The sequence below is a fragment of the Condylostylus longicornis genome, unplaced genomic scaffold (assembly GCF_029603195.1).
Source record: "Condylostylus longicornis isolate FDR11 unplaced genomic scaffold, ASM2960319v2 ptg000010l, whole genome shotgun sequence".
Lineage (NCBI taxonomy): Eukaryota > Metazoa > Arthropoda > Insecta > Diptera > Dolichopodidae > Condylostylus > Condylostylus longicornis.
Genome location: NW_026577979.1, coordinates 17,943,166 through 18,058,964, shown reverse-complemented (window position 1 = coordinate 18,058,964; position 115,799 = coordinate 17,943,166). Strand labels below are relative to the sequence as shown.

The following is a 115,799-nucleotide window of genomic DNA, read 5'->3' as shown; positions in this document are numbered from 1 at the left end:
TTTAAATACTCAAAGTCTGATTCAGTTCAGTTAATTTTAACGAGGTTCACTTAACAACCTTATTATTAGTAAAGGTATTAAGGTAATTAAATATACACAGGTACAAGTCTACAAGTATCACATTTTGTATGAATATTTTTTAAATTGTATTGAATAATGCTTTTAACAAAAAAAAAAAGCTTTCTCATGTCAGTAAATAATCCACTATTGTATACCTACCTACTTAGTAATGGATTATTTACTGACATTTAACTAAATTAAAAATATCATATGGAATATTAAATAGTTACCTCTGTATACAACTTGACATATTCAAGAGCATGAATATTAAATTAAAGCAAAGTAATTAAATTAAAGTAAAGAACTCTCGTATAGAATTCAGATTTCTTTAATGTTCAAGAGAAAGATATTTCTAAAGAGAAAATCACTTAAATTGCGAGAAATTTGGCATCATTTTCAAAATTTAATCTCACTCATACTAAGGCATATAAGCTTAGTCAAAACAAAATATTTACTTTTTTTAACTGTTTATAAATAATAAATGTATGTAAAAAAGCATTTTCAAAATATGCACATCACTCTTACAAATTAAATAATCTGATTGACAAATAATGACAATTCTCAATGTGCCTCGCATTAGTTCAAACATAACAATAGTTTCTGTTTTATTTTATAAATACACACCAACAATTATTAAACATGATTTATATCTTGAAAAAATTTAAAAATAATTTCCTTTTTCAGATTAAAAAATTCATAGTTTTTCTGCCAAGTACCTCAATAATGGAAAGAATATGTGAAGTATGTGAAATTTTCAATTCTAAAGCATCTTTAATATGCACTTCTCAATACTGTTATTTTATGCGCTTATAAATAATATAAAATTGCAATTTAATGTTCAAGTTATTTTCTTGCCAAATAAATACATACATACATACTTACATAGATAAAAATTCTTTAATTGTATATACATATATAATAATACTATGTAATTGCAACCTTGAAATTTTCATAACGTAAAATATTTTCAACTTTGTATAACTTATTCAAAAATGAATGCATTTTTCCGGATATAATTCACAATATAATTTCGAAATAAGGCGGCAAAAAAACATTGTGAATAAAATTTTGCAATGCATAAATCTTTTGAACGGCTTTGTAAGATATTATGCAAATGCAATTTTAACATCATATTAAAAACCAATTTATATAGTTTTACAGGAATTTTGTCAATAAAATTATTTAAATAAAAACGCAAGCAGCTTTTGCAGTAGAATAGCTGCATAACCCAAATTTGTTTACCACTAAATTCAAACAAAGTTTTAAATACATTTTCCTTTAACTCTGACAAGGACTTCTGTGATATTTTCTATAGTTTCTTAAATTATAGTTCTTATAATTTTTAAGAAATTTTTTCCCGAATTTTTGGTTTTTCATGTTCGAAAAGATGTATAAAACAATTTGGAATATGTCATCAATATAATATTAATATGACAAATCGCTTTCAATTTCAAAGCTAGAAATTATTTTAATTCAATCACGTTTACAATTTAGGCTCTATTGCATAAGGCAATTTTTATCTTTTTATTCAATTAATCAAAAAATTTGCAAAGTTATTTTTAGTAATAACAAACAATTAGTTAAACAATAAGCAAAATGTAAAAATTGTTGGTGCGAAGTACAAAAGTTTATCCAAACAGTTATATTTATAATAAATTTTTATTTGTCCAAGTTTTTTTGATTATAACTTCCATTCTGAATAAGATACGAGTAGGAGCTTCAAACAAACAGTTTTTGAAATGCCTAGTAAAAGCCTTAAAATAGACATGTTGCTCGTTTCTGTATTTTATGTACCTGCTTACCAAGCATTTGAACTTTATGGAAAATCAAATTTTTCACTCGTTTTATTTTAATTCAGTTTTTTTTTTAAAAAGATAATTTGGTAAGGTATTTTTAAAAACTTGAAATTTTTTGTTATAGAGTTTAGCCCAGCTCCTTAAACTTTAATTTAAGACTTGAAACATTAAAAAAATTTTTATTGTGCAGAAGATATAGCGCAAAAACAATTTCTATGTCAAGATTGAACAAATAAAAAAACTTGAACAAATAAAAATTTCATGAAAATTCGTTAAAATCCCTGTAACTCCAAATCCCTTGAGATTTCCTGTAACTCCGAATCCCACATAGTGCGGAGCAAAAGTTTTACCCATTTTCGTTGCTCGGTCTACAATTTGATCCTAAATAGAAAAACACAAAAAGATAGTGTACAAAGGAGTAACTTACCTTAAAGCAAAAATTACTAAGCGAAGAAACGAATAAACTCGTATAGAAGAAAATGGTAAGCAATGCTGCCTGAGATCCGGACAACACTGCTGATATTAAAGAAATCCTATACAGTGAAGTTATCAAAAATGTGATGTTACCAATATCCCAAAATACAGTTACACAAAGTAGCTGAAACGAATTTCCTTTCGACGACAATAAGTCGCAGCCAAACCAAAATTTAAACTTTTTAATTGTCAAACAAACTGAAAAAATAGATCAACTAATGCAAAAGATCGTTGTATTAATAAATTTAATTACAACACTTGTAAGCAAATTATAATGAGGCAAAATTTTAGAATTGCCATTTAGAACATAAATGGCCTATGTCCAAATAAAGATGAATTAGAAATTTATTAAAAAATAACAAAATCGATATCATCATCTTAAAAAAGGAAGAAATTTCAAACTCGATGGCCACGCAATTTATTATATTTGCAGAACATCTTTACCAAGTATTCTTAACTATACTTTTCAATTTCATACTATGTACACACCACTTCCGGATAATATGGAAAACATCTCAAATATGCATGATAGCCAAACTAGGTAAACCGCAAACTGAAGTATAGACCTATAAGTCTTCTTCTGATAATTTCAGAAGTCTTTGAAAAGATATTCTTGTAAAGATTACAACCTATAATAAACTCAAGTAAAATCATCCCTGATCATCAATTTGGTTTCCGCTCGGATAATTCGACCATAGAACAAACACCAATGAGTTGTACAAAAAATCAGACAGTTGTTGAAAAAACAGGAGTATTGCTCAGCTGTGCTCTTAGACATACACCAGGCGTTTGACAAGGTGTTGCATAGGGGTATGATATATAAACTGAAAGTCCTATTACCAAATTCATACTATATGACTTCAAAATCAGATTCAGTGAAATATTCTGAAGAAACCTCGAGATCTCGCGATGTTAGAGCCTCAGTACCTCAGGGATCTGTCATATAGGTCCAATCTTATACTCAATATATACATCAGATTTGCCCACAAATGAAGGTGTAGAAATAGCCACTTACGCCGATGATACTGCATGTCTTGCTAGCGACAGAGATAAGAATCTGGCATCTAAAAAGTTGCAAAACAAACTGAACAAAATTAAGTATTGGTTGAAGATGTGGAGAATAAAATATAGCTTGCCAAAATCAAGTTACATAACTTTTACACTTAAAAAAGATAATTGCGCACCTGTTTACACTGAAGGAAATGCCTTACCTACAACATCATCTGCAAAAAATATCTCGGTCTTCATCTTGATAAAAGGCTCACCTGGTTAAAGCATATTAAATGCAAAAAGAAAGAATGTCAGTTTTATCGCTAAATAAACTTCTTGTATAGCCAAATTAGTATCAGACTTAGTCAGATACTTAAACCAATTTGGACTTTTGGAATAGAATTGTGGGGCTCTGCTAGCAGTTTCAATGTTGAAATTTTACAGAAATATCAAAATATGGGACTAAGAGCCATTGCAAATTCTCCTTAGTTCACTAGAAATATATGAATATCTCAAAATGCCTACTGTAAAAGATGAAGTACGAAGTCACTGCAGAAAATATAAAGCAAAATTAGAAAACCATCCCAATCAATTGGCCAAAAAACTGGCAGATACAAGTCATCACATATCACACGTAAAAAGATGGCAAATTCTTAATCTAGACAATAGAAACTAAACTGTGAAGTAAAAATGTATTTTTGTAAAATGTAATTTTTGTTAAGTTGTAATTGAAGATGGTAGATCAATTGGACGGTATCTTACATGTGATATATTATTTTAACTAACTTACATAACATTTAATTATGACTAGAATAAATCAATTGTAAATAGCAAATATAACAAAAAAAAAATTTTTCGTTCCTCTAACCAATGGTTAATGTTTTTTTTTCTTTATTTATTAGTTAATAATTTTCAATATAATATAAATTCATTAACTTATAACTAGCATTATATCTACATACGGATCTTAGCCTGAGCTGTATGATCCTATATTAATTTAACATTAAATAAAATCGAGAAAATTTCGTGTTTATTTTAAATAATATACTTAACAAAAAAAAGCTATCTGCTGTTTTAAGTACTCATAGTTATGTTGTATATTGTCATATACCTTTCGGAATCACCCTGTATACATGTAATACTATATACATACATCAAAATATTATACAATAGTATGCCGCCGAAAATTTCATTCAAAATATAAATGCAATAATTTTATTTTACTCCGAAAACTTATCGTTGTCTCAAATATTATTATCTGTTATCCAATAAATATGCAATAAATATGATCTACTGTTGAAATTTACTTATAAGTTTAATTACTAGCATATATCCTGGATATACGCAATATTTTTTGTATAATGGAAAAAAAAATTGCTCGTAACATTAAATTTTCTTAAGAACATCCTAACTATAGGCAACATTTCTTTAATAAAAATGGCCATGCATAATAAAAGCTATGTTTTTCATATTTTTAACGTACATGTTAAAAATATGAAAAACATGGCTATTCAAATAAAATAGCAAAAATTATAATTACTTTTTAGCACTTTTCCAAAAATTTTTTGTAAAAAAGTGCTTATTAGTTTCACTCTTTCCGTTCGTGTGTCTGCTTACAAAACTTCTACACCCTTGAAAATAGAAAGCTGAAATTTAATATGTACATAGATCTTTACTAGAAATTAATTTTCGTAGAATATAATTTTTACCTATCTCCTCCCCTATAAAAGTAACACCTCCCCAAAACCCTAAAAATGCCAATTTTCAACTGTTTACTGTAGTTGAACCATACGCATTTTTCAAATTTCTATAAACGCATAAAAGCAGTGGGATGCTTCTTACATCACGGCATACAATACCTGAACCTTAAAAAACAATCCGTTTTTTTTCAAATTTTTGATGTTGTTTTTCTTCTAGACCCCAGGATGTGGAAGCCTGAAATTTTAGTAGCTTTTAGGCACTAACAAATAGTTCATTTCGTTAGAAGAAAATTGTTTTCCATCTCCACCTCCTCTCAAGTTATCGCCTCTTGAAATTTGTAAAATTTGAATTTTTGACACCTTATATTTCCGAAACCGCAAGCTTTTTCAAATTTCTATAAACACAAAAAGTTAACGGTAAATTCCATGACATTAAAAAATATAATTATTTTTCTTAACTCACGAAATCAACCCTTAAAATCGAGCATTATATCAACCCCTGTTTATATTAATTATAACAAAATTAATAATTGCAACATAATGGAAATAGATAGCATATTATGTTTAAAAATTCCATCTGTTCTTATTAAAGTTCGTATCATTTTTAAAATTTGAATGCAGTTATTCTTACGAGTAAAATGTATATAACAATAGCAGTATTATAAATTCGAAGCATGGTATCAGAGTTTCGTATTTCTACCAAAAAAAGTAATTTTTTGTGATTGAACTAACTACTAACCAAGAATGGAGAGGAATTAATACATAAAATTACAATTTTTAAAGCTTCAATAACATAGATTAACGAATTATAATTAATGATATTTTAAGTACATAATGAAAATCACACAAACGAATTTTTGGTGAAAATAAATCGAAACCCGCTAAAAAATTTATTTGTTTTTTTTTTTTCTTTATTGATTAATAAAGTAAAGAACAATTTTTTGAATATTTTTTTTTTTTTGAATTTTTTTGAATACATAATAATTTATTTATTTTATTTTTATATAATGACAATGTAAATTTCTGAGATTAATTTTATTTTTTTCTTTTAAGATTATGGTTAAAATCTAACTTGTTTTAACATACTTATACTATACGATATATATACAATATAATATAATGTAAAAATAAGCAAAATTAACTAACGTAACAATTTAAAATGCTAGAAAAATAAAAATAATGAAGGTATGAATATGACTGTATAATTTTCATATAATTAATACCTACATGCACTTAAATCACTTATATCGCAAAAAACAACATATTTTTTTTTAAATTAAAAAATATTGAATTAATATTTAAATAAAAGTTATCAACATTTTTTTAATATATATACTTTGACTATCACTCATACTCAAAAATTCACATACTTATGTAACTACTACAGGTTTTTTGAAATTTTTCTTCAATTTAACTTTTATCTTTTTACTGTCATTGTTATATTTGTTAAAAATATTAGGAAGACCGAAATTTTTTTTTAAATAGCGTACATATAACTGCAATATTATTAACATAACATCAAAAATTTTAACAAATAATTACTAATAATTTAGAATTATTTAAGTGTTTAGCATAAAATTAAATATTTTCATTCTGGCGTTGCATAGTTTAACAAATTTAAAGGTTATTTGCCAGTATACAGCATGGCATCATTAACAAAATTTTACAAGTTTTTAATTTAAAATTATTAAAATAAAAAATACTGACATTTATTAAAATTTACTTAAAATTGAACAAAAGTTATGATATTTTTTTTTTGTTTTTGAATAAAACTACAGTTTAATTGAAGAAATATAACAATGACGGAGAATCGGAAAAACTTAAACGCGCAAAATCTTCAAAAATTTTCGAGACTTTTTAATAAAATTACGAAAAAGACAAAATTCGCATATTCAATTTTCACTTTTTTTTCTAATCCTAAAACAAAATATTCTAAGTCTACCATTTTGTTGTCTGTTGCAAACACAAAGCTATCAAATCAACACAAAACTAAGAATATCAAAAAGAAATAAATTAAGAAGGGCAATAACATGCTATTCTCTATTTAATAAGAGTTAATAAAAATTCAATCGTTATCGAACGCTTGATATCAAAATAGATTTATAAATTTAGTACTAGAAGAATTCAAAATTTATAAATTTTCTTTTTAATTTAAAATAAATCAAATTAAAGAAAATTAATTTTAAATAAAATTTCTAAATAAAATCTAGTAAATGTTGAAATGATAACTTTTAAAGCACACAAATTTTTATTGTTTTATAAATATGATGTTTTAAATTAATAAAAATTATCACCCACATCCTATTAGACACATCATCTGAACTGAAGATTATTTAAAAGTTTTACAGGATTACAGTAAGAAAATTCAAATTTTAAATTTGATTTTATTCTAAATATTACAAAATTTTTAGATAATATCTTTACATCAAGCGTTTAAAATGGATACTATTAGTGTAGACTCTGATAATTTCCTATAGATATTATAAAATTTTGTTTATACTCTCAATAATTTTTTGAAGATTTTGCATATTTTCTTATTAATATTTTAATGTATGTCTGTATGTAAACTTATACAATATTTAATTTAATTATTCTTAAATTAATAAATTACATCTATTTTAACTAATTTACACAATTTTACATAATATTTTAAAATTTAGAAAATTTTGATTTTAATTAAGTAATTAATGGCCAGTAATTTACAATTAAAATAAAACAAAAAAAAAATTAATAATTAATTTAAAAAATTAAGGCAATAATTACAAGAGGGAAACTTTAATTATATATAATATATATATATATATATATATATATATATTTATATACATATACATGTACATAATAAAAACAAAAATTGGAAACACTATAAGTCTTCTGTGTAAGCGGAATTTGTATGACCATTTTGTTGTTTAATATTCGAGTATTTCACTGGTTTTTCTGTTAATTGAGATTCAACTTTTTCACCTTTATGAATTTTTATATCATTTGGAAATTCATCTGCCCCTTCATTTAAACCACTAGTTGAACCATGTTCAACGTATGTATAACGTAAAGCTAACAAAATAAATATACCCATATCTAAAACCATAAGAGCTGCAAATGCGAAAAATTCAAATGCCTAAAAAAGTATAAAATACATATTATGTAATTAAATTGTAAGTTTACCTTGAACTCAATATTTAATTTTAATATTTAATCTTGTATTAGAAAATGCAATGTACCTGTGAATGAAATTTAATGAATTCAGCGATAAAAACAACCAATAAATTTCCAATAGCCACTGTTAATAGCCAACATGCTTGTAAAACAGATTTCATACTTTGTGGGGCTTGTGTAAATGAAAATTCTAAACCAGTTACAGAGAACATAACTTCACCAGCTGTTATAATAATATATTGTGGTAATTGCCATAACATATGAATTGAATTCGGTTCCGCTAAAACATATTCTGTGAAATTCTGAAATGCCAAAGAAATTTTAATTAATTTTATGCATAGCAAAAGGATTTTGATATATTCAGATGTATTGAAAAATGTGTTGAGTAATTACTGCAATAAAAACTGCAAGCACTGTTCTAATATAGTTACAAATTTTATTTTTATTAATTTAATTATCAGAAAACTTTTCAATTCATTAAGTAAATTTTATAGTAAATTATTAAAATATTCGAAGAATATTCGAACTAACAAAAACAGCGCTACGAACAAAAATTCTGGTGTAAAAAAGTTTGACCCTATATTATATTTAAATAATAAGTGCTCTATTAATTGAGGTTATAAATGTAAAAGCAGAAAAATATTTTATGCTATCTTTTTGGCAGAATATTTTTCGCAGTTCTACCTACAAAAATGGAAACTTTTTAGAAGTTTAAACAAAATTGAAACTTACAAATCCCGTTTGATTATTTCCAGCGATTATGTATACGTATGAACCACCTTGATTGACATCAATATCACCAAATACATGTTCATCGTACTGTAATTTATAAGAACCAGCTGGAACTTTTAAAACTTCTGTTATATTATCATTATTTATAAAATTACTCGTCCCATCATTCACATTTTGAAGTTGTAATTTTTGAGCATCATCATCAACATTAGCCAAAAATCTTAAAGTTGGCATGCCATCCTTCGGTTTGTCAGGATTTTCAATAAATCCTTTTAAAAATGGACCATTTTTATCACTAAATAAGAAATAACTCATAGCTAAACCAGGTTGTAAATCAATTTCTTGCGAAACATTTCCACATATTTTTCTAGTTACATTTGAATTAGAATCATCAACAACCGGAATAAATCGAGCACTGACCCGTGATGAACTTTCAGCCTGAATTAACAAATCTTCATAGACATGAAGTGATTTAATTGTTAAATTTTCATTTTGAATATCGTATAAGTCACTTTGAAATTTATATGAACATGGCATCCCATTAAATATTCTTAATTGAGCCTCATTTGATTTTGGTATAATTGGATATCCTTTTTCTAAATTTAAATCCAGGAAACCTGATATAACAAAAGCTGCTGCTGCTAATAAACCACCAAAAGTAATTTTTTGTAATGGTCTTCTAATACCGAGCTTTGATAAAATTGGATACAGAATGCAATCAAAAAGTGGAATGAAGAGTAATATTAAAAGTGGATTAACAACTTGCATTTGATCGGGTTTTAAAACAAAACCACCAGCAATATCACCAATCATACGTGTTGCTTGGAATGTCCAGCGTGAACCTTGTTGGTCGAACAAAGCCCAAAATACTGGTAACGGTAAATATAAAACTAAAATTTTTAATAAAGCTTTTGTATCTTGTACTAATTGTGCACCATATTTTTTCTCTGCATAATCCAACCAATGTGGTTTTGGTGCTGAATTTTTTTCAGAACTACGTTTTCGTAAAGCTTCTGTTATACATTTTATAACTGATAATATCATATTACCGGATGGTTTTTTCATTACATAAAGTGATTTTCCAGCAACAAAAATTAAAATTGAAACAATCATGAGTAGTGCTGGTACACCAAAAGCCAACGAATAACAATCATTTTCACCAAAACAATGAACATCTTCTCGTAATATCGGTGTTATTGATGTTGATATTAATGAACCAGCATTAATTGCAAAATAAAATAATGAGAAAAATGATGCTAACTGTTTTGCTTGTTCCGGAATTTTAAATTGATCTCCTCCAAATGCTGAAACACACGGTTTTATACCACCAGTACCAGTTGCTATTAATAAAAGCCCAATCACTGTAACAGCCCTGCATAAAAATGAAAATTATAAAAAAATTAATGAAAATATATTTTAAATAAATTTCTATTCTATATTTAATTACTTTGCTGGCAGCTGTAATGGTGGAATAGCTCCAATTGTAATAATAATAGAACCAAGAACATAAACTATAGACAAATACATTATAGTTTTAAAACGACCAATATAACTATCAGCAATTATGGCTCCAATCAATGGAAAAAAATATGCAAAACTGGTAAATATGTGATATAAAACTGTTGCTGTATCATCATCGTAACTTAATCTTCTGGTCAGATAAAGAACAAGAATTGCTAAAATTAAAAATTAAATAAAATATTTTTTATTCTTGAATAATAAAATTGAAAATTTAATACGTACTTCGCATTCCATAATAGTTGAATCTCTCACAGAATTCATTGCTAATAATAAAACCAACTGATCTCGGATATTTCAGTTTCTAAAAAAATAAAGAAAAAATAAAAAATGATTAGTTAATGTTGTTGAAAATTTATTTAAGTTTATTATGTATGTGGTTTTGTAATTGTTACTGAACTAAAGTAGATTTTAATTATGGGATAGAACAACTAGCTACACAATTTTTGAATTAAACTTGTATTTGTAAATATTATCAAGGGTCCTTTAGCAAGAAAACTTAATATATCCTTTATCACCGAATAATAATGCCATGAATCCTAGTGCTCTTCGCATTTAAACAATCATTTAACATAATTAAGATTATTTAAAGCGTTTTCTGCTCTAACATTGTAAAACAATACCTCGAATACAACGAATTATAGAAGTTTCTTCAAAACCTTAACAAAATTTCAAATGTATATAATACGGTATGGTAAACAAAATGGGTTTTAAAATGACTTTTATTAAAAAAATAAGCACAAAACTTAAAATATTCACAAACGCGCCTTAAATAATTTGATAGTATCTTTAATACGAGTATATATATCTTATCTACATGCGGTGATGTTACCCAAAATATATTAAATTTTTCTTTCAAAATAGAAAATTAAATCACGTAAATTGATAAATTTTAAAGTGTTAAAATATTTATGACACACTTTCACTATAATCTTTTAAAAGTAGCATCAAAATCTCGAAAAGATGTGGAAAATATTTTAAAGCATGTATGCACTTACATATATACAGGTGAAAGAATAAAAAATGCTATAATTTCCACACCCCGAATAATTTTAATTATAAAACTGTGTGCCTGTTTAACACAATAATCTAAATTTACATAATATGGCAATAAAGAATAAATTAAGGCGTAAATCAAAAATAATGTAAATGGCATTTAATCAAAAAATATTCAAATTTTTTTGATAATCTAATTATGAAGAAAAGAGGGCTATGCCTTCTTTTAAAATATTTAATCAAATCAAATCAGATCCAACTGTAATGCTTGAAAATTGTGCCAACTGTAAAAAAATCTCAAATCCATTACATTTACACCCTAAAAAAATTTTTAATATAAAAACAATTAAACATAGATTGAACCAAAAATTTCAATTAAAATTATAAAATGCTAATTAAAATCAAAGTTTTATAAATAATAGCTTTTTTTTTAATTTTTATTGAAAAACAGAAATTTTGATTTTGATCTTGAATCTTAATTAAATATTCGCAATAAATAAATGTTCATGGCAAATTTTTGACAATTAATGTCAACAAATAGAGGAAAGAAAACGACTCAGCTTTAATCATATGTGAATTAAAATATTTTTTTTGTTTTTCGTTTTTAATACACTTCCAAAAAAATTAAAAAAAAATTAGCTTATTTGTTTCTCTCTGTTTGTTCACGTGTCTGTAAACGAAATTTTTACATCATTTAAGACAGAAAGCTAAGATTTTATATACAAACAGCTAGATTTTCATGCGTAGAAATTTTTTTAGAAGGAAACTTTAACATTTCTTTAGCCCTTTTCTAAAAAGACCTGTACCGAAGTCTACCTATCTTCCTCACAGAACCTGCAATCATCTCCATTTTTCAGGCCTAGCCTGCCGCGTTGGCCCCTAAGTCTTCAGTGATCCGACAAGAGCCTGGTCAGGATTCCCACTTGATTGGTGCCCATTCCTATAATTTTCTAAAAACGCTTCTGGTCATAATCTTTCAGAAGTTTTTTTAACAGTTACGAAATGTCAATTTACTATTTTCGTTTTCAGAAAACTTTTGGCAGTTTAAAATTTACTTAAAACAATTAATGTAGTATTACTCAAGTTTTATAGCATACATCAAACTGTAAAGTATTATAAACCTACATATATGCATTTATTACCTAGTTATTACAATTATTGGTATATTTTAATTCATTATTCAAACAAGTTTTAAGTACATTGAGAACGTTAAAAAGCACTAGATTTGACAGATTTGCACAACACAATAAATGTTTTCGTATCATTTTCGTATCATTTTCTTTAGAAAATGTCAGTGTGCGAGTGAAATTGAATTTAATTGTCCTGTCATGTTACACCTGGCACACCCAGTAGAATCTTTATATGTGTACATATTATATGTATGTGTGTAAATAAATAATATCAAATTCGTAAACATTAAATAAGAATTATAAAGGCTATCGAAATAATAGGGTTTGCTTAAAATTCAATTACAGGTTTAAAGTATCGAACATAAATATCACACGTCTACAATATCATAAATATTGCTTCATGTAGTTGATTAAAATTCAGAGAAAAAAAACGGAAGACTCAAAAATCTTCAGTAAATACAAAATAATTCACTAATTTTCTCCGTTTTTTTTTTCTTTCGTTGCCGATAATAATAATTTATAACGGCGCTTAATTATAAACCACTTGAAATTTGCCCAAAATTCTAATTACCTATACATACATTTAATGCTCCCTGAATTTGTAATACGTAATTCACTTAAAAAACAATGGGAAGCAATGGAGGCAAAAATAAAGAGAATACCGAAAATTTAACAAAAACATTTAAAAAGAGGAAAAAGCCTAAAATGTTAACCTTCCAAGAAATTAATTTTCCCAAAATTTCCTTATAAAGAACATAAAATTTTGAAAAAAAAAAAAATAATAAAAGTTGTAATGTCAATATTGAAATCGTAAATTCGATTATCGTAATGTCCTCATTGACTTGGGTTCAAGTCTCAAGTATTAAATATAAAGGTCCTGTTATCAATAACCATATTTGAAAATTACTTTTATCTTCTTCATTAACATTTCTAAAATGTAAAACGAGCTTAATTCAATTCCGCATCATAGTTTCACACATGCACAACATAACAGGCAATATTAAGTTGCTAATATATAACAATATTAAAACGTTGACAATATTTTTGTCAACGTTTTTCGTTTGTCCACTTTTCAAATTATTTACTCACAGAAGCAGTGCAAGTATGTAAGAATATGCAATACAAAGGAAAATGCAAGCAACAAATAAGTAATATTTAAATCGAAAATTTAAAAGATTCAAAAAAGTCAAATAAGACAGACACAAAATCAACTATTAGAAGATTTTTAATTCTTTTTTGGAACGAACCTGAAAAAACAATCACACGCATATGAGACTTTAAACCGCTTAATTTTTTCGTATATCTTAACAAATCAACCAAATAAGTATTTCAAAAATAAAATTCAAGAAAAGAAAAAACAAAAACCATAGTTGCTCCTAAACCAGGAATGTTATGGTGCTATTTTGGAAACGGGAAAAAAACGTGAAAGAAAAACAAAAGCCACCGGTAATTAATAAATCAGTGGGAAAAAAACCATCGATCAAAAATCAATTGGAACAAAAAAAATAAAGAACATTTTTGTATCAATTTCACACAAACATACATACATACACATTGTATTCGTGAACATTTTATAAAATCGATAAATAAAATCTTCTATAGAGAAATCAATCACGGTAAAATAATTAAAAGTTAAACAGGAAATTGCATAGCAATTATCATTGTTTGAATGTATGAAAATAAAGATCCATTGTTGTCCATTTAGATTTCACAGTTCACATTATTTTGAATTAATTATTAACAACGCAATACTAAAGCGATAAGCAACAAACTTTAACCACATAATTTTTTTAATTTTTTAAACCTTAGGAAGTTTATACAATAAGATTTTATCTTCTACGTAAGTAAGTAGTAAACGAAAATATTCTAACACTTGTTTAAACAAACCATTCGGAAAACATTAAAAAATTGTTAAAATAAATGTTAAAATTTTGAACATACACAAAAGTACATAAGAATATATGTGTTTATACTCGAACATTGCGTATATGTATGTATACATTATGTTTGCAAATATAATTTCAAATTAGCGTTTCGACTTAAAAGGATTTGCAATCGAAATCAAACTTCAAACCTTTTCAAGCTTAACATTTTCAAAATTCAGTTTACTTATCACAACATCCATATTATATCGGTTTCGGTTCATTTCAGGCCAATTTTAGAAAACACAAATCATTTACATAACCTGATCTGCAAAGACTAACACTAGTATGTGTAAATCAGACAGAGATACTTAGCTATATCTGTAATTCCTTTGACCGTAACAGAACTTAATTTTATGTAGTTTAGTAGCGTTGCTTAAAATTAAAATTAAAAAACGCATCCTTTCGTTGGGCAATGTTATCGTTTATGTATAGCTTCCATGCATAGTAGTATATAATTATTGCTAAGTCACATTACTAAAAAATAAAGCAATATACTTTCCAAACAATAAGAGATAATTATCAGAATTCAGAAGCCCAATTTTCTCAAAAAATTTCTAAGCTTTTTCTAATATTTCCACAACATACAATAAGATAATTAAAAATTAATAAGATATGGACTTATATGGCTCAGATTGCGTAAAGTGCTTAACTTAGAAAAAAATATGAATGTAATACAAAAAATGTAGTATATAATTAAATGTAGGCACATTAACATTCGGCAAGAGCCACATTCAAAATAGTAATACTTTTGTTCTGCCAACTTTATCGACACACTCAAACAACATTACTGATTCAATTCAAATAAATTTAAATTTCAATCTATACACACTCATATTTGAAAATATTATTTGCATACAAATGCAGTTTTACGTAATTAGTGCCATTATACTTAACATATTCATTTATTTTTATATTATTCTTCTATATAGAAATTTTTTGCAAGTTATTAATGACGCATCAATTGTCATTGAGTATAAAAATAAGCACCTATGAGCTTACAAAAACAAAACTGAGCATATTAAATTTATTGCATAATTTGATTGCAGGTAAAATTGAATTTTTAATTCAAAAGTTCATTGGTTTATTTATTTTTTCTTCGACTCTTATTAACCTTTTGTTAATTAAAAATCTCTTGTTACTTAAATGAATTTGTTCTATTCATTTTACAACTTGGCTATGCCTAACAGTTAAAATATCAGTATGCCAAATTGTTTTGTAGATTTTTGGACTATTGGACAGGAAATCTATGAGTTTGGGGTATTTTTGTTGACTCACAAGATCTAGATTGGCGTACGAGATGACAAAATTAAAATATAAATCTTTTATTTTATTTAATAGATGAAAGGTTCCCATTATGATTAATTGCTGTTTTGACTTCCTAACGAAAGACTCAGTGGATTTAATACTAGAAAAAAGAAAATCAGAACACCCAGCATTTAAAAAATTATTACTTTTTCTAATACAATAATTAAAATAAATTATTAATTTTTTTATTTACAATAGTTCTAATTATCATGGAACAAATCAAATTACAGAACTGGCCGTAGTTGCATGTACTCTCCGTTTCACAGTACAATTTGAGAGTTCAAATCTGTCTTACATTGATATTTATTGCGTTATACCAATATTTTGCAATTTGTTACAATATTATTGAACCATCTCAATACGATTATAACCACTAAAAATTAGATTTGTATAAGAATAAGAGCTTAAATTCACCCAGATAATTAATTTTCTTTATAATTACTTGAATTCATTCTTTTTTTTTAAAGTTTTGAAGAAAAACTGAAAGTTATTTGTATAACTTTTGAGAAAAAATCTTTCAAGCATAACAATATTCTAAGGTCATACACGTTCAAAAATATTTTAATTTTTATGAAAATTTTATTATGCCCCTCATTGTCATAATGACATCAAAATTTATTGATGATTATTAAAAATTTCTTGCATTAACCAGCCTTGAATAAGAATTTACAATAAAGTTATGAATAAAATTTATTAATTTGTAATTATCGGAAAGAATCGAAAATTTAAAAATAATTGCAGAAAAAAATTTTTATCCTCTATTAATTTTTTTAAATTGAAAATTAATTAAAATAAACATAAAATATTTACTTTGCATTTAAATACACAAATTAAACAAAACATTAAAAATTTGGTATCAATTACCAAATGAAGAAAAATATATTTGCAATTTCTGCTCTGAAGGTTTTTGAAACATTCAAATAAATAAATTATTAATTTTATTAAATTGAACAAATGATTAATAAATATTAACAAATATTATAAATGCAATTGAGAACATTCACAAAAATATACTGTTTATTTCACAGTTCAAGAACCATTTTGGGATTAGCGTTTTCGCATTTATATAACAATTTGAGGTTCCTCTTTATACTCCCCTTTAAATATTGCGACTGACGTATTTTAACTTGAAATGTATTTAATTTTTTTACGATTGATTTTATCAAATTAAATGTCAATTTTAAAAGTTAAGTAATTTGAGAGTAGAACCTGTTCTGACGACATTAATTCGTATGATCAAAGTCATATCATTTTAAAACTTGTTAAATACACGCATAAAATTTTTATTTCGAATGAATCATTTGATTTCTCCTGTTTTTTTTTTAAATACTAAAATAATAATTATTTAAATATCGAAATAAAATATTCAAAAACAATCAAAATCTTAATCATGGCAAAGAAATATTTGTGATTTCCAATACATAGATTTCCATTCACAAGAGAAGAATTATCTTTTGCTAAAAGCTACATCAATTTACATTGAAATGACCATTGAATGGTCAAAATATAACATTTCATAACAAAATATAAAAAACTTCTTCTATAAGCGCTTTGATTGGTCATAAAGAAGAGCATTTCAGGGGTCATAAAAGCATATTGCTTTAAGCATCAAAATAGTAGAAAACTCAGCTTTTATGCAAAAACAAAGAAATAAAAATTCTACATACAATTTTACTTGCAAAAATTTTCCAACAAAGTCACCTCGACACTCGTAAATAGAATAGCTATACCATGATAATACTTTTTACACTTGTGTGAAAACATTAATCAAATACCACATTGCTACTGAAATTATGTAGTCATACTTTAACTTAACATTCTCATTTTGAAAAACATGAAGTACTCTTGCTTTCAAAATTCTCACACAAACCGTTAGTTGCAAACATTTCTGCAAAAGTATTTGGATTTTATAAAAGTAAATTTTAAATACTAAGTACTATAATGCACTCTAACCATTTTCTGTTTTAACAATTTTCCATTATAACTTTTTTTTTTGCAAAATATTTCATTTTAAAATTCTTCAAATAGTCTAGACTTCAGATGTTGATGATCACGACAGCTATTACTAAATAATTTAATAATGCCATTTTTTTCTAAACTTTCCAATATTTTCACAATAATATTGTGCTCGTTATATGCATTCATATGAATTTAGAAACACTGAAGAGGAATTTATCAAATGAAATTATTACTAGTTTTATATTATATTGCAAATATTGCAAGTATGTGTGTCTATATCGCAACTAATTGCTTAAGTGCAATCCTATTAAGTAGAAGAAAAACATTATTAACGCATAATGTACACAATAACTTAAACGGCGCATATTCGTTTAATACTTGCACAATTTATACGGTCTCTAATAACAGCAATTTAATATGCAATTTTTAAATTGTTGTGGAAAACTCCAATTTTTAAGTTACAAAACCTCTTTCTTTCCGTAGAAAATGCTTAGCTGATGCTAAGAGATGGAAACAGAAAACCGATTTAAACTTTCTCTATTTTACACTACGGTGTCACACTTTGTGTATAATACAAAAGAACTTTTGATCTAATTCATTGTTTATTGTTAAAATAAGAGCAACACCATTTTTGAGAATATCAAAATAAACAATGTCATTTAAAAATAAACAAAATTATAGCTCACAAAACAATAGTTCGAATTAGATAAAATTAAGGCAAGAAGCTTAAAGAAAAATTGTATGACAATGGAATGAACATTGTAAGTTCGTGTTACTTGTGTTAACAGTAAATAAACATCTTAATTGGAAAGTTACATTAAAAAAATTTTTTTAACAGTATCTCATAAATTTCAAGTAAGTCTATCTTGCGTGGTCCACAAAATACGTTATTCACTACCTACAAAGTTTATTTGTCTTCTAAAATACAACATTGTATTGCAAAAATTTGCATATACACACAATACGCACAACTTCTGCGCGGACAGTGCATTTATAAACCGTTTTACAATTTCAAGAAACTACTTGTATTTAAATATAATTTACAATCAATTATTATTCATACGGCATTATTCATACGTATGGCTAGTCCATTGATGACATCAAGAATCCGTTAAATTAATATACGTTTAAGTTCATCAGAAATAACTTTCTTTACTTAATCGATCATTTTTATTATAATATACTTAATGTAATATTTTCACGTTTTTGTACTTGCGGTTATTAAAAAGGAAAAGTTTACAAATATTTTTTAACTTTCATCAATAAACGTAAGTAATGTGCTGTCGGCTAATTATCATTAGCGGTTTTTATTTTTGTAAAAATACAAAAATAATTCATAATATCAACAAATGAAAAGTTAATAATTAACACTAACACAATAGTTAAATATAGCAAATACTGTTGTGACAATGAACACCGAAAATGAAAACCGGGAAAATCATATTAGTCAAAATGTTTTTATTAAAACTCTTTTCTTAGGTAGTATGAAACTGTGTTCTACATTTTATTTACTATAATTTCGTATGCTATGTAATTTATCATTACATGTATGCATATAATTCTCAAGATTGTCTCCTTGTAATCAAGAATTTTTAACAAGCAACAAAATAATGCATCAGATTATTGTACAGCAAATTGTTACACGAATTTGATAAAAATATTTATCCAAATAAAAAATTAAGTGTAATATACGAGTATTATAATTTTACACGCATACTTATACGTAGATATATACATAATAATGTATTTAAGTTTACATTGAACATTATACGTACAATTTTGGAAGCATTTACATTGTGTTATCAATTAATTTTAGCGTTTATAATTCTAAAATTCAATCTTTTTTAAATTTTGAATGAAAATATTCTATTACCTAGTCTTTCCAGATTTCAGAAATATTTGATTATTTTGTCAAATTAATTTTATCTGCGTTTATTTATAAAAGACATAAAAGATGAGTCACAAAACTTGATTTTCTTGAAGTAGTGTTATTTTTTTATGGCAAAATATTTTAAAAATAATAAACCATCTCTTCGAAAATATACGTGCAACGTACCGAGTGTATCCCTTCATATTCTAAAATTTTCTACATAAAATTTATTACACCGTTTTGTATTTGGAATCAATTTAAGACCAATTATTGGATTGTCTTTTAACCTATAATTGCAGTAATTTCATTCATTAATAAAATATATATATATCCTAATTTCAACTCAAAGGTTTCAACTTACTAATTAGGCCAAAGTGAGAAAATAATGAGACAAGGAGTAAAGAGTTCCTTTTCGACTAACTTTCCTCAAATTTCATAAAATTGACAAGTTACGGCAAATTAAAATTACGATTTAAATTTACTGTATAAAATAGTAAAAAAAGTGAAAAAATATTTATTTTTTTAATTTCAAATGTTATGGGGATTAACTGACGAACTGATTCTATATCAAAAAACAGGACAACTCAGTGTTTAAGAGATTATCGTCTGATATATGAAGTATACATGCATACAAGTATGAATTTCTCTTTACGTCTATATTACGAGTATATAATGTAGGTTTATATACAAAATGCCAAATTGCTTTGCTAAACATTACGCCAAATTATTTGCTTAAACGAATTTTTGTAAACATTTTCATTCACCTCTGTTTTTTTTTCTTATTTTTCTTAATTTTTAGCACTTTTCCAAAAAATTTTTGAAAAAAAGTGCTTATTAGTTTCACTCTGTCCGTCCGTCCGTCCGTCCGTCCGTCCGTCTGTCCGTGTGTCTGTTTACAAAACTTCTACACCCTTGAAGAGAGAAAGCTGAAATTTTGTATGTATATAGATCTTTACCAGAAACTTATTTTCGTAGAACAAAATTTTTACCTATCTCCCCCCCTCTAGAAGTTATACCCCCCCAAAACCCTAAAAATGGCCTTTTTTAAATATTTGTTGCAATGAAACCATAAGTATTTTTGAAATTTTGCAAACGCAGAAAGGCAGCGGCTTGCTTCCCCTAGCGCGGTATACTATAGTTAAACTTTAGAAAAACAAAATGGCCGTTGAAATTTACAGTTATCTAAAGTCCTTTTTTTCCAAATTTTTGATGTCGTTTTTCTTCTAGACCCCACCCTGTAGAATCTTCAAATTTTAGGGACTTATAGACGTTAACAAATAGTTCATTTCATTAGAAGAAAATTTTTTTCCATCTCCACCCCCTCTCAAGTTATCACCTCTTGAAATTTGTAAAATTTGAATTTTTGGCGCCTTATATTTCCGAAACCGCAAACGTTTTCAAATTTCCATAAACATAAAAAGCTAACGGTAAATTCCATGACATTAAAAAATATAATTATTTTTCTTAACTCAGACAATTAACCCTTAAAATCGAGCATTATGTTAACCCCTCTTTATATTAATTTTTGCTTTATTTCAAAGACTGCATGAATGCATCATCCTAAATATATGCAATCCTAGAAATAGTTTTGTATATGAATGAAAATAATTTTAATAGTGGGATAGGTATACATAGACTGTATTTAAAAGCAGAATTTTCACTTGTTGAATGGAAAAGTGCTACAATACAAACCATTGGTTTGACCCAACTTTATTAATTTTATTTTCAGCATAAAGTTAATGTTCTCATTTACGGTTTTTTTTTTACACATTATTATGTCAAGGCCTGTCACTTTTTTACATTTTATTGAATGTGCACAAAAATTAAACGACATTAATAGTTTTTTTTCCATTTAGTTTTATTTTAAGTTTTTTTTACCAAATTTCTTAAGTGAATTAATTCAATCAAGTATAAAACAAAAAGTGCGTACACCGACTTTTTAAAAACAACGAAATTATATGATGTGGTTGTGTAAATATTTACGTAGTACATAAAATGTCGAATTAAATGTACAAATACAACGTTGTAATAATTGTAATATGTTAAGTATGTCAAATGTATTCATACAAAATTACTTTAATTATAAATTGTGTACACAGAAAGCAGTATCAGTCTTTTTTGGAATAGTGTAAACGTAATAAATAATTACAACCATAAATATTATAAAACCAAATAAAGGTGTGTAAACTTTTCTTCAGGTAGCCTAGACTTTAATTACAATAGCTTTAAATTTTTAAATGATAAATGGTGTTCGCGCTTTTAAATGGGACTCCTACCACCTGACCAAACTAACAAGTTGTCTGTTATTAATTGCATTTTGAAGAACAAACTTAGATTAGAACCTTTACAAACACAATGAATATGCTATGGTAGACATAAAAAATACACAGCAATTCCGATACAATGAACCACATTTACGCCTTTTTAAGTAGCTGAAATAATACTTTAAAGTCTGAAAAATTAATAACCATATTCACTCTTTCTTTTCATCTTACTTATAAGATAAGGAAAATTTGAATACACAAATATCTACACATTTCTAAAGAAATTCTATTCAATTTTCTTAACTAAGAATTCAAAAAAGTTTTATTTCTACTTTTCTATTTTAATTTCATATACTTATTATTTTAAATGTTACACCTTGTTTAAGTAATACCTACAATAACATCCTCATGAATAATGTAAATATCCTACATGTACCTACATATTATACGAGCTAAAATAATTATTATTACCAGATTAAATTACATAAAATAACATTCATTATTGTACCGATCATTATATATGAGTACATTCCATATAAGGAAAAGTGATGAGAAATTTTTTATAATTAGAAACTTCAATAACAACTCAATTTAATTGTAATTTACCTATGTCACATAAAAAAGCAAAGGCGGGAAAAAATTTCAAATTACTATTAATTATGATTTGCAATAATCACAATAGAAGAATAAATTTAAAATATTGAAAATAAATTTTAAATATACATATCTAATTATTTTTAATTGTCGACAAAAAAAGTTGTCATATAAGCATTGGTAAAAAACTTGACAATTTGATCGAAACCAAACTAATAAAAAATAAAAAATTTCAACCTTTTCAAATATATGTACATATGTATATGTAATTGCCGTATTTAATCTTCTAACTGTATAACACTACGTCAGCAATACTACGCGAGTAGTTTTAAGTGTTATAGAGGTAGTTAGTAGAGCTTGCTTATAGATAAGTTTACAGTTTGCTTAATGGTCTTAAATATATGAACCTACTTTCCTAAAAACAATAATTTTAAATAACAATTATTCAGATTTTTTTGATTGTGGTGCAAAAATAAATTTTATTCTCTCAAAATAAAACCATAATCAAATGTGATTGATTTGTTTTTGTACCTGCTATAATATTCAACACGAAAAGATTTTTTAATTTACATAAAATTAAGAAAAAAATTATTTATTCATTTTTTATTGTAAAAGTCAATAACATTTTAATAAAAATGGGAAAAAAAAACTACAAAATCTTCAAATTTTTCTAAAAAAAAGAGCTTATGAAATCACCATAAGCCATGGAATAATATTTTTATTTCTATAAAAACGCAAATTTGATTTGATCAAAAATCTATATTTCCAAAAAAAGAAAGAATATTTAATGAGAAAGTTTTAGTAATAGCAAATAACGACAACAATGAAGACGGGAAAAATTTAAAGAGTGTTAAAATTTCATAATGTAGGAGTATATATGTATACGTAGGGTACTATAACACATGGTGTAGTTAAATCAACATGGACACACAAACAAAAAATTCCAATTTTTATAGTGATAAAAAATTTGTTATTAAAAATTACAATTTAAAGTTTGAAGACAACTTTGGAGAAAAAATTTGCAAAAAAAAACAGCTAATATGAGATGTGGCTAATGATGACCACTTATGATAAGTTATTCCGAAATTTAAATAAATAGGTTTGATTTTGAAAACATGCTTCATTATGAAACTGAAGTTGTTCTTCCATTTTTCGGCAATATATATACGAATATGCAACACCATTTTTTATACGATCATAATTTTCGATTCTTAAAGCGTAATATAAAAATCTGAAGAACAAAAATTTAATATGGTTTCCTTATATTTCAATTTATTTTATTACTTTTTATTCATACCATATAATTTCTATGAATTTTGAAGCATAAAATTAGAGCCAACTCAAAATTTTTTGAGTACTTAACCATATGAAATAAAATATTTCTTAATAATATCAAAAATGTTATTGAAAGTGCCAAACAAATTACATAAGTATGATAATTGTATAATTCCAGATATACATAGTTAAAATTGCTTACAGAATTTAATAATTGAAATTTGTATTCTTTCCGAAATGAACAGCATATTAAAAGATTTAATTTTAAATTCTGAATTTTTTTATTTATAAGTACGCATATTACCTATACAGGTGACTACTTCAATATTAATTGAAATTTCAATAATATTATTGACTGCTTATGAAAAACATCACATAAGATTAATAAATTTGTAATATAATATAACTAATATTAAATTTAATTTACATAAAAATTTTAAGAGCAAAAGTATATTTTTATAAAATTTTTGTATACTTTGGAGTTCAATGAGTAATGCATGTCACTTGTAACTTAATTTTATTCATTAAATTTAAATATATGGGTATTACATGCACAGAAAACTGAAAATAATAATTTTGTGCACAATATTTAAATTAAATGTGTTAGTACAATGCCATTATTATTTTTAAGGTGACCAGTTATAACATTTTTTGAAATAACTATGCTCGAATAAAGAACTCTTCGATTACAGTAAATTACTAAAGCATTCGTACTTATTCGCTTAAAAATATGAATGTATACATAATTATGGAACAGTATATTTATAATAATAAATAAATAATATAATTGCAATATAGGCTATTTAATGACATAGAGGAGAATAAATATCAAAACTGAAACAAAATATTGACCATTCTCGTATGTGAATACCGGGATAAATACATTTTGTGACTATTCTATATACTTACTTTTCAAGGAAATGAAAAAAAAATTTCAGAGATTTTTTTATTAAATAAAGCAAGTTGCTTTTCATAAAATAAAACATTCATTTGGTCACCTTATTGTCACGCTGCAATATAATATCGTGCCTGCACCTGAATACATACTTATGTACATATATCTGATAAGTATGACGCCGGAAAAATATTGAACAAAACTATTCCAAAGTCTATTAAAACTATTATTAACTATACAAAATCATTAAAAATATTTGAAATTATAATTATATATAGATCGGAATTGTGTTTAACAATTTCAAAACTAACGTGTTAAATTTCGGTTCATTTATTATTTAAATTTGTGAAATATTTAACAGAAAAAAAAATTTATAAAAAAAATTATGAAACATATAGAAATTTTGTTTTATGAGCTAGAACACGTTGAATAAGAATTTCTTAGATGAGGTAAACTAATAACAATACGGAATAGTTTAAATTTGGTCCAAGAGAGGTTTTAAAAAAATGTTCAAATTTTGATCAAAATCCTTGTATAATTATTTTTCATGCATATAAAACGATTATTCGAGAATTATATTGAACTAGAGATTAAAAAAATCTCAAAATTATATAAAAGCTAAATTATAATATATTATATCTAATTATAGTACAATATTCAATAAAGCACCATAGTTCCGTAATAGATCCGTAATTTACACAAATATAGAATTGCATATTGACCTTGACTTAAGTCAAATTCAATAAAGTTGGGTCAAACCAATGGTTTGTATTGTAGCACTTTTCCCTTCAACAAGTGAAAATTCTGCTTTTAAATACAGTCTATGTATAGCTATCACACTATAAAAATTATTTTCATTCATATACAAAACTATTACTAGGATTGCATATATTTAGGATGACGCATATATGCAGTCTTTGAAATAAAGCAAAAATTAACATAAAAAGGGGTTAACATAATGCTCGATTTTAAGGGTTAATTGTGTGAGTTAAGAAAAATAATTATATTTTTTAGTGTCACGAAATTTACCGTTAGCTTTTTGCGTTTATAAAAATTTGGAAAAGCTTGCGGTTTCGGAAATATAGGGTGTCAAAAATTCAAATTTTACGATTTTCAAGAGGTGATAACTTGAGAGGGGGTGGAGATGGAAAAAAAATTTCTTCTAACGAAATGAACTATTTGTTAATGTCTAAAAGCCCCTAAAATTTCAAAGTTCTAGAATATAGGATCTAGAAGAAAAACGACATCAAAAATTTGGAAAAAAAGGACTTTAGATAACGGTAAATTTCAACGGCCATTTTGTTTTTCTAAAGTTTAACTATAGTATACCGCGCTAGGGGAAGCAAGCCGCTGCCTTTCTGCGTTTGCAAAATTTCAAAAATACTTATGGTTTCATTGCAACAAATATTTAAAAAAGGCCATTTTTAGGGTTTTGGGGGGGTATAACTTCTAGAGGGGGGGAGATAGGTAAAAATTTTGTTCTACGAAAATAAGTTTCTAGTAAAGATCTATGTATATATAAAATTTCAGCTTTCTATCTTCAAGGGTGTAGAAGTTTTGTAAACAGACACACGGACAGACGGACGGACGGACGGACGGACGGACGGACGGACGGACAGACAGACGGACGGACGGACGGACGGACGGACGGACGGACGGACAGAGTGAAACTAATAAGCACTTTTTTCAAAAAATTTTTTGGAAAAGTGCTAAAAAGTTTAACTTGTAAATACATAAAAACAATAAAAATTTTTAAACAAAACAGATGTGTTTGTATCAACTTGGCATATACGTATACCTATCTATGTATGTATGTATGTATGTATGCATGTATCAAAAAAAATATATGTACGTGTTTAATTGTATACATGAATGTTCTTTGTAGACTTCAGTCTGATACTACTTAAACCCATAATTTTCTGCTCTTCTCATTAAAAAAGATTACAATGATAACGTAAATCGTTTTTTGCAAATTTCATGTAATTATTAAAATACACAAAATTAGATTTTCGTTAAAATTTACTGATATGATAGCCATTATTTTCATTATAAACGTCTATATATCTGTTTCGGGTTAAGGTTAGAGGTATAATTTTAAACTCAAAATATATTTTCTTTTACAGTACATAGATGTTATATTCAATACTACAATTAAAGTATTATCTCTGATTAACGGGAAAAAATTAAAACATATTTTTATAGTTCTGCAATATCGTTAACAAATCACATATATATGACATCTGCCCAAAACCAAGTGAATGGTATTTGTCAATTTATTTGGTCCAAACAAATAAAAGTATCTAAGTTTCTAAAAAATCATTAAAAACTTTTCTAATATCAAAAAGCATATATGCTTTAATATAATGCCAATTAGACAGCTAAGTCCCCTATTTATAATATCAATTTTTTTGTAATTTTGCATCAATATATCTTATGGTTGCAATAATAAGAAGTATAAAATTACATACAAGTTTATTTGAGTTTTAAGAAATATTTATAGTTAATTCACAATTTAAATACGAAATTAAGTATTGCTAATTTGATCGATAAAAATTTAAAAAAAGAAATATATTTAAGAAAAATCTGTTTAAACAACCCCTTTTAAAGTCAATGAATAAAAACAAAAGTGAATCAATTTCTAAGAAATAAGCTCGTACTTATATTGTATGTAAGTAAGTACTAGTAATTATTTCAAAATTTTATAATCAATTTACAAAAGTCACGAGCAGCATTTATATATCGATCTGATACCGAAAATATCGATATTCTATGCATTGATATCATTATTAGATAAAAATCTTGTACAAAATAATGTTGAGAAATAAAAATACAAAATATAAATGAATTTGAAAGAACATATTGAGTTTGGATCATACAATGTTTTATTTGTTACACACTATGTTTTGTAAACCAATTTTTTTACCTCTATACAGACAGAAATACTTTAGGCGGAACAAAATAATTGTGGTTTGGCATTTCAAATTAGTTCTTAAAATTGAATTTCACACATAATAGACAGCAGTGACTTTCATTCAAAAATTTTATTTTTGCCTTCTTATAAATTTTTTTTATATTTCATATAAGAAACTTGAATAAATTCACAAATAGTAAATCAAATGTAAATAAAATACTAAATAAAATGGTGCTTGAATATTATTTGTTTCGATTTCCAAAGAACGAAAACCGACACATAACTGCCAAGTTTCATGAATCTGACTTTATTATTTTTCCAAATATTTAAAATAAGCTTTTGGACTTGTATGGGAGCTGCTCGAACCTGTCAAGCAATTCCACCAAAACTTCAGAAATATCTTTGACCTATAATTGGGCACACGACTGCCAAGTTTCATGAATCTGACTTTATTATTTTGCCGAATATAAAAAATTTGCTTTTGCAGTTGTATGGCAGCCGCCCGAACCGGTGCAGCTATCTCATTAAAATTTTTAGAGCATATGTAGAATATAATTGGACACATGTATACAAAATTCTATATTTGTACCTTTATTAATTTTTGAAATAATTAAAATAAACTCTTTGAGTTGTATGGCAGCTCCCCGAATATATGTCCATACCGCAGATGACTCCTTCAAGTAGTTACAAACTCCATACCAAAGTTAATATACCCTTCACGAAGTGCAGGGTATAATAAAATGTATCGATATTCTTGTACTGATGATAACTTGCCGCTAAATCGATATTTTTCCAATATTCCTCATCTCTATTTCAAAATATGAGTTAATCATTCTGTAATTATACGAGTATACATGGTGCATATACCCGGTAAAATACTGTATATATATATTATAATATATGTACATAAGTACTATATGTGGACATTATAGAATATAGCATACAACCAAAGGTGAGTTTGACGTAAAATAAACATATTTTAAAGTTGGTGTTAGTAAATTATTTTGAATGCACATTATGTTAGAATAATTATTATAATCTTTATAACTTACCGGTTTTTTTGTTATTGTTAATGTGTTGCTAACCATTTTTAAATTTATTTACTCCAATATTCTAAATTCGAATTGCTTTTTTTTTGTTGCTTTTGATTCTGCTTGTCTCTTATAGTTTTAAAATAATTTTGCGTTGTATTTCTTAAATTACCACCACTCTTTCACATTAAGTCATTCAAAGAATATTTATTTAATTAAAATCTAATTAAGTTATTTCATATTTTTAAAAATAGAAAAGAAAAATTTAAAAAAAAAATATTTATTTTGTAATTTGACATTCCATAGGTATGTAATTTAAAAAACACACAATTTATTATTTATCGGAATAAAAATAAAAATCCCCAATTTATTCTTTCACTACGTTTACATATTTTGTAACTGCATTTTCTGATACCTAATTATTTTAGATTAAAACTAACACTAAAAAATGTATGAAAATATTATTTTAATTATCTTTAAAGAATGGGAAAATACTTTGTTTTCAAAGATAATTTCTTATATCAAGCAATATGATTGCAATATAAATAATTGCCCCCATGTAAGAAATTTGACAAAAAATATAATTTAATACATGTATGTATGTACGAACATCATATTATGGTACTTATGACTTATAACTTTCAAATAAATATTCTACTCTTATAAATTGTACTAAATAACGTAATTTAGTTCACTGGACTAGGGAAAATATTTTTTACAGAACTTGTGGTATATTGGATCGGATTGTAAAAAATGTGTTTTCAAACAGTCTTTAAGTTATGTGCAGTGTAGTGTAGAAAGTTTGTAAAGAATTGTATTTGTATCATGACATCTAAATTGTCTTAACTGTATATTTTGACATTTGCTTATGACTTTATCATTTTATTATCACTGGTCTTAAAATCAACTCTATCAGAATTTATTCGAAAAGTAACAAAAAAGTTAAAAAGAAGGAATTTATAGCTAAAAAAAAATGTTAAATAAGTTAAAGTCACTAGTCATTCTGAAAACTTGTTATAAAAGCATCAAGATTTTTTTCAAGTTGCTCTTTGCTTTTTGTTACGCATAATAAAGAAATTTTTTTATATGCAATATGGGACACACTTTGTAAGGTTTACATCCTTTTTACAGTATATGTATATACATAATATGTATATAATGGAAACCAAGATATTTCGGCAATGCTCTTAAATATTCAATCTTCATGTTGATTTCAACTTTATTATACAAAATATTTTGCAAAATTTTAAGCAAACAAAATGTTAAATTAACTTTCCTGCTTTTGATAATAGCTTTCTTATAATTTCAAAATATTTTAAATATATTTAATGTTATAGTTTAGAGTAATTTATTCAACTAATAGTTTAATAAATAAGTGCAAATTAGCACGTATGGAGCTCAAAGAATATACGAACAGCTCATATACTCGTATTTTAGTCAAAACAAAACAGATTTCCCATATCTATTTCTTAACATTTCTTAATATTCTGAATTACCAATTACATTTATACATATAAAATACAATAATCTGAAGAGCAGCTTATCAAAATTTATGCAATTAAATTATATTTAACCTGAACCCTAGTTAATTATCAAATTAAGCTATAAAACTATTTTTGTAAAATTATTTGTGTTAATAAAATTTTGTTATTACACAACTAAATAACATATGTACGTTACGTGTATAGCAAAATGTTATTAATATGTTCAATTTAAAAAAAAACTTTTTTCTTTTAGCAATTGTCCCGGTCTTGTTTTAAGTTTGTATTAAACTTAAAATATTAAATGTTAACAATATTTAAAATATCATAAAAATAAATATATAGAAAATTACATACATACATACATAATATATGTACTCTTATAGCTAAATATCGCAAATAACACCAATTTAAGATTTTTAGTTTAGTAAATTAAATATGAATTATTAAATAAAAATTTCAAAACTAATAAATATAATATAGTTATAAATAGTTTCATCATTCTTAATTTTTAGAAAATTAAAATCAATAATTTGCTAACGAAATTAAACTTCACATATTTTGTCTTTAAGAAAGGTTATAAAACTTTAAGTAATATGAAAACAACGAAATTTAACAATCACTTAAAATTTGATTTACAATGGGAACTACAATAAATTTTTTAATTTTATTACCAAAATTCATGGAAATTATTCGGAAAACTATTAATCGCATACAATTATATTGTACTAAATTTTAAGTATTTAGGGCCTGATTGTCTATCTCGTAATTTTACTCGACAAGTGAGAAGAAAGTGAGTAACTATTATATATTTGTATAATACAATTTTCGAGTGAGAATAATTATTCGGTATTGCGTACAAACCCCCACGATCAATTTTACGATATTGTTTTTGATTTTATTGATATTCGTATTTTCAAAATCCGCTAAAAAAAACTAGTTTAATAGGGAGTGAAACAAAAATTTTTAATAATTAAAATATTTTTTGCAAAATTGTTTTTTTTTTAGAGTCTTTTACAATATTAGATTTTTATATTTCACTATTTATTTATACAATATCCCATTAAGCTTTGTTGTATTATAAATCATAATTACTATTTAATCAATTTGACATCAATTTTGTGTTTAATATTTTTTTGGAACTTTCAATTGGTTTGATTTTTCAATATTATAGTACACATTCTATTATTCCAATTCCACATGTAAACGTAGTAAAAATAAATTTTTTTTACCGTTTCGTACAATTCTTATTGAATTTTAATAGAGAAGGGGGACATAAGATTACCTACTAAAAAAACACACAATTACAATGGTAATCAAACGGTTTGAGCAGAGAATAATGTACATAACGGTTAATATATTAAATAGAAAAAACACACCACATTTAGCAAATATTATAAAAATAAAAATTTTGAATTATTAATTTGATTATTCAATATTCAATTATGTTTAAAAATTTTAAATTTTTTTTTTTCGAATTAAATGAATTCTTTTAACTACATAAGACTTATTATTTAACTTCTTTTTACAATTGAAATAATTTATGTACATAAAATTTACAATAAAAAATTCAATTATTCGGAAAATAATATTTTTTATTATAATTTAAAAATTTGTGAAGTAAAATTTTTAATGCGGCATGAGTGTCGTAAATCAAAAATTATTCAATATTTTTTTGATTCACTTTAAAATTTTCAAACAAAAAAAAATGGCTTAAATATTGGATTAAATAAAAATTACATAATTTTTTAATTATTTCTTTTATACATATATGTATTTTATTTCTTGTTATATGTAGGTAACATTGACATTAAACTTGCACTAATTTAAAATTTTTACTTTATTTTATTGCCAAACACACATTCAATTTTTAAATTTATTTTTATATGCGCGATACCATTTTCCTATTTGAACGTGCGCGATTGACTAACTTTGACTGACTGAAAATTATTTTATTAACTGATTGACTGACTGACTGACTTACTTTGTTGTTGCATGTACAAAAGCTACAAATGAAATTTATTATATCATAAATGAACAAATGGTTAAACTATATTTATTTTTCTTTCAGTTTCAGTGTTATGGCTTTAACAATATTATTTTCATTAAACGATTTGTATTGTATGATGGCGTTTGATTAAACAAGTTCTTGCAACTTATAATACAACAATTTTATTCTTATACAAATTTTGATATCATATTTTTCTTAAAATTAGAAGTAATAAATATGAAACTATTGATTGAAATATTTAATTGTGTGAATAATTTGATTTAAGATAATCAATAAACAAACAGAATGTATGGAGATGTTGCATCTATAACCAAATACGCATATAATATATATACTTATGTTAATAGGGATTTAATATATAATATGTGAACAATATTATTACTTTTTCAATTTAATGATGTATAAATGGATAAGCCCTTGAAAGTAGAGTAACTCAAAAATGATTAAAAATATCGCCTTATACAGTGATATTGTAGACAATAACAATGCGGAAGAGAACTAACAAAACCATTATCTACCTTAGATATATGTAACTCAACTTTAACTGTTTTTCTCCTAGATGTCTCAATTAAAAAATAAAGAAATTAAAAAATCTGAACAATACCAGCCGCATTGCGTATTTTCAAAAAAACATTTCCAAATTCTTACAATTTTAATATTGCTTTTTTTTAGCGGAAGGCTTACAAAAATATTTTTATAAATATAATTTCCTTATAGATGCGATCAAAAACGAAAACGAAGAGGGAAAAAACAAATAACGCTAGAGGGTCTCCCGATATTTTACCCTGCTAACCTGTCACTTTTTATCTCACATACTTATGAGATAGGATTGAATATTAGGATCTGAAATTAAAACTGACAATCCAGCAGGGTTGAACATCGATGTTATTGCGTTATTTATTTCGACCTTTCAGCATTATTTGTTTTTGACTTTTTTGATATATGTACATATGTGAGAAGTAAATTTTCGTTCGATATGTAAAACAAAGTAATGATTTTCTAATTTCTTAAAAAAAGTTTTGTAATTCGCAATTAAATACTTTTATTTTCTTCTAAAAATGATAAATTTAAAACAATTTAAAGAAATGAGTGGGTTGAAAACTGTGATAATTTAGAAATACAGAAATAAAATATGATAAGGTATAAATTCTCTTAAAGCTAACTGTGACTTATTCCATCAAAAACTTAATGTTGTTCAAGCTTTATACACTTTACATTGTATTAGTTTCTCATTTAAATGACTCACACTTTTATTAGAACATATAAATTGGACATTTTATATATTTTGATAAGAAAACCTTAAGGAAATTAAATTTCTTTTTTTGAATGAACTTCTAAATAATATGCAGGTAATTGTTTAAAAAATAAATGTTACCCGTATAATTACAAGGCCTATAACTGCATTTTGAAAAATAAATTTTCTTGTAAAAGAAAAATTACTCCTAAAATGAAGAGTCTATTCATTTTTTAAGATTTAATCATACAAGAAAATAAGCAATTGAAAGTTTATTAAAAATTAACATTAATCATTAGTAGATTGGTAGATTCGAACCGATAAGGGATAACGTTAAGGGAACCGATTGGGGCAGCACCCCCGGGGATGGCAACCGCAGCCATTTGCGACTTCTTGCCTCCGCATGCTCCCAAACGATCAGAAAACCCTAACCAAAATAATTGCGACAGCGGGCTGTCAGTATTAGGCAACGCAAGGAATTTGTAGAACAGTCTCGTCACTATCCATACAGAATTTGCACAAGGGGGAGTCCAACTTCTTAGCTTATGCAAGGGACACCTTTTTGGGCGGTGTTCAGTAAAGAAATAGAACGAAACATCTTCGCATGACGGCGACAAATAATCATAAATTTAGAAAATCTCCTTAAAAAATGAAAAGAAATCTACGTACATACTAAAACTGCTTTAAATTTATAGTACAAATTTTGAAAATAAATAAATGAACTGGAAGCAGTTGGATTTATATAAATAGCTTTTAAAAAAGAAAGATACTGCTCTGTTAGATTTCGGAGAAAAACACTCCAAAAATTAAATTTGGCAAGTGTACAATTTTTATTTTATTTTATTCATATTAAATTTTCTCAATATTACAAAAAATTAATCATGCGGTCCGATCCGGTCGATCAGTACGATTGTACAAATAAAAATATTATGTAGGTGTGTTTTTATTCTTTATTTTTACTTTTGAAATCGTAAGTTAAACAATATAAGTATAGTATTCTAAATTTAAAACCAAAAAGAAAAAATAAACAAAAAAAGCAAAACATTTCATCTTTTATTGTTGCAATGGGGGGCTTCATTATTATGCACTCTAGTTACGTATGTAAATTCTGTTCATTCCTTCAATTCATACAGAAAAAAAAAATAAATTTCACTTTCTTTTGTTTTTCTTCACAAATTCAGTCTTTTCGCCTTCTAATCTTTTATTAGACCAAATTGATTTAATTGAAATTTTTTTTGAAATTACGTTGATTATTGTATGCTTATGCTTGCACATCGCAAGTGTAAAGTGTACACTTATGCGGTAATTCAAGATATTAGATTGCTTTTTATTGAATAATGAAAATGTGTCTGCATCTATTAGATAATCTTGTAATAAAATATAAGAATATTATATAATCATAATAAATTTATTATGAATTTAATATGCATATGCCGGAAGATGTTCTTGGAAAGTATAAATTATTGTAATAGTGAGTGATAAGAAAATTTTTGTGTGAAGATATTGCTGTATATTGACAATTGAACATATTTTACCGCTTCGGTAAAATGCTTGGTATATAAAGCATAATTATTAATTTACGAAAACGAAAAATTGTAAACTTTCATTTAATTTTAATTTAAGTCAAACAATCTTTGCTGCCATTTTGAGCGACTACATTATTCTTAAAAAGTAAAAAATTGGCAATGTCAACTTTTTATTACCCATGCAAAAGTTTTACAAGAATATAACAAAAGAATTCATAGAACCTAAGATTAAATTTGTTCTCAAACTCGTTTATGCAAAATATAAATATTGTGTATAGTGATATAATATTAATTATTTTAAGAATTGTATGACAGCTACTTTTTACAACTAAAATTAAATTTTTCTAAAATGCTCCCCTTATCCCCAAACTATATGAATTCGACATAAGGCGGAGCATTATAGCAAATATATGAATGCGGTCGTCTTTATATAGTTTCATAGATACGCCTGAATTATTTTTCGAGTTTTAAGGCTAAACATGTTATGGCTCTACTTATACTAGTGCTTCGATCAAATCCTAATTCAATAAAGTCTGTGTGGTTATATCTTGAATTATAATATAAAAATTTGATAGCTCAATTTGTTTTAAAGTTATTACTGGAACATACGGGCAGATAAAGCTAAATCGACCCACGATTTAACTCACAGTAAAAATGTATATTTGTCTTTACTTCAGACATCCATTTCTTACAGTTATAAGCGTATATAGATAAATATATTATAATAACCTTTGGAAATTGGATCGTATATCATACTTAATATATGTACATATGTGCCTATGTAATATACTCGATCTAATTATAAAATACTGATTACTAACGTGTTTCAGCAATATCAATTTTGAATGAAATTTACAATTTTTACATCATAGGTTTAGTAATTTTGCAGAGAGGCTATTAAGATTATTTTAAATTTTTTCGTTTTTTTGCCTTGTGTATTCATTACTTTCTTTCTACTCTTTTAAAGCACATGTGTAATAATTATATCAATACTTAAATTATAATCACAATTGGAACTTAAAGATTTGTGTTGCATTTTACATTTTATTTCTAATTTTACTAAATTTTTTAGAAGATGAAAATCACATTTATTACAATGGTAAAATAAACTTATCTCCTGTTTTTCTAAATTTTCAAGTTGTCTTACGATTCACATACAGCAGCTGAAACACAAACACATAAAACGTTTATTACAACAAAAGTTATTTCCAAGTCCCCAAGAAAAATCTCGCTTCTTAAATTACTCGATTTATTTTCAAAAATTTCTTAATTATCCAAGCTGAAATCTGTAAATTGCTTTACCTATATATACCTGCCTACACCTATATACTTACACATTGTGAAAAATGCTTATATAAAAATTAAAATAACACGACTCATTAAAATTAATTTAATTTACAGCTAGTAAAATTTTCATTACTGCGTTACGTTACATTAATTTTAAATTAATGAATGTAATGATATGTTTTACTAAAGTAAATTAAATTAAATGATTTATCTAATTATATAGCAATTTAACAACAGGTGTTAAGTAATATTATAATTTCATAATAAAAATATTATAATAAAATTTACCTTGTTAAAAAGTGAGCCGCAATTTACACACAGATGATTATTATGATTTTTATAATTGTAATTGCTCGTTAATTTTTTTTTTGGTTAAAAATCTTCTCATTAAATGTGTTCATAATTTAAAAAAGTTGGACCAAAATAATGATTTGTAACACAGCACTTATCATATTATCTTGAAACAGATTTTAAAGTATTCTCTCCAACTGAATTTAAAAACGATCTACGTACTAGTTATTTATTTTAATTTTATCCATATAAATATACCAACTTAGGGCAAACTCTAGGGCGAAAGGATAGGAAATTCAAAGAAGTGGTTGAATTCATAATGGTCAAATTTGACGGTTAAATAGGTGAGTTAGGATAAATAATAATATTTGCAACGGCATGATATTTACCGCTAGTTATTTGCATTTATAGAATTTTGAAAAAGCTTACTGTTGCGGAAATATAAGGCGCCGAAAATTTAAATTTAAAAAATTTCCAGATGTGATCATTTTGGAGAGACTGATTTTTTGTGTGCAGAAAAATTTCCTTCTAATGAAATAAATTTTTTATAAATGTCTGATTTGAGCTGCTAAAATTTCAAATTTCTACAACTTACCGTCTAGAAAATAAAACCGATGTCTAAAATTTGAAATCGATATCAAAAATTTGATTTTGAAACCTTCTCGTTTGCAAGATGTAGAAGTTTTTTAAACAGACACACGAAAGGAGACGGACAGACTGACTGAAACTAATAAGAACTTTTTTCCAATTTTTTTGTTTCTTTTAGCGAAAGTATTAGAAGCGGTTAAAAATATTTTCATAATTTTTTATATTCAATTAAAATGTTTAAATTATATTGTAGTTAAACTTTAATGGCCAAATTTGATGCCTATTGGTATTGAAAAATATTTTTCAAAATGTACACGAATTTCAAAATTTGTTGAGATTTTTATGTTTGAAAGTTATTAAGAGTCGTAAAGAATTTATTTCGATTCAGAAGTTACTGTTTTGGGTAATCCACATGGTAATTAGTTGAAAGCTAATAAAACTAATCAAAATCACTACATTTGTCACAATAACGAAGAAATAAAGCATAAAGCTGCCTGGTCGAATTATCAAGATATTTCGTTATTTGTATACAGTCTATTGGCTTTTACAAAGGAGCAAAATTTAGATTGATTCAGAAAATTTTAGACGGTTCAAATTAAATTAAGAAAAACGTTTCTCGAAATATTTTAATGTTTTTTTAAAAACTGTGCTTTTAAACAGAATATTTGGTCAAGTTTAACTTAGACTTAAGTTTAACTTCCATAACTGACTTGGTAAAAGCGCTTCAAATATATTCAAATATGATCTTAAACAATTAAACACAGAGCTACAAAATCTGATTCAAACAATTTTGCCTGATTGCCATATCTGTATGATGAGCTATCCTCATCTATATGTCATTTGTAGTAACTTAAAAATTGTAATAAAAACCCAAATGATAATGGTAATCATGAATGAGACTTTCAAATATTTTTATCATTTCGAAATATAAATGAAAATAAAAAAATTTAAATGAATTGAATAAACCGGCACAATTGAAAATTTTCTTAAGTTATATAAGTGTGCGTTTACTGCGATTAATTTACGAACGACAATAAAATTCAATACACTTAATAATATTTATAAGAAACTCAACTCAGTGTATTTTGAAGTCCAAGTTCAGGGTTTTCAGAGCATCACAATAATTTTATATTATCACATCCTATATAATTATAATGAGAAGAAAAAAAATGAACCGTAAGAAAATAAAATATGTATCAAAAGAATACAGTAATATTGAAATGACTGTATTTAGGAAGAGCTCTTAAACGAGAAATGACAAAATAATTGATTGTTTATAAAAGGAAAAATGAGCATTTGAATGAGGTTAATAAAATTTTAAGATCAAAACAATAATACAAAAATTAATTCAATTGGGTCAAACACATCTGTAATTTAAATTTAAGAGTACCAAAATTTCAATAATGATTGTGAAGTCTGTCAAAATATTGATATGAAAGTAAATGTGTAAAATAAAGCTAGAATATTAGAAAATTTGTAACAATATTTGTGTATGTGGGCGTGTAAATAAAATTTTAATGTGTTATTGATAAGAAAACATTTGAAATTATTAAAACTTATTTGGGAGCGTAATATCAAGATGTTTTTGAAGCAATGACTACAAAAGCTTTCCTCTTCTCTAATTAATGACACATAAATTTTAAAGATTTATTTTCTTAAAACGACAAAAAAATATGGGAATTCACTGAAAATTAAAATTCTAATATAAAATTTTGCGCTTGATGTATAGTAAAACAATTACTAGCCTAGATTGTAGATTGCAAAGAAGAGTTAACAGAGCACCGCGACGAGCTTGAAAGATCTATTGTGCCTCCCAACCAGGTATCGGAGAAGCCGCTACAGCACTCCTCGAGACCCACCCGGCTGATGCATTCGAGTAACTTGGAAGGTCAGGCAGACCGCAGCTCCAATAATGCGTGCAAGTATTTTTCCAGTCTTTTCCTTCTCCTGCGCCTGAGGGCGCCGCATTCTCCCAAAAGATGTTAGTATTACTCACCTAATTTTAAAAAATTCACAACTAATATTATATTATAATACATTTAGAAAATATAACAGTGCTACTTCCTTAGTAAAGAATTTGGTAATTCGGATTTCACATTCACATTAGTATTTCTACATACTGTTAAGGAATAGAATGCCGTTAAGGAATAAAACTAAAATTTTTCATTGAGTCTATCTTATCCGCAATACACCTGTAAGCGATGTAGCACATTTGAAATATTGTTATGTACAATATTTATATCTTAGGAATCCTTACTTATTTAATTTTGGAAACCACAAGAATACATTTAAATGTCAGAGTGAAAAAACCTCAATAAATAACAAAACATAACAGTCATTTATTTTTGAACAGTTGTTTCTAAATATCAAAATACTCGTAAGGTTTGCAGGGCTTATGAATCGTAATTTAAAAATTTGTTATAAACAAATTGAAATTTGAAAACAAAATCAGTAAAAAGTAAAATACAAACAAATTTATTGTTGGATTAAAATTAAAGTCACACTCTAATCGTGTTCCGATTTAAAAAAATTTCATTAATAGCAACATAAAAATTCAGGTTCATTGAAAATAATGAGTGCCAATGACATTTTTAGTGAAATAAAAACAAAACATAAATTAATTAAAATTGATGACACTGAAATTACATTTCAAGAATATTAAAATAATGACAATTAACTAGAATTGTTAAGTGATCAACGCAAATTATAGGCAGCTACATATAATTTTATTAAAAGTAAATCAACAAATTTTTATTTTCAATAATGCATTTGATTAAATTTTGTCAGAAATTTCAAAATAATGTTATAATAGCAGCTGCTGAATATCTACCTAATTTTTATTAAACAGAATAATTTTTTTATTAATTACAAATTATTTTTTTGAATCTCCTGCGTAATATTGAATATTAACTTAATTAATTAAAAATATTTAAATAATCACATATATCATTAGATCCAAGGCTCGTATTGGAAATCATTCATTGCAAATGTTCATAAATAATTAGGACAAGACTGCACTTCCATCCCATCTATAATACATATATTTCTTACGTCCGTCCTTATGTAGATTAATCCATAGTGTATATAAGTGGTTTTAGTGTTAATTCATAACACAACATTACGATTTGTATCAAAACCACCTGCATGCCATAAGTAACAAAGTAACAATTAAAAACAACAATCAATATCAACCAATGAATCTTAAACCTATTGAATAAAAGTTGTTTTTATGAAATTTTTCTTGACCAAACTTCCAAAACCACATGAAATCGTTAATTCCTTGCACCGCACAATTAAACCTACCTCCAAATCAATTAAATTAACATTTTGTCAGTGTATACAAGAAAAATTTATGTGTAAGCTAAATTTTCAATTTTCTTAAGTTTTATTGCAAATTTTTAAGCAAGAACTAAAACATAATAATCAACTTCAGACACCGTATTGTATTTTAAAGATATGTACATTATGACCAAGAAGAAGAAAAACTGCATTCTATCAAACAATTCATTCATAAAATTTTCTTATTTGGCGCTGCTTTGATTGAAATAAATTTGAATTATCAAAGCCTATTGTAAATGACTCAAATCAAATTTCAAGTAGATAGTGAAAAAAAAAATTTATTAATTATAATAAATGCCTCTTTTATAGAACGGCATAGCTTAATTGAAATTTAAATAAACTTGAATCGACAGAATATTTTCAACGCCATTTAAATTTTATAAATAGAAATAAAGATTTATTGAATGATTATTTCCGTGTTTTGTATTTTGTATTTTATAAATTGTTTCCGGTTTCATCTTTAAAATGGCAACAATTCTTTTTATATTATGGCATTATTATAATTTTAAGTCAAATAATAAATTAAGAATTTTAAAAATAAAGAAATGTTTTCACCAATTTGGTGTCTGCCTATAATTTTTGCCAAATTTAACTTATAAGTTAATAAAAACAAAACAAATAAATATTAGAATGGAAAATTATGTTTGGTAACAAAATAGGAGATCAAAACTACGAAATTTCTTCTTTATAAATAACTAATTTCAGAGAAGTATTAAAAAGCATAAATAAATATGATCTTGGCATATAAATTTTCCTTCAGTATTAATAAATATTGCATTTGCTACAGGCATGACAATAGGTCCTTTGTCAAAATTTTATAATGAATTCAAAATGCCAGTTCACAAATACGAGTATATGAAAAATTCACTTGTGTTTTTTTTTTTGCAAGATAAACACAAATGCAAACAATTCGTGCAAGAAGTCGGTCTCTACTGACAATAATTGAGATCTAGCTAAAATTTATATTTCATCATTTCCATTTTTTTATTACATATTTATTTTTAGCACTTTTCCAAAAACTTTTTTAAAAAAGGTGCTTATTTATTTCACTCTGTCTGTCCGTATACCCTTGAAAACAGAAACCTGAAATTTTATATGTACATGGATCTTTACTAGAAATTTATTTACACAGAAGAAAATCTACAACCCACCCGTCAAAACGCAAACCAAGAAATATATAAGCGAAATTTGTAAAATTAGAATTTTTGGTACCTTATATTTCCAAAACTGATTGCTTTTCTAAATTTCTATAAATGCAGAAAGCTAACAGGATATTCCATGCCATTAAAAAATATAATTATTTTTCTTAACTCACGCGATTAACGCTTAAACTTGAGCATTATGTTAACGCCTCTTTAAATTTTTTTTTTGTTTTATTTCAAAGACTGCATAAATTGTTCATCCTAAATGTATGCAATCCTTGAAATACATTCGTTTAATTTGTTGGAGGGAAAAGTGCTACATTACAAATCATTGCTTTAACCCAACTTTAATAATTATTAAACATGCAATCTACAATTAAAATTATTGAGCTAATTTTAAACTTATATTAAAAAAAATTAGTTTACCAAAACTAAAAAATTTCAAAATAAATTAGTTTTTTTGCGCAGCGGAAATATAAAATTTAAATGTATGAGTATTTAAGTATTTCAAATCTTTTACAAATTTTCAACATGCGATCCTATACAAATTTAATTTGACACAATAAAAATTATGTAATAAAGTTAATGATATCCAATACTTTTCAATTAAATTCTTGAAAGATTAGAATCATTTGTATGTACACTGAATACTTTGAAATTTCTTAATTAAGACGCTTTTCTTCAAAACGTTTGCAAACTAATAAAAGATTTTTGCGAAAAGCTCAATTTATAAACTATTGAAATTCGTAGAATAATTATCTTAAAATTGAAATCTTCAAATTTTGCACATTATAGAATAAAATGATCAATTAATTTTATAAATTCTTAAATTTCACGGTATTTTCGAGAATTATTTGAGTTTTTTACAGAAAACACAAATAAATTAATTATAGAAAATTTAAAAATTTATAAATAACAAGGATATTGAAGGGCTTTATCTGTCATTTTACTTCTAAAATCTACATTGTATTGAAGATCATCAATAGATTAATAATTGCTTTACAATTTTTTGAAAACCATGTCAAACATAACCACAACAAATTTTAATATTGAAAATTAATACTGTGCTCTCAAATTATTATTTGACTTTTATGTTATTTTTCATAATTATTATTAAAATCAATTAATTAATAAATAAATCTTTTCCGTGAAATTTCCAAGTTAAATTTACATAATTCATAAATAGTTGCGAATTATCCTAATAATCTTAAAAATAAATGATTCCCCCAGTTGAATGAAATTTCAATAATAATTTAATAAAAAAGGAAATTTGTTTCTAATTAATGACCATAAAATAACGTTTTTAAAACTAAATTAAATTAAATGTTCTTGAAAGTTCTTTATGATTTCATTTTTAATTTCAGTATATTTACTTCCAAAAATTTCACATTCAAATTATGTGTGAATTTCTCCCTGAAGGATATGTAGCGTACTTACGAATGCACTGCAAAAATAACGTCTTTTTGTACAATATTTAAATTTATTGGCACAGTCTTTATTCTGTTTCATTGTCACTCATTGTCGTTGTCATCTCACTGTAATATCCCAATCTGAATTCTAATTTTATTTCAATATTCTACATTCTTCCAACAATTATTAATTAAAAAATTTATTGATTAATTTGATTTATCACATAAAATTGGCAGCTTTATTTCCGAAGGCCAAAATAAATATTATGCTAATTGATAATTGAAAAACTGAAAACTTTTTCTTCATTCATACAATTTATGTTTTATATCTTTACAGTGTGTGTCCAGTTCATAAAAATAAGGAAAGTGAATAAAATGCCGATAAAAAATTTTCAACGTTTTCCTCTCTTCATTGTTTAAATTTAGTCTTATTAACGTTTAAATGAAGAGAGAAAAAAACGAAAAAACGATTACTATGGGGTAAAAATACTTAAAGACTTCAGGATCTTAAAACTTTCAGAAAATTTTAAAAATATACTAATTACAATTGACATAACAATCTCATTAATAAAGTGCTTATTTAATAATTAACTGCAATAAGATATTTGAGACCACATTTATAAAGAACCCGATCAACTGACGTACAAGTTTTCCTATAGCAATAAGGCAAACATAATTGTGGAAACACTCTGTATTTTTTTCGAACTTGAATTTTTAAAATTTTAATATAGTAAAAGTGAATATTTAAAAAAAAATTATAATAAATTGATAAATGTATTGTTGTTTGATTTCATTTAGATTGAAATTAATGTTGTGGGCTTTTTAAATAATTGGTGTATTGGACTCTTGTCCTAGATATCGCATTTCCTTATACAAAAATGATTATTTTCCACACACTTGTTGTGTTCATGATTGTTTACTAACAAAAATTGGGAACTTATTTTTATTTTATAATATTAAGAAATTTTCAAAGATGATATTTTTGTCTTATAGAATCTTAAATACGATTAAGGCAACGAACTTAATCATATTAGACTACCAAAATTTTGAAACACATTCTTGCTATAAAATACAACAATTCTTTTAATTACAGCAGATTCAAATTATTCTTCAAGATCTGATTGCACTACAATTCTTAAAAGTTAAAATTCAATTCATACAGATATTGTATGAAATCTTGTGTAGATCAATTTTTATCAAATGTAAACTCATATTAATTTGAACATAGTTGAGGAAAATTTCTAAGAGACGACTTAAAACAATTAAATAGTAGTAAGAATTACACACGTATAAAGAAGGCCTGCGTCAGACTACTTAGATTAATGGAATTCAAGTGACAATAATTTCAAACAGAGTTCTTAAACCTAGTTCAACAATGTAAATTTTTATAATAAACTCTACCATTTTTAATTTTTGAGTTGTGTTTGATAAAAATCCTATAGAACGTATAAATTCAAGAGCATTACAAAATTTATATCAGTTATTTGGCGTACGTTACAAAAATTCATTCCCTCGCCGTAAATAATAGTGAAAAATTCATTCTTACCGTGGGCTTTACTGAAATACCTACTTAATTCTGAAAATATTTTAATACTCGCTTTATTTAACGCTTTTGTTGCAGTTGAAAAAGGATAGTTATAGCTGATTTTATATTGAATTATTCTTCTCGAAGAAGGACCAAATGTACTTATGTAGTTTCAATATTTTAATTTTGAAAATAAAATTGTTAAACTTCTATTGCGGTGTTCACTATTGCAAAAAACTGAAAACTAGTGTATAACTACATGTTATTTTTACTGTATGTGACAATTTTACTGTTTTGCAAGAGTAAAAATGTGTTGATATCGACATTTTATAATTTTTTTTTAATTTTCAAAAATTTAAAGTACATAATTAAAACAACGGAACTTTTCAGGCCGAAATTTTGAAATAATTACATCACAGGTCTGGAAAACCCCGCCAATATAATACAAGAATCGGGATACTTGGAAACCGTATATCTAATAAATGATCGTTTACTCTATGTACTCACTTATATTTAGAAAAATGTACCTCCTTTAAAATTAAATAAACTTTTTCATAAATAAATGTTGAATTTTCATAAATCAAAGACACAAACCTCATTCAAATAAATTTTCAACTATGATAAAGAATGTTCATTTTAAGAATGAAACAAAAAATTTTATCCAACACAAAAATAATAGTAGTGGTGAAAATACATTAGACTATTCTTTACTTTATACACTCACGCATAATATTATAAAGATTTTATAATTTTTTCATATCTTGTAAGCTTAAGTATGTATATATTATGTGGTTTAAACTAGTTTACCTTACCTTTACAATTTTACTATTATCAGGTTCACATTTTATATTGTGGTGATTAAATTTTTTTTAAAATTTTCAAGATTCAATTTTCAATTCATTCATACTATAATTATAAGGTTCTATTCATTTTTTAGAATTTTTAAAATAAAATTAAATAATTTTGGAATTTTTTAAATGATTCATTTTTATACCCAGCATCTTCATGAATATGTATGTATACATATATGCATAACGACATAACGTATGTGTATATATTCTTGCTTCGCGTGAAATTCTGTGTTGAATTAGACATGTTCGTCCGTCCGATAAAAAACGAATAGAAACTTTCAAGAAAACTCAAAAACGACCAAACTTTCACAAGTTTTTTTCTTTTATGCCAAGGACGAACCCTATTCTTCTTTTATGCCAAGGACATACCACTTCGGCCAACGGGTTCGAATAGCTGCAATACAACTTAAAGAGTTTGTTTGAAATATTTGAAGAACTAATAAAGATATAAATATGAAATTTTGTATACGTGTGTATAATTGAATTTTACATGTACTCTAATTTCAATAGAATGACTGCACTAGATCTAGCTGCCATATAACTCCAAAACCTAATTTTATATATTCGGAAAAATAGCAAAGCTACATTCATTAGATTTGGCAGTTATGTGTCTAGTTATAGGTCACATGTATCCTTGAAGTCTTTCTGACATGGCTTGAGAGGTTCGGGTAACTGCCATACAATTCCAAAAAGACAATTTTACTTATTCGAAAAAATAATAAAGTTCGGTTGATGTGACTTGACAGCCATATGTCGAATTATAGATATATCGGTAAAGTTTTTGTAGAATGTCTGAAAGGTTCGTGTAACTGCCATACAACCATAAAAGCTAATTTTATATATTGTATAAAGAAGTCTTTATACTCAGATTGCCAAGGTGCAAGTGTATCATCAGTTCACGTTTCAGACCGACTGAAACGTTTTTACTTGTTCTTTTTTTGCACCTTTAACCGAATGCATTTGTACTTTTAAGTAACATTCTTCTCGTTTAACATAATGATTTTGTTAAGGAAGTACCTACATATTCAAAATTTTTATTCATTTAAATGTCTTGTCAATTTATAATTCTTTGACATTTTACATACTTACTTTCACTAAGTCGATAACCTATCTATTTAAATAATTTAAAAGATAAAAGCAAGGTAAAATTCAATTTACGTCACTTAACCACTAAAGATTTATTATTTATAATTATGATAAGTATATAAGTACACGAGTATTACCATACGTACATAAAAATTATTATAAGATTAAATTAAGAACAATAATATTACTGATAATATACGCATATTATGTACGCATGTATGTGTGTATATGCAAATCTAAGAAAAAAATCATTCAAATTTATTAATAATTTCGTATTAATTACAGTACACTAAAAGAAAAAATAAGCAAACTCATTTCTTCTATGAAATTTGACATAAATTTTGTGTTAAATAAAATATTTTTGCTTATGTAATGAGTGTATGACAATTGAATTTAATATAATAAAATATATAACCCAAATATTATTAGAAATTTTTTAATAAAAAATAAGGCTAGACGTTTAAAAACAACATAATTTGTTTTTTTAATTAATCATCGACTGCCACCATAAAACAAAATCGAAATTTTAATTTTCTGTTTTAATATGAGACTTGAAATTACCCTCACTATTCATAATTTAAACTAACTCGTTAATTCCGACAACACTATTCTCATATTTAAATATTGAAATAATGAAAATATCATAAAATTACCTATGTATGTGTATGTATATAAATTAAAAATTCTTGAAATTCGCGACTTTGCAATTATTTGCAGTTACAATACAGGAATTAAAAATTATTAATTAGAATCAGAAGTAAAAATACCTATAAAAAATTTGTCTATGTTATCAATTACATATAAACTTTAATTGTATACATGAATTATTATTAAAAAATCAAGAGAATAAATTTAACATAACATTAGAATACAATGAGTAAAGGGTATTGCAGTAACGAGTGAAGGGTGTTAAAAATAATTTAATTCTTCTTTAATAAATAAGTTGTGTTATTTTGTTCTCTTTAATATTAAGTTTCCGCTTTTATGAACCATTTGTTGTAGATTTTGCATTTCCATAATTATTGAGTGGTTCTAAGTTAGCAACACGTATATAAATGTAGTAGCAAATTTGATTAACATTAATTTTTTAATACAAAATTTGCATGTATCTCATATAATACGAATACTGATTTCGTTCCAAAAAGCAGTATTCATTTGTTTGAAAATTTTTAAAAATTTTAAACACTGTGTATAAGCCCACACATACATACAAAATTTCATTAGTTTTGTTTGCAGTTAATAGAATTAAAGGAAAATACGTCTCAAACGCAGAAATATACATAATTTCGGCTAATAAATATAAGTTTTCTTTATAATATAGCTCATTTTATATAAAGAATTCACTAACTTGTAATTTTACCGTTTCAACAATAATATTGGAAATCACATAGATGGCGCTATTTCCTAAAAATCGAATATAAATTCAATTCTTTCATAAATATTAGCATACTCTTTACAAGTACTTCTCTATACAAATGTATAGATGTAATCGATTACATTTAATTAAAATTATCTTCAATAATTGAACAAACAGTTAATAAAAGTATTTTGTTCATTAAGATTACCGTTATTATTATTTTATTTTTATTTTCAAATTTTGCACTTCTTTTTAATTTTATAAAGGAGACAATTTAATCTCTAAAATTATATTATGTACTTTAACTATAATATACATAATATAAGTAACGATATCTGTTGAATACAATGGAATATTTGAATTTTACAAGTACCTGTTTTCTTTTCTTTTCTTTCTCTTTTTTTTCTGCTGTATTGATAGCAAAAATATATAGCACATATAGTGCCTATTATGGATTATAAATTAAAGTTAGCAAAAATTTCTTATATAAAAATATTTTTGAATTCTTTCAGTTGCTTTTAATCGATTGTATTGATTTGAACTGGAAAAAAATTAAGAAAAATTCTTCTTAGAATTTCAATTCAAACAATAAAATTCTTTTGCTAAGTTTAAAAAACTTAGAAATAGTCAAAAAGGAAGACTGTTTACTTAAGTTTAAAAAATTAAGTTATTATTAAAAATCTAAAATTATTATTGTTAAAAAAAAGTTTTTTTATTATTTTTAAAAGTGATTTTAAATATAAAAAAATTATTTAATTTTAATCAATATGAGTACGGATGAAATTCAAAGTGAGTTTAAAGTGTTTAAGAAAAATAAAATTCAAAATTAATTTGAAAAAAAAAATATGTAATTTTGAAAATTGTTTACTGCACCATAAACGACGAAATTTTAAGAATGGACAAGGCGTTTTTAAGCTGTGATGGAACAAAATTATTTACAAGTCTAATTCTGCCCCTTCATAGATTTATGAATAAAATTTGTACTAAAACATTTTAAGGTTTTCCATATTTAATTTAAATGAGACCGTAATTAATACGATATTATTGTTAAAATTTAATTTTTGCATTTTATTACAAATTGATGCTATATTAAAATTTATTAATAGAAGAAAATTTGCATTAAATCAGAATTAACATCAAAACTTGCCTGGCTAAGTAATAGAAATTAAATTGCTAAATAAAAAATAAATTGATGTTAAATTTGCTTTGTACTTTCACAATTTATTCAAAGAGCTTATGGGGAATACCTTCTTAACCCCGCATAAGAAAATATGTTAAAACATTTTACAAAATGAACACAAAAAAACTTACAAAATTCATATTAATAAAAAGTATGGTAAAACTTTGGCAAATATAGTAACTTTCTTTTGATTATCGTACTCTACACATTTGTGTTGAACAAATTTCCGATTTTTTCCAATTAATTTCAATAAATCCTTAAAACACATAATAATTTTAGGATGGAATCAGTTGTTAAATTTTTAAAAACTCTTATAATAAAAAATCTCATCTATAATCTCATTGTGATTCGAATAATCGTTTTAATCAGACAATTTTATTTAATATTTGTCTCGAGGTTTCCCGTTTTAATATAATAAAATTTCGATAAAACTTTATAAAAGTAAAAAGAATTCGATGAATTTCGATATTTCCAGGTTGAATACTCTTAAATTTTTCAATTTTCTTTTCCTTTCGCCATCACTACAAATTTTATCAATAAATAAATAAAAATAAATAAAATAAGCAAGTTATAAAAATCTACTGACAATTGAACTATATTTAAGCAGTATGAGCTGGAGCTGGCTCGCGCGATCCTGAGTCTCTTGAACTATGTTTAAGCAGTATGAGCTGGAGCCAGCTCGTGTGATCCTGAGTCTCTTGAACTATATTTAAGCTATTTGTTAAAATGAAATTGGAAATTAAAAGGTCTTAAACAAAAAGTTCGAAATGCATCTGGAAGGCATTTTACCAAAAGTCATGCAATACCAAATAAAAGAAAAAAAAAGCTTAGTGTCAGTTTTAAAAATTTTGAATCGGAGCCAAATTCCGAATCGATTTTCAAATATTTGAATTTTGTTTTATACAAATTTTTTTGACAATGCTTTTAAAATCAATTCCATTGGTTCCTACATTCATTGACTCACTCATTTTCAGTAAACTTTCGTAGTCGCCATTTATTCATTTAATATCATAAAACAATTACAACAATGTAATTTTTAGTAAAAAACCTTTTCAAAGTACATTTGCACTTATTCCAACATACAGTATTAAATCCAATAGTATAAGATCTCCATAAATAATATTCCATACATAAGCAGACGAAGACTTCCAATATGTGTCAATTTATCAATTTTATTAATATTATGTGAAAATTTATTATTACACTTAATTCGTAAATTATTTTTCTCTTTTATTATAATTTAAAATCAATTTGACAAAATTCAATATAATCTTTTACTTATATAAAAAGACCAGACCAAAATGATGGTAACAAGTCGGTACATATTTAAAGATTACCAATAATGCTATTCAATATAAGCCGTAAATCAACGTTTGCGATAAAAAATATTTTAATATCGACTAATAATGATATTTGTGTTTTAGTAATCTCTATTATGATAATAGACGATTAATTTATAATTCTTTATTGTGTTATATTATGTAAATAATTATGCCTATTCACACATAATATATGAACATACATAATATAAATTTTATAGAAAAAATTTAATAATAACTTATTCAATAGATAATAAAGCAAAAACAACCCATCAACAATTACAATCGATTTTCAAATTAATCGATTGTAAATAAATTGATATTGTGTGTTTCTATTGAAATTGTAAAAGAATCATTAATGACCGATAAATTTCATAAATGTGTGAATGTTATAAAATTTCAATACTGTCACACTATGTATTACAATTTAAGTAGTTTTGAAAATTACTACAAAATATTACTAATTTTTTAAAGAAAATTCTTAAACACGCTACCCATTATCTAGAACTTTTTTGCAAGAACCTCATTACAAATTTCTATTTATTTTTTGATTTCTAATGTATAGCGTGTTTAAAAAAAACCATTTCACATTTCTTAACTTAACGAGCCTCAAAAACATTTGACGAATAAGAGAATTAACTGTAAATAAAAGATAAAACAAATAATAAAAAATTTCAAGGATTAGGTAGTTGTATTTAATAATACTTTATATTATATACACATACATAGTACAAAATGTAGTTGCAAATCAGAAAATCCCAAAAAAAAAGCAAAAAAATACTTCTAAATACCTGTAATCAGATAATTCTAAAATTATTATAACAATAAATTCAATCAAAATAAAGTTTCCCAATGAAAGTTTTAAAGTCTTATATACTAGATTAAAATTTGAAATTTAAAGTTTGGAATCGAAAGCTTTATTTTGATAATTGAAAATCATTTTGTTATCTAAAAAATTTTGTAATATACGGTCAATGGTTACATACATATATAGCACTATATAATATTATTTCGAAATTAAAAGTCATTAATTAAATTTAATAATAATATTATGATTTATATATTTCACCTCTTAATCCTATGACAGTACCATAAATTTATCAAACTATCTATTAGATAAGGATAATAATAATACTCTTTTGCATTTGAGAAGTTGCCCTTCTTATAAAATGAGAATAGTACAGTAATAAGAAAATCATCTGGATTTGAAAATGTCAAAAAATAAGCTAGTTCGAAAAATAACTTTTTTATTGTAATAATATTAGCTCCGAATTGGGTTCCGAACCATTATTAAATTGAGTTTATTTAAAGGAACAATGAGTTTATAAAGAGCCTTGTTCCGATTATCACTCGTATGACACACGCCACTCGCGTTGTTATTTTATTAATGATGTGGTACTCTTGTTGGAAGAGACGTTACTGCTAGAAGTCATTGAATATGGAAGTTTTTTCAATTTGTTTATTATTTATTCTTTTTTTAATATTTTTTCAAAAAAATTTATATTTAAATTTACGTTTTTGGCGAACATCACTGAACGCCTACCAAAAAATTCAAAATGTCGTTTCACTACGCCATTTGCGTTGAAGAATAACAACTAGAACATAGTGGCAAAATATGTTTGATATGATACATGTTGATTGACCGCCGAATGTCATCACGGCCGAAAACTAGAATACCATACCCAAAAGTTGAAGAAGATTAATTTCGACAACCAGGACAAGAGCCAATAATAACGAGAATAAGTGCTGTTTTCTCTATTCGTTTTGGCTTGAAACATTGTTTGCGCTTCTTCCACACCTGCGTAACACTTCAAATTACCCTGGGTGGAGTATAAATAATAAGATTTGTGCATTACAGATTTAACATTTCTTTTATAAAGCTATCTGCGAGAATAAAGGTGAACAACCACTCCTAGAACTGAAATGATGAAAGAAGCGAGTTCTAAAGTTAAGTTTTCTTGTGTAAAGGAATTCCATCTGTTTACCCAACACTGAATTAATTAATAGTAGGTTCTTCGCTTGTAATTATACACTATTACACAAATAATATCATTACTTTAATAAGCCTATAAATTCAATACAAATTTTAAGTATATAAGCTTGTTAAAGTAGTATTACAACACTCTTGTTACCTTAATATTTTAATACCATTTAATCCTTCAAATCCAAAAAAATATCTAATTTAGGACAATATGCGTATACGTATTTAAATGACCTTATTAAAAATTTGATATTTTGTAAATATTTTGGTTCATATTATTACGTATATTTTTAATATTGTTAAATTTTCTGATTATGTTCAAGGTTAAGAGGCACTCAAGTTTTAAATTTTTGAACATTTAAGCAATTAAAATTTTTAATTTTCTCGGAACTATTACAACGTTTAAGGCACAATGAGGATTACGAATTCCAAATATTTCGGATAAATGATTATGCGAATTTTAATTAGATAATTTTTTAAAACTCCCTTTAATTTGAAATTTTAGTGTTGTCTAACTCTCATCAATGTGTTCGATTTTTTCTGTTTTCATCCAAAAAAAATCAATTGTAGCTATAGTTTGTCTAAGCGTGGTTACTGTAAAACAAAATATTTTATTCATTTATTTATTATTTTTGCCAATGGGTGGTTTAATTTAAAACACTTGTAATAAATGTAAATAAATTAGAGTTTAACAATGCGCACTTAACGCATTAATAACGATAACCGAAAACTTCTAACTAACTACTAATTCTACCGTTATCATTTCGCCTAATCAATATCGGGAACAATTTTCAATCGAAACAAGAAAAAATATCAGTTACAAAATATTTTTTAATTTTAAACGATTTAAATGAATTTGACCTACTTTTTCATATCTATTTCAGAGATGACATTGAACTCGTTTATCGTTTAGTATGCAATAATATAGAAATGCGTAGTTTTTCCCTTAAATTTTTTTAATATATACGCTCTTAAATTTGACATTCTTTTATACGTATTCCTACAAAAGATTACCATTGCAACAAAATTTTTTCGTAAAGAGTATAATAACTGAGGTAAGAAAAATTCAAAATTTGATGTAAAATATGCGACGCTCAAGAGTGAGTACCCAAAAACCTGTGATCAAATTGAGTTTATCAAAAAACTGTCAAAAAACCTACATATATTAACAATCATATTAAAGCCATTAAAGGTTGAGATGAAATATAATTGTCGAATTTGATTTTTAAGGATCAAACTTTTCACTATTTAATTCCATTACTCCATTAATTTTACTTTACTAACAATTCTAGAAATTTATGAATGAATTCGTTTTCTCTGAATGAATTTATAATCTTTTATTTATATACCTATTCCATCTGTGTTTTCACTTAAAACTCTTATCAATAGGGAGCGTTTTGTATATTAATGACATTTGTCTACTTTTTTGACAACAATATTTTTCTTTTCTCAGATAAATATATGTATTATATTGCTAGTTATTCTATCTTACTCCTCCATTATAATAACATACACATATACCAAATAAGATACATAATAATTTTGCATATAATAGTTTAGTCATACTTGTTATACTTGTAATTATGTATATAGGTGCTTAGTTATCTCAACTATTCGTAAGTTGAAAAATTCTTATCTCAAATCGCAAGGTAAGTTATGTTATCTTAAATTCGGTCAGATATAATACATGTTTAGATGTAAATTTCAGTAACTTCTATTATAATTCATTTGTATTTTTTTGAAAATTTATGATATATGACTTTCGATTAAAAGAATGATAATATTTTAATCAACAAAAATTCTGTTTATTATTAAATTGTTTTTTTTTATTTATTGATTGTCCTTTGATAATCGGCAGCCAAAAACCCCCCTTTTTCTCTATATTCAATATTTAGAGATTATCGATTTTATTTAGAAAAAAAAAAATTGTTATTTTTTGTTAGAAACTCTCTACAATTAATTCTTTTTTAAAAAAAAAATTTTTGATAATCACAGTTAGTCCAACAATTGACTTCGTATGCGCTAATACAGTGCGGCGGTAAAATTAAATATTAAAATTTTTTTTTTAAAATTAGATTAAAAAATTTTTCGCCTCAAACATACGCGCAAAATTTAAACATTTTCTCAAATGAAAATAAATGAAATTTTTAGTTTAAAATAAAAAAATAAATAATAAAAAAAAAAATATTTTAAATTTTTTTAAAATTATTTTAATTTAATTGTGTGTAATGGGTAAAAACTCTTATGATGTTTCAGGTCAACCTGAAAGTTCAAATTTGGATAAAAGTAAAAATGATTGGAATAAAATTGACAAAGATGAAAATAATGCTGAGTCACAGAAAAAGGTGAGTTGAAAGTATCGTAAATTTTAAGATTACAAATGATGTTAGACTATAATAATGTCAGATATATGATGGTATGTAAGCCCCCTAGTAATGCAGTCTCATATCGAATAAATTTTAAATCAATTATTTACTTAAAATTTTTATCATAAATTATGAACAATTCAAATAAAGCCTGTTTTCTCCATTATTATTTAAAATCCATTATTTCCATTTTAAATTCATTATTCAAAATTACCATGTTCTTTCGTAAAGCAACAAAGATTTTCAAATGCTATCTAAAATAAAAAAAAATTTCAAATAAAAAATGTTCATAGTTAGTCGAAGACTGAACACACTTTAAATTTGTTTCTATAATTTGTTTGATTTTATTAAAATTGGATGGAAAGTTTATGTGTAACAAAAACTTAAAGAACATTCCAAACTTTTCTTAACGAAAATCCTTTAACAATGTCTTATTATCTTAATTCTGCCTTCTAGTTGCAGATGAAATTTTCAGTTTATGCAAGAATACAAAAAATTACAGCACAAAAGCAAAATTTCGTACAAAATTTCAAAAAAAAAAGAAACTATAAATTTTCAACATTGCCTAAAAATCCATTTTTTAAAAATCAATCATATATTTTAGATTTTTCTTATATAAGTTGTACTCTGTGTATACCTATGTGTACATTGTCTTATTATCTTTACGTTATATGAAATCTTTTCTTGGAATTCACTTGAAACTATCATTGAACATGGTTATGGAAAAATACTGTAAAAATTTTATATAATTTTAGAAATTGTATAATCACCACACCACTTTTGGCAATAACATACGTTTATACTTATCGCCATATTTTTTTCTCGGAAAGGTGTATTGACATACTAAATAACCTATATAAATTAGAAAGAAATAATTAATCCAAAAATCAATTGTCGGAGTATATTTGAGAAACGTATAATCGATTTCGATAATATGAATGATAGACGATGAATCAACTCTTGAAATTTGTGAACCATATTCTGACCAGCTCACTCAAAATGTATAACAATCAATAACCTACAGTATTCTGCTGTCAAAAATTTATTATTGAATAAATTAGACTGGCGTTAGATTTGCAATTAAGTAAACGGCCCTAGCAATTAATCCAATAAATGTTAGACTGATTATATAAATAAAAGTTTATGGAATTGCATAACAGTATATTGAGTTATGTAAGAGCAATATTGGCAAACATGCACCATATCGGTTATTTTTATATTGTGCTATAAAATAAAATTGATTTAATCATATTGCTACTAACATCCTAAATAATAATTAGAATTACCAACTTTAAATTCTATTTCAATTTATAACATTGAAATCAATTAAAAATTATTGTGGGTATAAAATTAATAATCGCCCTTGATTAGATTTAATTCACTAATAAGAGTCATGCTGTTGCGTATATAAAATAAAAACAAGTGTTTATAATAAAATACTATAAACATACCTGTGTATATGCATGTATATTGAATTTTTACCTCTAAATTAATATTTTTTATTCTAAAACAGGACACGCAACTGCAATTCCAAGCAAGTGATCTATGGAAATATAATTTAATAATTCTAAATTTTATTTCAAAATTCAATTCTTCGTAGTTCAATGGAGATTTTTCGAAAATTTGATCAAAATTTTATTTCCGAAATTATATTACGCAGTTGAAAAAAATTAAGAGGTCTAATTTTTTGAAGTAATATTTTTTGAAATATTTTTCCCAATTGAGCAAGTTTTTTCTTAAAATCATTGAATTTTAAAAGAGATTTGTTAAATTAAACAATTGACTGCCCTAATTTTGTCCTTAAAATGATGTAAATCAAAAATTCGGGTTTCTATCTTACCGTTCTATATTTCAATGCCATTTTAAGGAAAGTGATAAATATGCCATATTTTTTTGACAATTTTATAAAAGTAAAACAGCTCATATGATGTTACTGTGCTGCTAATAAAACTTCACCATATTGTTGATAAGCTGGAAATACTTATGAACAAAATTGAATCGCCAAAATTTAACATTTGCTTTAAACTAATAAAGTGCAGCTTTCGCTGTATTTTATGTACGCTGTATTTTATGTACCTTCGGAATACCAAGCATTGTTTTATATTTTCAGTTTTTTCTAACTAGAGTATTTCGTAAGAAATTTTTTAAAACCTTGAAATTTTTCCCAGCTGCTTAAACTTTAATTTCATAACCAATAAATTTAATAAACAATAAAAATTTTTTACGGTACAGAAGATAAAGCACAAAAACCAAAAATATTGTAAGCCACAAATTCAATTAAAACCAAACCAGATGTTGATAAAACTAAAATTAAATTCAATTTATTAATCCTTTAACAAAAATTTGGAAAAATATGAGTTCATTACCAACTTTTTCTATGAAGTTCACCAAATTCTGAAGAAATTCATGTTTTTCTTCTTTCAAATCTATTTTTATTCAATCGCATATTTCTCTTTAGTTTCATTAACCGTATACCAATTTTAGTTTTTGTAGAAATTTGTTTAAAGTTTATTAATCCCATTAAATTATTTATTAACTTCAAAACCATTTTATTTACAAACTCCATTTTGTCAAAAAATTAAATTTTCCTATTGAAAAAAAAAAAATCTATTAGAATAAATGTCAAAATTTATATGGCATGTCTTTAAAAATATGCCGTAGCTGAATAATTTGAATAACTTTAGATGCCAAATGGTGTCTAGATTCCGAAAATAATTTTTTCAAATTTTTAAATTGCACCCAATGTGAGAAATTTACATTTAAAAATTTCAAACCATATAGGCACCATTTCTTATAAAAATTGGGAAAAATAAAAAACCTATCAATTTTCTTTACCAAGAAAAGTTTCGAAAAAAAAAAAATTTGACTACTTGATTTTTTTTTTGTTTTTCCTAATACAAAATTTTAATTTTTCTTTTAAAAAATTTCAAATTTTTTAAAATTTATTTTTGTTTTTCAAATTGAAAGTTTGTATAAAAATTCGTTTCAATTTTGTTATTATCTGTTACGTTTCAATAAAAACATTAAAATTCAGATTTTTTATCAAGATTCTTAAAAATTTCGATTCGGTTCTTCAAAATGTCAACTATTTTTTCGAGTGACTCTTCTCATCCAACATTATTGATAGTTAATAATTACAGCGTACCTAGGCTCGTCACCTACCTACGAAAAACAATGACGTAAGAAACTGGTTCATGAGTTCCGGTACAATATCGTGCCCCAGCCCTATGCTCCTCTCAGGAGCGAGGTAGGAATAAAAAAATAATTACAGCGCTTAAAATCAATAAAAATCAAAAATAGGGCCTTTAAAATCTTGACATAGAAATGGTTTTTGAGCTATATCTTGTGTACCATAAGAAATTTTTAAATTTTTTAATTAAAGCTTAAACTTCTGGGCAAAATCCTATAAAAAAATTCAAAGTTTTAAAAAATTTCTAACGAACTTTTCTGGTTAGAAAAAACTGAAAAAATAAAACAAGTGAAAAATTTGGATTTTCCCTAAAGTTCGAATGCTTGGTATCCGAAACTGTTTCTTTGAAGTTCCTATCTTTTTCAGCATAATCAAAAAATCTTGGATAAGTAAAAATTTCTTGAAAATTCGTTGAAATCCCTGAAACCCTTGAGATTTGGCAACCCAGTCCGCGACAAATGCTTTACCCATTTTCGATCCTCTAATCAATAGTATAATATGTAGTTGTATATCTTTCAGAATCACCCTGCGTATCACCAGCATATCGTAATAACGGTATATTATGTTTATGAAGATCCCGTTTGTTTGTTATTTGTCATATGATCGCGATAACAAAGTAATATACATAGTAAGGCTCTTCATACTTTATTATCTGACTGCGGGAACTCCCTTTTTGTATTCGGAATTAGTGTTAAATTAAACAACATGAAAACATTTTCATTGATCATTTCCACATTAAATTTTATTGTTAGTTATAAAATACCGAGGACGCAGTCTGAAGAGCTTTTAAACTCTACATTATGTTGTATTAGCAAAATAAGTAAAATAATCTTCTACATTGGTTAATTAGATTTACCTAGGTTTTAATGACTGCAGTAAAATTTAAATTGAAATTAATAAAATTTCAAAAATTTTTTCCATCTGCATTCTAAAAACTCAATAATAACAATAGCACTTTTTGATTAAGATTTTTGGAGTATTAAAAAATCCGAGGTTTTGAAATTTTATTCCAAATAAAAAATTTCAAGCATTAAACAAAGTACACGAAAACTAATATTCCAACAGTAAAATAAATAAATCAACTATACTTGGTGGACAGGTGGGCAGGTGGTAAAATTATTAGAATTTCAATCAAAAGTTTCCAAATTTTTTAATCTTATTTTATAAATGCTTAACTTGGAGCAATTTTAATTACATAACAATAATTTTTACATGGATAACCTACTATAAAGTAAGCAAATATCAGAAATAGCTAGAATAATCTCATAGAAATTAAGTTTCATCTATATTACTCAGACCATAAAAATATTTGCTTAAATAAAATCATTTTGTGTACATGAAGTGAAAACTTTTCTTTTCAAATTAGGAAACAAACTATTACAAAAATAAAATAAAACTTAAGTATGACACGCTTTATTTCAATTTCATCACATTAAATATCTTTTATCATTAACTTGTTACAGTTGTTATAATAACAAACTCTTGAGATAATTTGATAAGCTTAAATAAATCAAATAAACTTTAATGTGTCAAACTTAAAGAGACAATAGCCCTATAAAACAAAAATAGATATTCTAGCACTGAAAAACTGAAACCTTACAATCTACAAAATAAAAATTTCAAAGGAGAAATAAAAAATGTTTGCTTAATATTTTCCTTAATTAATTTATTGGAATATAATATGTATGTACATGTTGGCTTTTAATAGAAAGCTTTCTTATTTAATATTACAGCTAAGGCTATTTTAAGTATTGCTTTTGTATATCTTAGATACAATTGTTTTGTCGAATACTCCGGCTCTGTTGGAAACAAATAAAAATTTTGAATTCGAAGCTCCAAAAAGAAAAAAACAGCTTCTTAGTTCTCTCATAGAAATTACACCAATTTTAGCCTCTATAGTTTTCAAGAAAGAATCTTCAACTCAAAAATATACAAAAAATATTGTACTTAAAATTCAATTTAGTTTAAAAAGTGGGTTCTTAACCACTTCAATGACTGACGAAAATTTGAAATTAGCCCAACTTTAATAATAATAAATATTTATTGTCCATTTCAATTTAGACGCCTCTTGTACACACTTCAGAATACTTCTATTTATTAATAAATAAATACTAAGGAAGAAATTATTTTTCGTTATGAACAGTCTTCAAAATATTTTTGGCTGAGGATTAATTAGCAAACTTAAGATAATTGTAAGTTACAAGATTTTTTATTTTCAGGAACAATAATAGCTTTCATAAAACTCTTAATATTACATTATTCGAAAGGTGAAAACATAACATTGATGAGTGCCCCTCTTATAATTGCCATATCTTATCAGAAATACATTGTTTTTGTATTTTATAAAATAGGTTGGATAGTGTTATCAAATTCAGAATAAGATCGAAATTATTTTTAATCATTTAAACAAATAAAATAAATTAAATCGAATTTTTGGGCAATGTCCTTAGACTCAAGAATGCCAACCAAATCAAAGATTTCATTTCATATTAAATAAAAAATTGCAAATGAACACTTAATCAAAATTTATCATAATATGTTGGGCTTTAATACGATAACTAATTATGTGAAGGACATTTTTAGATAGACCCACTAATTACTTGTCCGAAGCAAATGATATTTATCCTTAAAAACAAAATGCGATCCATTTATAACCTTTATCATTTTTCAATTTCAGAAAATAAAATATCCTCGAGCAATCCCATTTATTATTGGAAATGAATTTTGCGAAAGATTTACATATTATGGAATGCGGGGTAAGATAAAAAAAATTATTTATATGTCCTTCCAATTCTGAAAAAAAATTAAAAAAAAAAATATTTTTCTTTTTAAAACAGCCATTCTTGTTCTATATCTAACATATGAATTGAATTATGATCACAAAGATGCAACAGTAATATTTCATGTTTTTACAATGTTGGTATATTTTATGTGTATACCTGGAGCAATTATAGCTGACAGTTGGTTAGGAAAATTTATGACAATTTTATCATTGTCATGTGTTTATGTTCTTGGTAGCGTGTTAGTATCATTAACAGCAATAGGACCTTTAAATTTACCTGGAGTAGAATTGACAATGGTTGGACTGGCGCTAATCGCATTAGGGTCTGGTGGTATTAAACCATGTGTTGCTGCATTTGGTGGTGATCAATTCAAATTACCAGAACAAGCAAAACATGCTGCAGTATTTTTTTCAATATTTTATTTTTCTATTAATTCCGGTTCATTGGTGTCAACAACAGTAACACCAATTTTGCGTGAAGATGTCCACTGCTTTGGTAAAGAAAATTGTTACCCCTTAGCTTTTGGTGTACCAGCAGTTTTAATGTGTGTATCAATTGGTAAGACAAGAAATCATAATAAAAATCACAATTTATGGTTCATTTATAAAAAAAAAAAAATATTTTAGTAATATTTGTCTTTGGTCGACCTTTATACCAACTAAGAAGACCAGCTGGTAACATGGTGATGTTAGTGGCAAAAACTATTGGAGTAAGAAACTTTTTTAAAATATAATTAGTTGACTAAATTAAAAAATAATAAAAAAAATTTTCAGGCTGCTATTGTCGGCCGTTGTCGCAATAAAAAAAATGGTCCAAAAGATCACTGGTTAGATTACGCTGAACCTAAATACGATCGTCAATTAATTGATGACATCAAAGTACTGTTGAGAGTTTTAGTACTTTACATACCTTTACCAGTATTTTGGGCTTTATTTGATCAACAAGGCTCACGTTGGACACTGCAAGCAACTAGAATGGATGGTACACTTGGTTCAATTGTTATAAAACCAGATCAAATGCAATTAATTAATCCACTCTTAATTTTGACATTCATCCCATTATATGAGGCTCTTTTCTATCCATTATTAGCTAAAATTGGTATTAAAAGACCATTACAAAAACTATTTTGTGGTGGACTATTAGCAGCTGTCGCGTTTACTGCTTCCGGAGTCGTTGAATTGGAATTAGAGGTAAGCTTAAGCAAACTATTAAGGAATAGAAAATAATATCGTTATTTTACTGCTACGAAATTATTGTAATATTGAATATAAAATTTTTATAATTATTTTAAAATTTAACAATTTTTATTTTTAGAAAACTTACCCAGTTTATCCTGCAGCTAATCATGCAGATTTGAAAATATTTAATGGTTATAACTGCGCATTCAATGTTAAAACTAATATTCCAAATATTACACAATTCGAATTAAGACCTGCTCAAATTTATGAAAAACTTGCAATTGATGTTTCTAAAGGAACAAAATTCACATTATCCGCGACTCCTACAGGACCTGATTGTCCAACAATTCCAGAATCAACATTAGAATTAATAAAAGAAAAGCCTATGAGTTTATTAATTAAAGGAACTAAAGATGAAGCTAAATTATATAAAAACGAACAAAAAATTGATAAACCAGCAAAAGGAAAACCGGAATTACAAATATATGCAAATACCGAAAGTTCTCATAAAATTCAGTTAAAGGATGGGGACTATGTTGCACTAGAATATAATTATCAAGAAAACGGCACTTATAAAATAACAGAAGTATCGCAGGCAACTTACAGTTTATATGTGGATAATGTAAAAATTGAAGGCGGACTAGAATATAAACAAGGAGGTGTCTATGCACTTTTAATTAGTAAAAATGAAGAAAAGTACGTCGCTAGCAGATCAACAATAACACAACCAAATTCAGTACATATGTTATGGCTTGTACCACAATATGTTACAATGACATTAGGTGAAGTTATGTTCTCTGTAACCGGTTTAGAATTTTCGTATTCACAAGCGCCGAAAAGTATGAAATCTGTATTGCAAGCATGTTGGTTATTAACAGTTGCTTTTGGTAATGTTATTGTCGTTATAATAGCTGAAGCAAAAATTTTTAGTTCTCAAGCATTTGAATTCTTCTTGTTTGCTGGCTTAATGTTTGTCGATATGTTCTTCTTTGCATTTTTAGCATATCGTTATAAACCTAATGTTGTAAAACATGATTCCGAAGAAGAAAATATAATTGAAAAAACAGGAGACAGTGACTCAGATGATAACGATAATAAAACAAAAGAAAAACCTGGTGGAGCAGATGGTGGTGGTATACAAGAAAAAATAGAAACTAAACCATCATCATCAGAAAATTAAGTGCATTTATACATAATTAGGAATTGTTTTTAGTTTTTTTATTGAATAAATTGTTTATATTTAATTTATAAAAAAATCCAAATTTGTTTTAAATTTATTATAAAAGAAAAAGAATAAAAAATGTCATCATTAATTAAAGGTTTGCAGAATACATAAATATGTACATACTATGTACAATTTTCAATTGAGATTCAAAAATTTTAAATCGACAAGTTTTAGAAATGATAATTTTTGCAAGAACAGAAGAGAGATAAGACATGAAGAAGAAAAACATAAGAAAAGCTCCTTTTAATATTTTTGTCATTAATTTTGGTAGGGCTTTTAATTAGAGCAATGAAATCCTTTTTCATTTAGGGTAATTTCGATAATTCAGATATGTACTCAGAGTTTTAACATAAATTTTAAAAATCTATTTTTGCATCATTACAAATCTACAGAAGCTACGTTAACTAGGTTACTTTTTTAGACTTTTAATATTTTAAAAAAACTTTTAAAAATTCTCCAGACATTTTACGATTGCCCTTCGCCCATTCAGAAAAACTCACTTTTTCTAAGTAAGTAATGCATACTTCGGAGTATGTTATTACTTAGTAAGTAATAACCATATTTAATTTATATATTGTAGTGTGTACTATATAAAATTAATAGAAATAATTTGTAAAATAAAAACTTTTCTACAATCGAAGCCGTTTTCTACAATATTTTACAAGAAATATATATGTAGTATCAATAAATATTTGTACATTAAATAGTAAAAAATAATTTTTAAACAAATATTTTAATTGTAGTTACACATTTATACTATATTCAAATTTTATTTACAAAATTTTATCTTAAGTATTATTTAAATCTAAAACAAAAGAGTTCCCAAAAAAACACAACAAAACCTTAAAACATATACACAAAATCTTTTCTGAATGCACAAATAACTTTTTTAATAAAAATTTCCTGTAATGCTCACTAGCTTAATAATTGCAATTTAAAACAGATTCAAGGTAACAAATATTATATATACATAAGTCAATTTACAATGTTACTGAATTTTATTCTATAAATCCAAAGTAACATTAAAATAACCAGAAATTTTCTACATTATTATAAATAGTAAAAATGTAATTATCAACCAGTATTATAATAAAATTAGTTTAGAACGAAAAAAGCGTTTACAGCATTTGTTTTCAGATTATTAACATTAAAAAAAAAATTTTCAAAGTTTATACTAATTATTGTTGACTTTGTTCAAGCAACAGAGCGCCTGAAAAAAACTTCAATTAATATTCAAATTATTTATAACTCTGTTAAGTTGGTTATGATAATGGCTCATTATTTGATATCTAAATACAAGAGATTTTTGATTATAGATAAATACAAGAGATTCCACTAGAATCTTCTGCTATTAATTTGCAAACATTTAAAAGTAAAATAGAAGAAAATTCGTTTAAGCAAAAATTTAAGACACTATTTTAAGAGCATACTCCATATTATAATTTTTAACAATAACACAATTTGTTACCTTAAATATATACAAACATTCTTAAATTACCTTAACTTTTTAATTATTAAAAAATATTTACTTAATTTACTTAAAAATTTAAATATTCTTTTTCATTTTGTATCACAATAAATTAACTTTTTCTTAACTTAATTACAAGAACATCCTTTTTAGAATTTCTTTAATCAGTTTTAATGAAACTCTTATGATCATAACCACCATCATCTGAACGTGAAGCTATCAATGAATTATTAAAACTTGACGTTGCTATCGAATGTTCATTTTTAATTTCATTTGAATCTAAAATTTTTTCAAATATCACATCCAAACGACATCGACTTAAAGCATATCGAACATCATATACTGCAGAAAAACGATTTATTTTTGCAAATAAATTTGATAAACTAATTGAATTTTCGTTTTGTGACTTTGAATTAGATTTCTAAAATTTCCAAAAAAAGAAATAATATTATTACAAAATTTAAAATCAAGAATAATTGAAATATTTAAATTATCATATTATTGCATGATGTTACAGCCTCATTTTCTTCCCCACTTCTCCAACAAACTAATCTTCATTTTCTTCTCATGTTTTCAACAAAATTTAAGAAAAATTCTTAATGAAATAGAATGCCGAACAGGGAAGAAAATAAAGAACTATCTTCATGCAATATCGTCACAAGATAAACACAAGCAATTCAAAACAAAGTATATTATCTAGAGCTACTTACTTCTTCAATTGTATTTTGTACTCTAATCATGAACTTAATTGAATGCTGATGAACTTGAATTTCAGTACAATCCGGAAACTCCACTACAATATTCTGTAATAAAGTTATGAAATTTATAAATGAAATATCTTTAAATTATTATTTATAATTAAATATCTTTAACTAAAATTTAAAATATTTTATATTTTAAAATAATAAACTGAAATTATTACAAACCTTTTGCATTTCATAAACTTCAGTCTTATTTAGGAATATAACAACATTATAATAACCACCATATTTCTGTTCCAATTGTTGTGGCGTACCACAACTAATTATTTGGCCTTCCTTAATAACTGCAATTCTTTGGCATACTTTATCAATTTCTGTTATTGAATGTGATGTTAACAGAACACTTTTTTGTTCTTCTAATAAACCATTAATAACTTTATATACTAATGATCTTGTTACTGGATCCATATCAGCTGTTGGTTCATCCATTAATACAACACTGCTATTACCAATACAACAAACAGCAACATTTAATTTTCTTCTATTTCCACCGCTTAAATTTTTTACTAAAACTTTTCTATACGATTCCAAATTAAATGCAAGAAGTAAATGTTCCACACACTAAAATTAAAAATTTTTTTATTTATAAATAATTTTATTTTCTTTTATAATATTACACAAATTAAAGTGGAAAAAAAATTAATATATAAAACGTAATCCAAAAATCTGTGGAGTTTTAAGGAAAAACTTTTTAGTGATACATACGTACATTATCAGATCTTGTGGGTAACAACAGAACTCTTTACTAATTATTGAAGAAGTTTAATTAATTTTTGGAAACATCTTTGACCGAAGTTTAAGAATATACTTTCACGAAAATTAATTTATTATGACTAAAAATATATTCAATTTATTTTTTAATTGCTACAGAATTTAAGATGTTATTAAATACCCACAGTCGAGCAAAATGTTGGAGCAAAATGTAGCATTTAATAAAGATTTAAAACTACCCCTTAGAATAATTGTGTGTGCAGTACCCTATAACTAGTAATACATGTTTAAATATTTTCAAATATAAAAAACAAAAACAGGCTAATATTTTTAATTCAAAACTCAAATATTAGAGAGACACAAATAATAAAAAAAATTACCTAAAATTAAGGATGGCTTCAAATTTTTGCGAGATATGCAAAAATTTTCAAGAAATGCCTGATGGTAATGCTTCACCAAGAAAGAAGTTCATTCAACCAACCTGCTATGACCATGTTGTCGATTTTCAAAAATATTGTAAAAATATTGAATTGGAAACAAAAAATGAAAAATGTCGCAATAATTTAACAGCAGAAACAACCAAATTGACTAATTTTACAATTGATACAAAAGGTATTGACAATGCTTTGAAGAATTTCACACCTGAACAATTAAATGACTTTAAAGAACAAATTAGAACTAGTATTTTCGATGATGTAGATGATATGAATACTAATAAAAGAAAATATGAGAAGAATCCCAACTTAAAAAATATGAATTTAAACGATTGTTGTAAAAGAAGTCCAATAAAATGTCCAGTAAGTGCTTGTTCACAAATTGTTGGTCTAACATCAATTTTATCGCATTTTTTGCGTGATCATCAAAAACGTGAACTCCTTCCTTCATATGAAGAACTAAAAGTAAATGAAAATTTTACTTTAAAATTTTCTCCAAAAATTTTTGAAGAAATAGATAAAGTATTGTGTCTAGCAATAATAATATATGCTGGTGAAAATATGTAAGAGCCCATATGTAACTAAGTCATGTTGATATAATTTTTATATTATAGAGATAAACTTCCAGTTGACCAAGGATTATGTCTACAAAATGCATTTCTTCCAGAGAAATATCAAAAATTCTCTCAACATCTACCAGTTCTTATTTTAGGTACTAAAACGTATCTTAAATACATGTTAAATGAGGAAGAACTAGTAAGTTTCCTTAAATATAAAACTTCATAAACTTCAAATATAGCAATTGTTGATTTAAATATATTTGAAAGGATAAAGATTTTTTCGAGGACTCTGAAGATATTGAAATTTATATATTATGGGCAGCAACCGTAGATGTAACAAAGAAAATACATTGCACACTAACAGCTTACGATAACAAAGGTATCAACTCACGTAGCTCAATAATTCAAGTAAGTATAAAATATAAACATCTAAGATAAAAGGTCTATTTACATTTTTATATTAATATGTTCTATGAAACCAAATTACTTTATGCTAAGTAATATAAATTTTTACAGATTAGAAGTTTAAAAAGCAGCCAGAATCCAAAAGAATTCCTACAACAGGAAACCAATTATTTAATTTTAAATTGCGGTGAAGTAAACTTATTAACTAAAGAATTGGAAAATGTACATTTGGAGATGAATATAAAACAATATGAATAGGATTCGACATGCGGACGTAATAACGTATTTAGCAACCAAAACCTTCTTTTCTTTTTTAAAAATAACTAACCTTTGCAGCATCTTTAACTCTTCTCAGTTTACTATAAAATTTAATGACTTCTTCAACACTCAATAACGGATCCAAAGCTATGGTTTGAGGACAATATGAAATTTCTTTCTAAAATTAAAAAAATAAAAACAAATTTCAATTAACTTAAATAAAAATCATAATTAAAATAATTACATTTTTCAATTAAGAAATACTTTAATTAACTTACGTTCAAAAAATGTACATTTCCACTGTCATAATGGATTTGACCAGAAAGTATCTTAAATACTGTAGATTTACCAGCACCATTTTTGCCTAACAAACCAAAGCATTCACCGGTTTGAACATAAAATGAAACATCACGTACTGCATATTCAGCACCATAGGACTTCCATATTGAATCTACTTTAACAGCATAATTTTCAGCATATGAACTACTTTTATCATCTCTTGTAAGTGAATTTTGTATGGAAACAATTTTAAGTTCAACTGGCTTTAATGGTGTTTTTTGTGATTTGAAAAGAGCGCATATTCTTGATGAAATTTCATGGTATTTTCCACTTTCTAACAAATAATTAAGACACAAAAATATAATGCCCAATAAAGTTAAAGCGACATAATGACGTGCAAGTAATGGACTAGAAACAGGTGATTTATAAGTTTCAATATCGAAACGACGCATCACTTCGCCCTAAAATAAAAAGAAATTTTATTATGATTGTGTGGATTAAAATGCTTGATTTATATTCAATTAGAACGTATATTTTGAGTGTACAAGTTTACATGCTTAATTATTAATTTAAGTAGTTAAGTTAATTGCAGGACCAAAAAGCTAATTGTAGTTTTTAAAAATAAAATGATTTAAGAGTAGAATGACAAACTTCACGTCACTTTTAGGTTTGTCATTATTCATTAAATACGTTATTCAATATCTTACCAATATATAATTTTTACATATTTCAATTAAGGCATCTGATAGTGCATGTTGTGGAAATATTAAAAATAATCTATTCAAAAAATTTCTCCACCAAACATCAGTGTCAGTCTCACCGAGAACATCAATCACAGTTATTATAGTTAAAGTTGTTAAAGCTATTGTTACATTCAAACAGAAAATTGTCATATTAGCAAAACTTGCTTCAGAAAATAATTTCTCGAAAACATACACAGCTGGAATTGTTGCAAACCTAAAATAATATTATATCAGCCAAAATTTGAAAATATTGTTATGATCCTCGTAATTCAAATTTACCCAAATAAAACTAATAATAATACAATTCCATTCATTTGTGATCGATCCACATAAATAGGGAAACTGTATATATACAGTATAACTACACAAATTAACACAGCCAGCAAATAAATCTAAAAATTGAATTATCATTACTAAGTTTTTTTCAAAATATTTCCAAATAAATCATTTTACCAATAAATCCCATACAAGTGCTACTCCCCAATAAGTAAGATTATCTACTCCACATAATTTTTGTTGTAATTTTTCACCACTAACCCTTTCATTAACAATATACACGGACGCACTAGCAACAACCAAACTAAATGCAATCAATAAAATAAAAGCGATTCCAGCATCTGAAACTTGTTGCAATCTGAAAATTAATGAATAAAAGTGATAGCAAAGTATTAAAATTTGTTTATTACGCTAATATATTTTAAAACTTACATCGATGATGCACTTAATTCGCGTTCACCTAGTTTCAATGGATGATTATAAGTTGTTATACCATATTCATCATCTTTCATTTCACTTCGTAGCATCATTGTATTTAAATCATTTTGCCACGAAACCATTGAATGATAACCCTTATTGTTATACCAAACATTAACAGATGTTTTATTAAAAGTTAATCCACCATATCGATTCATTCTATATAAATCATCAGTTTCTAATAACCATTTATATGCCAAATAAGAATCCTTAAAATCAAAACATGCAAATGAATCATCAATCCCATCACAATGTTCATGAGATTTATTATAAGTTAATTCAGTGAAATTGTTTGGTTTCACTATACTGAAAAATTCTGAAGTTTCAGGATACAAATTCCTTGTTAAATTTAATGGTGTATCAAATTCTCCGCCTGGTCTCAATTCAACAAAACTCATTGCAATTATTTCAAATAATGCTGGCAAAACTAATACACAAATTAAAAGTTTTAAATTACGTGAAAAATGTATTAAACGTTTTTTAAATAGATTTTTTATTAATTCCCAACGGCTTATCGAATTGTGAAATTCTTGTGGATCTTGTCGCGTTAAATCAATTTTTTCATAATTTTCTGAATTTCCATTTGAATTTATTACACTACCATTTGTTAATATTTCTGTCTTATTTAAGTTTGCAAATAATTGGTCTAAACTATTACTGGAAATTACAATGTCAGATATTCTTTGTTGTGCCTGAAGATCTTCTAATTTGTCAAATAAAGAAGGGTAATCATTCAATATAGGATCATAAATAACTTCAATTTCAATTTTTGAATGATTTGCACTTATTGGTGTAAAACTTTTCAAGTGAGTTTTGAATTCTTCATGAATTTTTTCCGTTATAGCAGGATCCTTTCCATTAAGTTTAATTGACAGTATAAATGATTTTGTAATTAAGTTCTTTAATGATTCTGGACTATGGCGACTTATTATTTGGCCCTTGAATTATTATTAAATATTTTTTAACATTAGCTTTAATTTAGGTTTTAATATTTTTCTTACATTATGAATAATTATAATTTTGTCACTCATAAACTCAGCTTCATCTAAATAATGAGTCGCCAAAACAACAGCTCTTCCTTTACGTAATTTTTCTACAAGCTCCCATACACATTTTCTTGCTTTGGTGTCGACACCACTACATGGTTCATCTAAAATAACTAAATTTGGAGAACCTGCAATTAATAAAAATTAGTATTAAAATAAATACTGATCGTAAATAACTTTTGTAAAAAGCTTACCAATAAACGCAATTGCCACACATAATCTTCTTTGATAACCACCAGAAAGTTGATTAGCTTGAAAATCTTCATATTTACCAAAATTTAGACTTTGCATTGTCTTTTCAACTTCTGCTTCGAAATTTTTTTTTACTTTTATTCTTGAATATAATAATAAGTGCTCTTTGGCAGTTAATTGTGGGATTAAAACGTTATCCTGTGAGCAAAAACCGACTTTATCTGGTTCATTACGGTCACTTAAAGCTTGTGATATTACAACTTTTCCATTTGTTTGAGTTATTTGCCCAGTGAGCATTTTACTAGAATAATATAAATACATTGGGGTATTTTAAAATTAAATTTTTATTTGAATATAAAAAATATTTACATAATTGTACTTTTCCCAGCTCCATTCCGTCCCAGCAAGCATGTTATTTCATCTTTCGGAAATGTTAACGAAATATTACTTATAGCTACTTTTTCATTATTATAAACTTTTGTAACATTTTCCATTAAGGCACCCAAACTTGGATCTAAATCTTCTCTATCAACTCTATAATACTTATCATCATCTAAAAAATTCATAAAAGTGCTTAATATAGAACTCTTACGGGCCAACGGAGTATTTACCATTTTTATAATATGTTTCTATAACATAGCCTATAATTGCATATAAAATACCATCCAAAATTAACATACAAACACCATATGTAAATTCTCCTTCCAACCCTTCGTTAAATGCTTGACCATAAGACATTCCAGTTGCTTGCAGTTCTTGGCGCATAACATGCTCCCAAGCGTAACAAAATGATGTTGAAAGGGATAAATTTACAATAAATGTCATAAATTTAGACAACTTAGTATCTAAGCAAATTATAATAATGTATGGTAAGAATGTCATCAAAAATAAAATGGCTGAAGCTACTGATCCAATACTGGCCGAGGCAAATATTGTTGAACACATGTAACTAAAACAAAAACAAAATTGGCCAAAAGTGAAGTTTGAACAAAGAAAATTCAGAAACAAAGAACAGTTTTTAAGAAAATTCATAACTTACCAAAAAGATATCGTACAAAGCCCGAATAAGATTAAAAATAATATAATAAAGACAAAACTGGTATATTCCAAAATTGCACCAACGTAAAGAATTAAACAAGCGATTAAAAATATGACCAATATTTCTATGAATGTTGTGAAAATCCAAGCTAAAATTTCTGATGAAGCTTTTAAACCCATGGATCTCATTACCATTGTATTTTTACTCTCTTTCATCCAAATTCTGTATCGAACACAAGTTGCAATTTGAATCATCAGAGCAAAAAAAAAAGACATTTGAACTGCTTGTCCCAAATAAAGGCCTCTCTTGAAACTGAAAGGATTAAATAATTTTTAAATATTTGACAATTTTATATGTTTTTTGAGTGTATTATTTTTTTATAGCTAGCCGTCGTCCTTATCTACTTACTCATCTTTAATGTATGAAGGATACGGGAATTGTTTTGTGTATACTTTAATATCATCGACTCCAGATTCATCTTTTTTACTTTTGCTATTACTGTCGCCTCCAAAAAGCATATTGAAAAAATCAAATTGTCTTTTCTTTCTAACATTCGATGGCGGATCTGTAACATTTTCAATATCCAAAGACGATATAGTAGTTGTACTTTCATCTTTCGAACTACCATTGAATGGACCATCAAAATCTTCATCCCATTCAAAAGGTCCAATAAGATTACTTATATTTTTTTCAGATGAAGTGTTATTTGTTTTCGCATTGCCCAAAAGATTCAAAAATATCGATGTCTCAGTAGTTGATCTTGATATGTTATATTCAGGACCAACTGAACTAGTTAGAATTGGTTCTGTTGTTGAAGGTGAATTGAAGTCATCATCTTCCCAACTCAAAAATTTTTCTAATTCATCCTCTGCCGATTTTTTGTTGTCACTTACTTGATGTTCCATTGTTTCTTTTTCCATTATTAGTAAACTCTTTTTGTAACGTATTATTCCAGTATCTAAAGCTTGTTTAATTTGAACAAATCCTCGATGATATTTTAAATCTTCAGCCATACTATCCATTGGACCCGGGAACCAAAACCGATTATGAGTTTCAATTGTTACCGGGGTATTATCTGTATCAACTCTTAACCTGTAAATAACATCTTTGCTTTTAGTTTTATTAAACCAAACACCGGCATAAAACTGTCGACGACGGTTTAAATCGAATGCAACTTCTTCAAATTCAAATTCTGTTTCAACTGGTATATAACGATCAACAGCAAAACATTCTAAAATATGAAAAAGAGTTTCGATAACTTCAGCAAATGTTTTATCAGTTTTAATAAATTTAAGTCCAGCTGCAATTTGATCGACATCTATATCACCAGCAATTAGTTTAACTAAAGGAGATTTTGCCAATTCCAATAAATCATCAAAACTTTTTTCAAAATCCTTGTCTGTATTCAAACGAACTCTTGTTAAATGTAAACCTTCAAAAACTTTACGCAAATTATTAATATCATCAAATGTTGTATTTGCCTACAATTAAACAATAGATCAACAATTCATCTTTATTTTTGTTCTTAAAAGCAAATTAAAAACCCACATGTTTCATAATTTCAGATGTTTCATTATTAGTCGGCCCATAAATAATTTTACCTTGAATAATTGGTTTTACTTGACTCCATGTTAATTTACCACGTCGTGTGCTACTTACATCTAAATACAATTTTTTACAATATGGAGCTAAAATTAAATAAATAATAAGACATCTGATTCTTAAAAATTATCGCATTATATAATTAAATTTTTACTTGGCATTGCATCTAATTCATCTTGATTAATTGGAGTTTCATCCTCGCCGTAGACAATATCTCGTACTATTCGAATAAAATTATCTTCAGGAAATTTGTGCCCGCACAAAATTAACCCCGTTTTTGCAAACTGTTGACTATCTAAAATTATTCATGGCATTTTAAAATTATACTTTAAATTATTTGAAGAGAATTTAAATTAAATTCAATTGTAAATTTTGTTTTCATTTCTAATATTTATTTTCATTAAGTTACAACCATTTTCAAAAATAATGTGTACTTTATAATATTTAATTTTATAATATAATTTTGGGATTATTTTGTATACAAACCTGAAAACATTAAACTAATATTAAAATCCCCAGCCACTAATTGACTCAGCTGAGGAAATTTCGAAACGAATTTCGATATATTTTCTAAAATAAAACAAAAAACAATTAGATATCATTATTTTTTAAAGTTTATGTGCTTCAATTAACCTTGAATATCATTAAATTTTGGACTTTGAATTAAAGTAAGTACAGTTCCAACCCAATCTGTTGTATTTGGTAAGTCACTAATTGTATCTACTAAATCATTATCGCTAATAATTAATTGAAAAATATCGACAATCGGTTTTGCCCTGTAATAAAAAATAAATTTTAATTATATATTTCGAAACTTTTTTACATAATTATATTTTATAATTGTAAGGAAATAATTTAAGAATTTACAATAATTCATCTTATATCATTTATGATTGCGTCGAATTATCAAACTTTTCTTAAACACAGCGAAATGCTCAATATTCTAAATAACTCGTTTGATAATCAATTAATTAGACTCAAATACTTACGGTGCATTATCCAGCAATAAAACTTCTTCATATTGTGTAACATTCATACATTTATTTTCAATCGTACACACATATGAATGTAAAAATGGTAAAAGATTATCTTTTGATGGTAATTGTCTGGTTGGATATTGACAATCTGGTATTGATTTTGGTTGAAAACGATTCCGAAATGAGTAAAGTGCACTGAATATTATTATTGGCCATATTATTTGAGCTATCAGCATCCACTGTAAGATATAAAGTTTTTAAGTATTTTAAGAAATAATCAAATTTTATTACAATTATAAAAGAAAAGTTTAAAGTTAGAAGTTTAACCCAACCACCAAAATTAAATCTTTTTTTATATTGAGAAACTACATCATAAACAAAGTATAAATTTCTAATATTAATTCTGAGATTTAATGATGTTGACATATTACATTACTCGTAAAGGTTTTATTACTTTAAATTTACTTACTGGTTGCCGTAGTCTTATTAATAAATCCTTTCTTAAAAGTGCCTTAATTTGATTAAGACTAAAAGTTTGAGAACAAATTTTCATATTTAACTTTTCTTGTTAATTTTTCCTTCCGGTTTGCGCACTTTTAGTCCCTCTGTGACATACTCATTCTGTAAAATTATAAAGAAAAGTTTTTATTTAAAACGGTTTATTTAATATGAGGTACATATGTAGTTTCTATAAATAAAATATACATTATTTGAACGACATTTGTCACATTCTATATTAAATTTAGAAAAAAACTTATGAAATGTAGAAAAAAAAATGCGTTTCCTAAATATTTTTCCTTAAAAATTCAAAGTGATGTGACTCAATGGATTCTTTATTAGGAAGAAATTGCTTATTTTATGAAAAATTTTAAAGGAATCCGAATTTTAAACTAAAACTGTAATTTAAATCAGAATGAAACAATTAACCCTCACTTTAAGAAAATCTTATCAAGCTGATGGTTTTCAAAGTACCACATTTCTAAGCGAAAGATTTGAAAGACGAGTATGGCTGACTCCGAACTGTAAAAAGAAACTATTTTCAACCCTTTTTGAACCGCCTTCAAACTTGAGCTTTTAAGCTTTTTCACTAGATGGAGAAAATAATGTCTAAATAATGCGTGACTTCAATAATGCGCTTACGACGTAAACTTTACAATGTATCACTTTCCAAAAAGTTTAGTAAAAGCTTTTGACCTTTTATACTTTTTCTAAATGCGTTATATACGTAGTGGAGACGTAAAATAAAAGTAAATTAGGTATCGAAAAAATCGAGCACGCTTTTCTTATACATGTCATATAAATGTTGCCAGAAATAACCAATTAAACAAAAGTGCTAGAAATAAAGTGCTGGTTATTAAATTTTTTTCCTAAAATGCAGCATAAGAATGCTATGTTTTTAAAGATGTGGTAGCATTTGTTGAAAATTAACATTTACACAGAACTTTAAATTGAAATTTTCAAACAAACGTCAAAGTATGTATTAATATTGTAAAAATTGTATTCCAAAATGCATCAAAAGCTTTAGCAGTTTTTTTACAATGTAAAGGTATTAAAAGCTCTGAGACGGTACTACTGCGATATTAAAACCATACTTAAACTTTTTATAAAAGACTTTAATAAATTTTACATTCAGTGCAACGATTTTTAAACAATTTGAAACTTAGTTCATCGTCCAATGCTTTTAAAATATAATGTAGATTATGAATCATTTGAGTGGAAACGTTGATTTACAATATGAACGCCTAGTATATATACCTAGTTACCTGCATTATTATGTATTAACATTGTATGTTGGTCTCATATTAATATTTAATGATTATTGCATAGTTTTAGGATAAGATATAAAAATTTTCAAATTTGTTTATATTTTCATATAACAAGACATTTACCATTATTTATCCATTTTTAGATCAACAGAGAGCTCGTTGTTTTACAGAAAAAAAATTGCTGAAAATTAAAAATTTTATTATTTTTTAGAGACAATACGAAACGAATTATTTATGATTGTCCGAAAGCTGCTTAAACTTAAGACTCCGGCTGATTACCTTTAAGTTCGATATTTTTAACAACTTATTGTAAATTTTCAAAAAATAGTGCTTTTAAAACTTGTGGGGCATAGAAATTTACTAAATGAACAGATGTACTGAGAGAAACTAATAAGTGCATTTTTTACACAGGCACTTGTTAAAATTTTGGTACAAGTAATTTATATGTATATAAAATTAAATTTATTATTTATTTGAATGAATCATTTAATAATCTCAAATATACATACTGTATATGTATGTAAAAAAATTTAGAAAAAATATTCGATTAAGATTACAAAATAATTTTTTAAAATAATTTTAATTTCTATTATATAATAATATTATTTTAATATTATATGCATGTATATACGTACGTATTATAAGAAAATATCTTGTTATACATAATACATATACATATATATATATATACATATGTATAATAAGAATTTAACAATCAATTTTATTTTACGAATAACAATAATTCAAATTTAATCTAATTTCTATCATCATTTAAAAAAAAAAACAAATTAATTTGTCATCAGTATGCTAGAAATACAAATCACCTACCTACCTAGATTACAAGTTCAGGTTCACTAATTTTTTGTACGAAAAACTTATTTCGTTTCACACATATATACAAACATAAAAGATAAACGTATGTATTCAATTTATTGTTGGTACATAATGAATGCGTTTATTTTGCTTATTTTACTTGAATAGCAAATCATTAATTGTGATTATAGTCACAGATCATAGACATTAACAGTAGATTTGAACGCTATTTGAATGTAAGTAAAGAATATTACGTATACTTATTATAAATTTTTAAAAAATAAAACATAAATTTTATGTTATTAAAATGTCATCTGATAGTTTTTGATATTTAGTTTTCCATTATACGTTTTAAATAAAAAATAATATAAGTACAAAATTGAGAACAAAATTGATTTTAATTGAACTACTCATATATGCGGAAGTCTGTTATATGAAACGTAAAAGGTCATTACGTATTTACTTACTCAGTTACAAACATACTCATACATATAAGCTCCGAAGTAAGTAGTGTGTATAAGAAATACATAATCATATAAGTTTGTAATTTACTTTTGATTCGATTTTCAAAATAATTACTTTTTTTTTGGTCTTTCATAAAGTATGAAACGTTAAAATAATTTAAAATTCAAAAATGTAATTAAAAGCCCATAGTTTTTTTTTCAATTTTGAGCCACTTTTTATTTTGATCGAAGTTTAATAATAACTCAAATATCTTTATAATCATTATATGGGAATTGCATATTTTTAGGCTTATTTTAAATTAAAAATTATAGAGAATATATTAAAAATGTGCATAACTACTAGAGTGGATTTCTGAGTTTTGCGATCCCTATTGTCTTGAAATTATAAGAAACAAAAAAAATTTTTTCCGGAAATAATCTTTTTTGTTGCAATAAATGAGGCAGATCAAACAAAATATAATGTTGCGATACAAGATAATTAAAATTTCAGCAACTGAGGTAAAAATATTTTCTTCATCGATATTATCAAGATCATTCTGTTCAGACAATGTTCTTTTAGTTTCTGAATCATTACTTCATTTTAAATACGAAGCAAATTTGTAATTGCCCTTACATTCATCATCTGGTTCGGGCTTTTTGAAAGGAAACTCTTTACTTTGATGATACTAGAATTATAAAATTAATTGAAATGTTTGTTTATTAATTAATTAATTGAATTGGGAACCGATGGGACATAATTTATCCCAATAAAACCGACGTTTGAGACATAAGTGGCCCAGTAAAACAACTTTGAACAAAACAGAATAAGTACAAAATGAAAATATTTTAAACATTTTTTTATTTTTTTCATTTTATTATTTTATGAAGTTTAAAATAAAAAAACTGTTTTTTCCGCTTTGTTTTACTTATTTTTTATCGATATTTTACTTAACTAACACAACTGAAAATTATGTTCTTTAATCGTCCTAAAACCCAAACTACACAGTAAATTGTTTTTTCCTTTGATGGCAAAAGTAGATCTCGTTGAAAAAAGTTTACGATAATCGATTCGTGATATTTTTACCCAGTTTCAAATAACAAACTTTTACTTTAGTTGTTCGTAACTTTTTATTGCGACGTATATGTACTAGTCGCTGAGAGTTATACTTATTTATATAAGGATGCGTTATAATGTATCCTCAAGAGAAATATATTATACTTATTTATATTATTTACACATATGAGGCGCTCAGCGCATTAGTGACCTACATGCAAAGACATTTTGAGTAAATTGTGATTAAAATTTTAAAATATTTAATTTTTAAGAAAATTTAAAACAAAAACAAACTTATGGAAAAATAGTTTTCACTCTATTTTTCCATAAGTTTGGTTTTGAAGAGTAAACTAAGTATTTTGAAAACATAGAACAATTCTTCAGGCTATTACAGCTCTATTGAACATAATAGAGCGCCTCATACATATATATATCCCCATCTCAAACAATTATTTTTATTTGTTTTACAAGCGAAATAATAAATTTATATAACGCTACTAAAATAATTCGCGCAGATAAAAAAAATAATGGTAAAGAAATCAATTAAATTTATAAATGGAACTCTTAATATTTCGAGAATAAGCTAATTCAAGACTTTTGATTTAAAATTGACCAGGCTATTGTCATTTATAATAAATATACTATTTCAATTGAAGAATTTTATTCATAAAATTATTTATTATTTAAAATAGTACACCATATATAACGGCTTACCATAGAAAAAAAATTACGATTACTTCTTAATCGTATAAAAAGCGATTACTTCTTAATCGTATCTCAGCTTTTTGAAATAAGAATCTCAATACTTCAGAAAAAATTTTATTAATTTAAGCCAAAAAGTTTATCAATATATTTTTGAAAATTTTCCAATCACAGATCTTCATTATATTATACATAAGTCGAGAAAAACGTCATTTAATATATTATAATAGTAAATTAAATTCTTAAAAAAAAAAGAATTGAATAATCACCAATCAAAATGGAAAATTTTTCATAATTTGAACAAAAAACAAACTAAATTGTATTAACACGTAAACATACCTATATAATATCCAACACACATTCAAAAAATTTAAGCAAATATTCACTTATAAAATTTTATCAAAATTCTATACGAATTACAATAAAATTTCAATGGAATATTATGGAGCCCTGAAGCAAAATTGTCTTCTGATATTTTCCATTAAATTTTTGTATAATTTATTCATTTTTTAAGCAAAATAGGTATACCCAGTATTATTGATTAACACAATACAATGGTTCTTTCCCAAAACAATTCACAAAATATTAAAAATGAATTGCACTTGAAAAATTGTACGGAAAGTTCAAAAGTTCAATTGATTATTTACACATTTTTTTTTATTTACATAAATACTTTAAATTGGTCAGTAAACTTTTTATTATTTCATCAATTTTAAAAGAATACAACTGGTACTATATTTGAGCAAATAAATCAGAATAAATTTTCTTAAGAGATCATTAATCTAATATAAGTACGAAACCCTTCATTAGCATATTCAAAAATTATTTAAATATTTAACTAATTATTCATTAATTTATTTAGGCCAGTTTTTTTAAGTTCTATCAAGAATTGCTTTTTTTTCAATTAGATTTGCAAAAAATGCTCTTTGTTGTAATCTTAAAATCTATGCCAAAATTGGGTGCATAATAGCAAAATGAATTTAGAAAGAGCGCAATTCTGCTTGTACAGAAATTTAATATTAATATAAAGAATAACATTGGAACACAACACTTTCATAAATCGGATAAAGTACACTACATTTTAAATTCTATTACCATTACGAGTACTTAATTTCTGATGTTAATCTTTTTAAGAACGTTTCGCAATTATGATATTAATTGACTTATTAACAATCTAGAAAACTATTTAAAAATTTTTTATTCTTATGTGTACGAACTTGTATCCGACAATAATATCGTTTGCGTATAACACATTTCTTTAAATAGCAGAATTAAAATTTATGAAAGTTATTATTTTTTAACCTGTTTAGCATATAAAAGTTAATAAATAAATAAATAACAATAACAAAATAAAATATTTATTACAATATTAAAATTTTGTTTACAAAATTAAAAACTTAATTTTAAAACTTTGTCTTTTTTTTATTGTTATTTGGATCGTGACATTGAGGTTCTATTCTAAGAATCCATTTCATAAGTTCCTTATGATTAATATTGCACGATGTAAAATAATTTATTTAAAATAAACCAGTTTAATTCATAAGATCCCTCAAGAACTTGTACATACTCTATTATTAAGTAATACAAAACACTTTTAAACAAAAAAAAAAAAGGAATTAAAAATGAATACTTTTAACCCATTTTCTGAATTATTATTTACATTATCCCTTCTAAAAGCTATTAAGTTATAAAACTTGTTTACTGCTTTTGAAAAATTTTTTGTCAGTCCCGGAACTAAGGATTCATGTATATACATACAATATTTTTAGTGTCACGGCAATTCCGTGACAAAATCAAAAGGTCTGTTTCAAAAGAAGCTAAAATTGTAGACAAAACTTAAGATATTTAAATAAAGTTATGACCTACAAACAATATATTATAAGTATTTAAAATTGAGAATTTTTTCATATCAAGTTCTCTTTGAATGAATAATAATAATTTCTATTCAATTATCTGACAAATAAAAACCAAAAATTAAAAATGATTTTAAAATATTTTCTGAATTTTATTCTTTATACATAAATTTTTATAATTCCCTCATTTAACATGAATAATAAATAAATTGCATTGGAAGAACTCATCATGGTTTTAATTTGGTCTAAATGAAGTTTGGAATATTTAGTTTAAAAAGTAAATTGAATTATATTTGGATAATCGACTAGATGGATTTTCATTTTTATAACAAAGGAAATATTTTTATTTGTACGAACAAACAACAAAAATTACAAATGAAATCAAACCTTATAACAAGAATGGCCTCCAAAATCTTTTGAAATCAGTTTGAAGTTTGGTATAAAATTAATGAAAAGCTAATTTTTATATTGAATTTGAAAATGTTATTTATGAATTATGCAGTATGGACTCAATCTAATTCCAACGCAAATATAGATAGAAATCGCATATTCTGAACCAATGAGAGATGAAATAAATATATGAAAAAATAATAAAAGGGCACAGGTATACATATATTAAATTTAGTATTTAATTTGTAGCCTAATTTGAGTATAATTGAAGATAAATAGTAGAAATTTTAAAAGACTGAGGTTTTCGTACCATTTACACATGTATGTTAATCGAAATTTCATATTAAACCAGTTTTAGCCTCGAATGTAAATCCGATGCTGTTGATAATGCTTTTTTTCACTAATTTTTCCACATACATATATACATTTACTCAACTTAAACAAATATAATAACACTGATACACAATTAATTGCGCTTCAGAGGTAGCTTTGAATAAAATTTCTAAATCAGTAAGTGAAATTCGGTATTTTAGAGTACTTATATAGAGTACTTATAGAGACTCCACTTTTATCCAGTTTAACTCTCAATTTCCTTTTGACAAGAGCTGCAAAATCAAGTAAAACAAATCAAACTTTTATTTTAGAATTTTTTAAAATACACTTATTACGATTTTTTATTCAATGTTAATTTAACAATTTTATATTAAAATTCAATGGATTAAATTTTCTATATGAAATTAATTACCTTTCTTTAAATAAAATGACAATGCATAAAAAATTTATTTTTAAAATTCTAAAGAATTAAAGCTGCCTTTGAGACGGCTGTTTGTATTAATTTTTAAGACAAATCGTCAATGTGTTTTTATTAAAAATTTTAATAATTTCAAACCCATTTACAATATTGAACACACAATTAAATTTAAAATGTACTTTTTTTTAAGAACAAAAGTGAAAACAGTTTTAAGAACAGTTGAAATTATTACAAAAAATTTTTTAACATAAAAATAATTACGCTAATTGGCAAAGTTTATTAATCTTTTTCATATTTTCGATTTTTAAAGAATTGTATTAAAAATTAAGAAATAATTAAGCATTCATTTTTATAAATAATTGTCTTAATAATTAAATATACATACATATAACAAAAATTATTTCTTTTTTAAGAAATATCTTGCAAGACTATACTTTTGACTTGAATTCATCAACCTTCAAGTACACGTTTTGCTTTTACAATGCAACTTGTTTTTTGTTTACGGTAATTACGGTAATAATTTCTGTTCAAGTTCATAAGATTACGGATATCAAATATATATATATATATATAGACAATATACAGAACAATAAAGTCGTGGTCTACGAAATCCATTCAAAAGGTCATTTCAATATATAATTAAGCTATAAAAGTTGTAATGTGACTAAAATTTTTATGTCAATGTAGTGTTTGATTAAATGTCAACTTCATCTGCATACTAAATAAACATAATATTTAAGTAAGGAAAATGTAGTAATGTTGTATTTCATTCTGTAAGTTGAATAAGTTGCTTATAGTTCAAAAAACTCTTAAATGGTTGATAATTTTTCCGAAATATAATTTTTTTTCTGAGAAAAAAGTCAGCTTTGATAAAGTGCGTATGTAACGCACGAAATACATATATTAGCAAAAATAAAAAGTATTTTATTCCGAATAAAGGAGAATTTTCTTTGCTTATTTTGAATTTTAAATTAAAATACACATTTCAGTATATAGTATACTGAATTCCTATTTTACATTTTCGCCTTCTCAAGACCCTACAGGGTCTTCTCTGAAATAAAATTGATTATAACATATAAAAATTTATAACTAAAGGAACTATTAAATCACTTAAGTATACTGGCGAGGTAAGGTAGGGTCACAAATTGGCTAATATTGAAGAATATATACATATTTTTCTGAATAGTAGCAATATCAAATAAAAATTAAGATTCTAGACGTTTTAATTTTCATAATTTAAAATCAATAAGCAATCCTCAAAAATATCTATATATACCTATCCGCAAATCCCGTAATTCACTTATACTTGACTTGATATATGCATATATACAGGGTATTTCGTATAAGGTGACTTATAACTTTAGAATCGTGCGACATAAAAAAACAATCGGAAGCTTATTTCACAAGCGATTGATAGCGTTTGAGATAAAGGTCATCAAAGTCAGTTTTTTTTTTTTGAATTTTTTTTTTTTAAACTCGAAATGTTTTATAAATTTGTGTTACTACTTTTTTTGGTTTTTTCGATGCTCTAAAAGTTAACGCATAAAACATTTTCCTCTATCTCGCATAGTTTTGGCAGTAAAACGTGTTAAATGTGTCTTCAAAATATGCGAAAAATGCACATACAATTTATATCTCCATCCAATAAATTTTTTGTTGAAAATTGATCAAAGAACTATTCTTGAAATTATTTACCACTTTATGCAAAACACCCTGTTTATGTACTTTGTATATTTTTTTAATGTGCTGCTATTGGATTGGTAATGAAAATCGTTGATGAATCTATTTATAATAAAACAAGTTTCGTAATAAAACGCAATGATTTTTAATCCATAAACTTAAAAAGTAATTTTAATATGCTTACGTCATAAATGAAACCTTGCTGACATAACATAAAATGCAATATAATTGCCTGTAAAAGTCAGAATGTCAGATTGAATTTTAATTTTTAATTAAAATTTCCTTATTAATAATTTTGTATTTTAGCTTTTTAATCTCAGAGTTTATACTAATTAACAATCTTACAATTATATAAATAAAATAATCAAAAATAGTTCTAATGAAGGACAATAACTAACGTAAATGAAGCAAATAGCTGAATTCATATTTAATAATTTTTGAAAGATAATCAATTTGAACAGTCCGTTCTCTAAAGGAAGAAGTTTTTCTAATATGCACTACAGATGCTAATTATCAAAGCTGATCTACTTCCTGATATAAAAACTTGATCTACACAATGTTTTCTAACTTCTTATCTAATCATAAGATCCTTAAAATATAGATTTTATGATTAATTAAGATCAATAACGTGTTACAATTATTGTCTTATTATAATAAATCTATATATATATATAAAAATATGTATTTGATAGTATATATATAAAAAAGGTACCACATTCATGATATTTAGTATATGCAATGACTCTATTGCTAATTATACTTCAAATTTGTATTTGAATCCAAATTTAAATTTTATTTTGAATCGTTGCTTATTAACTTCGCAGAAGAGTATAGCGGGTTTATTCGATCAGGAATTTTCATTTAAATTATTAAATTAATAAATAAATTAATTTTAAAAGTAAACAAGACAAATCGTGACTGAGCGGTGACTGGCTTAAGTGTTTAAAGTATTAAAAAAAATTTCTTTTAAATTTTATTCAGTGCGGATGTCACTTAAATTAAATAAACAGTTAATAATAATTAAATTTAATTAAGAATATTCCTGTTTAAAAATAAATATAAATATGTAATCAACGAACACCTGTAATTTTTAAGAATTCCAAAGTAAATTTAATACGTTTGCCTATACTTTGAAAAAAAAATATACTAGTAAATTGCAGTTTAATCGAAAATACTAAAAGTTTTAAAGACACTGAAGTCTTTATTTATAATCTAATTATACACATTAAACACCACTGCTGTCACAAATCAAATTTTTATCCTTTGTGGAATATCTTGACGAATTCGCCTAGCCAAGTCATAAAATCATAATAAGTAACTTTTAAATATTTCAAGAACTAATTTTTACATTTTCCGTCGGTTAAGATCAAGTAAAATGTTTTTACTTTTTACTTGTTTATTATTTCATTTTCATAAGTTCATTGCTTCGTTTTTTAAATTAAGAACTCCATAATTAGGTGCAAATGAATGATTTTGCAACAAGGTTTTATGTATATTCTCAAAATTCTACGTTGGTATAAATTTAACAATATAAATGAATGGATATTTTTGAAAATTAAAGGAGTAGTATGCCTTGCTTTCTCAATAACTTTAGAATCAGAAACCTATTGTAGACGTGTGAGTGAAGTTGAAATACGATATAAGAATTTTGGGTTTGAAATATTCATATCAAATTCGTGTTAAATGAATATTAAACTTAGTTACATAAAATATACATGTATACATATAAGAGTCTTAAATTATATAAAGGTCATGTATGTATTGTAAATTTTTTTTACATGCTACTTTCAATTTTAATCCTTAACCTATTAATAATATAAGTGCTATCAAATCATTGTGAATAAGAAAATTACTTTTCTTATTACACTAATTGCCATTGAACTTTCTTAATTGGCACATGCGATCCGAATTCGTATAATATTGACAACTTTGGTACAACGTAAATTTTCAAAATCACTTATATCACTTTTTCCTATATGCTTTTCTTTCCTTTGAAAGTGAGAAAAAATAAAGACCAATTTTAACTTGTTTATAGTAATTAAGTGCCAATATATTATCATTTTAATGATAATCAAAGTTAACCTCGAATTGAAAAAAAGAAAAAAGCAGGTTTTACAATAATGATTTTGTAAATTTAGCAAGGTTTTATTATTTTAATAAAACTTTTATATTAATTACATTTATATTATCTATACATGCAATACAAACTATTATGCAATGTAAAATTTAAAAACCGGCTCATATCTATAAAAAATTTAAATTTTTCTCAAATGTCATCTTTAATTTTTTATGCAATAAATAAAAATGCGTTATGTAGCAAAATAGCAAATGAGTCATCGAATATGTTATTTAAGAAAAAATCTTACTGTGCTCATTTATACTTGTATAAAAAACTGAAATTGATACGGAAGCCAAGCTAAAATCTTTAATAAATCCAAGAGTTATTAATAAATTTTTACAGAAGACACGCAATATCCATAGCTCAGTGATTTGAAGTAAAAATTTGTTAAGTTGAAAAAGTGCCTTCGAAAATGTGGTCGAAAGAAACAACTGTACATTTATAAAATTTATTAACCAGACAAAGTGGTGTCGTACGCTATTAATACTTTTTCTTGCAAGTTTAATTTTTTTTTGCAAATTTTCATGAAATTTGTAAGCCAGTAAGTTTATTTAGATCATTTTCTTTGTTACAATTTCCGAAATTATATTTTATGATTTAAATTCGAACGACTGAACTTTTATATTTAAGTACGTATATTTAATATATAAGTATTAAAACAAATTAGCTAAGTTCATAAAATTAAATAACAGATAATGCAAGTCTAGTTATTTATAATTACTCGTAATTGATCACTTAAATTAAACCATTCATGTTGCATTACTATAGAGAAAAAACTTTAAAAATTTCAACAAAACCACATTACTAAATATAAAATAAATCATGTTAAATTTAATAGAGAAGAACTAATAATTTTAAATTTACAATTTTATAAACATTTTATTAGTAATTTGTGGTACAAAAATGCAAACAAATTAAGGTTACAATCCGGTATCAGTGACATTTATTGTATGGAAGTATTTAGTTATTAAATAGTAATTTGTCAACATGGTTATAAATACATTTTAGATTTACTCCAACTAATGATTTATGATTAGCAGAAATAGTGGCAGAAAGAAGCAAATTTCCTTCAAATAATTGAGAACATTTTTTTATTTGAAAATAATGTTCTAGTTACAAGTTTAAATAACACTCTCTGAGTATTGTATTGATGCGGCCGGCCTCTTCCTGTATATTTTAAGAATAAGATGAAAATTGGCTTCAAAGCTTTTAGATGCCAAAAATTAGGATTTTACTGATTTAAAGAAATGATAACTTGAGGCAATACCAGTAATCTATTCAATTTTCTAAAAAATCTATAAACTTTTTCAGGAAATTTATACAAAATTTCCACAATCTTATATTTTAGAGAAGATGAAATGATAAGGCACCTATTTCATTTTACATTATTTAATTCGTAGAGAACTATTTGTAGAAAGCAGAAGAACGTGGACGCCATTTTAGTTTATTTCCTCGCATGAGGCAAACAAAAATAATATTTTTTCAACAAGAAGAACTTTCAAACCATAACAAATAATAGACAAAATTTTAATACGATTTAAACGATAATTGAATAAATTCCATGTAAGCAATACATTAAATCATGTCATGATTATTGTTATTAGCAATCTGGAGACCAATTTGCTAATAATTTCTTTAGGCTTTTATAGCTCAGTTTATTATGAGTCTAGATTAGGATAAATGTTAGGTTACTGGTTCGATTTTCATTGCTTGTTTCTAAAAACCACATTTTTATAATTAAATTACGTTTTGTAAAATTTAAAACACGTGCTCAGCAGACTATTACAGTATAAATTAATTCATCAAGCAAAACAAACAAAAAATATAATCTTGAAACACTTAACAATTGGCAACAGTCAGTCTGCAATACCCAAAACTCAAAAGTGAATGTTAATATTTCACTTTTAATGCAATAATTGGGAGATAAAACAATAAGTTTTTTATAAAATTTTGCAAAAAAAAAAAAAGCGTTATAATCAAATGTTTTGTGTTCTTCCTCTTTTCATCGTTTTCAAAACTATTACTTTTGTTTTTTGCCCCTTTTTTTTGTAAAATATAAGCGTTTTAACGGATTATGATCACATTTATTGTGAATTTATTACTGTTAGTTTATTATACCGAATAAATTATGCAATTCATCAAGGTCTATAGAAAAGCACTATATAATTTTGAACTAGTCTGTTTGTGTACTCATACTTATTTAAATAATGAATTTTATTATATGTTGTACTTTAGATTCAATTTTATAGTTTTTTAATACACAAATAATTTCTGAGGTGTAAAAAATTAAAAACGGTTTAAAGTTCTTATTATTTTATTTAAAATTTTCCTATATCTAGTTTCAGGCCTTTATTATATTTGCTACCGACTGCGCCTTATCCTGTAAGGAAACTACAGACGAAAAAATCCTTGTCCTACTACCGATCCAGCAGCTCTTACAAATAACAAATAAATTTTCTTTTCTAATAATAGAAGTTTTACTTACTTAACTCTCCGACTAATAAACTTTAAAGATACTAAATTTACAATATAACATTAATTAAATTATCGTGAAAACCAGACATAAATTCTTGCTGTTAAATTTGCGAACCTACATATAAATATTAACTCTTGTATGGATGATAAAGCACAATAATATTTTAATTGTACATACATAGTAACCCTTAACTAACAATTAAACATAATCTTATTATTTCAAAACCAATTGTTTATTACTTCTCATGACTTAATCAATCATCATAAAATCAAACATGTGTTTATTTTGAAAATGTTTTTACTTATAATAAACACGGTTGAGTTCATATTGGCAGATCTTACCTATAGATCTAAACAACTTTAAAAGATCTACTTTCATATTGCCAGCGTGAAAATTAATGCTGTGTATAATCAGAAACTGATATAACCTAAAAGTACAATTAAGAAGCTATAATTACAAAGTAAAGATGGAGGAATCAATGTAAACTAATATTTTAAATATTTTAAATAAATTTTAAAGGCATTATTTAGTTTCAAAATTTATTGTCATTTATGCAGTGCTGTCAACAGTTTTTAAAATATTGTGGTTTATCCTTTAGATGTAGATTTGTTGAAATTTTAAAATTTTATTGAGGAAATATGCAATGAGATCGGTTATGTGCTGATCACATTCACATTTTTTTTCTATTATCAAAGTAATTAAATTTGTTAAATCGGGTACCTATTGATTATAATTTCTAAATTATATATACATACCAATTATATAATATAAGTCGTGAAAATATATTAATTGGTCGTGTATTCATGTTTTTTATAATTAAAAACTTAAAGAAAGAAGATAGCGAAGTTATTTCTATATTATTTATTTAAATGTAAATATTTTACTCATGAAATTTAATTTCACAGCAATCAAAATTGAAAACATTTAATACATAATAAATAATTACGTATATAAAATTGCAGTGCCTGATATCACTTCGTAAATGTTCACAATAATTGAATTTCGTGATCAAAAACATTCGATAACAAAAGTAATTTTATATTTACGCAATATCGATTAAAAAAAATAATTTAAAAAGTTTTCCGTTAACTGTTCTTTTTGAAAATAAGCTCCACCGAGACTTATCATTCGTATAATTTTGCGACGACTTTATACTTAAAATAATCACGAAAACTGAATAAATTATATTTATACCAGTACGAATGTATGTTCAAATGTCCTTTCCGTTTACAGCGCTCTTAGATGTGTATAGAGTGTTTGAATATGCTGACATTTTGCTTTTTGGACCCTGCTTTAAGTCTTATGAGGCTGGATATTCTCGAAGTTGGATATTCTGGAAACCGTGGCACTGCCAAATTAGTTACCCATCTGGTAGTATATCAACAATTTCGATATTAGAGACTTTAAAGTGCAAAGCCAAATTAGAAAACAAAAAAAATTTAAGAAATTTCCATTTAATCGTTATTCGTATCAAAACTTAAATTATTATTCAAAAATAAGTTTAACATTCAATGGTAGAAAAATTATTAAAAAATTTTATAACACACAAAAGAATTGTTTGAAATATTACCAGATTCACAAAAAAAAAGCTCCTTCAACTTTACCTAGATCAAAAAAAAATACCTTCCAACATTTTCAAGAAAAAAAAAATAATCGAAATCAACTAATATTAAAAATTGTGACCTGTATTGTAAGATTATGATAGTAAAGCGGAAAAATTTGAAAAGTACACTGCAAAAAACAACGTTAACGTTAACATTAACGGATGGACAATTTAACAAAAAAAAAAAACGTAAAGGAAAAAAACTGAATACAAACCGGCTATTTCGCTTATCACTTCCGTAAACAAATCCAATACATCAAATCTACTAACTAAATAAAAAAAAACTTGATTTTTATTATTTTGATTTTTTTTTTCTAATTTTATATTTGTATGTATATGTGTCTCACTCATTTTGATCATACGTCACTCAATTGATTATAAGCAAAACAGAGGTCGAATATAAAATTTAATACCTAATAATTAAATTATAAAATATTTTTCAATAAATTTTTGAAATCCGGATCAAGTTCAACTAGTTAACTGGTTTTTTATAAATCCAAATTAAAATAAATGTACATATTTAAATATTTTCATTTTCTTTCTTATATACATACATACAAATGTATGCATGTACTTGAAAATCGCCATGTCGAATACTTATCTTTTTCTTAAAAAATGAATACTAATTATGAGTGATTTTTGAGTAAATTTATTGTATGAATGTTGCTAGATGCACAAAATCATTTTATGCATTTAAAAATTTAACAATCATACTTTCACATACATATTTTCATATACATGTACATACATTTTATATGTAGCTACATATTATATTTGCATAAATATATTCACTTAAATTATTTAACAATATTAATTAATTAATTAAATTCGTCTATGAGTAATTTGGGACAAACGTGACTTTTATGATATTGATTTTAAGAGATGTAATACAATTTATATTAATTTTTGACACATTATTATGACACATTCTGTGGTAACAAGACAAAACTGTGTAATTTAGAATAATGTAAGTAATTTAAAAAAACTTAACTTTAAAACTTTAAAAGTGAAGTCAAAATTTTTTCTAACGATTCCTATTAAAATCAATTATTTTCGAGGAATTCAGATTAATATTAATTTTTAAATTTTGTTTTATTAAAACTAATAATTTTAATATGTAAATTTTTTGGTAAAACAACATTTTCAAAATTATATCCATTCATATTCTGTAAGCCGTCTATTCTTCTAAATTAATGGAGTAAAATTTTTAGTATAAAATTAATTAAATAGCTTAACTGATGCGATTTTTTAATATTTTTTATACATTTAAACTTAAAAAACTCTGCATGATGGCCTATCCAATGCAAATACGCGAGTGATAAAGAATGACTATTACATCGTATGAAAAATTTTACAGAAATAGCACACGCGATGATTTTGATATTTGCCATCGCATCAGAGTTAGTATACATCACATTAACTAACACGTCTACGACTACCAGATTAGAAATTAGAAGTAAAGACATTATTTTATGCGATATTTGCATACAAAACGGTTCCCAGAATATAGATGATTAATCATGTTTTACCAAACCAGAATTTAGTAAAAATGCAAAAAGCATTTTTTTTTATCTTATCACTTTAAAATATTGTTAACATTATTGTAGTCATCAAACAAGCCAGGATTATAAATTTGAACCTGAGATTTTTTTTTGCTTTTTTTCCCAAGTAAACTTGGTAATTTTGCATTGTTGCCACGGATTCACTGTTTTGCTACTACTTGTAAATTTAATTAAAAAAACAAATTAAATTGTAAATTTCACAGTTCAATATATTAATATACATATTATACAATTTAAATATTTAAAATTTTTTTCTTAATTCTTATTATTTATTTAAAAAATTCTTTTTAATCAGGTTTATATGAAATATAAATATGTATGTACTTCAATTATAAGTTTTTACTGAAATATACGTGTGTTTATGTGCAAATCAAAAATAATCTACAAATTGTTATTGATTTTGCGATTTTTATTTCTTTTATTTAAAATTGAAAATTTTTATTTAAATATACATATACAGATTTCTAATAGTGCTATTGATAAATAAGTCAAACACATAATATTTCAACACTATACAAATAAATTTAAACCATCATTGAACATTTTCATCTAATATTTGCCTTGTTCACAATAGTGTTAATGTAAATAATAATATGTGCATATGTATATAAATATATACACATCATTATGCTGACAATATTTTGAAGGTCAATTGCGTTGCAAAATATTGTATCCACCTAAGTGACTATACTCAGATTCTTAACAACATTAATCAACTTCTATCATTCAATTTTCAATTCAATGATTTAAAAAATTTTAAAAATTTGAATAAGAGTTCATAAACATTTCAATATTAAGTGGTAGACTTTATAATACTTATTATATTTATTGTAATAGGTAACATTGTACCCACCTTTGCATATGTAAACAAATTAATATACACACCTATATATGCACATATATGTAAGTAAGTACATTATTACAATCATACTACTATTAAGAAATTTTTTAAAACAAAAAAAAAATTTACTTGACATGAGCAAAATATCTACAATAGCACCACACCATAAGTAATAAGAAAAGAATGTTAAGCACATCATAAGTAATATGAATGAGTGATGCTCAAAAGTGCTTATCACTTAAATAATAAATTCCAACATTCATTATGATTTCAATTGACATTAAAACAGTTCAAAAAATTTATTATTTTAAGATTAAACGGTAATATTAACCTGAAGTTATGTCAAAAATAAATTGGATATAACAGTTACGAATAAAAATTTTACTGCTTAAAAAAAACACTGAGTTGCATTTTTTATAAAAAAAAATACTCAACCCTCATTAAAAGTATGTAGCATTAAAATGTGCGAACTTCCGAATTAATACGGGACAAAAGGTTTTCTCAATTTTTAGCACTTTTCCAAAAAAATTTTTGAAAAAAGTGCTTATTAGTTTCACTCTGTCCGTCCGTCCGTCCGTCCGTCCGTCCGTCCGTCTGTCCGTGTGTCTGTTTACAAAACTTCTACACCTTTGAAGATAGAAAGCTGAAATTTAATACGTACATAGATCTTCACTAGAAACTTATTTCCGTAGAACAATTTTTACCTATCTCCCCCCCTCTAAAAGTTATACCCCCCCAAAACCCTAAAAATGGCCTTTTTTAAATATTTGTTGCAATGAAACCATAAGCATTTTTGAAATTTTGCAAACGCAGAAAGGCAGCGGGGTGCTTCCCCTAGCGCAGTATACTATAGTTAAACTTTAGAAAAGCAAAATGGTCGTTTAAATTTACCGTTATTTAAAGTTCTTTTTTTCCAAATTTTTTATGTCGTTTTTCTTCTAGACCCCAGCCTGTAGAAGCTTGAAATTTTAGGGGCTTTTAGACATTAACAAATAGTTCATTTCGTTAGAAGAAAATTTTTTTCCATCTCTCCCCCCCTCTCAATTTATCGCCCCTTGAAATTTGTAAAATTTGAACTTTTGACACCCTATATTTCCGAAACCGCAAGCTTTTTCAAATTTCTATAAACGCAAAAAGTTAACGGTAAATTCCATGACATTAAAAAATATAATTATTTTTCTTAACTCACACAATTAACCCTTAAAATCGAGCATTATGTTAACCCCTTTTTATATTAATTTTTGCTTTATTTCAAAGACTGCATATATGCGTCATCCTAAATATATGCAATCCTAGAAATAGTTTTGTATATGAATGAAAATAATTTTAATAGTGTGATACATAGACTGTATTTAAAAGCAGAATTTTCACTTGTTGAAGGGAAAAGTGCTACAATACAAACCATTGGTTTGACCTAACTTTATTCTGTTAAAGATTCTGTTTTTACTTTACATTACTCGTATTTGCATTTCATAGTAGTGTACTGCGTTAAAGTTAAATAATGTTGAATTGAAACGTAAAAATATAAATTTTACTTTCATACCACACTTTGGGATTTCACAAACTTTAAATAAAATGAATTAAAGTAGTCAAAAAATTAATTCTTATTTACTAACATTCGCAATTTAATTTCAAATTTTTAATTAACGTATTTACTTTTCACAGAAACAAACTCACCTTTCCATTGATTGCAACCAAATTGGCGTATAGTCAGAATTTCGAACAATGTCTAGAATTTTCACACATTAGTTTTATTATTATACATTATTATCTTTTCAATTTGACTTAGTTATTATTCTAAATTTAAAAATATTTACATTTGTATGATAATTTGGAATCAAGTCACGAATATTAACACTTTTATTTTCAACAATTTAAATAATAATAATAATATAGAAAAATTCTTATATAATTTTTACCAACATCTGATTGTTGTTCAATTTCAGACTACAAAAAAAAATATTAAAGATTGATGATTAATGGCCATTGATATTGAAAATTAGAAAGTAAAAAATTTTTATTTTTCATAATATGTAATTAAATCAATCGAATCAAAAACATAAGTAGATAACTATAAAAGACCCACGCATTTATAAATATTTACTTTTGCTTAATAAATTAATTTTAAAATTAAAAATTTTTTGCTTCAATTTACAACAAACTGTCTATGAATAGAGTTTGAATAACACCTTTTTCATATAGATAGTATAGAAATTTTATAAAAGCAAAATTAATTCAAATAATTAGCGATCAAAAAATATGTTAATAAAATTTGAATTAACAAGAAAGAAAAGCCCGTGTAAAATTTCCATAAATTCCAAAAACAGTATAGACAATTCGTGCAAAAATCAAAATACAAAATAGTTATTACCACCTAAAATATTTAAAACACAGACAATTAAAACAGTCTTTTACACATTTTTTAAAGAAGAAAAGGAAAGTATGAGGAAAATAAATTTAAATATTTTTTACTGTTTATGATTTCTAAAATCAAGCACGTAATACATATGAACAAAATTTTGTAGTAGGGTTTAAATAATTTTGCATATAATAGGGCGTAAATTATTATGTTGTGTATTCTTGTATATTGTGTCATGTGTGTTTAGAAAGTGAGGTAATTTTGTTATAAATTCGTGCGTGCAATAATTAACACGTATTTTAAAATTGTATAATTAACAGACTTCTTGATATTTCTAAAAATAAAAATTCGACAATATTTTTTAATCTAGCATAAAGATAATTAAGAAATGCTTTGCAGAGAAGAAAATTTCGTCTGATTCTAAACATTCACGTGTAGTAAATACATAAACAGTAAAATTATACAGACACATGACTAACGCACTTTAAAACGCAATCCATCAAAAAAATTTGGAAATATAAAACTTAAGTGGTGTTGTTTACAGTTATATAAAATGTTTTCAAGAATTATGTTTTCCGAAATATTCGAAATATGCAAAAAACGAACCTTGACATTATAAACGTCAACAATAAATAATTTGTCACGTAGGAATTTTTTTTTTTCTTTTTACATAATTATTAACAATTTTTTTTCAATAATTTAAATGGTTGATTTCCATTCAACTTTTTACAACTACTATTTTTGGACAAATGGAAGTGAAATTTTTATTAGCGGGCATTTAAACAAAACAAAAAAAAGAGAGAATCATTGTAATGTTTTGTTTATATTTTTTTTCTCAATTTTTTTGTTGTATTTAGTGATGGTTTTCGTTATTGTACTTGAGCGGCTCACCCGTTTAACTAAAATTTTTTTATTTTAACAATTAAAAGTTGACATTGAAAAAAAAAATTAATGCTATTTCGTTTAATAACGTCGTTCGTATATGATTGCAGTAAATTTACTATGAGTAGATGGCACTGTTTTTCAGTTGATTATTACTTTTGCATTTGCAATGGAATTTCTTTAAAAAATTACCTTTTAAATATTACTTTGGAAATTTGAAGGAAAAAATATATAGGACCTTATTAAAATTAAAACGACTCCAACCATTTCTAATTGTACCATAGCTTTTCAACATTTACTTTTAATCACATTTCTTTTGGCACTCTATCCATCCATTCGTGCTGTTTTTACAGGCTTTAAGAGAGAAAGCCGAAATATTATATTAAAATCGATCTTTGACTTTGTTTTTCTGTTAAATTATCAGTTGTGGAAATCTCAAACTTTAACAATGTTATTATAAATAATTATTAATAAATAATTTATTTTGTCGGAATACAATTTTTGACATCTTTCACAATTAATAGAAACGAAACTTTTGGCTGACAGTTTTTTCCTAACTATATAATTTTTTGAGTCTATATGAAGTAAATGCCTTGCTTAAGATGTTCAATAACACAACTGCTTTACTTTTTTGAGATTATTTATTCAGGGGGAATTTGCTGTTATACAAACCATTGGTTTGATCTGCAATAATTTTTATTATTATTAAACTTACTGTAATATTCAAACTTGCAATTTTACTTTTTTATTAAATTAACAATATGTGTATGTAGTTCACGTCAAGATTCATATTCACAAGAATATGAATCTTGCCTTGAGCTAACTTTGGTGTTACAACAACAAGTATTTATTAATAATAAAATAAAATTGAGGAAAAATTTAATGAGCGCAATTATTTTTATTTTAATCCATCCATACCATACCCATATTATAAAAAAAGAATTACTATTGGGGACAAGTTAAAATTTTGTTTAAAATTGCAATTCTTGGCCTGTTTATGATTTATTTACTTTTTTACTGTTTAGTATTAATTTTCTTGCTTTATTAAATGGTGAGAAAATTTAATGACTTTATTGAATTTTAATATTTTTTCTTTATAAATAGTACTTTACTTATCGTGCATTGTAAAAATGAATATTTCTGACATTGATCCAAATTCGTGTAAAACATGTAATTTTAATAATTAAAAATATTTTTATAAAAACATGAGTATTCAATAAATATTTAACTTTATAGATAGCATTAAATTTTAAATAAAATAACAATGAAACAATGTACAACATTTGATACAAAAATTTCAATGACATTAAGAACCATCGATATGATATAGTGTACCTTTTAAATGAGGAGCTTAACATACAGATCAGATCGTCTACTAGTCATGATTCATATACAAAATCACAAATTTGCTTTACGAGCTCTTACATATAGACATTCATATGTTTACAATGCAACGTTACATTCATTCACAATAATCAACTGTCATTCTTTATAAAACAATAAACATCAATACAACAGTATTGAAGTACAATTACCTCATAAACCTATCAATCTAATTACTTCATTGACCTGACATGTTTCATTATAACTGTATTATAATTTTGTAATAAAGTATGCATATTTGTAATATCGAAAACTATTAATTGAATGTTATTTATAAAACAAGGAAAACTTTATCGATATTATTAAAAATAACAGGCAATTTAACAAAGGTTTTAATAAAGCTTGCTTTTAAATTACGTTGATTACAATTTGCCTGTGTCATAAACAAACTGTCTAATTTGTTTAGACTTTAGAGTGGTAATAAGATATATGCTTAATGCCATAATAATTTGTTTCGGGGAAATAAGTATGCCCTTAAGTTTTGAAGAGCAAAAATGAATGCAATTATAATGTAGCATACGTTATATACAAAATTATAATGTTACAGGTTTTGAATCAGGTTTCATCTTTAATAAATTTACTTAATTATTTATTAATAAAAAATTTTTTTTGTCGACATATTTCTGTGGTAGTTTCATAATTCAATAAAATTTTCAAAATGATATTAAAAATCTTATAATATTCCTGGTAATATAGCTGAAGCTTATATTTTGTGTACGCAAATTTGTATGGTACATGCTATTTAGTTTAAATGAGAGCTATTTGAAACGAAATAACAAATTCATAGGAAAGTTGAGAGTCAAAATAATATAGGGTACAGTATGCCGTTTGGAGCGAATTAGAATGAATTTAAATCGTGTAATTACATAATATATTTAATTGAATATTTGTCGGCATTTTGGCATCATTGCCTATATGCTCTAGTGAAATAAACTTTTGTTCTATAGCATTTTAATTTATGAACACTCAAAAGAGCGACATAGGATTAGGAGTCTTTAAAGATAAAATTTTATACAATTTCAAAAATAAAATATTAAAAAATATTTTGATTATAAATTGAAATCAACCATATTTTTTAAAAATACTTGAATTTCATTTAAAAGTTCTTCAATTTAAAATATGAAATTAGCTTTAAAATTCAATGTTGATTTAGCTGTAATGACAATTATTCACAATTTTCTTTAAAACTTGTGTACTTTAACTGAACAAACAATATTTTTTTTGAATGTTCAACATTGGTAATTAATTTTCAAAAATATTTCATATCAAAATAGTAGATCAAATAGAAACTGGAAAGAGACAAAGAGAACAATTTTATAAGATAAGTTGTACTTTTCAACGTCATTAAAAAGATAGACGTTCACCGAAATTGTAACTTTAAGAAAACTTGTAGCATGTCAACCGAAAATCTTGTAATTTTCTTTTAGTAGCCTTTACAAACTTACTAAAACTATTTTTTCTTATTAAAAAAATTTATAAACCTCTACATAGTTAAAGTATTACAAGTGTTGCCAACTTGCAAAATTTTGACATTAAATGCAAAAAAATTACTTCCAAAAGAATTTTTTCAAATGTTATTATCATTAACTCAATGGCATAAGAGTCGTACAGATGCGTAAGGTGGTTCACTCAAATGCTTTGTCAAAATCTGAATATGTTAGTTTTGAACACGCGTCCCTCACCCAGTGTAAAAGAGATGTCTAGAGTTTCGAATCTTTGGTGTAGTCCATACTTTAGTATCACCCATATTCTATAAAAACAAAGACTGAAAAGAAAAAAGCAATTTTCAATAGCTACAATTCTTTTAAAATTTTTATGTAAGAACTTACATCAAATTTTGAATACTAACTACACATTGAAAAAAACCTGTTTTGCAAGATTTTCTAATTTTATTGCTATTATAATTCATCACTAAAAGCCGGACTTTATATTATTAAATTTGCATTTTCAATTACCTTTTTTTTTAAATTTCATATTTTTTATAAATAGTTTGATTTGTTTAATCAAATAGTTATTACCTAATCAGGATTATAATAATTCTTCAATTTATATGAATATTTATTGCATATTTCTACATACATTCTTAAATAAGCAATATTTCTTATTTAATTATATGATTATATTATAGAAAAAAAAAACACATTAATTATTTATTGAAAAATTTCCATTGAATTATATATGTTTATTTGTAAAATTCTAATAGCATTAATTAATTTCATCCCATTAAAATTTATTTTACTATATTTTTAAATAATTACAATTTTACATATTTATAATTACACTAAGAACTTATAAAATACTCAACTATCAATATAGTAGGTATGTTCTTAATTTTTTTGCTAAATACAAGCAACGTCATAAATTTTAATTTAATAGTCAGCACATTTGCAATAAAATTGAATTGTGCTTAGTAGTTTCTATTTGCTCATTCGTATTTAAACGAACAGTTCGTTCGTGCTTCTACTTACAAAACCTCCACACCCTATAAGATGAAAACCTAAATTACTGTACGAAAATGGATCTTGCTCTAAGAAACCTATTCCACCAAAACAACATTTTTCATTTTGAAAAAGTACAAAAACAGCGGTTTACACTTTCCACCACCAAAAAGCTTAGATTAATATTTCAATGAAACAATATTGAATTTAACGGTAAATGTCTTATCAACCAAAAATGTAATTAATAATCTTAACTAGCCTCTAATTTACCCATTATATTAATGATTCTCTTAATTTTTGTTCTCATTTCAAAAGTATCTAACAATTATTTACTGTGTAATATAATTTCTGTATACCTATTATAATGAGAATAATTTTTTTAAGGGAAAAGTGCTACTTTACAAATCATTGTTCTGATCATAGTTCTGATTTGAATTTATTTAGAAAAGGTTTAATTTATTTTTCGAAATATTATTTAAGTATTTAAATAAAACTTTCATAAAGTACAATTGTCTTTCTTTAATCATACAATTTAATTTTACAAATCATTTGATTTAATTTTAAATTCGACTATATTTAATTGTCGTGTAATAATCGTAGTTAACTTCGAAAATTGTTCGTCTAAAAACGTCTGTCATATGTACTTATATTATGTATAAGGAACAAGATTAAATTTGGCATGTGTCAAATGTCATATTAAATATCATAATTTGCGTTTCAGGAAATTTAAAAACAGTAACTCGTTCCATATAAAATTTTGTATTTTACGACGAAGCGTTCAATAATCTAGCCTTTAAATTGCCAAAACTTGAAAATATTCAATTTTAAAGGGTATGATTATTTACAAACATATGCGAAATTCTTTCATCAGGCATCTGTATAAATAAATGTAGGTGTTTATCAAATATAGTTTAAAGCAAGAACAAAAAAAGTATAAGTAAACGAAATTTTCAAAAATTTATTTTTAATGTGGAAGATAAACTTATTGCGTGGCCTAAATGAAAATATTATTTTAAACATTATCGAATTTAATAAATACGAAAAGTACAACATAATATTCTTTACTTTTTAACAAAAAATTGCTTATTTCTTCCTTCATTGTTTCAATAAAAACCTGTTTTCTTAATTATATTTTATATTTTTAATCAAACACTATCACATAGCTACATATATAATTTATACAATATACAATATATTAAGTCTACTCGAATTTGGAGGAAGCAATATACGAGCACTTATAATATGTGATAGTAGAAATCACATCAGGTGTTACTTTCACTAACAACTTAAAGCAGAAGTTAATAAAATCGAACTTTATTGGGGATCACCTAACCAGTCGCACTTTTATTGGAAGAGATGAAATGTGTTTACCTCCCACACTTTAAAAAACTTCTCAAATACTTTCTTTTGATACACAACATATGATTGTGTTAAAATTTTGTTCATGGTTAAGATTTTCAGCGACGTAAAGAAAATGCCTCCAATAAGATCCCCCATTCTTCTCAAATTTTTTTTTTAACCTACTATAAATTTTTATATCTTAATTACATAAAATCTCAAGTAGACATGTTTTTTACCTAATGCACTTATTCGGACCTTAGGTGATTTCTGAAAATATGTCGGAATAAAAGTTATAGTTTTCGTCAAGACCTTTTCAACAATACGCCACGTGATTAGATTTATCGACTTTTAATTTTAGTACAACAAGACATAAATCTAGTTCGAAAATTTTGCTATAACTTTCGAACCTGCTAATTTTTTTTTTTTAAAAACGTATGACTATTTTAAACAACTTCTCAAAGTATCGTGATGATCAAAACTTGGCAAAGTTTCATAATGATCCGGTAACAGGTTTACTACTCTGGAGTGGTCACAAAATTTTGTTTTAATTTTTATATATAGAATCAATATAATAAACACTAAACATTTTACATTGTTGAATAAACTTATTAAAACTTTTCTTACATAAATACTAAAATTGTCATGCAAATCAAATATACAATGTATGGTTAATGTTAATTCATGTTATTTAATCTGGAAGTTAAAAAGCTGATAATGTAGCTATTAGCCCGTCAAACAATTATAATAAAATAAGCAAAAATAATAATTTTATAAAATATTTACAATTTACCGTATACGCCTGCAAATCATGCATAACTTTTAAACCAAAGTTTTTGCAAATAAATTATTTGAAATTAAATAAATTTATAGTTGACATTAACTAATATGCAAACGATTTTCTTATATTAAACATTAAAACTTTAATAAATATATCTGAAAACACTTGTTTTTCCGGAAATTAACATAAAGCGAAAGCAAAAACTAACAATTTTACATTCTTATATTTCAATAATTTAAATTATTTACTACATAAAATTAAGCATTAAAAACAATTATTATTTGCTGCAAAATTATTTACTGACTAGTACAGACATTTTAAAAAAATTGTTGAAATTTGGGATGAGGGTAGTTGAGTGGTTTAGAAATATTGATATAAAATATAGGGTTGCCGTTTACAAATTTATGAAATAAAAATTAAATCATCTCCTATTTAATATACATGTCAAAGTATTATAAAAGTATGTTAGGGTATGTTATGTATGAGGCGAAATTAATCAGCAACTCGACTATACAGGTCTTTTGTGCATCCACGCGCCAGATCATTAGAACCCAAGATTCAGGCTCCCGATAAATTTTAACAGGCTCACTTTTATTTCTATTTCTCAATTTTAACAGGGAAATCTGCATCCCTTTGTCACTGGGCAAAAGCCTTTTAACTCATATTTACAAAAAATTGGCAGATCAAATACGCAGCGATGTAGATTCTGCGACCGGGGCACGGAGGACTCCATTCATGTCCTATTTGAGTGTGATGGGTTGGCCCGCTCTAAACATAAAAGTTATTTAAAATTTACAATACAAATGGGTACTAGTTTATAAGGGAAAGCAACCAATTCGCTCTCATTATATTATACACATGTTGTAAGTATTTCAATATGACAAACATACTTCAATATTTCATACTTTACTTATTTAAAAAATAGATTGTTACCAGCCTTTTCCAATACAAAAGTTAAAATACAACGACAAACCTAAAAATTAAGCAGTTATTCTTCATTAACACAAAAATTTCAATAACATTTCTGTGCATTCTAACATTGTACATTTTCATTAACATTGCATAAGTTAGGTTTAAAGCTCTAACACATATAAGGGAATTTGAATATTTCGTTTTTTGACTTTAATAATCCAGTTTCAAAAAAATCAACCATAAGAAATTTTTCTTATATTTAAATCCAAAAATGTATAAACCATTGATCTCATCATAGCAACTCTGCTACTGAATCAGATTTAATAAAGAATCTGCAATAAAACTGAGCAAGAATCACAAAGAAATGTATTTTTGGTTTTAAACCATCAAATGCAAGTATGAAAGAATGACTTTAATTTTAAATTAACAAAATTAATGAAATTTATACTGTTTTAACACAAATCTAAAATAATTACTTTATTTTTAACTATTTTTTAATTAGCCTTTTAAATTTATTTTCTCTCAACCTTTCTCGTTGAGAAAAAATTTTTTATATCAATTCTTACATATTAGATATTTGCAAATTTCAAATATAAAAATTTACATACAACTTTACAATCTTAATTAAGAAATATTTTTAATGAATTTTTTTAGTATTATTTTTGTATTTAAACATAGTAACGCGGTAAAAGTACAAAGTAATGCCATAAACGGTCGAAATTTTCCAAATGTTGCGATGAATAATAAAACAAGAAAGTTAACTTTAAATCTACCAACTCTGCTCTTTAACGATTCGATATAAGTAGTAAATATTATTTTATTTGAGCAAGTATTAGCGCATACATAGAGCATAAATTATAAGCCTTGATTAATTAAAATCAAAAGTAAATATAAATTTAATATTCCTTTCTTAATTAATAAATTACAAAGCATCTAACATTTGTAATAAACTGCAATTAATTAGGTACTCGTAACTCAATTACAATTCTATTTTTGAACTATAAAATTCTGTGATAAAACAGGAATAAATTTGGATCAAAGCAAAGATTTATATAGTAGCGCATTTCCCTTTTCTATTAAAATTATCCTCATTGATATATGAAAGGTGTGTTATTGTACAATAGATAAATATTGCATAATTTTAGGATAACAGTCAGAGATTTGCAGTTCCGGGAAATAAAAATTGAAACTGAAATATATACCAAATTTTGAACCTAATACCTTTTTCAACCGTTCAAATTGTTTTTTTTTTCAACTGCCAAATTGCCATTCTAATACTTGCATGGGCTGTGTTTCTCTTTAGAAAAAAACCTTGAGAATGCATAACAGTGTTATAAACTAATGAGCACATTTTTTTCTCCAATTTTGTTAGAAATGTGCTAATAAAGAATTTTTTACATGAATATAAAAGTTGATTAAAAATTAATATGACGCATTTGCCAATTATTAACATTTAATAAAAATAAATCTTTAACACTTGTAATTAAAAGCTAGTAACAAAACAAAAACTTGTTAATTTAAATGATTAAAACGCAAGTCGTCATTTTAATCTTGAAATTGAATTAAAGGTTGGTAAATAATGTTGAAATTTTATTTCAAATGCAATTAGAATTTAATATGCATATAAAATAATTTAATCATATAGGTTTGAAGTCATAAATTTGACTTCAAAATAAATAAAATCAAGTACGAATGGAGAAAAGTGCATTATTTGATCACATGTTTTACTTATTTAATTATGGGCATTGTATGTTTGTAAAACATTTAATCAATTTTAATAGTTTATATGGGAACAAGTAAATTATAAAGAGAACCAAAATTTGGCAATTTGTTTGCATAGTGTTTTCAAAATCTAAACATTAGACATTTTATACAATAGGGTTTTTAAAATTTCATAACATTTCATGTTTAGCATACCCTTCTTGGGATTGAATCTAAGAAAAGAAACTGAAATTTTTCTCTGTGCACTTAACCAGGAAGAACTGTATCATTTAGTAATCTTAATTTCTGGATTAGATTATGTATGATTATATGATTTAGTTTTACAACATTCATGAATAATTACAGTACTTTTTGTTATAATGAAGACTATAATTAAGAATCTATTAAGTGTTCATTGAAACATGTTTACTTTTATAATATCTTAATATTAGACAGAGAAAATTTTTCTAGTGCTTGCATGATTTAAAAATAAATGGAAAAGAAAGTGAATTGTCATACACCAAACAAAGGTTTTGAAATCAAAAACTAAACTAGTGACAAATCACTTAAATTAATCAAGAAACCAACAGCTAGTTTTCCACTATAGTTGTAGTTTTAGTAATACATCGGAAATTGTTTATCACTCCATTATAAATTATTGCCATTAATCAATAGCTTCACGACTAACATAGTATTTTATTTTAAGAATAGATAGAATCAACCGGTTCAATCAACTGGTTGTTACACAACTCGAAATCAGAACTTCTTGCATTTATTTTTGTTGAAAAGATAATAATTAACAAGTTATTTATTAAACTATATTTTAAGTATCATGTTTAAATTTGTGTCAAATACAAATTATATTTTTATTATCTTCCAACAAAGGAAACAATAAAATTTAAATTCTATAGATTTAGAAATTTTTTTCCAGTAGAAAACATTATTTAAAACGAGAAAGAATAGAGTTGACCTTGTCAACTCTGTGATACCCGTACGAATTTGTTATCCTATGTGCGAATAAATATGCCATAACTGACTATGGGACAGACCATGACTTTAAGTTGCCGTATTATCATATTAATTTATGCAAAATTTCATGTCCAATTTAAATAGGGTTCTGGCACTTACTACAGTAAATCATTTGTGAGAATTTGGTGAACTTAGCTCAATTAGTTTTTGAGTTATCGTTGGGACGGACGGACAGACAAAGCAAAATCAACTCAGAATTTGACGCTAATCAAAAACATATACTTGAGCTTATGCCTAACACCGTTATTTCTCAGCGTAACAAACGGTAAGGCAAATTTAGTATACCCTTCGAACATACGTTCGTATGGGTATAATTAACCGAAATATAATTAGAATTTATTAAATTATGCAATTTATTATTTGGAATCGAATACAAACGATTATTTGCAAGGCCGATCATATATCTTTTAAATTTATAATTGCTAATAATAACTTATTATTAGCAATTAATTAGTTGAATCAAAAATTTATGACGCTGATCACGGGCTATAACATCGAAATGTTATTAAATACATAATATTTCTACAAATGTATTTTATTTTTATTAATGCCCATTCAAAACAAATATAGACATTAATTCAAAATTAAAATTTTGAAGATAATCTAGTGTTTTCATCTTGAACATTTTTTTCTACTGCATTTAATATTTCTAAAACCAAAAATGTAACACAGGAGCTAAAAAACATTCATGTACTCAGAAATTTAAAACAAACCCATTAGAAATTGCACAGTCATTCTAGTTCTTGTCACAGTCTTCTAGGTTCCAATAAAATTTTGCTGAATTCCTACAAGAAAAAAAAGGTTTTAATTTTTATGTCCTACAAATAATTCACATTAGCACATTATCAGATTCCTTGTTTTCAAAATCTTATAGTAATACGGTATTACTATATACACATTTCAGGTTACGATTTGTATTGCTAAATTATATTTTAATACTTTATTAGTGATATTATTAATACCAAACATTAACTTAATCACTATAATACCTTATTAGTGATTAAGTTAATGTTTTTGAATATTCTCGAGTACCATACCAATTGTTTCGTAAATTTCAAGAAAAATCTACACTCTATTTACTCTTTTCCCAAAAACGAATCCCATTCTTATTTTATCAATTCTATAAAAATGATTATTCCACATACAATATTATAGTTATTTCACAATTAAAAATAATTTTAATCTATTTCTTAACATTTTTTATGAACCTTCCTCATAAATACGCAAATCATCATATGATTCATTTTTCAGTATATGTGGAAATAGGGTAAATTTATGCAAATTAATTGAATTTTTCATGTTTCTAATTGAAATTCTACTCTCAAATTTGGAATAATCTATTCATTTATTAATATTTTAATCGTACAAAAAAAACTAGTATAATTTAAAATTTAAGAAGGAATGGAATTTTCTTAAATAAATTAAAATCGTAAGCATCGTGTCAATACTATTCATAAAATTAAACAAGTCTCTGGAAAAAAATCAATGATTTCTATAAAGAAGCACGTTTCCAATAAATAGCAGATAATTCTTAAAGCTTATTTTTGCTTGACTAGTTCTTTTTTCATAATATTGAATTGTTAAAAGGTTTAATTAAAAAAATAATTCCAAAATTGACTGGTTAAAAAAAATTATTCTCTAATAATTATTCTCAATAATTCAGCTAAATTATTATTAAGGATTTACGAAACCTATTGTCGACTTCTCCTATAATCCATAAAAGCTATAGGCAGTTTGTTTTAGTATCAAACAATTAGTTTAATTAACTAAATAATTTTACTTAGAGATCATATGAAATAATTTTGAATACTATTATTCTTGCTATAATATTAACTATCCTTAGTAGTTACGTTATAATAACCTTGTTCTACATTATAAATAACATCTAACATTTTATATATACCAATGTAACAAAAATTACAACACATTTTCTCAAATAAATTTAGAAATTAAATTTATTCGATTGAATTTTCAGCATCAGAGTAGTTCTCACCAAATAATCATTAAGCACATGTGAATTACATATACAACGTCTATTTAGTTATTCATTACATTCACCTTATATACTTATATGATTCTCACAATAATCAAATTCATTGTTTCATGAAATATTTTATACTTTTATGTACATTTGAGTATTATTCACTGTATAGATCTTTAAACAATTGGCATAAGGTGAGAAAATAAATATTTCAAAATTTGTTGTTTTCACAATAAATTTTAGCATAAATAAAATTTATTTTAAATATATGCAATGCAAAATTTAATGAAATAAAATTTGTATACAAATTTTTGAAAGAAATTTATACAATAAAAATTTAAGACTGGAAATAAAAATATAAAAAAAAAATTATAAATCGCGTTTTTGTATTCTTTAGTGAATGGTTCTGAAACAAATTTATTTTCAAAATTTATTTTCAAATTTCATTCTGAAATTCATTCATTCTATACAATTATTGTATATAAGTAACAGAAAGGTGTAAAATTTTAAAAGCTGTATTATGAGAAACCAAAGTAGGCACGATACGAACTTATATGGTACTTCTTATCTTACACAAATCCTGGATCGTATAAGTACCACAGAGCTCGAGCCTTTAAAGCGTACTCGTTTTGAAAAAAATATTATTCAGAAAAACTTTCTTTGAGTTTCTCAGAATGATAAAAGATTTTATAAGCAGCCGACACTCAATTCATATATTATTACATTTTTTTTAGAATGCTACTACTTATCACTGTAAATTTTTAATAGTATTTTCAAATTTTCATCACTAGTAAATCTTCCTAATATATACATACATACAATCAGACCTCGGCAACTGGACCTTTTTCCAGACCACTTTTACATTTTTGCGTATATGAAGAGAAATAATCAACCAATTTCTTGAAATTTAATATTTAAATTTTTGGGTGTTAAAACAATGAGTTTATAAATTTTTTGGAAATATTAGGGCTCGAAAACCGGACAACTAGCTGATTGTACGTTTTTTACCATATTTACGTAACAAATAGATGATTGAAATTTTTTTGAAATTTGAGTTCTGATTATTACCGAAACTAACTGGCAAACTTTCAAGAGAATTCGGTTGACCCAAAGCAAAAATCTTCTAGAAGCCAAATTTACACTTTTCCAGGTATATTAACTAAAAGCTTGTTAACTTCCTTAAAATTGAAAGGAAGTGTTCAAAATGCATTGTCAAAATCTTCTGTAACACTTTCACTAAGCTAGGCAATTTCATGTTTTTTTTATTTATTATGTTTCAAAAAAATAATTCTCATTTAAACAGTATATAAAATTATACTAGCAAAAATTTAAATTCATAATTTTATAATTTTCATAAAGTCTTTTATCAGCTGCAAGTACCTACATAATAAGATAGAACCCTACATAACAAGGACGAACAAAATGTAATGCGCAACGAAGAAAAATCTTACGACATTAATTATAGTAAAAGTATAGAATACAATCGTAATAGTAAATATACTATGATAATTATGTATGCAACATTATGTCTAATCTGAATTCTATTCAAGTATATATTTTCGTGATAATGCGGAATATTTATGTGTCATACACATATAAAAAGTTTTCGAATATGACATACTCAAAAATATTTTTGCAAAAAATGTGCAAAACCAAATGTGAAAAAATTTTAACTGACAACTTTAGGACATTTTTACTTTACCACAATTTAAAAATATTTCACTCACGAATTCATAATTCATAATGCTTAATTATTACGTGTATGAACTCATAAGTAAATCTTTAAATAGTGCTAAATAATGCGGTCTTAACTGTTTTGAAGTAAATTAAGTAAATATTTAGAAATTTTTTTATATTCTTCAACAATTTAAGGAACTTTATTGGAAAAAATTAAAAGTTTGTTAATTATTTATAATTATAATTATTCTTTTTTGGAGTTACAATAATTTTTGATAAATTTGCAAGTTCCAAACAAAATTTTTCAGCTAAAGTTTAATGCTTATAAATTAATAACACATTATGTAATATAAATGGAAGAGCAAATCCAAAATACCTTGCAAAACACACTATACTTATTATGTACATCATATATGTTGTCTATTACGCTTTCTCGGGTGCTTAAGACTATAAAATAACTAATACACATTATTGTGGCATGACCTAACCAACATGAAAACAATATTGTTCGCATTTTGTATTATTAAAACTGATAACATAAGACAAAAATAAAAATCTGCTGATTTTATAATTTTTTCTTTTAATACTACATTTTCGTATCAAACACTTACACAAAGTAAATTTAATATTTTCTATTGAAATGAAATATGACAGACCTTTTTTACGAAATTCAAACAATGTATTTATTTATAAATTTTTTCATGGCCATAAACCTTTAGGATCAAACAATGTATGACATTTATAAGTTCAATGAGAAAAAGAAGTCGTTGACGGTAATAACTCTGTGATAACCATACGAATGTTTTTCTAAAGCTATTTGACACGTTAACAAGAAAATTCACATTTTTCAGATTGACTCAAACTTGATTGCATACTTGATTTTTGTAAATATGTATTGTAAATTGCATGTGTTAAATGCAAAGTATTTTTGAATTTCTATGACAGCTGTTATAATTATTTATACGTACAATCACAGCCAAATTTTACTCGCATCGTGGCCCTATCATTCAATCAATTTATACAAAAAACCACGCTTTATCATTTCTGAGATATGAACAACAAAATATTAAACATGTTATGAAACGGTTATCGTAAAAACTTATTTATCTACAATCAAATTTTAACGGAATAGTGACCCCCTCATACCTCATTAATTTTTACAAAATTTCAATACTGTTAAATCTTAATGGGTTTTTGGGTGATTGCTGTGACGGATAGACTGTGACCTTGTTAAATTGCCTCAAAATTCGGAGCTCATCAAAATTATTTCCTTTTGCCTATATCTCATATCATTATTTATTAGTCAAATTTATAATACCCTTCGAAAACGCGTTCGTACGTTTATAATAAAAAAAAAAAAGAAATACAGTTAAGTACAAAATGTTATCTGAAAATCGTGCCTTCAAAAACTATAAATATGTGCATATAACATGCAACAAATTCCTAAAACAATTTGAATGGATGTGAACAAAATTTTTTAATTGTATTTGTTGCGTTGTATAATAGTGTTTGTATTTATTGAGATTTAACTAATCTGATTAAATCATTGTAATAAATCAGTATTTCTATTGTTTAAAAAATTATAGAAACTTTTTATTTAATTTCCATTTAATTTTTATTTGAATAAAAAGCAATAAGTAGAATGCGCGAAGAAATTTATACACAAACTGTTCAGGCGCAAGTTCTAAATGTACTGAAAGACTATCCATTTTGAAACCATTAAAAACTCTTAGTTGCACCATGAACTTTTGATAATAACCAGCTTTTTTCGAATATATATTTACAAAATATAGATGAAATATAAAATATAATGAAAGAAATAATTGTTATGAAAATCTTAATGCTTTAAGCAGTTCTTCCCTAATTTTTCATTAGACTAGGATAAACCGCATTTCAGCCCACCGCAATAAGTTATTTTTTACTGAACATTGAAAAGACACAATAAAATCTGTAACATTATTTTGTTACTATAACAAAATTGGCATTAAATACAAGATACAATTAGGAAAAAGCTTGCAATCCGTGCAATACCCGGAAGATTAAATAAACAATGTAAAATATAGGGAAACAATCATTCTAAAAATCACAATAACAGAGATAAAAAAATAAGCACTAACATTTAAAAATTAAGAAGGAATATGAGACGACAATAAACTTAAAAAAAAACATTTAAATTCTGACAAACTTAGTTTAAAATCGTTGTTCAAACGATAGAGCATCAAATCAATTAATAATATTCATGCATTTCATAATAACAAGGACTAAGACAAGGAAATTTTTTAATATCTTGTAAACAAATTTCTCACCTATAACTGCTTTTCAATTTGAAAAGCAATACACAGCTAAACGATCCCATAAATAGTGGAAAATTTTCAAAAAATTTAGTTTGTGCCACATTGATTTTTGAAAATTTGACTAATAATCTGATGATAATCTGATGTCAGATGTCGATTACATATAAAACTTAGATTTATTTTAAGGTGTGTAACAAGCACCTTCAAGTGAAGTTATTTAAGAAAACCCTTAGTACACAAATATTTGCATAAAAAAGTATATGAAAAGCATTTCAATAGTTTGTAAATTAATTTTGAAAAAAAAAAAAAAATAGCATACAAAATTTCTTAAAATTTCTATTGTCTTAAAAATAACAATATGGTTACAATTGCAAAAACTAGTTATTTTACAGATTATTAACTAATTTTATAGATTTTGAAGAACATGATTTGAAATAATATTTCTTAAAGTGTTAAACACCTAAACCTATAAGACTTAATTATTGATATCCAAAATTAATCCAAATATTTAAAAATTATAAATTTAAACATTAAAAAAGCATGTGGTGCAAGCAAATCTACGAAATGCTCATTTAAAACAAAATTGTCTAGGAGTTTAAATGATTACTGGCCGAAAATGAAATTTCTAAAAAATTAATGTAAATAAACTCATTTTAAAAATGTAATCTTAAAGTAATTAGCAACGAAAATTACGAAATTAAAAATTTTCGGAAATCGTGTAGACGTGAAATGGTATGTGTTTTTGCTTACTAAATCTATTATTACCATTCTATACTTACTTAAAACATATTTTAAAATTTAAAAAAATTTGGAAATTATTTAATTTAATTTTGTATTCAACAAGTTTTAAAAAACTATTCTTACTTTCTGTTATTCATAATTATTGTTTTAACACCAAATAAATAAATTTTAACCTTATACAAATACAAAAAAAAAATGAAATTTTCATTGATAACCGGTTGCACTTGATAATAATTTTGCTAACATAATCAACCAGACAAAAAAAAATAAAAAAATGTGCATATACATACATAATTACATACATACATTAAATATCACAAATTTAAAAGAAAAACATAAAATTAAAATTATTTGTAAAAAAAAAATTTGTAAATCTAAAAAATAAAGTGATAAGAATTTTGATAATTAAATAAAGGAACTGTATTTTATAAATAATAAGATGAGCAATGATTCTTAATTGTTTATTGTAATTATAAATGCTGTGATGGTCCCAAAGCAAAACGTCTTATCTTGTATTGAGGCTCTTTTGGTTAATTGTGACTTTTTGTGTTTGAGACGTTTTGTCTTATCTCTGACTTTGACTAGTGATGGACTTTCATTGATAATATATCGATAGCTGTCGATAGTTTTAAAATATCAAACAAATTTTAAAATAATTGACGTTTCTTAACTATCGATATTGGAAAGACTATTACATTTTATTGATTTTGATGTTAAAATAAAAATCAAAAAATAACTGCATGACAAAATGAACATATATAGCAACATTCATTGCATATTTTTGGGGTGGAAAGTAATTTAATGGTATTGATTATAAAATCGAAACTGTTATTGGTATCAATTGTTTCCCATCACTACATGAAACATCACAAATTATTAAAATTTCGAATTTTTGTTTGTAATGCAACAGTATTGCAAATTAAAATATTCTGCTATAATCTAAAATTCTTTATCTGTTTTCGAGAAATAAAAATTTGGGTTGAAGAATACTTATATAGTTGCCTATATAACAAGTATTGCATATATACCTAAAAACCGCACTAACTGAAAAAAGGAGCATCAAAATTCATTGAAATGAATTTTCGTCGGTTGTTTCTTTTCCCTTAACATACCATTGGGTCATTGTCAAATTCGTAACTGCAATTTTTTCTAATCTAACATTCACTATGTTTAATACGTATAAGATAGGGTATCAAAAGTTAAGAACTGCAATCAAAACATAAATTATAGAAAAAATTTTAATCTCGAATAATACACAATCTTATTTTGAATTTGAATTTATTACAAATTCCGAAATTAGGATAAGTGTTGTTCAGATACTCTAAATTTAATTTGAAAAAACATATTTCGTCCTGGGGAGGAAACTTACTTCTCTATTTTGCTTTAATATTTTAAATATAAAGAAAATTGGATATTTTCAGTAAAAGTAATAAAAAATTACAAATTTATTGAACTTTTCAAGAATTTTTTTTACATAATTTTGCAGGCACAAATACGACAAACAATTATCTCTGTATAGCTTGTAATTAGAATTTAAAATATGCACCAATAACTAATACGTGAATGTTAGCAATTAATCGATACTTATCTAAAACCAAAACATTTTTACTTTATATAGAACAATAGGAAAAAAAATTTATTTGTAATTCTTTTAACCTAGAACACCATTTACGTGAAATATATGCATGTAATTTTTTTCCTGGACCTAAATAATAAGCAAGATTAAAAAAATTTTGGTGCATGTTATATGCAACAACTATAGAAAATCTACATTATAATTAAAATATTATTGAATTTAAATCTAATATAGAAACTTCAATGAATTCGCAATAATGATTCAAATTTAAAAATAGAAATTTAAAAAATAATTTAAATTTTAATGCTTTCTTAGGTATCTTATACGTATATGCAAAGCTAGAAATAATTAATTTAAATACAAAGTGTTAAGAGCACGTGCTGTTTTTTATCAAATTGAAATTTCTACTTTTTGCATTATGCATTTTGTATTCAAGTGAATTTTGTATTTTCAGTTTAACGCACAAAATTGTATTATAATTTAAAAATTTATAATGACTAAAGTTAAAAATTAAAGAGAAACACATACTTATTTATTATACACATAAAAATATTTAAGTTGTATCTTTTATAATGCTAATGGATTGTAATTTAATTGATTTTTATAGATTTTATTGATTTTTTTTATTGGTTATCTAAAAAATTTTTCCCAAAACATTTTGTCTATTGTTAATAACGACCTTGTAGGCTTATTACGTCATATATTGGCTAAAAATTTGAATATTACTAGTTAAATAAATTTATTTTTTAAATTTTAAACTTAACAACACTCCTAATTAAAAAAAAAGAAAATTTAAAATCTTTATTTCTAAAAAATATCTAAGAACACAAAACCCAATATCTACTTAAGTATGATACTACTAAGTATGAAGTACTTAGTAATTACAATATTATGCCTAGAAGTTAATAGTGAAAAAGACCTCGGAATTCTTCAATTACGTAAACTGTTTTTTCCAACTTAAAATTTTGATCGTACTTTATACAGCTTTAAAAAATCCTCGTATATATGTATAAGCAAATAAAATATAAATAATTGTATGTCATCTTCCATACAGAATTTCCAAATCCAAAACTTGGACTCCAATGAGAATTCTGTATTTTGTGTATTTTTTTGTTAAATATTCATTTTTAATATTCGGACCAAATTTAACATACTATATTTTATATACATTTTACAGACATAGCTTTTTATGTAAGAAATGAATAAATCTAGCATGGTTTTTGCAAAATAGGGAGATATTCAAATCTCTTTTACCTTTAAGTATATAAGTGTTAATTCATAATTAACACTTATATACTTAAATGATATATAAAAAGTTAACCAAATTTCTTGTTACTTTAGACCCAAACTGTGTAATATTTCATTCTTATTTAAAATGGAATTGGATCACTTTCAAAATAAACTATCCTAATATAACCAAATTGATTTAGTTTCATATTGCAGAGCTTCATTTGACAAAATTAATATAGCATAATAATTTGGCATTAAGGCAAATTCTGTGTTGTAATGTATTAACCTTATTTATATTACGTTTGTCGAGTCAAGCGAATGTGTTTTAAAAAGTTAAACAGAGTTTTATTCCAATAATTTGCTTCGAAAAGAGAAACTACTGTCATTGGATAAAAAAGTTGGCTAATAAATCCATTTGTCGTACAAAATTCCAAATACTATTGATTATCGAATACGCTAGCTCAAAAGAATTTCAGAAGTTGGCGAATTCGGCATGAATAATAAGATTTTATTTTAAAATGAATATTTTTAAATTTAATTTCAAATATTTTGCATTTTTAATTAAACATAAATAGTAAAATATTTACATACATTTTTAAAAGAGCAAAATTAAAAAATTTGCTTTTTTTTGTTTTTCCTTCTGGATTCGAATTATTGACAATCAATTGAAATATTTTAAGTAAATACACAGAAAAAAAAAAAAATATAAAACTTGTTCCGAATTCTTTCACTACTTCTTCAGCTTTTAAAGCAATTTCTCTTGTTTTGTTTCTTTTTTCCTCTCTTTTATGTGTTTTTATTTGTAACGTATACACTTTTTCTTTTACGATTCCACAATTTTTAAAATTCTCTTTATAAATTATTTTTTCTATACAAATTATTTTTAACAAAAAATTTTTTTTATTTAAATATAAATTATTTAATTTTTAAATTTACTTAATTATTTGTATTTACTGTAAAAATTTAAACTAAAAAATACTAAAAAATGTGAGATAAGTGACAAATCCAAAAAAAATTTAACGCTACAAACAGTATACCAATTTTTTTTTTTTTGTATAGTAATATCAGTAGTAATGGTTGTAGTAGTGTAAGTTTTCAGTTATTTAAAAATAAAAACACCAAAAAAAACCAAAAAACAAGTTGTCGAATTGCACAAAATTTCAAAACTTCAATAACAACACTATATTGTCAAATTCGAAAAAAAAATCAAAACAACTCAGTGTAAACAAACTTAAAAGTATTTTTTTATTTTTAAATTCCAATCGC

At 25.2% G+C, this 115,799-nt stretch overlaps 3 protein-coding genes across 11 annotated transcripts; 1 reads left to right on the top strand and 2 right to left on the bottom strand.

Annotated features, from left to right (window-relative positions):
* Positions 1-6,063: 6,063 nt before the first annotated feature.
* On the bottom strand, positions 6,064-31,984 carry LOC129618733 (peptide transporter family 1-like). Of its 9 annotated transcripts, none has more exons than XM_055533685.1 (7): positions 31,803-31,984; positions 28,603-29,022; positions 10,652-10,730; positions 10,356-10,584; positions 8,909-10,280; positions 8,242-8,478; positions 6,064-8,138 (listed from the first exon to the last, which is right to left on the bottom strand). In XM_055533685.1, exons 2-7 carry the CDS (start codon positions 28,636-28,638, stop codon positions 7,884-7,886), a joined length of 2,208 nt encoding a protein of 735 aa, XP_055389660.1. In that variant the 5' UTR covers positions 28,639-29,022; positions 31,803-31,984; the 3' UTR covers positions 6,064-7,883. The 9 variants fall into 9 exon arrangements, with proteins under 9 accessions (XP_055389660.1, XP_055389661.1, XP_055389662.1 ...); XM_055533686.1 differs by having other exon boundaries at positions 28,603-28,996; XM_055533687.1 differs by having other exon boundaries at positions 28,603-28,803.
* A 16,385-nt stretch (positions 31,985-48,369) lies between these two features.
* LOC129618732 (peptide transporter family 1) lies at positions 48,370-62,931 on the top strand. Its single transcript, XM_055533684.1, has 7 exons — positions 48,370-48,497; positions 54,445-54,533; positions 60,422-60,500; positions 60,582-61,085; positions 61,154-61,236; positions 61,301-61,717; positions 61,842-62,931. Exons 1-7 carry the CDS (start codon positions 48,476-48,478, stop codon positions 62,883-62,885), a joined length of 2,238 nt encoding a protein of 745 aa, XP_055389659.1. The 5' UTR covers positions 48,370-48,475; the 3' UTR covers positions 62,886-62,931.
* A 736-nt stretch (positions 62,932-63,667) lies between these two features.
* LOC129618730 (phospholipid-transporting ATPase ABCA1) lies at positions 63,668-115,537 on the bottom strand. The gene is made up of 22 exons (XM_055533680.1): positions 115,125-115,537; positions 74,628-74,779; positions 74,171-74,397; positions 73,815-73,957; positions 73,668-73,751; positions 73,336-73,476; positions 73,128-73,267; positions 71,988-73,060; positions 71,580-71,891; positions 71,152-71,489; positions 70,910-71,093; positions 70,543-70,841; positions 70,304-70,476; positions 69,258-70,240; positions 69,003-69,183; positions 68,829-68,941; positions 68,514-68,763; positions 67,806-68,267; positions 67,598-67,705; positions 65,325-65,720; positions 65,109-65,201; positions 63,668-64,819 (listed from the first exon to the last, which is right to left on the bottom strand). Exons 2-22 carry the CDS (start codon positions 74,709-74,711, stop codon positions 64,559-64,561), a joined length of 6,045 nt encoding a protein of 2,014 aa, XP_055389655.1. The 5' UTR covers positions 74,712-74,779; positions 115,125-115,537; the 3' UTR covers positions 63,668-64,558.
* Positions 115,538-115,799: the final 262 nt, after the last annotated feature.

Bases quoted from the DNA above. Each gene is read 5' to 3' on its own strand.
- LOC129618730 (XM_055533680.1), bottom strand. From the start codon at position 74,711: ATGAAAATTTGTTCTCAAACTTTTAGTCTTAATCAAATTAAGGCACTT. The intron at 73,477-73,667 runs GTTTGTATACAA...GAATAATTTTAG, and splicing joins TATTAGTTTAATGTTTTCAG to ATAGTCAACAGTTTGCAAAA. The intron at 65,202-65,324 runs GTTTGTAATAAT...ACTTTATTACAG, and splicing joins AAGTTTATGAAATGCAAAAG to AATATTGTAGTGGAGTTTCC.
- LOC129618733 (XM_055533685.1), bottom strand. From the start codon at position 28,638: ATGGTTAGCAACACATTAACAATAACAAAAAAACCG. The intron at 10,731-28,602 runs GTAAGTTATAAA...TTATTTTTTTAG, and splicing joins TAACAATAACAAAAAAACCG to AAACTGAAATATCCGAGATC. The intron at 8,139-8,241 runs GTACATTGCATT...ATACTTTTTTAG, and splicing joins TCATTAAATTTCATTCACAG to GCATTTGAATTTTTCGCATT.
- LOC129618732 (XM_055533684.1), top strand. From the start codon at position 48,476: ATGAGTACGGATGAAATTCAAA. The intron at 48,498-54,444 runs GTGAGTTTAAAG...ATGATGTTTCAG, and splicing joins GAGTACGGATGAAATTCAAA to GTCAACCTGAAAGTTCAAAT. The intron at 61,237-61,300 runs GTAAGAAACTTT...AAAAATTTTCAG, and splicing joins TAGTGGCAAAAACTATTGGA to GCTGCTATTGTCGGCCGTTG.